At 45.3% G+C, this 140622-nt stretch overlaps 7 protein-coding genes across 15 annotated transcripts in view; 4 read left to right on the top strand and 3 right to left on the bottom strand.

Annotated features, from left to right (window-relative positions):
* Positions 1-7477, bottom strand: part of USF3 (upstream transcription factor family member 3) — a 23431-nt gene extending 15954 nt beyond the window's left edge. The window contains exons 1-3 of the mRNA XM_083718130.1: positions 7373-7477; positions 1400-1482; positions 1088-1149 (exon numbers count right to left, since the gene is read on the bottom strand). Of these exons, the coding sequence (XP_083574256.1) occupies positions 1088-1131 (44 nt within the window). The 5' untranslated portion in view covers positions 1132-1149; positions 1400-1482; positions 7373-7477. The remainder of the gene's footprint in view (positions 1-1087; positions 1150-1399; positions 1483-7372) is intronic.
* A 5204-nt stretch (positions 7478-12681) lies between these two features.
* NAA50 (N-alpha-acetyltransferase 50, NatE catalytic subunit) lies at positions 12682-28478 on the bottom strand. Of its 2 annotated transcripts, none has more exons than XM_083719970.1 (5): positions 28244-28478; positions 20139-20275; positions 17761-17880; positions 17530-17596; positions 12682-15539 (listed from the first exon to the last, which is right to left on the bottom strand). In XM_083719970.1, exons 1-5 carry the CDS (start codon positions 28249-28251, stop codon positions 15359-15361), a joined length of 513 nt encoding a protein of 170 aa, XP_083576096.1. In that variant the 5' UTR covers positions 28252-28478; the 3' UTR covers positions 12682-15358. The 2 variants fall into 2 exon arrangements, with proteins under 2 accessions (XP_083576096.1, XP_083576097.1); XM_083719971.1 differs by having other exon boundaries at positions 20139-20272.
* Positions 28479-32051: 3573 nt separating this feature from the next.
* ATP6V1A (ATPase H+ transporting V1 subunit A) lies at positions 32052-56417 on the top strand. 6 transcript variants are annotated; one of them, XR_014559358.1, is made up of 16 exons: positions 32052-32211; positions 40722-40820; positions 42754-42882; positions 43937-44151; positions 44320-44457; positions 45265-45416; positions 46038-46200; positions 46879-46987; positions 47573-47695; positions 47795-47909; positions 49381-49444; positions 50722-50925; positions 51415-51509; positions 52278-52449; positions 54072-55102; positions 55140-56417. XR_014559358.1 is itself a non-coding variant. In XM_083719040.1 (15 exons), exons 2-15 carry the CDS (start codon positions 40739-40741, stop codon positions 54162-54164), a joined length of 1854 nt encoding a protein of 617 aa, XP_083575166.1. In that variant the 5' UTR covers positions 32052-32211; positions 40722-40738; the 3' UTR covers positions 54165-56417. The 6 variants fall into 6 exon arrangements, 3 of the variants coding, with proteins under 3 accessions (XP_083575166.1, XP_083575167.1, XP_083575168.1); XR_014559359.1 differs by having other exon boundaries at positions 32077-32211; positions 40726-40820; XR_014559360.1 differs by lacking the exon at positions 32052-32211 and adding an exon at positions 39207-39367 and having other exon boundaries at positions 40726-40820.
* Positions 56418-56924: 507 nt separating this feature from the next.
* On the bottom strand, positions 56925-103249 carry CTC1 (CST telomere replication complex component 1). 2 transcript variants are annotated; one of them, XM_083718439.1, is made up of 24 exons: positions 103166-103249; positions 102443-102547; positions 85761-86007; positions 85060-85259; positions 84379-84523; positions 82915-83217; positions 82644-82772; positions 80149-80372; positions 78156-78327; positions 77320-77523; positions 76042-76165; positions 75519-75633; positions 72456-72909; positions 71500-71589; positions 69556-69681; positions 68541-68605; positions 64281-64387; positions 63906-64074; positions 62518-62598; positions 61088-61247; positions 59543-59607; positions 58375-58540; positions 58122-58248; positions 56925-57190 (listed from the first exon to the last, which is right to left on the bottom strand). In XM_083718439.1, the coding sequence occupies exons 1-24, from the start codon at positions 103216-103218 to the stop codon at positions 57087-57089; spliced, it is 3735 nt and encodes a 1244-aa protein (XP_083574565.1). In that variant the 5' UTR covers positions 103219-103249; the 3' UTR covers positions 56925-57086. The 2 variants fall into 2 exon arrangements, with proteins under 2 accessions (XP_083574565.1, XP_083574564.1); XM_083718438.1 differs by lacking the exons at positions 102443-102547; positions 103166-103249 and adding an exon at positions 89421-89643.
* Positions 92676-103281, top strand: LOC310835133 (tumor necrosis factor receptor superfamily member 1A-like). Its single transcript, XM_083719914.1, has 7 exons — positions 92676-93232; positions 93611-93800; positions 94507-94635; positions 94805-94951; positions 101367-101446; positions 102790-102845; positions 103116-103281. Exons 1-7 carry the CDS (start codon positions 93194-93196, stop codon positions 103141-103143), a joined length of 669 nt encoding a protein of 222 aa, XP_083576040.1. The 5' UTR covers positions 92676-93193; the 3' UTR covers positions 103144-103281.
* A 3734-nt stretch (positions 103282-107015) lies between these two features.
* LOC310834912 (tumor necrosis factor receptor superfamily member 1A-like) lies at positions 107016-132635 on the top strand. 2 transcript variants are annotated; one of them, XM_083719438.1, is made up of 10 exons: positions 107016-107281; positions 115006-115207; positions 120727-120855; positions 121727-121873; positions 123753-123837; positions 124632-124702; positions 126163-126285; positions 128629-128666; positions 128789-128915; positions 130068-132635. In XM_083719438.1, exons 1-10 carry the CDS (start codon positions 107243-107245, stop codon positions 130334-130336), a joined length of 1230 nt encoding a protein of 409 aa, XP_083575564.1. In that variant the 5' UTR covers positions 107016-107242; the 3' UTR covers positions 130337-132635. The 2 variants fall into 2 exon arrangements, with proteins under 2 accessions (XP_083575564.1, XP_083575565.1); XM_083719439.1 differs by having other exon boundaries at positions 107131-107281; positions 115006-116680; positions 118897-120855.
* Positions 132636-135022: 2387 nt separating this feature from the next.
* POLQ (DNA polymerase theta) overlaps positions 135023-140622 on the top strand; it is a 40266-nt gene continuing 34666 nt past the window's right edge. The window contains exons 1-4 of the mRNA XM_083718126.1: positions 135023-135501; positions 137941-138123; positions 138791-138921; positions 139457-139613. Of these exons, the coding sequence (XP_083574252.1) occupies positions 135417-135501; positions 137941-138123; positions 138791-138921; positions 139457-139613 (556 nt within the window). The 5' untranslated portion in view covers positions 135023-135416. The remainder of the gene's footprint in view (positions 135502-137940; positions 138124-138790; positions 138922-139456; positions 139614-140622) is intronic.

Genomic DNA, 140622 nt, shown 5'->3' with positions numbered 1-140622 from the left:
CAGAGTTCGTAAACCAAACAGTTCATAAACAGTACTATTCTTAAACTGAGGTACCACTGTACTTATTAATGACTAATGACTAAGGAACTCAGCAATAAGAACAGTGGTGCAGCTGAGCTTCCATTTCTCTGCAGGTGAACATGAGAACATTAGTGAACATGAGAAGTAACATAACCTATCTGGAGAGGTCTCATATAAGAAACTTAGCAGATGCAAGGATATAAAATGTGGGTTAAAAACACTAAAGCACATTCAACTCTAGGGCTTAGAAAGTACTGTTCAGATGAATAGTACCAGTGTACACCAGTGGTGATATGGCACATAAGTATGGACCTGTCCCCACATTGCTGGCAGAGATCTTTTCCTTATCTTGTTATAAGGGAAGTTCAGCACAGGGTTAGAACAGGTTTATTATTGATTGGTCATATTTCATGTTGCATGTAAATAATGCACAGGTGTACTGGTTTGTTTGTTTCTTTGATTGTTCATTTAACACACTAAAAAACATTTATTTAAAAAATTTTAAATGTCAGATGTGACATGGAAAGGACCATACAGTGGTACCTCGGGTTAAGAACTTAATTCATTCTGGAGGTCCGTTCTTAACCTCAAACTGTTCTTAACCTGAAGCACCACTTTAGCTAATGGGGCCTCCTGCTGCCGCGCGAATTCTGCTCTCACCCTGAAGCAAAGTTCTTAACCAGAGATACTATTTCTGGGTTAGTGGAGTCGGTAACCTGAAGCGTCTGTAACCCGAGGTACCACTGTGACACTGAACATAATCGTCTTTGACTTCACCTAATAGCAACACTTGTAAAAGCTTAAGTTGTTATGCTCCCGTTGCCACCACCTGCCTAGAAAACTAGTTTACATTAGACTGACCTACACTTAATCTGATGCAAAGGCTGCCCAGGTCATTATCTGTAGTGGCTTTTTACAAGGAGCTGAAACATAATAAGAGAGACTGACAAGGATGATCTTACACACACATATTTGTGAGTAAGGTTCACTGAACTCAACAGAGCTTGCTTCCAAATAAATAGGCGAAGAATTGCATTGTAATTCTATTTGTGAACAGGACACTTACCGGTGTTGTTTCTTAAGAGGAGCCTTTTCTGTCATCTCTGGCATAGTTTGAGAGATGAGGATCTAGAAGAACAGAACCAAAAGTAACGATTCTAGAAGCACCGATCATTATTGTTCCATCTGAAAAACCTGACTCTCAAGTATTTTTTTCTTCACAGTTAAACTTCCACTGGCTTCTTTTAGATCAGCATAACCTAATAAATTGCACCACAAAGGACATTAACTAGCCTGCTAGGCCTCATTTGTAGCCTAAAAGAAGATGCAACAATGCAAAGCTTCTCTACAGGTGACTAGGTAGATTATTTATACTCACCACTGGTGAGTGGCTGTTTACAAGACTGCAATAGTACTCCAGCTTCTACTGTGTTGATGTTTCTCAAACCATACTTCACAATCCTAAGTGAGACAGATAGAATTTATTGGAATTATAAGGACCTCTGCTTACATTTAAAGGTTACAGTCATTGGAATAATTAAATACATTCTTTTAAATGAAACTTGAGTAATAGGAGGGGGAGTGAAACCAAGCTCTGTTTAGTTTACTGTAGTTAAATAGATTTTTTTACCCCACCTTTCAGCATATCTGCCCTCCCAAGACACATTACAATATAATGATACAATGATCTGGTTTGTGTACCACTAATAACCATTAGTATGGCTTAAATTTGGTTCAACATTCTCCCTCTTTGTAAAGTGGAACTCCACAAATATTTATGAACTTCCAAACTCAACTTTTCTTGGGTTTGAGTTGGCTACTGAGACTCATGTGCTGGTAACCTCACGTTTGGATTACTGTAATGTGCTCTATGTGAGGCTGCCTTACAACTAGTCCAGAGACTGCAGTTGGTACAGAATGCCACAGCCCAGGTGGTTAATTGTGCTTCTTACTGGGCATGTACTGGGTAGCACTAAAGGTTCTGCTATGGTTCTATAGGTCAATGAACCAGTTTTAACATCTTGTTACCTACATATACAGCCCTAAACAACACTGGACATGGTTACCTGAAAAATCAGTTTCACCTCCACTGCTCAGTAAGACCATTAAGATCAACAAACAGAACCTGATTAGTTTTATCATTCATGCCCTAATAATGTGGTGTCAGGCTTTTTCACTCGTGGCACCAGTGTTGTGGAATGTACTGGCATCCCATTGCCTTTTGAAGACACACCTGGCATACCCTTGATCTCTTCACCTAAGTCTCCTACTTTAATTCTTGTGCTGTTTTAATGGGGCTGTTTCAATTAATATTTTAATCACTGAAGTTTGCATTTTAACATCCCAATTGGATTGTTTTCCAGTGGACTTAAATTATGGCATACCATTATGTATTTTTACAGTGTTGTTCTTTGTTTTGTAAACTACTTAGAAATCAACTGGGCATTAAGTGGTATATTCATTATTAATAATAATTTCAGAGATTAAGGCACAGGGCCAAGCTAAACATGGCCAGACAGCCACATTCGTTGTTCATGTGCCAGCTCCATTCATGTATAAGGCCTGGAAGGGTGATCATGGCTTTTACATCAAGAGACTTACCATACCGGCCCGAATATAAGCCACCCCCCGAATATAAGCTGCACCTTTAAATGTAAATGGAGAAAAAGAAAAAACAATAATACCCGGGCTGCTTCCTGGGGGGGGGGGTGTCCCCACACCACTTTGCCAGCGGCCTTCCCCTTTCCCCCGCTTGGGAGCGGTGGAGAGGCAGCGCTTTGCTGGCGGTGTAAGGTAATGAATGTAAGCCGCACTTTAACTTTTCATGGTCAGGATTTGAGGGGAAAGTGCGGCTTATGTTCAGGCCAATATGGTACCTGGTTCTCTTTTTCTTTTACTTACACCTGTTACTTCAAATCAGACCCCCCACCCTAGTATCCTACTAGTAAGGCAAAAAGGTAAAGGCCCCCTGGACGGTTAAGTCAAGTCAAAGGCGACTATGGGGTTGTGTTGCTCATCTTGCTTTCAGGCCAAGGGAGCCGGCGTTTGTCCACAGACAGTTTCCTACTAGTAGCATCTAGTAAGTTAGCATCACATAAATCATGCTTGGGGATAAGGAAACTTTATTTCCCTCTGTCTTTGTACCTATTGCTGAGATCTTGTGAGTTTAGTAGAAGCCAATGGCAAGCAGTGTTAGAGCAGAACAAGCAACTCTGTGGACAAAGCATCATAATAAACAAAGACATTGATTCCAGGGACAGTGGGACTCAGCATTGCTGGTAGAATTTACAGGCTCTTGCAAGTACACTCTAGATCTTTTGAGTATTTTCCTTATGGTATGTTGTTTGAGGAGAATATAAACTATCCTCACTTCTTATTAAATGCAGTTCAGACAACACTCCAACTGCAATGAATTTTCTGTAAAGTATGCAATGCTTTGTGGATTTTCTTAACAATTGGAAGTGACTCTTGTAGAAAATGAATTTCAGTGAGCTAGCAGTCATCAAAAACTGCAAGTGATTTACAGAATAAGAATGGTTAACCAATGTACTTACTTTCTCTTAACAAGAATGAGTTTGCAAGAGAAATTTACTTTGAGGAGTTAATTAATTTAGCAATGAAAAAGTACACAAAACACAAAAACTGGTCTATATATAAAATGTTTGTACACATGCTGGTCCATTAGAATAAAAAATAAAAGCACTGATGGGATACTATATTCATAAGGACCAACCAAAAAGTTAAAATAGGCAAAACCATTTATAGGACTCATATTCAGGCTAGGCGTTTGGGGGCATGGCTGAAAAGCCTCAATTACAGTAGGCCATGGTATAATTTTGGAAATGCAAAAAATATAATTTCAGAATTAAAAGACAAACTTTTATTTAATGCCTCATGCAACTGTATCTATTGGATGGGATTATGGGATGCGTGTGGGAGGGGGTTGGTGTTATAAATTTAAAAATTTTAAAAATAAATTTGTAGCGGGACCAGAAAAACAATGCTTGGGCATGCTACCAATCAATCTTAATCCTAATCATGTTGACTTGAAAGTAGTATTTACTGATTTACTTTTGAAGAGGAGGCTGCAATCCTATACAATCACCAGGGAACAAATCCCTCTAAACTCAACCGACACAAGTGGGACTGCATTGTTAGGACTGTAGTCTGTGTTTCTTAATATGGTTGTCAGAATGTAAAGTTAAGTATATAGAAGAAAATTTAAAAGTACAGGCGACTCCCAATATATGCCGAGGTTGTGTTCCATGGACAATGCCTAAAGCCAAAATAGGATATAGTCAAAACACACTGAATTCAATGGTGAGTGAGAGTACCAAAACTTCCACCATTGCTTGCCCCCTTTTTCATGTTTTTTATATTTTTTTGCCAAGCATTTAAACACAAAATACAATTGCATTATCACAAAAAGCTGTACAGAGTATGTCTGCCTATGATGAGTAGGAGTGTGTGTGTGTGTGTAAATAAAACATGAAGGGGTTAATTAAAAAATGGGCACAAAACAAGAGAATAAATTTACCATTAATACATTTAGCTTGAATAATGAAAGTGTATGTCCTAACTATAAAACAACAATAATACCAGAACAGTGTCTCAGGACAGCCATGTGAGCAAGCAAACTCACTAGTCATACAAATTAGGAGGATGTGATTTTTATATGGCATCTTAATCTGGCATCTCATAACTTCCAAAACGTTTCCATATCTCAATTCAATAATCTTCACAAAAGCCCTGTACAAAAACTTAGCATTATTATTTTCTTCATATTGCCAGTCCCAGACTGAGATTATATTATTATTATTATTATTATTATTATTATTATTAATAATAATAATAATAATAATATGCACTACTATTGCCAGGCTTTTTTTCTGTGGCACCCAACATAGCCATGTTATCAAATGGGTATTTTGGTAACTAGACTCCTTGCTCCCTTTCCTACAAGCAAAATCCAGATTATAATGCATTATATAGTCCGCTGCAAAGTGCTTAGCATACTTCAATCTATCTATCTATCTATCTATCTATCTCTCTATCTATCTATCTATCTATCTATCTATCTTGTAAGGATAACAGCTACACAGGGAGAGTCCCACTGCAACCAATCACCTAGTCCTGAGGTCGGTTTCTGACTGCAGCCCCCAAGATGCCTCCTTCCTGCAAAATTTACAAACAAGGCACGGAGCTACAACCAGTCTTCCCTTGCGCATCCCCAGCATCTTATCTGCTCCAGGGGCTACACTGCCTCTGCACATGGAGGCTTCTGCTGGCCACCCTGTTCAGACCTCCCCAGTCCAGACACGAAGTGCATGGCCTGCAACACTTCGGGGTCAGCCTTGGAAGCCTAATCCCCTCAACACCCCCCCACCCTGCCTGGCAAAGAAAGCCGCAACAGGGAGGAATGGACATTTGGGGCAGCCCAGGGAAGGGAGGCCACCCCACCTCCACAAAACCTACTATTATTATTATTATTATTATTATTATTATTATTATTATTATTGAATTTGTATACCACCTTATACCCGGAGGTCTCAGAGGGGTTCACAGAACAAAACCCAAATATAAAACCACAAAATAGATCATCGAAATAAAAGCAACAACCCAATAACCCGTCTCCGGTAGTTGGTTGTCTCATAGCTGAACTCTTGAGGAAATATAATGTGTGAATCTGTGAAAGAAGAAGGTACTCACTTCTCACCCCACCAGATGATAATTCCAGTGCTTTTTTTCTTTAAAAAATGTTTAGGGCTACAGTACAGTGGTACCTTGGGTTAAGTACTTAATTCGTTCCAGAGGTCCGTTCTTAAACTGTTCTTAAACTGAAGCAGCACTTTAGCTAATGCGGCCTCCTGCTGCTGCCGCCGCATGATTTCTGTTCTCATCCTGAAGCAGGTTCTTAACCTGAAGTACTATTTCTGCATTAACGGAGTCTGTAACCTGAAGCGTATTTAACCTGAAGTGTATGTAACCCAAGTTACCACTGTATTGCACTTCTTAATGCATGCCAGCCTTCCTTCTGGATCATGTTAGCGAACACCTTCTACCCAAATACAGTGGTACCTCAGATTAAATACTGAATTCGTTCTGGAGGTCCGTTCTTAACCTGAAACTATTCTTAACCTGAAGCACCACTTTAGCTAATGGGGCCTCCTGCTGTTGCTATGCCACTGTTCTCATCCTGAAGCAAAGTTCTGAACCCGAGGTACTATTTCTGGGATAGCGGAGTCTGTAACCTGAAGCATCTGTAACTCGAGGTACCACTGTCCTCTCCTTTTCCTCCTCATACTGAAATACTGCCCCTCAATGAGGCCAAACTTAAGAGGCACAAAACGTTTAGGGGTCTGCGTCCCCCTGCCAGAAAAAAAGCACTGGATAATTCCCAAAATACTGAACACCATGTAGTGCAGCAGCAAATACAGTGGTACTTCTGGTTACGTACTTAGTTCATTCCGGAGGTCCATTCTTAACCTGAAACTGTTCTTAACCTGAAGCACCACTTTAGCTAATGGGGCCTCCCGCTGCTGCCGCACGATTTGTGTTCTCATCCTGAAGCAAAGTTCTTAACCTGAAGCACTATTTCTGGGTTAGCGGAGTCTGTAACCTGAAGCATCTGTAACTCGAGGTACCACTGTACTCTCCCTTTTCCTACTCATATTGACAGTGGCGCAGCGTGGGTTGTCAGCACCCGGGGCAAGGCAAGTAATTTGCGCCCCCTAACCCGTGGATTTGCGCCCCCTAACCCTAACCCTCAGATGTTGCGCCCGGTGCGGCCGGCCCCCCCTGCACCCCCCACGCCACGCCACTGCATATTGAAATACAGTGGTACCTCGGGTTACAGACGCTTCAGGTTCCAGAGTCCGCTAACCCAGAAATAGTGCTTCAGGTTAAGAACAGTTTCAGGTTAAGAACAGACCTCAGGAACGAATTAAGTATACGTAACCCGAGGTAGCACTGTACTGCCCCTCAATGAGGCCAAACTTAGCTGCACAAAACGTTGACGGGTCAGAATAAAAGCCCTGGATAGATACCCCACCATGTATTGCAGCAGCAGCAGCAGCAGCACCTACTGGGAGCTGGGGGGGGGGGACGACGGGGCGCGACCCCCGCCTGCCTGCCGCCCCTCAGCAGCTCCCCGGGGGAGGCGTCGAGGGAGGCCCCCCCCCTACACACGTTTTGACGCGGCCCCGGCGGCCCCTGACAAGCGGCCGGGCGAACTGTCACTTCGGCGTGAGGCGGGGACGGAGCGGGCCGGGCCGGGTGCGAGGGGCGCCGGCCTTCCCCTCACGCCGCCAACGCCACGACGCCGCCCCCGCCCGCGACCTGAGGGACTCACCGCCGGAGCGCCGGGCGGGCTGAGCGGCTGCGGCCCCACCGCGGGGACCATCCTCCGCCTCTTCCTTCCCTCCGCCTCCCCTCACGCCGACTCCGCCTTCTCCTCACCACCCCGCCGGTACCGTCGCCTCAGGTACCGAGGGTGCCGCCCCTCCGCTGGCACGGCAGCCAATGGGGAGCCGGCTCGCCCGCCCTCCAGCCAATCGGCGACCGCGAGCGGTGGAAAGGGCAGGTCGAGTCCGTGAGGAAAGGCTGAGGCCCCGCCCACTTCCAGCCTTATATGGCGCGGACGGAGGCCCGCACGGGCTTTGGGCTCAACGCGAAGGTTAGATTGACGTGGGGCGCGGGGGCGGGGAGAGAGAGAACAGGAACTGCGCGAGAGGCCAATGAGCGACTGGGAAGGCGGGGCGGAGGAGCGTCGCTCCAGAAGCCGAAATCTGCCGGATAGAAGCGCAGTAGGAAACATATGCGCGGTAATAGGATGCTTTCATAGAATCATAGAGTTGGAAGAGACCCCAAGGGCCACCGAGTCCAACCCCCTGCCAAGCAGGAAACCCCATCAGAGCACTCCTGACATAGGGCTGTCAAGCCCCTGCTCAAAGACCTCCAAAGAAGGAGACTCCACCACACTCCTTGGCAGCAAATTCCACTGTCGAACAAATTCCACTTTCGTAGTGATGCTTCTTGCGAGAAAAGCAATGACAAACCTAGACAGCATCTTCAAAAGCAGAGACATCACCTTGCCAACAAAGGTCCGTATAGTTCAAGCCATGGTTTTCCCAGTAGTGATGTATGGAAGTGAGAGCTGGACCATAAAGAAGGCTGATCGCCAAAGAATTGATGCTTTTGAATTATGGTGCTGGAGGAGACTCTTGAGAGTCCCATGGACTGCAAGAAGATCCAACCTCACCATTCTGAAGGAAATCAGCCCTGAGTGCTCACCGGAAGGACAGATCCTGAAGCTGAGGCTCCAAGACTTTGGCCACCTCCCTGGAAAAGACCTGATGCTGGGAAAGATGGAGGGCAGAAGGAGAAGGGGACGACAGAGGACGAGATGGTTGGACAGTGTTCTCGAAGCTACCAGCATGAGTTTGACCAAACTGCGGGAGGTGGTGGAAGACAGGAGTGCCTGGCGTGCTCTGGTCCAGGGCGTCACAAAGAGTCGGACACAACTAAACAACAACAACAAAGGATGCTTTCGAAGTGGCACATGTGAAAAAAACCTCATGTGGCCTGTTTTCTTTCCAGATTCCTGCCAAATTATGCCAGCCCTTATTGAGAACTTACTGATGCCCATGGCTGGGCCATGGGAAAGATTCCATCAAGGGTGTCTCTGAAAAATTGTACACATCGCTTGGGAAGACAGGCAAACTGGAAGAAGCAAAGATCACCAGTGTCAAAGCAATGATTCTTCAACATCAGCTTCGTTGGACTGGTCATGTTGTATGGATGCCTGACTATTATCTTCCAAATCAACTCCTCTATTCCGAACTTAAAAATGGAAAGCGGAATGCCAGTGGCCAATAAGAGATTTAAAGACTCTCTCAAGGCAAATCTAAAAATAAATGTTGTATAAACACTGACAACTGGGAAACACTGGCCTGCAAGCGCCCGAATTGGAGAACAGCCTTGACCAAAGGTGTCATGGACTTTGAAGATGCCCAGCACATGTAAGAAACTACAACTCCCAATATTCCTCTGGGGGTAATGTTATTTAAACGTTTTAGACTGGAGTCTTTCAAGCTTCTCTGGCCTACCCCCACGTAAGTGACTGTTAGAGCAAGACAGAGATAAATGGTTTAGATATGCCAAATGGTCCCTTAAGAGCAGCTGGTCACGAAACCACACCAGAACAGATGCAACCCTAGAGTTAATCCAAATTATGCCCAGAGCCTGGTGCACATACTTCAGAACTCACTGGGAATGATGACTGCTTTGCTCTTGTATTTGACATATGTGTGTGAAATCGCCAAAAAAAGTATCACATTTGCCATCAGAAGATAAATTGAGGGCACTGGTTAAGGAAATATGCTAAAAACAGAGTCAAATTGTTTTGATGTTATTTTAAAACCATAATAGCTCAGGAAGAACGATACCATCAAGTGTGAAAGAAGTGAAGGAAGCTTCCTTTTAAAAAAAATGAAGTTTTTCTCAAGTGAGAACACAAAAAAAGAACATACTCTGTACATGTAAACTACAACAGGGGAAGCGAAATATTGAGAGCATATTGCTAGAAGTAGAATTGTAGAGTTGGAAGAGACCCTGAGGGTTATCTAATTCAACCCCCTGAAATGCAGGATATGCAGCTGTCCCATACGGGGATCAAACCTGCAACCTTGGTGTTATCGGCACCATGCTCTAAGGAACTGAGTGACCCACTTGGATCATACAACGTATTTATCCTCAACATGTCTTAAGCTTGGTATCTGAAGAAGTGTGCATGCACACGAAAGCTCATACCAAGAACTGACTTAGTTGGTCTTTAAGGTGCTCCTGGAAGGAATTTTTTTTGTTATGTCTTAAGCTTGTTCACACCTTGAAAGGTCATTTTCAACAAATGAAGCGCTGTATACATTTTGCTAAATAAAATGCCATCTGTGAAAGAACACAGCTCATTAACCAATGTGAGGTTTTAGGCCTGGTTTGACTTGTCAGTCCTACCTTGAATATCCTCTTGGCGGGGTCCGATGATTTGTTTATTTGTTCTTTTTCAGACCATAAACATTTCAAAGCGCTGTACAGCAGATACAACAACAATACAAACAATAAAACAGAATTTAAACCAAGAGAACCAATGAGTGACAAAGTGGCTAGGCTAGGTCAATAAAACAGGAATGCTTGGGAAGGCAAGTCTTTAATGTGCATTGAATAGTTAAGACTGACAATAGTTTCTTCTTCTTTGGTAATCACTCGTAGCCGAGTAAGATTGTCTTCCATAAACATGGGTTTTAACTGTGAAGGCCAATTCTGAATCCACACGTCCTTCCACAGTGGGGACATAGGTTTCCGGGTGGGAGTTGATCACGGTGAGAGTTTGCCAAGCATGCCTTCCTTTTTCCCCCCTTTTGTCCTGAGTTTGAGCATCTTCAGAACCCATCACACCTTCGGTAAAGGCTGTTCTCCAATTGGAGTGCTTGCAGGCTACTGTTTCGCAGTTGGTGTTTATACTACAATTAATGTATGGTGTCTGGAGAAGGTATTCCATAAGGGACAAGGGTGCTGCCTGTTCCATGTCATTCCTAGCACCACTAGGACCTCATCAGATGACCTCTGTGACCTGGCAGGCCTATAAAGGAGAATAATCAGATAGTCTGGTCCTAAATTCTTTAGGATTCCATATTGTACGCCAACTAAACCTTATTGAGCGCTCCCTATCTCTCTCCTGCAAATCTAGTTGTGAGCTACAAGCTTACTTTGCTGGAGTCTGTGCAAATGAGTTTCTGGCCATCTCCCCAGATAAACTCATATTCACTCAAAGCATGCAAGGACAAAGCTAGCTTAGGTGGGAAGTCTGCTTGAGAGGACGATCCAATTTGTCAAGTTGCACCACAGCCTTGTTATATGGGGGATTTGACAATTGTGTCAGTGTATGGACAGTTTTTGTCCATGGAGTTTTCTTGGCAGGGATACTGGAGTGGCTTGCCGGTTCCTCCTCCAGGTGGATCACGTTTGGTCAAAACTCTCCACTATGACCTGTTCATCTTGGGTGCCCTGCTCGGCATAGTTCATAGCTTCTCCGAGTTCTTCAAGCCCCTTCGCCACGGCAAGGCAGTGATCCATGAAGGGTCTGACCAAACTGCGGGAGGCAGTGGAAGACAGAAGTGCCTGGCGTGCTCTGGTCCATGGGGTCACGAAGAGTCGGACACGACTAAACGACTAAACAACAACAACATGGACAGTTTGTGCCTGCGAACTGAGTAGATAAGCTTCTGGTAGAAGTTCATCCAGCCTCATTTTCTAATGCTTGCATCTTGCCTACATCTAGTGATATTTGTTTTCTGAGCCCCTTTTGTGGATTCTTACACAAGCATATTTCCCCCACCAGGAACAGTACTGCAACAGGCTTTCCCCCCAGTTTAAGTTACAGATAGGTAGCCATGTTGGTCTGCCATAGTCAAAACAAAAAAAAATTCCTTCCAGTAGCACCTTAAAGACCAACTAAGTCAGTTCTTGGCATGAGCTTCCGTGTGCATGCACACTGAAGTATCTGAAGAAGTGCGCATGCACACGAAAGCTCATACCAAGAACTGACTTAGTTGGTCTTTAAGGTGCTACTGGAAGGAATTTCCCCCCAGTTTAAAAGTGCCTGATTCTCCCTGAGACCATGATAGTGCAATCAAGTCTCTTCTGCACGGTCTTTCTTATTTATTAGCAGAATCTGCATTTTGGGCTCTCTGTAAATCCTCTGACCCAACTATACCTGCTTCAGAAGAATCTTGCCAGCATGTTACTATGTCACATACCTTGCAGGGTTGGAGACCTGCAATTTCTCTTGCTGGGACAGAGGAAGGGGTGAGAAGTGAGACACAATTCAGGCTCTTGCCTGGCAGTCACTGCAGCTTTTCTCTGCCTGCCTTAAGAGAAAAGGGCATGTCTGGGTTGGAGATGTCAGTCTGCAAGCTGGTCCTACTCTTACTGCATGAGGGTGGTAAATGGAGAATGCTCCCATCTTTAACAGAGAAAGGCAGGTAAGGGAGAAAGGAACCCAAAAACACAAGGCCAGCTCCTGGGCCATGTAACTTGTGGTGCACATTTATTAAGAATGTTTTTTTAAAAAAATAATAATTTTTAGATTCCTAGGATTTCAGAAAGATGAACTTGCTTCTGATGTACAAAGGTGGCGGCTTAAAATTTGTGAACATGTTTTCCTTGCTTATTCATGTAAGATTTAAACAAGGTATTCTATCTTGTGAAATGCCCCAGCAATAATCACAGTCATGTCACAAAGCACAAAGAAATATCCTCCTTTTTATATGCCGCAGCATCCCTTCTCACGTAATTGCAACAGGCTGCCAATTAAGCAAGAATAACATTTATCCACGAAGTGAAGGATAAAAGCAGTTTCAGTTATCTAGGAGTAGACAGCAAATTTCCTCCAAGATCAAGATATGTTCTCAGCATGGTAACTCATTGCTACGTAAGATGAACATTAACATATTCAAAACAAATCCTAAATCAATATACCTGGGGCAGGAGAGGAGTGGTTTTAGACAATCCCTGCATCTGCAGACTAAAACTGATTTTGTGCAGAGGGTAAAAAATATATAATTAGGTTCACATTTACTAGACATCACAAGGCACCATTAAATGTTAATGAAAACAGAACTAGAATTTATTTCAGCTGTAACAGTATGTCATCTTTAATGGACATATTCAATCATTAACTGAATCAAGTAATCCCAGCCACTTTTATGTATACAAAAATATTCCCCCTCCCATGCCAAGTAAAGGGTGTCTGTCCTGGGTGCTTTTTTCCCATTCTTGTTGCATATATCAGTTACTTAATACTGAAAAAAAAAATATTTATGAAGTCCAGCAGTTTCATAGTTATATGATGAGAAAAGTACTGTGCTAAGCCCCTTTACATTTACCCTGCTATAGGATATGTAAAGTATGCTAGGCGCATTCTCCTTGTAAACTTCTACAAGAGAAGCACTGATGGTGGTAATTTAACCGAACCTCCCAACTAATTACTGCAGTTGTACATACGCTGATTTGCAAGAGAATGGAAAGTACTGACATGAAGCATTAAAAAACACCCATTTTAGACAACCCCCTGCTTGACTATTTCAAAAGACAAGACATTTCTTCCAAATTGGCAAACTTCTGCAGCACTCAAAGAAAGGAACCATCCAAACTGCTGCTCTTTGCCACACTCAAGCAGAGGGGATGCAGCTCCAGCAGCTAGGGATTAAATCCTGTGTTCTTTTTAAGCAAGGAAACACTGGCAGGACTGATAGTCATGAAAAGTGGAGCTTTGATTTCCAATTTCTTTTCCTCCTACCTCCTGTAGAACATAGTCACTAAGGAAGGTTGACTGCACAATGGAAACCCCAAGAAACGTTGAGAAATACATTCACAGAATGACAGTTGATTAAAAAATATATAAATGGGTTTTGTTTTGTTTTTAAAGTCTAAGCGGAAAACTACCTGCAAGTGATTTGTAGATCAAGAGAAGCATTGACTTCCCAAGCCCCAATTCCACGTATCTACCATTCGGTTCCAAAAAAAAAAAAAAGGGACACACTTTCCTTATCACCAGAAGATAGTTATGAGCAGATGTTGACTTGGGCTGTATATACATTCTTTAATGCAGTACCTTCCCCTTTGAACTTCTTTGCCTTATCTACAACTGATCAGGGAAAACAGTGTTGGCACTTGAGATTTAGATGTGCTTCAACATCTTTGCTTTGCAGAAGGAAAACAAATCCTCAGGAAATACAATATAAAACATAGCAAACTATGGCCAGAGAAGCAGTACAAGAACATTTCCTGTACAAGGATTCGGAAAGGGTGAACTTGCTGTTTTTTTCTGATCAAAAGAATAAGCATGCAGTTGGGCAAAATGTCTAATGGACCAAATAGGTGTCAGGATACTCTGCTTGCCTGATAAGGAATAGTGTTTCCTGACTTCTCTGTAATTAAAGGTTGCGCAATATTGCAAATTGCCTGAACTTTCCTGGTCTTCATGTCCCCTTGTTTCTCAATTCAGCATCACAGTGAAATTACAACATCTGCTAGCAAGGTTACATTGTAACCCCCACCCACCCTCCCTCAATAAAGATTTTTCAAAGCAGAAAAGTGCAAGATACAGTTAAAAGTTCAAAATCAGGAAAGAAATGCAGTTTAATATTGATTTAGGTGATAGGGCAGGTTCCCTCCCCTCCCTGGTACGTTTCCCCAGATGGAGAGGAGAGTTGTAATGTTAAGCTGGCATTGCTGTACTGAATTGCTAGAAGCTCAAAATGAAATTGCAAACAAAAGCGTAACAAAATACAAAGCGAGAGCTTGGTAAAGTAGGCTACAGTTCTTACATTACAATATCAGGAGAAAACCAGTTATTTTCTGAATCCTCACAATGCTCCCCAATAAGCCACTTCCATCTGGTGTTCCATTGCATCCCCTTTTAATATTCTTCTAAGACGAGTGCCAAATCTTCAGAAGTGTAATGGGGGGTGGGGTGGGAGAAGCAGTTTCAATCATCATCTATCTTAGGGAGCATATAATCTCAGCAAGCAAACAGAGTTCAAACCAGCAGAGCCATTCAAAGGCAAAGCGTCCTTCCTTCTCTTTCTTTCTTTCAAACTAAGAGTCACAGACTGATCTTCTTTAGTAATCTTTAATGTTTGGCTCCTCCACTGTTGCCAGAGCCAAGGGTCGTTCTGTTGTTAGTGCAATACCTATAACGAATGAGAGAAGAGTGGAAGATGGTACAGTCCACTCTGAATCCTCACCTACATCCCGACTGCTCAGCAAGTTGAATCTTCTCGCCGGCCACTTTGTCTCAAAACACAATGAAGAAATGACAGCTCGAATGCTCTGAATTAGCTTCCAAACTGATGCATGTTCAAATAGTAAACAAGGCCAAAACCGCCAAACCAAGTTCAAAACTAGAGACCGAGAGACTCCATTACAAAAGAAAAAAAAGTGGCATGGTATTAGGAGCCTGGATGCAAGGTATTGCTTAAACTCTGCCCTTCAATGGGAATGCAGGAGGATCACACACATACCGAGGAAAAGCTGACCTTTGGAAGACCGAATGAAGGCCCCACCCCAGCTAGAACCGCATACTACTTCCATCCCAAAATTGCAAAGAAGTAGAGCTATAGAACCCAAACACACAATTTGACAATCCTTGGGAAGTTATTAATTTGTTGGAGAGGATACAACACACATTAGGAGCAGGGGGAAACCAAAAACAGACACCAGGCCTCTCTTTCCCTATTTGGTGACAAGAAAGTGCAAGAAAGCGTTCATTGGGTTTTGTTCAGTTGTCAGACTTTTGCACATCTGTGTTCTGGCCGAGACAAGGGACTTTGAGGTTTTTTTGCAGCACGTGAGCATCCGCTGGTTCTATCCTCTTGTAGTAGTTCTTCTTCGTCTCAATGATCTCAAATCCAAACTTTCTGTAGAAGTCAATAGCAGATTCATTGCTAATCTGGACATGTCTGGGTAAAAAAAGAAACCAAGGGAGAAAAGCATTACCATTTATGAAGGCTGGAACTTGGATCTATATGCTAATGAACTGTTTATCTGAAGACTGGAAAGGAAAATGGGAAAGCAAGGATAGAGAAGAGATTAAAACAGATGTTACGAAATGTGATAATAAACAAAAGACCACCCAACTTCTGTATCCCATGTTACTTTCACCTATCATCTTTACTACGGCTGGGGGAAAAGTCTTGCATGCCAGCTTATAAGACAAGTGCCCAGAAATCAAGTACAGTTGTACCTTGAGGTTGAATGGAATCCGTTCTGGAAGTCCGTTCAACTTCCAAAATGTTCAGAAACCAAAGTGCGGCTTCTGATTGGCTGCAGGAAGCTCCTGCAGCCAATCAGAAGCTGCAGAAGCCCCATTGGACATTCAGGTTCCAAAGTTCGTTTGCAAACCCGGACACTCACTTCTGGGTTTGTGGTGTTTGGGAGCCAAAATGTACAAGTACCAAGGTGTTCAGGATCCAAGGTACGACTGTCTATGACCATCCTATGTAAACGACTACCTACCTTTTGCCTTTCTGATTTCAGTGACAAACAACTACTATTCTGACACAAAAAAGCTACTCTAGAGCACATGTCCTAACCTGTTGTCCGCCAAGTACTTTGGACTAAAACTCCCATCAGCCTCAGATAGCATGGCCATCCCAGGGATGATGGAAGTTAAGTCCCGGATGGGAAGGAAAACAACATACAGTACTGCAGAGCTCTCATAAACCAGAAGGTAACACTACCACCAAACTGGCTTCCAAGAAAGTTATACCTTGATAGCGCTGCAGATGCACAGAAGCAATTGCATCAGGTGGGCCTTCTTTGAGAAGGCATCCCACAACTGTGGTGCCATGATCGAGCAAGTCCTATCCTACATGCTCATGTGCTGGATCTCAGATTGGGGACAGCTGGTAACGTTAGAGGACATATTTACAGGATTGGGTTTACATGTGAAGAATTATGCTTAGGAGCTTCTTTAACTGCTGTTTATTTATAGATTTAGAGACGCAGGCGGCGCTGTGGGTTAAACCACAGAGCCTAGGGCTTGCTGATCAGAAGATCGGTGGTTCGAATCCCCGTGACGGGGTGAGCTCCCATTGCTCGGTCCCTGCTCCTGCCAACCTAGCAGTTCAAAAGCACGTCAAGTGCAAGTAGATAAATAGGTACCGCTCCGGCGGGAAGGTAAACGGCATTTCCGTGCACTGCTCTGGTTTGCCAGAAGCGGTGTAGTCATGCTGGCCACATGACCTGGAAGCTGTACGCCGGCTCCCTTGGCCAGTAAAGCGAGATGAGCGCCGTAAGAGTCGGCCACGACTGGGCTTAATGGTCAGGGGTCCCTTTACTTATAAGTTTAGCTCTTGCAGAGCTCAGCTTGTCCCTGGTCAATGGATATAGGCACTAATAATAAACAATCCAGACAGAATACTGATAAAATAAAGAGGGCATCACTTACAAAAAAGTAACAAGACTGTAGAGTCACACCTTGGTTCTCGAACGTAATCCATTCCAGATCCGTTCGACTTCTGAAAACATTCAAAAACCAAGGCGTGGCTTCCAATTGGTTGCAAAAGCTTCCTATACCCAATCGGAAGCCGCATAAGCTGCGTCGGACATTCAGGTTCCAAAAAATGTTCGCAAACCGGAACACGCACTTCCAGGTTTGTGGCATTTGGGAGCCAAAATGTTCGAGTCACAAGGCGTTTGAGAACCAAGGTATGACTGTAATGTCTGCACCTCCTGTGGTTAGCATTTGCACTGCATGGTAGTGTCAATATAATTAGTGCCTCTACTGTGTCCCAGCAAACTCTAGCACTCGAAAGCCAAAGTCTTATATTAGTTGTTCTTTAATACTATGCCACAAGACTTGAGCGCCAACATTTCCATGAATGCCAACTAAACATGTGAGCAACCAATTCCTCCTGCCTAGGAGGCCAGCAATGTCTTTCTACTTACAGATAGATATTGTCGAAAGTGCCATCTTTTCCACAGATGTTTAACACATGATTCAACATTTTAGTTCCTACAAAGGAAGCAAGACAAAATGGAAGAAAGTTATTCCCAATTTCAAATACTGCAGCATCTTGCAATATTTGTTATTTTATAAACAAGTACTAAATTTTGTAAGCTTTAGAGCCACATGTTCCATAGCCAAGAGCCACCTCATCATTTACAAAACAGTCTTACCTATCCCCAACCTTCGGTAAGGGGCCAGACATCCAAGCGTCATGATGTACAGTCTTTTCTGATTCTGAGAATGATCTACTCTACAGCACACTGCACCCACTGCAATATCATTGAAATAGGCTGCCGAAAAGAGGGGTGGGGAGAGGAAGAAAGCATATTATTTTGGGGGGTTTTAATCCACCGTATCCTGAGGGTTTCGGATAAATATATAGATTTAAGAATACTGCATAATTAGAACAGCAAGACACACTTGCATATTATATATTAAATATATAACAATAAATGTGATCCCATCCCTGCTTAACTCCACGCCTCAAACTAAATATGTAACAATAAAAATAATCCCATCCCAATTTAACTCCACATATCAAATATCAGGTCAAACAAGGTCTAATTCTCACTGAAGGGAAGTCTGTACTATGCTGGTAGAACTCCAGGCTGAAGGGGACAGAATAGCCCTTGTAAAAATAAGATCTATAATCCTGCACGCATAAAACTAGCATATTAAAGAGAATGCTGGTGTAGAACCCTTTCCCCACATATTCTATGTGCCAGAAATACTATGTATAATGGACAATTCAATCAGACCTGAAGCACAGCCTAAAGTGATAAAATCAAGACAGAGTTCTACATCTGCAGTAAGAGCTAGATCTTGCAATACTTTAGGAAAACATTCAAGCATAACTTGATGCACAGTGGTCCATAGTTCTGCTTGTCACCCCCACCATAGTGAGTGTTTCATTACCTTATGGCAAAGACAATAAGAGGGGAACCAACCTCTTTCTACCTTGGATCATCAACCGAGTTGTGCTGAATTTCAAAGGGTGTATGTGACTGCAATTGGGACGCAGGTGGTGCTGTGGGTTAAAGCCTCAGCGCCTAGGACTTGCCGATTGAAAGGTCGGCGGTTCGAATCCCTGCGGCTGGGTGCGCTCCCGTTGCTCGGTCCCAGCGCCTGCCAACCTAGCAGTTCGAAAGCACCTCTGGGTGCAAGTAGATAAATAGGGACCGCTTACTGGCGGGAAGGTAAATGGCGTTTCCGTGTGCGGCTCTGGCTCGCCAGATGCAGCTTTGTCACGCTGGCCACGTGACCCGGAAGTGTCTCCGGACAGCGCTGGCCCCTGGCCTCTTGAGTGAGATGGGCGCACAACCCCAGAGTCTGGCAAGACTGGCCCATACGGGCAGGGGTACCTTTACCTTTACCTTTACTATGTGACTGCAATAAGGGGGGGGGTGACCTCAACCCCCTCTCCAGCTCCAAGCTAAACAAGAAGGCACTCTTCTTGGCACTCTTCTTGCTTCTGCTGCCTGCCACCAAAATGTTGGTGAATAGTCAAGGCACTCAGAATGCCTCAGCCAGCTAGCTCCAAAGCAAGCTCCAATTCCCCTTCCTCAGTTCCGAAAGCCTGGAGCTAGAGAGGGAAGCTGGGGCTTGTCCCTGAACTCCTGCAGGGGTGCAGAAAGAGGTCAAAGTTACAGTCTTATGAATATCCACCTCAGAGTAGGACTCATTGGGTTGAATCCATACTTAATAGCAGACCCACTGAAATCAACAGGGCTTGTTTTAGTCATGGACCAAGATTCCAATGGGTCTGCTTAAAGCATGGTTTATTTGGGACCCAATCCATTCAGTTCAATGGGACACACTTCTGAGAAAGCATTCACAGGCTGAAGGGGAGGACCAAGGCCACCTTAAAAAAAGCTGTGAAACCTTGTTGTGTGTGCAGGAGGAAGCTTTACACCTGAGGAGTTGATGAATGGGTTTCTCTCTGTGCATATCGTTGAGACATGTGACAAGATATGTTAAGCATTTGAGCAGAAAAAATGATATTATTCATTTTAAAGGCCATGATGTAGTATAAAGGGAAAACGGGTTTCTAATGTAACATATGAAAAGTAATTTAGGGCTGCGTAAGTTGTCAGTTCTGTATACTGCAGTCAACAGGAGGCTAGTGGTGATGCTGAAACACTCACAACTTGGCATGAAGGATATTCATGAGGAAGGGGGCCACTGCTTCCGGCACTTGTTGAAGCTTTTAAAACAACCAACAGCTGTGGAAGGTAAAAGCTGGTAGCTTTTACAAGAGGAGCTGGAGGGGAAGGAAAAGGCACAGACAAGGGGAAAAGAGGATGGAAAACTATCTCAGGCCAAAGAGGTACATACCTGAGGAACCTGGCAGAATAAAAGGCAGAATCTGCATTGTATGTGCAGCCCCAGGTTGCATGACATGCAAGGCTTCATACAGTCAGAATAATTAAGGTATCTGGTAAAGCTATCCTCACGTAACAGATGATGTACTGAATCTAGCAGATAAATCAAGAACAATGGAAAACCCTCTATCCACCAACCCACCCAATAAAAAAGCAAGGTACTATACCCAGTTTGGCGAGCTCGCCAACCTCTAACACATCCTTGTAGAACTTGTCATTGTAGCTGACGGGGAAAATGACTTGGTTTAACCGCTTCAGCTGCTTAATGTTGTGTGGCGTCACATCACCCAGCTCGATCCGGCTACTGGAACAAATCAAAACATGCTTAATACCTCTAGGAATCCCACTGTGATTAAGCTATACTAGAAACAGTAGAACTGGTCACCTTGTCATCTACAAACACTTTGGTGCAATATCCCCATTCTGCACAGAACCCTCCTAAATCTATCATGCAGGATTTAGTAGGACTCTTTTTTTTTAAGCAAACACCTTGCAGTTACTCAAACTGAAATTTGGCCCAGTGCTTTCAGGTTACACTGATCTTACAGCAATTAAATTTATACAGTGGTACCTCGGGTTAAGTACTTAATTCGTTCTGGAGGTCTGAAACTGTTCTTAACCTGAAGCACCACTTTAGCTAATGGGGCCTCCTGCTGCTGCTGCGCCGCCAGAGCACAATTTCTGTTCTCATCCTGAAGCAAAGTTCTTAACACAAGATACTATTTCTGGGTTAGCGGAGTCTGTAACCTGAAGCGTATGTAACCTGAAGTGTATGTAACCCAAGGTACCACTGTACATGGATTGTACCCAGAGCAACAGGATCAAACCATCATCTATCCAGCTTCTCAAGGGCAAGTCCTCTAAAACTGCAGAGAACATGGAATTTGTGTGTCTTGCTTCACACAAAGCCACAGAAGAGGTGAAATACTGACACATGTGACTTTTGGGAGTTTCAGAGGACAGAAGACCCATAAGTCACACTCACAGCTTGCTTGCTTCCTTCCCCAACACATCTAAAGATGCCAGGAAAGAAGCAAGAAAACCTTACTTTGAAACTCATCAGAAAGTGAAACAGGACACTTTGCCTCTTCCACAATTTTGTGGCGTGTCTGCAAGCCTCAGTGAGAGGGAGAGACTGGTAGTGGTAACCACAAATAGCAGCTGCCTAGTAAACCAAGCCTAATGTGTGGATCCTGGGAAGCAACCTGTCACTTTAGAGTTGAGAAGGAAGCTAAATTAGCTCCTCAGAATGGCAGGAAGTAACATGAGCCATGCTGGAGACTTGAACCACTGGCTGTATGAAAAGAATTCCCAAGTTCACATTACAAGGCTCAGTCAAACAAGACAACAGAGCAAGAAAGCAGGAACATACATAAGATATAATACATTTTCACATATAATAAGCCATTACCCAAAACACATTTCCAACAGTGAAACCGCATACAGCCATAGTTTATTGTTCACATTAAGAAAGTTAACACCCCCAAAAGGAGTCAGGGTCTCAGGGACAGAGAGTGGCTGGACGTGGGGAGGCAGAAAAAGGTCCTCCTTTCCTTCCGCTCTGCAGACAAGCCCTGGATTCTCCCAACACCCCCTTTCCTTCATATAAATATCTCTTTTTGGCAGCACAATTAACACATATTAAAGGCCTATACTGATGACAGAGACACCCACCTTGAGTGCCCAGTTCGCAAACCTAAGACTTACTGTATTTTTCCATGTACAATCATACCTTGGTTTTCCAACAGCTTAGTTCTCAAATATTTTGTCTCCCAAACCTGGAAGTGACTGTTCCAGTTGGCGAACTATTTTTGGAAGCCGAACGTCCGAAGGGGATTCTGCAGCTTCTGATTGACTGCAGGAGATTCCTGCAGCCAGTCAGAAGCCACGCTTTGGATTTCAAACGTTTTAGAAGTCAAATGAACTTCTGGAATGGATTTCATTTGACTTCCGAGGTACAACTGTACAAGATGCCCCCAAGATCTATTGGAAGTCTAGCGGGGAGAAAGTTCTCCTCCCACACCCTCAGCATCAGCTTTAATCTGAAATCTTAGGCGCAGTACTGCGCCCAGAGCTCAGAAACTGCTCACGTTTATGAAGTTCCCTGCCACAAAACGCTCCTAGAACAATGGGAGTTTTGAACACTGTCCATGTGGTCACAATTAGACCCACGCCAGTAGTAAAACATGTATGGCAACTGGATATTTCCTATGTGCTAGGGCATAGGGCCAGAGAGAGTCCATACTGTGTGTCTAATCATCTGACTTCTGCTCTCACATGGGGCTCATACACTGCTTGAGATGCGCTGCACCACTGCAAGGTTTCACTCTGCAATGAAAGCCCTGCCACCATTCCAAACTGGGCAAGAAGGGGGGGGGGGGTCAGTTTCCTATCCAATCACTGACTTCACAGAGAGGGATAATACTTGACCTGGCAAATATTATTACTATTTATTATTATTGTATGAGACAACTGAGAAGTAGCTGTGTTGAGCTCTCAGGGGCTGAATCCAAATGCAATGACAGAATAGTAGAGGTTGAAAACATTAACAGGCTTGCTCATATTAAGCACTTAGAAAACTGGTTATATCAGGAGATATGAAATGAGAAATATAGTCAAAGAATCTCACGGCTAGCTACAGCTGTGTCTTAAGAAAGAACTTATAAAGAACTTTATACTGCTTTTTTATGGTTTTCAGATTTTAAGTGCAATTTCAGATTTGCGAGTGTGTTGTGTGTGTGTGTGTGTGTGTGTGAGGGAGGGAGGGAGAGAGAGAGAGAGAGAGGGAGGGAGGGAGAAAGAGTCATTATTTGCAGGTTTGTGGGGTTTTTTTTAAAAAAAACCCTATTCACTTAAGTGTTGGAGTGTTTTGAAAGGAACACCTTTTAATATATAAACACAACTTGTAGTAGCTTATTGCAGGCTAAGAAAAGTAGGCAATAACTGAAAAAGCATCTATGCATAAACTCATGCTCCAGCCACTGATAACAACTTTGCAAAAGGTTTTAGGTTAGTCAAGTTCTTTTGAGAGTTGCTTGTGTATGTGTTTCTAATTAAGTGAGAAATTGTAGTAATCTTTCTGAAGCTGCAGTTGTGTCTGTTGTGTACTGAGGGGGCTGAACTGGGAATGTATATGATTTCTCTTGATTTTACAGTCAAATTATACAGCTGTCTTAAAAACAATACATTTTTAAGTGCCAGACATTCCTCTTATTTGAAAGAGTAACTCCAAAGAGGAGAAATAATGTTTTATTGGCCAGTTGGAAATGTCACCATGTACAGACTTTTAACACACTGGGAGAACAAATTAACAATCTGCTTCCCTCAACGAAGAACCAGGAAGTTATTTGCACACTGTAGCAGTACATAGGAGGCATTTCTATTTACTTAAGACAGAGTCCACCTGTTAGCCAAAAACGCTTTCAGACCAGCTTTCAAAAATCAGTACTAAGACTCAGGCTCACAATTGAAAAAGACATAACACATGAGTAAAAAGGAATGGGTGGGAGGAAGGGAACATAAATTCAGACCCTTGAAAAGATACAATTTTTAATAATATGGTTATGTCTATTCAGATTCTGGCTGTCTAGAGAAGCAACTACTTGTTGATGCCAGTGGCAATTCTGGCAGTCGTGCCCTTGATAAAGTCAACAATGATAGAATAGTATGAAATCTGTATTGCTGCACTCTACCATGCATTTAAGAAGCTGGCAATTACTAATATGTTCGAAAACCAAGGTATGACTGTAGTTCAGTTAGGATCTTTTATGCTCTCAGAAGCAAACTGGCATCAACTGAAACTGAACTTATCTCCAAGTCACTCTTTTAGTACACATGGCAAGACCAAGTCCCCTGAATCCATAGAGCAGGAGGCTTCTAACACCATGTTCACCATCTGTGCTAATCCACAGCAAATGGCAAAATGCCTCCATGATGTCACCCTACGGGGCAGATGCACTGACCTCCACTTCATCAACCAGAGTTGCAGGTGGCAGGAATTCAGTAAATGAATTATCTTGCAATTCCAGCAGACGTGGGTCAGAATCCAATTATACAGCGTACATAGGCTGTGAATAACCACCCTTTTGATGGATTTCAGTTGTAATCTGAAAATGCTGGAGACTTGGCAAAGCCTGTCAACCCAACACAGGGCATTTCATATAAATTAACTCATGTAATTTCTGTGAATGTAATGTATTTATACATGATACATACATGTTTGGTCTTGTCTTCCACCAAGGAAACGTCATATATTAAACAACCATTAGATTCTTTGTAATGAGTGATGGTTAGATAATTCTGTATTCTCTGAACAAATCCTGTGCAGGACTTAACTTGGCAAGGGAAATATTAAGGTTTTAAAATTGGTTTTAACTGTAGCTTGTAAACTTCCTTGAATACTCCAATGAAAAAGCAAATGATAAATTAAACAAACAGTTACCCTGTTGTAGGTTTTTAACACAGTTTTTAAAGTTATTTCCAAGCACATTTTTTTTATTGATAGCCAAACCTTCCTCAGTTCATTTTGAAATCAAGCTTCCATGGAGAACATTTAAAAAAAAAAGCTTCTGCTTTTCAAGAACTCTCTCCAAACCTATAACGTTAGTGATCTTGTTGGCTATTTAGCAACCATGGTGAAAGCAAAAGCACCTTCATGTTTCAATGTGTATTCAACCCTCCTTCAACATTTCATCTATTTTTCATCCAAGTTCTGGCCATTGAATACAGCTCCCCCAGCTGATTTTAAGGCTCTAAGTAAGGAGTCTTGCAGTTTTTCGAGCTACTGACAGATCTGGCCTAGTCAGTGTACCATCCACACCAGGGGTCAGCAAGGTTTACCTCACCTGGGCCAGTTCCCTTCAGTGGAGATCCTTCCACGGGCTGGATTGCGCATGTGTGAGTGCGTGTGGCCACAATTTCCAGTGTCTGCATCTACACAGACACAATTTCCGGCACCACGGAAGCGAGTCCCTGCACCACGCTGCACCGGTTTAGTGCAGCATATGGGGACTCGCCGAGCGGGCGGCTCGGTTCGGGGGCTGCTCGTGGGCCGGTTAAATGACCCCTGTGGTCCGCTTGTGGCCCATGGGCCTTAGGGTGCTTACCCCTGATCCACACCATGACTTGCTTGTTTGCCACAAAAGAGAGACTTTTAGGTAGGGGGAAATGGCAGACCACTTTTGAAGAGAGCCTACCCAAAGGGGATGTCCTTTTGGGACACAGCAAGCATACAGTGGTGCCCCGCAAGACGAACGCCTCGCAAGATGGAAAACCCGCTAGACGAAAGGGTTTTCCGTTTTGGAGGCACTTCGCAAAACGAATTTCCCTATGGGCTTCCTTCGCAGCGCGTCTTCCCCACTGTCCTCGGACCTCCTCCGAAGGCTGGCGGTGGGGCGGTGTGACCTCCTCTCCCCGCCAGGCTTCGGAAGGCTCCTCCAAAGGCTGGCGGTGGGGCGGTGTGACCTCCTCTCCCAGCCAGGCTTCGGAAGGCTGCTCCGAAGGCTGGCGGCGGGAGGAGGTCTCTCCGCCCCACCGCCAGCCTTCGGAAGGCTGTCCTGAAGACTTGCGGTGGGAGGAGAGTTTTCCTTCCCACCGCCAACATTCAGAATGCTGTTCTGAATGTTGGCGGTGGGGAGGAAAAACCCTCCTCCCACCGCAAGCCCCGGGAACAGAGGAGAAGCGCTGCGCGCCTTCCCCTCTGTTCCTGTACCTGCCTGAAGGCTTGCGGTGGGGAGAAAAGCCCTTCTCCGCACCGGCAGCCTGGCAAGCGGTCTCCATAGGAACGCATTAATTGATTTTCAATGAATTCCTATGGGAAACCGTGTTTCACAAGACGAAAAACTCGCAAGAAGAAAAAACTTGCGGAACGAATTAATTTCGTCTTGCGAGGCACCACTGTACCTATGCTAGCATTATGCCTATTGTGGTGGTGGGTTTTGAGGATTTACTCTCCTTGCCTTATACCTCTGTGTTACTGGAGGGAGAGCAAATAGAAGCCCCTTTCTAGCTTACTGACATGGCTGTTTGGGGGCCACGGCTCACTCTCTTAGTGGCCTCTGGGATTTTAGGCGATACGGAGATGTTCTATCAAAAACTGTTCTTACAGTCTCTTCCAAAACAAAGATACAGCTCAAGCCTGGTATTAATAAGCCCAGTTACAATATCTATTACCGTACATGTGTAAAAGGTCAGTAGTCAACTGGTATCCAAAGCTAGAGGATTTGTACCAACACAGTGACACCACTATTTGAGTTACATTAGGGTCACATCTCACAATCATACTAGCATGCGCTCAGTTCTGAAAGAGCTGTAGCTGTGGTAGTTTTAAATGAACACCCAAACACATAAGCCCACACATTATATGGGTTGCCATCAGAAGTATATTAAAACTCAGTATTTCAAATGTTCCACCGAAAGCAGCCCACCCTTTGGCTTGCACACAGTAGGAATCTCTTCTTCTGTAAGCAAGAGTAGCTATTTTTCTCTATTACACATCCAATAAAATAGTCATTTCGAATCCAAGATGTTACTTCAGCAGCGCCAGGATGCCCTGATGCCTGGAACAGTTCCCCAGTTGTTTTAAGTTTAACCAAAGATGGAAAGAAGACAAAGTCCCTACCAGAGAAGAATGGCAAACTAAACTGCTGGAATATGCAGAAATAGCAAAAATGACTGGAAGAAATCAGAAACCAAGTAGATGAAAGTTTCAAAAAAGAATGGGAGAAATTAACACTTTATCTGAGAGACCATGTAAACAAATGAAAACATTAGCAGGTTTTTAACACCACTTGTAATGTAACAAAAACTTTGGATAATGGAAATAGATTTAAAATATAGGTGATGAAATACATGCAGTTGAAAAGGACAACATAAAGACCCATGGAAGGAAAGAGGGGGGGGGCGAGAGTCTGAGATTCAGGGGAATCTTGTATTTTGAGTATATTTGTGATACTGTAAAAAAGTTATATCTGTAAAATCAAGTAAAATGTTTCCAAAAAGGGGAAAAGGGGGGAAAGTTTAACCGGTCTTTTCAGAGGACTCACTTCTAGCCCTAACTTGCAACTTTTGGGGGGAGTTGTTTGTTTTGTTACATAAATACATACATCTTCCACCCCCCCCCTTTAGGCTGACTAGATGCTGAGGCAAATCTACCTCTTTTAAAAGCAGGCACAACACAACACATAATGTTGATTTACTACACAGACAAAATATTTATGTGCGCTAAGGGTTGCTGTTGCTTAAAAAAGAAAGCAAAAAACGTCCTGATTTTATTTCAACCCTGCAACCTCTTCCTTGGCACAGTTAAAATTGGGGTGGGAGACGAAACTGATGGACTATGCAGAGATGGTGAAACTGACAGAGAAAATCAGAAACCAGGAAGATCAAGTATTTTTAAAGGTAACTATAACAGATGGATAACGGTAAAAGATGCAAAAAAAAAATGTAATCTTAAATACGGAACCCATTGAGGGAGGGAAGGAGGTCCAAAGGTTCAAAAGAACCTTTTATTTTAACGTTTGAAATGGTTAAAGTTAAAATGTAAAAAATTGTGTAAAACCAGTAAAAAATATTTTTTTAAAAAAAGTTGGGGTGGGTGCCAACAAAATAAGAAGGGCAGACGAAACTGAGGGACTATGCAGAGATGGGAAAACTGACCGGGAAGATCAGAAACCAGGGAGATCAAGGATTTTTAAAGGACTGGAATAAATTCTTCGTTTATTTAAAAGACCACTGTAAACAGTTAAAATCACTGGCGGGGATGTCATGGCACTTGGAATGTGGAATTAACTATGGAAAGAACCTTTTGTTTTAATGTCTGAAATGGTTAAAGTTAAAATGTAAAAAGCTGTGTAAAACCAATAAAAAATATTATTTTAAAAAATGAAGATAAAGTTGGGTGGGTGTGTAAGGGGAGAAAGAACAACCTGCTGGCCCATTGGCGGAATCAGGCCCGGAAGGCTCCCTCTCGCCATAACCTTATGGCGCACCTTGAACCCAGAACCCGCCAAGTCCGAGCCCCTCCCTCCCTCGGAACAGAACCGCATCCTCCCCGGAGGAAACGGGAGCCGGGAGAATAATCCTCTACTTCGCGCCCCCCCCCCCCGGAAAGAAGCGCGGGAAACAAAGACCCGCCGCCGCCCCGGGGGGAAAAACCTGAGGGGAAACGCCAACCTGGAGGGCGCCTGAGGAGACCGGGCTGGGCCGGGGCGGGAGGCGGGAAGGAAAGGGGAGGGAAAGGGGAGGCGGCCGCCGCCGCCGGTCCCGCACTCACCCCTTCATAGCTGCTGCTGCTGCTGCTGCTGGCGGGGGCCGCGGGGTCCAGCAGCGGCGCTTCTCCTGCTGCTCCTGCTCTTGGCGCCGCCGCCGCCGCCGCCGCTGCTCCACATGGGCCTCAGGCCGCTCCGAGCTCCCGCGCGCGCCTGCGCACAACGCCGCCCCCGCCTCAGCTCGACCTTTCACCCGACGACGACGTGACGACGACGGCAGCACGCGCTCACGGCGCAACGCTTCGCCCCGCCCCCTCGTTTCGAAGTCACTCAGAGACCGACTTCCGGGTTTTGTTCTCCGCCCCGCGATTTGCCCACAGACGGGTAATAATAATAATAATAATAATAATAATAATAATAATAATAATAATAATAATAATAATAATGATGATGATGATGATAATAGGTTTTTTGCAAGGCCGGGCTCAGGGCGGCTAACAAGCAAAACAAGCAATAATAAAAACAAGTTGGAATGAATACAATTTCAAAACAACATTAAAATATTGAAACATTAAAATATTAAAACATTAAAAGCTTGTTACCAGCCTAGCCGTTTGGATGGTTTTCCGATTTCAATATAACTTCTTACATTTATCTACAGTATACCTGTCATCTTACAGATTTGAAAATAAGGGACCAGCAGCTTCGAAAATAAGGGACCAGCAGCGCAAAATAAGGGATTTTGGCTTAGCTTATACAGAAATCTGGCACTGATGGAGCCATGCTGCTTTGGCTGCGGCTGACTGTGTTTTGCAGGGGGTTGGACTAGATGATCCTAAGGGTCTACAACTCCCACCAAAGAAGAGTGGCAGGCAAAACTGATGAACGACGTCGAGATGGCAAAACTTACAGGCAGAATTAGAAACCAGGAAGAGGACCTCTTTCCTAAAGAATGGGGCAAATTTATAATTTATTGGAAAAGCTATTGTAAAGAGTTACATACATTGGTAGGATTGACAGAAAACTTGAAGTAAAAATTTGAACTATGGATGGACAAAGGATTTATAAAAATAGAGTTAGGAAAGGGATGCAGAGGGGGAAATCACTACATTAAGATGCTGCACTGGTTGGAGGGGATGCTAAGCAGCACGTCGGGGCTGCCGTCGTCCTGGCATGAGGAGTTCCATCGGCCCTTACCCGCCCGAGAGAGAGGGAGGGAGACTCTCACCCGTGAGCCTGGCATGAGGTGGTTGCGGCGCCACAGCAGCCACTGAAGTGCCACTCTTCTGCATCCCGAGCCGGGCGAGCATGAAACCCGGGAAATTTAAGGGACATCATCAATCCGGGACAGCAGCGGGAAATGGCGCTGGGATAAGGGAGTTTCCCGCCAAATAAGGGACGGTTGACAGCTATGATCTACAGTGGCACCTTTGGTACATCTTTCATAACAAGGAGCCCTGTACGAAACCAAATGGATCTTCTCAATTATGGATCTTCTCAATTTTATGCCTCCTTGACTCTGCGTCCTGTGCAGAGGAGCCGCTCAAGTCACCCTGAATCTGGCGCTACTGCAATATAGGAATCTCACCCAGATCATCCATGACAGGTGGCCACCCAACCTGCTTAAAAGCCTCCAAGGAAGAAGAGTCCACAGCCTTCCGAGGGAGTGTTCCACTGTCGGAACAGCTCTTACCATCAAAACGTTATTCTAGATGTTTAGTCGAAATCTGATTCCACTAACTTAAAGCCATTGGTTTGGGTCCTATGCTCCGGAGCAGGAGAAAACAAGCTTGCTTCATCTTCCATGTGACCATTAGCTATTTGGAGGTGGCAATATGCAAACAGCTGAATCTTTCTGCTTCATGTGCCTCTCCTGCCCTGTGTCACGGACACAGACCTCGTTCTGAGCTGACGCCACAGGGGTTTGGGGGGCCTCTTCTCCCCTATCTCCAACCTTACCTTGTTTCAGGTCCATAGCTATGAATAATAATAATAATAATTTATTATTTATACCCCGCCCATCTGGCTGGGTTTCCCCAGCCACTCTGGGCGGCTTCCAACAAAACACTAAAATTCAATAACCTATTAAACATTAAAAGCTTCCCTAAACAGGGCTGCCTTCAGATGTCTTCTAAAAGTTTGGTAGTTATTTTTCTCTTTGACATCTGGTGGGAGGGCGTTCCACAGGGCGGGTGCCACTACCGAGAAGGCCCTCTGTCTGGTTCCCTGTAACTTGGCTTCTCGCAGGGAGGGAACCACCAGAAAGTCCTCGGTGCTGGACCTCAGTGTCCAGGCAGAACGATGGGGGTGGAGACGCTCCTTCAGGTATACTGGACCGAGGCTGTTTAGGGCTTTAAAGGTCAGCACCAGCACTTTGAATTGTGCTCGGAAACGTACTGGGAGTCAATGTAGGTCTTTCAAGACTGGTGTTATGGGGTCTTGGCGGCCGCTCCCAGTCACCAGTCTAGCTGCCGCATTCTGGATTAGTTGTAGTTTCCGAGTCACCTTCAAAGGTAGCCCCACATAGAGCGCATTGCAGTAGTCCAAGTGAGAGAGAACCAGAGCATGCACCAGTGGCATGACAGTCTGCGGGCAGGTAGTCTTACTGCTTCAGAGCCCCCGACAGAATGGGCCCAGGAACGCCTCAGGGAGCCTATGGTACCACTCACATAACAAAAACTACCATAGAGATCTCAAAATTTTCAGAAGTAGGCAGTCCATGGCTTGGCTTTTGAAAGAGGAGGTCCGCAGTACTTAGCTAAACCACTGCTCCAGCACAAGGATTAACTCTGGTGTGACAGAATTTCATCCCTCTTCTCTCATGCTGTCCCCAAATCTGCTCTGGGGGTTGGGGGAAAGTCCAAAACTGATTTAGGAGAATGTAGGGGGAGAACAGGGAGAGAAAATTATGTTGTGCAATGAGAAACCCTTGCACTGATGAAACATTCACCTGATTTATTTCTTAAAATATTTATAGACCACACTTCCATAAAAATACAACAAATTACAGTAAAATAAATAAAAACATCAATACTGGTTGGTGAAAAGAAATGCACAATGAAAACGTCTGTCTGAGTAACAGTTTTTAGGAGATGTTGAGCAGAAGAGCTCTCCCCCCTCCTGTGGTTTCCATAAACTGGTATTCAGAAGCATGGCTGCCTCGCCAGAGTGGATGCAGAGAGGGGAGAAAAACTCTCCTCTCTCCACGCCATGCATAATTTTATAAACTTCTCTCATGTCGCCCCCTTGCATCTTCATTAAACCAAAAGGTCCCAAATGCTGCAACTTTTCTTCATAGGGGAATCGCTCTATGCCCTTTTCTTAACTTCTCCAACCCTGCAATAGCCTTTTTCGAAGTGAGGCGTCCAGAATTGTACAGTCTTCTAAATGCGGCTGGTTTTGAATTTATTTCGGGAGGACCATTTCCCTATGTTTAAAAACCTAATAAAAAAAATGTTCACACGAAATGAGCTTTTTTTAAAAAAAAGAAAAAGAAAAAGATACAAAGCCCTGCTCTCTGCTTCTTTCATTTGGGCGTTGCACTCTAGCATTCAAACAGCTATGATGAAATCCTGGATTTCCCCCACCGGTTCCGGCGACGGGCAGCTTTCACTCTGCGGGGAAGTTTTCTTCTTCAATGGCGCGCCACGCGAACCCGGAAGCTCGTTCTCGGGCCGGACGATGCGCCCCTCTATCCTTTTCGTGCCTCTGCGGGGCTAAAGCCCCGTCTGTGAGGCAAAGCCGTCAAGGCTGCGTCGGGCCGGAAAAAACGCCCTGACGTCCCCTGATTTACTTTACGCCCCTGATTTATTTTACGACATTTTACCACCCCGGCGGAGCGAGAGACGCGGCCCAGCGCGCAGGCGCCGCGAGAAGGTCCTCCCAAGCCCGAGAGGCTCGACGGGAAGTGCTCTCGCGTCACTTCCGGGGGCGCCTGCAGGATTAGTCCGCCGGGGAAAGGGCGCATCGGCATTCGGGGGTCGGCCGCTTCCTGAGTCACCGCGCGCGGAGCTGCTCCAGTCATTCCACCGAGGTGAGCCGCCGCCATTGCCGCCTCACCGCCCTTCTCTCCCTCTTGCTCCCTCCCTTGAGACCGGCTTCCCAGGAGCTGGCCCGGTCCTTTCCCGCCCCGGCGCTGAAGGGCGCCTTTCTCTCCGGGGGCCCCTCAGAGAGGGCGAAATGTCGCCTGCACCTCCCCCCCCCCCATATGGGAGCAAACGCTCAGCATCTCCCTCTTCCTCCCCTCTGTTGTGGTTCAGTCGTGTCCTGGCTATTTCCTATGTGCTAGGGCAGAGGGCCAGAGAGAGTCCATACTGTGTGTCTCAGCATCTGACTTCTGCTCTCACTTCTGCTTGAGATGCGCTGCACCACTGCAAGGTTTCACTCTGCAATGAAAGCCCTGCCGCCATTCCAAGAAGGGGGGGGGGGGTCAGTTTCCTATCCAATCACTGACTTCACAGAGAGGGATAATACTTGACCTGGCAAATATTGTTGTTGTTGTCATTTAGTTGTTTAGTCCGACTCTTCGTGACCCCCTGGACCAGAGCACGCCAGGCCCTCCTGTCTTCCACTGCCTCCCTCATGCTGGTAGCTTCGAGAACACTGTCCCACCATCTCATCCTCTGTCGTCCCCTTCTTCTTGTGCCCTCCATCTTTCCCAACATCAGGGTCTTTTCCAGGGAGTCTTCTCTTCTCCTGAGGTGGCCAAAGTCTTGGAGCCTCAGCTTCAGGATCTTTCCTTCCAGTGAGCACTCAGGGCTGATTTCCTTCAGAATGGAGAGGTTTGCTCTTCTTGCAGTCCATGGGACTCTCAAGAGTCTCCTCCAGCACCATAATTCAAAAGCATCAATTCTTTGGTGATCAGCCTTCTTGATGGTCCAGCTCTCACTTCCATACATCACTATTGGGAAAACCAGAGCTTTAACTATACAGGCCTTTGTTGGCAAGGTGATGTCTCTGCTTTTTAAGATGCTGTCCAGTTTTGTCCTCACCTCTAGGCCAGTTCAAAAAAAAACGGGGGGCTTATATGGTGGTGTTTTGGGTGCTTGTTTCTGAAGAGACGGCACCAAACAGCAGGGGAAGTCTTGTAATCAAACGGAAACAAACAAACGGAAACACCCTACAGCCGGTCACTAACCCATCCTCATATTTATTTGTACCCCACCTTTCTCCCTGACGGGACTCAAGGCGGGTTACAGAGAAAAACAGGATGAAAACTCATATCACCGCAGAGGTGGGGCATTTCCCTCCTCTGAAATCCTTGCCTCAGTTATGTCTTGGCTGTTTTAGTTAGAAATCTGTGGTTGAGGAGCTTAGGGTGGTGGTGGTGTTCTTCTTAGGGTGTTGTTGTGATGGTGGTGGTGTAAACAAGACTCACTTTCTGTATTCATTTGCTTGCGTAAAATTGCTCTTTCACGTAACAATGCGGTTGACATTTCGATGTGTTGCGTGAGGCCTGATCATGAATGCATGTGTGGTGGCCGTTGACATTGTAGAAGGAGAGGTGCACAAATGAGAACTGCAGCAAGCTGCTACCCATGTGCAGCCATGAAAGCAAAATACCGTACTGTAAAAGTGAAAGTGCAGAGGTAGATCCCTAATGCAGCTGTGTCTCTGGGTGTGTATTGTAAAGGACATGTACCCTGACCTTCAATATGTTTCCAGGTTTATAACAATTACAGGAAACACATTTTTTAAATAAAAAATGGTGGTGTTGCATTATTTTAAAGTGGAGCAGAGAGATAATCGGCAGAGATAAAACTGATTAGGTTAAAAGCCTGCGGAAATAAAGGGTCTCACTGATGTTGAGAGATGAAGGTGAGTCTCTCAGGGGAAAGTATTCTACAGCTGGGGTGTCTCACACTAAAAAGGACCTTTCTCCAGTAGTCGCTCACCACCCCTCTGATTCTGGTGGCACCTGGAGCACTTCTATTTAATATTTTAACATATAGGCAGATGCACTATTTTATGAAAGGAAGGAAGAAACTGCATAGGGTGCAGTGAACTGCTGTATTCTTTCCACCATCACTTAGGGGGCATGGATAGAGTAATTGAACGAAGGGGAGAACACTGATGCACACTACTTCGTGAACATACAAACTTGTATGTACAGACAGCATATATAGAAACGCCTGCTTAAGGCAACATTATTGTGCAAATATATGTACAATAGCAAAGTGTTATAGTGGTACCTTGGTTCTCGAACTTAATCCGTTCCAGGAGTCAGTTCGGCTCCTGAAACCATTTAAAAACCAAGGCGTGGCCTCTTGATTTGCTGCAGGAGCTTCCTGCACTCAATCAGAAGCCACGTCGGACGTTTGGCTTTCCAAAAACGTTCACAAACCGGAACACTTCCGGGTTTGCGGCGTTTGGGAGCCAATTTGTTTGACAACTAAGCCATTCGGGAATCAAGGTACCACTGTATGTGCAAAAGTGCTCTGAAAAAATGAGCCCTCGGCACTTCAAACCCTTTGTGTTTACATAACCATAGTTGTCCCCCTGCACTTTTAAACAACCACCTTAGCTTAGAAAACCTTTAAGGATGTTTACAAGCTGCTGAGAGGTCCAGGAGACTGAGTAGGATGCTTCTCCATAAATAAGCTCAGGTTGTGGACTCTTCTTACTTGGCCACGTGACCCGGAAAGTTGTCTGTGGACAGATGTCAGCTCCCTCGCCCTGAAAAGCAAGATGAGCGCGGCACCCCATAGTCGCCTTTGCCTGGAATTAACTTTCCAGGGGTCCTTTACATTTTACCTACTTGGAGGTTTTTAAGCAGAGGTCGGATGGCCATCTGTCCTGGATGCTTGAGCTGAGATTCCTGCATTGCAGCAGGTTGGACTAGATGACCCCTGGGTTCCTTCCAACTCTAAGATTCTAATTCAGAATTCAAAAAGCTGGGGAGAAATTTGGCTAGAAGAAAGCTTTCTAATTATCTCTTTTTAAAATCATGCCAAGAAGCTGGCTTTTTCTTATGTTTCAGATTTGGGGCCCATTGTGAACAATGAGGAGTTGTCTGCTCCTAGGTAAAATCATTTTTGTCAAGGTATTGGGAATTGTTGTTGTTGTTGTTTAGCCGTTTAGTCGTGTCCGACTCTTCGTGACCCCCTGGACCAGAGAACGCCAGGCACTCCTGTCTTCTACTGCCTTCCGCAGTTTGGTCAAACTCATGCTGGTAACCTCGAAAACACTATCCAACCATCTTGTCCTCTGTCGCCCCCTTCTCCTTGTGCCCTCCATCTTTCCCAACATCAGGGTCTTCTCCAGGGAGTCTTCTCTTCTCATGAGGTGGCCAAAGTACTGGAGCCTCAGCTTCACAATCTGTCCTTCCAGTGAGCACTCAGGGCTGATTTCCTTCAGAATGGAGAGGTTGGATCTTCTTGCAGTCCATGGGACTCTCAAGAGTCTCCTCCAGCACCACAATTCAAAAGCATCCATTCTTTGGCGATCAGCCTTCTGTATTGGGAATAGCCACAGTCAAATGCTGGATAATGTGACAGTTGCTCATAGTAATATTTTCCTTGGCATGACTGGTGGTTGAGTTGCTTTTGTTCAAGGTCTGGTGGTTAAGAAGGAGTTCACATTTCCAATTAGATTAATTTAGTGATCTGTGGTTTTTTTACGGCTATGCCTCCCTTTGCAGCTTGGGTCTTGGCTTGCTTGCTTGAGTCATATTTCTTTGTAAGTTCCTCTTCCAGTTCACCTGCTGTAAAGGTTTGCTTCTTCCTTCTTTTATTCTGATGTTGTTTATAATTATCATATTATCTTCTTGCGAAGCAAGCCCATAGGGAAATTTGTTTTGCGAAGCGCCTCCAAAACGGAAAACCCTTTCGTCTAGCGGGTTTTTCGTCTTGCGAGGCGTTCGTCTTGCGGGGCACCACTGTATCTGAACAGAGCCATACGTAATTAGAAAACATATTCTGCCTTTTTTGGTACAGTTTCTCTTTATGCAGGTGATCCAAAATTCATTTTAAAGAGACTACACAATAATATGCCGTACGTAATATGTTCATACATTCCCCCTCCCCAATTTAAACACCATTGGTTTCCTATGGTGTAATTGATTGTTCCTATATATGCAAATAGATGCTTGAGTTCTATTTCCTGTTGTCTTAATAAAGTTCAATAGAGAAAAAATTGAGAAGTGGAGAAGTAACGTCAATATTTTCCATCAACTTAATGCTTAATTTGCCTTGGGAAAATTGATTCTCCTTTAGTTGCAAAGCAGTTTGTTGTATGGTAGAATGGAACAACTCAAGCCAAGCAATAGACTTAAGAGAATAATTCATGTATGTTTCACTGTTAGTCACTCACTGTTAATCATTCTTTCTGATCTAACTAGTGTGTCTGGGTTGGGGCGAAGTTTGAACCAAACTAGAAAGATTAGGTTTGGTCTCTTCTGAAACAATTGTCTGTAGTGTTGTGTTGCAGGAGAACGGTTTGGTCCTCTGTCAATGCATATAGCCCCAATTATTCAAACAGTCTAAGATACTGAATGCTGAAGGAGAAGTCTGTTGACTGAAAATTCCAACTTTTTCTATGTGGGAGTTTGAACCAGCTTTTTAATTATAAAGGAGAGGGCAAAATGCAATTGTATCACAATAGTTCACACCACCAAATTTGTACTTGAAGTCATTAAAGGAAGAATGTGGTTCAAAATGTGTATATGATGGGTTGGATTTACCGTATTCTTCGCCCTATAGGACGCACTTTTCCCCCTCCAAAAATGAAGGGGAAATGTGTGTGCATCCTATGGGGTGAATGCAGGCTTTCGCTGAAGCCTGGAGAGCGAGAGGGGTTGGTGCGCACCGTTCCCGCCGGGCTCCCAAGGCTTGCGGACAGCAGCCTGCAGCCCGAAACCTGGGGAGCGCAGCGGAGTGCGCCCTGGGCTTCGGGCAGATATCCGCAAGCCTGGGGAGACCGGCGGGAACTCCCGCGGGCTCCCAAGGCTTGCGGATAGCTTCCCGGATAGCAGCCTGTTCTGGGGGCTGGGGTCAGGGGAAGCTTGGGTAGTACAGTGGAGAATTAGAGCTATCCTCCCCTAAAGACTTGGAAGAATCAGGCTTGCGGATTGGGTCATTCAGTTGTCATTATGTTCCTTAGCTTTAGGCAGTGTTGATATTTTTGGATCAGGATTATTGGCAAAGCACAGTGGTACCTTGGTTCTCAAACACCTTGGTACTCAAACAACTTGGAACCCAAACACTGCAAACCTGGAATAAGTGTTCCGGTTTGCGAACTTTTTTCGGAAGCTGAACGTGCTCCATTTTGAGTGCCATGCTTCCGATTTGAGTGCCACACTTCTGTTTTGAGTGTTTCACTGCGGTCTGTCTCCTTTTGCTATTTATTTTGCATTTTTGTTTTTGCAGCTCTTTTTTGTGACTGTGTGGAACCCACTTCAACTACTGCTTGATTGATTGTGTGACTGCAGTATATCGTTTATTGCTTTCATTTTATGGATCAGTGGTCTCATTAGATAGTAAAATTCATGTTAAATGGCTGTTTGAGGGGTTGTTGTTAATTGTCTGGAGCGGATTAACCAGTTTTGCATTACTTTCTATGGGAAAGCGCCCCTTGGTTTTGGAATGCTTTGGTTTTGGAACAGACTTCCGGAAAGGATTAAGTTTGAGAACCAAGGTGCCACTGTAGTAATGGGAGGGGGCAGCTTCTTTTGTTACATAGCAACCCCTCATGAGCAGTAAGGTTTTGTAATAAAATATGGATGTCCCCATTGATATACAGTGGTGCCTCGCAAGACGAAATTAATCCGTTCCATGAGGCTCTTCGTATAGCGGTTTTTTCGTCTTGCGAAGCAAGCCCATTGACAGCTTAGCGGATTAGCGCTATTAGCGGTTTAGCGGCTTTTAGCGATCAGCTGTTTAGCGGCTTATCAGCTGATAAGCGGCTTAGCGGCTTAGGAAAAGGGGGGGAAAGGGGAAAAAACCCGAAGGAACTCGCAAGACAATTTCTTGCGAAGCAAGCCCATAGGGAAATTTGTTTTGCGAAGCGCCTCCAAAACGGAAAACCCTTTCGTCTAGCAGGTTTTCCGTCTTGCGAGGCATTCGTCTTGCGGGGCACCACTGTAAGCTGAAAGCACATGAAGTCCACCTTGCTGCAACTAAGCAGGTCTGGACCAGTGCCTGGTTGTGTCACCACATTTGTTCATATATGATTGCAATAATGTGTGGAATTAGTGTTTTACAGCTCAAAAAAATATTCTGAGCGAATGTGTGGGCAATGTTTCTGCCATACCTGGACTTAAAGGGACATGGGTGGCGCTGTGGTCTAAACCACTGAGTTTCTTGGACTTGCTGATCAGAAGTTCAGCGGTTGGAATCCCTGCGACAGGGTGAGCTCCCGTTGCTCGGTCCCAGCTCCTGCAACCTAGCAGCTCAAAAGCACACCTGTGCAAGTAGATAAATAGGTACCACTGCGGCAGGAAGGTAAACAGTGTTTCCATGCACTCTAGCTTCCGTCATGGTGTCCCGTTGCACCAGAATCAGTCTAGTTCTTCTAGCCACATGACCTGGAAAGCTGTCTGCGGACAAACGCCGGCTCCCTCGGCCTGAAAGCAAGATGAGCGCCACAACCCTATAGTTGCCTTTGACTGGACTTAAACTGGACCCCTTTATCTAGGGGTCCTTTACCTGGACTGCAATTTCATAGGGTCACCAGATCCCCATTCTTGCCCCACAAGGTAATTGCTGCAGTTAAAGTCAGTGGACTGCACAGTGACTCATTAGTTCTGCAGAAGTGAAGAATGCAATAAAACACAGGCATTTTATTTTCTGACTTGATCATTTTATAAATGGGCTCTTGAGATAGCAAAACCAGTGTCTCTCTTCTTCTTTTGGGTCTTGCCCAAGCACGCAAACAGCTTGTGACTGAGAGTTGATTTTGCTTTCAGCCTCAGCACGACGGAGTGTGTTGAAATTTAAAAAGAGCACATTTTCAATTTAGTTGGGCCTTGAGCAACGTGACTTGCTATTGCAGCAGTCCTTTTGGGGAGGGATGGATGACTCATCTGGTCAGCTGACAATCTTTTCTATGCTGTGTCTTCCTGAAATGCCTTTTTTCCTATCTCTTTGGAGCCAGGAAGGCAAATCATTTGCTTTTTCCTGATTTCTTAGAGCTTGTGTTTGGATTCCTTCATAAGACTGGTGGATATATTTTTTGTTGTTGCTTCCCCTAAGGTATGGACCTTTTAGTATTTTGCCATGCATTGCTTTCTGGGTGATTGCTTCGGACGAGAATCTTGATTGCGACACACATGTGATTTTAATTTCAAACTGATTCAGATTTTGCTACAAAAAAATCAGTCTTTTTTTAAAAGAAAACCTTAGGTCAAAACATATTGGACTCCCCAGTGTGAGCTGAACAAGGTAACTCTCTTGTTTGGCGTTGCACTGTAAAATGGTTATTTAGTTTGGCCAAAATTGATCTTAGGCAATCAACGTGCCATGTTATGGGTGAAAATGTGTTTTAAGTTTAATGTAGCAGAATTTTTTAAGGGATGTAGTATAAATGTGTGTATGGTATTCAACTCTGCAACTCCCATTTGCCGATCTCCAAAACATTGTGTAACCTTTGTAAGTGGATAGCTTCATAAAATAGTGGGAATGTTAAAAACAGCTTTAAGGAAAAGAGGAACCCGCTGAAAGGGTCAAAACCTAAATATGTTACCATAATATACTCCCTTCTTGTTTATGGGCAGAGTGTTTTCTCACAGTGTGCTAATTATTCCGCACCCTCTGTTCTGGAGTAACTCCTGAATTATGCTTTGGAGGGGGAAAAGTTTGGATATACCGTATTTTTCGCTCTATAGAACCAACTTTTTCCCCTCCAAAAATGAAGGGGAAATGTGTGTGTGTCCTATGGAGCGAATGCAGGCAAGACTCCTTACAGGGTCTTCGCTGCGAGATCACATTCACCCGGTGCTATATCAGCTGCACTGGCTCCCAGTGGAGTACAGGATCAGGTTTAAGGTGCTGGTTTTAACCTTTAAAGCCCTATACGGCCTGGGACCCTCGTACCTACGGGACCGCCTCTCCTGGTATGCCCCACAGAGAAACTTACGGTCTTCAAATAAAAACATCTTGAAGGTCCCAGGCCACAGAGAAGTTAGGCTGGCCTCAACGAGAGCCAGGGCTTTTTCGGCTGTGGCTCCGACCTGGTGGAACACTCTGTCACAAGAGACTAGGGCCCTGCGGGACCGATCAGAAGGTTGGCGGTTCGAATCCCCGCAACAGGGTGAGCTGCCAGCTCCCGCCAACCCAGCAGTTCGAAAGCACACCAGTGCAAGTAGATCAATAGGTACCACTCCAGCGGGAAGGTAAATGGCGTTTCCGTGCGCTGCTCTGGTTCACCAGAAAGCGGCTTAGTCATGCTGGCCACATGAACCGGAAGCTGTACGCTGGCTCCCTCGGCCAGTAAAGCCAGATGAATGCTGCAACCCCAGAGTCAGCCACAACTGGACCTTATGGTCAGGGGTCCCTTTACCTTTAACTGAACATGCAAACTAGACTTTTCTCCCCCCCTTCTTCACAGCTAGCTGGACAGTAAAGATGGATTTCTCCAAACTTCCCAAAGTACGTGATGAAGACAGAGAGGATGCCTTTGGCTATGTCTTTGGAGTTTCAGGACCTGGTAAGTGCCCTTGGTATGTCTACTTTAAACGAGCAGCAGTGAAATGGTGCTAGAAAGAAGTATCTTCCATAGTCGTGTCCAGGAGAGGCATGGTCTGAAAGCTCTGGACAGGATGACAGGAGTTATTTGGGAACCTGCATCCTTTCACCTGATAGAGTCCCTTAAACGCCCCCTTTCTCAAGGAAGAGCAAATCTGCATAGATTGATCCCACCCCCTGCTTTTGAGAAACACCAGAGCTTTTGTGACATTAGGAACCACCAGCCATCTCCTTTCTTGCTGACCTTACTGCATGTCTTAACTGCAAATCTCAGGGTTCGAGCCCCAGGCTGGGCAAAAGTTTCCTGCATTGCAGGGGTTGGACTAGACTTTGTGGTTTTTCCAGCTTTCCATCTTTATGATTCTGTGACCTCATGACAGCATTCTCCTCTGCACACACACAAAAATTGCTCTACAAAGTAGCATGCCAGGGAGAAGGCTAGGCTAGAACCCTGCTTCCTGGCATCCACCTTTCTTTAAGGAAGGAACATACATGCAGCATTCTATTTGTATACCGCCTTTCCACAGTTCAAGCCATGCTCAAGGCGGCTTGCAAAACGGAAACGAATTGCATAATTACAAACATGCCGAAAGTACCGTATTTTTCGCCCTATAGGACACAGTTTTTCCCCTCCAAAAATGAAGGGGAAATCTGTGTGTGTCCTATGGGGCGAATACAGGCTTTCGCTGAAGCTTGGAGAGTGAGAGGGGTCGGTGCACGCCAACCCCTCTTGCTCTCCAGGCTTCAGGAAGCTATGCGTAAGCCTGGGGAGCCCATGGGAGTTCCCGCAGGGCTCCCTAGGCTGTGGATAGCAGCCTGCTGCACGGAGCGCGGGGCGTGCTGAAGCAGCGCGCCCTGCGCTCCAGGCAGACATCGGCCAGCCCCACAAGCTCGGGGGACAGCGGGGAGGCGCAGCGCCGCCACCCTGCTGTTCCTCGACCTGGTTTGGAGGCTGGCATTGGGGAGAAGTGCGCTTCTCCCCAGCGCCAGCCCCACAAGCTCGGGGGACAGCGGGGAGGCAGAGTGCCGCCATACCGCTGTTCCCCGACCTGGTTTGGTTTCCCCGACCTGGTTTGGGGGAGGGGGGAAATAAAGGGGGGGAAATCCTTTATTTCCCCCCCCAAAAAAACTAGGTGCATCCTATGGGACGAAAAATACGGTAGTTATAAAGCAAAGCATGAAAAAGTACAGAACCAAATTGAACATTTCCATGTAAATCATCATATCTAAAATAAAGATGCAAAAATTAATATCAATAGCGGCAACAACTGCTGTCCTCACAAAACTCCCTAAATGACACCTCAGCCCACTCGTCTGTTCAGCAGCCCCAGATTTTGTAGCTTTAGTGAGTCATCCCCCACCCTCCCAGGCCAGTTGGAAAAGGCTAGCAAGACAGGGAGCAGGTCTTCCAGGAGTGGCAGCCGACAAGCCCAAACACGTGGTTACCTTACCACTTCAGTAATAGGAGTCTTTCATGCATTACAGCAATATTTTGGGCTCTACTTCCAGTTGCAAACAAAACACTGTATTTGCAGAAATTTAAAAATGCAAAGCTACTGAATTGTCCCTTCCTACCAACAGGAAGGGACGTGGGTGGTGCTGTGGGTTAAACCACAGAGCCTAGGACTTGCCGATCAGAAGGTCGGCAGTTCGAATCCCTGCGACGGGGTGAGCTCCCGTTGCTCGGTCCCTGCTTCTGCCAACCTAACAGTTCAAAGGCAGCTTAGTCATGCTGGCCACATGACCCGGAAGCTGTACGCCGGCTCCCTCGGCCAATAAAGCGAGATGACCACCGCAGAGTTGCCCACGACTGGACCTAATGGTCAGGGGTCCCTTTACCTACCAATGGGATATCACAGTTGAATCTGCATTCATCTTTCTTTTGTTTCCCCTAGTTGTCACTGCCTGCAACATGGCAGGCGCAGCTATGTATGAACTGGTCCGAGTTGGCCACTGTGAACTTGTCGGAGAAATTATCCGGCTGGAGGGGGACATGGCAACTATTCAGGTATATGAGGAAACCTGTATCCTTTTGGCTGGTATGTGATTTCTGCCATTCAAGGGTATGTTGAGCAGCGTAAAAATGAAAACGGGATGATGACTTCAGTGGGAGCCAAGATCCTTGGTTTCAAGTAGTGGGTGCACTTGGTGTAGCAGCCAAAGCTTCTGGGCCAAAGTTATTGCCTAGACACCATTCTTGGTCTGGAATTACTTCCAGATTGCTAGTTTGATCCCTAAGGGCAAGTGGAACCCCATCCATAATGGGAATAATCCTGTCTGCCTGGGGAACTGAGCAATTCATTTTGTGTTTTGTATTTTTTTAAAAACAAAACCCTAGCTCTTTTTTATTATTATTAGTTTTCTTGGTTTACAATTGTATTTTGTATTTGAAATTGTAAAAGATAAATCACAAGTATAAACAAGTAAGCAAAACAAGGATGATATGTAGAAGGTTCAAGAGACTCATATCGCACTAGGTTTATCAGAATTGTACAGTTCATTGTAGTATGGCTTGCGACTCATTTCCTTTTTTCCAGGAGGAGGCAAAAATAGCACCGACCTTTATTCTGCCCACATTCAGAAGCACATTGGCTTGCTAAACTCTCCGGGATGGTTTATGTTAAGTCAAAGACCTCTGGAGTTGAAACAACATTCTTGCTATTCTCTGGAATGCCTGAAAATACAGTTGTACCTTGGATCTCAAACGCCTTGGCTCCTGAACAAATCGGCTCCCAAACGATTGAAATCCGGAAGTGAGTGTTCTGGTTTTCGAACGATTTTTGGAAGCCGAACATCCGCCGTGGCTCCTGCAGCCAATTGGAAGCCACGCCTTGGTTTTCGAACAGTTCCGGACCCTCGGAACACATTATGTTCGAGAACCAAGGTACGACTGTACTTGTTGGCTCACCAAAATGTTTTTCTCCCTCCTAGAATGGGAGCCGTTGGCTGAAACCTGAGTTCCGTGGCAAGATGTTTTTTGTGTCCCCCCATGAAGGGTATTTGGTTAGTGAACCAGTTAATACATTTCTAGTTAGCTTGACACCACCTTTAGGATGCCTTCCTTAACCAATTGTTTAGCTGGTGTTTCTGTAGGAGACCCCGTACTTCGTACTGGCAAGCCCCTCTCGGTGGAGCTTGGCCCCGGAATCATGGGAGCCATTTTTGACGGTATTCAGAGGCCTCTGTCAGACATCAGCACTCAAACCCAGAGCATTTACATCCCCAGAGGAGTCAATGTGACAGCTCTGAGCAGAGATCTCAAATGGGACTTCTCGCCGGTCAAAAACCTGCGGGTAAGTTACGGAGAACATGTTTGCTGTTGATTGTATTTTGGCAGTGCTGTTGACCAAACTGAATTGACCCACTTTGCGGTTGGGTATCCATAATGTTTTTAGTGCATCTCGTACTGTGGACATATAATACCTCTGTATATGAGTATTAGCAGTTTCTTTGACTTGCAGGTTGGCAGTCATATCACAGGCGGTGATATTTATGGCCTAGTGACTGAAAACTCTCTTATCAAACACAAGATCATGTTGCCCCCGCGAAACAGGGGGACGGTGACCTACATTGCTCCACCTGGGAATTACGACGCATCTGTAAGTTTTTCAGCAAATAATAAGTTTTTCTCCGCTGTCTAATGTTTTGTCCTTGCATGATGCCGGGTTTTGTGTGAACTGTTTCAGACATGGTAGTACACTGGAAGAAACACTTTCCATTTCATAAATTTTTGCGCTTGCTCAAACGATTGAGTCTCTGCAGGTCTGTGTTTTAAGTTGGGGGAGGCAGTGGAGCTAGAGAAAAACTCCTCTCATTCTCCCTTTTCTAGCACCTGTGTTCTTGCCTTGGCTAGGCTGGGTTTCCCACAGCCAGGGTGTGTGTGTGTGTGTGTGTGTGTGTGTGTGTGTGTGTGTGTGTGAAAAATGGGCCTAATTAGGGAAGGAGGTGCTGAAGGTACGATAGACTCAATTTCACTGATACACTTAATGTGCAAGAAAAACTCCAGTGCTCTGTTATGAGGCCGTGCACTCTGTTATGCCCTCTGTATAGACAACTGTGGCTCCTCCAGTAGACCTCCATATTCTACAAGCACTGCCTCAGCACTTGTGCAGAGTATGCAATCTCTTGGGCAGGGAAGAGACAGGTTACCCGGCTCGGTAAAATTCCCTCTGTCTCTCCACCACCAGGGAGTCCTACTGACTTCCACAAATTCCTGGAAGCTTAGGGTTGCTTGAGGGATGCCAAAATTGCTGTCATGGAGGCGCAGGACCTACCACCACCAGCAGACCGCTTTGCTTGCTGTCTACTTTGCTGAAGTCAGCAGCATTCCATCGTCCTAGCTGATTTTTTGCCAGCAGAGCTTCCAGTACATCTTGTTTGTTCTTGGTTTCTCCGCCCTCTTGCAGGATGTTGTGTTGGAGCTGGAGTTTGAGGGAGTGAAGGAGAAATTCACTATGGTCCAGGTCTGGCCTGTACGGCAAGTCCGCCCTGTCACAGAAAAGTTGCCCGCCAATCATCCTCTCTTAACGGGTCAGAGAGTCCTTGATGCACTCTTTCCGTAAGTAGCAACCATGATTGCAAAGTCTGTTTTTTGCTGCTGCTTTTAGTAGAAAAGTTCTCCAGTTATGTATAGTAGAACTGTCGCTGACAGCATAACTGGAATAACGGTATGTGCAATGCTTAGAGCACTAAAACCACAATAAAGATTTTAATATTAAAAAGCTGAAGATCTTTCTATTAATGCTGAACCACGTCTTCGGTTGTGTTTTCCGTTTAAATCATTGCATATAGAGGGGAAAGGGTTTGGGCAAGAACGAGCAAACCTATACAGCCCTTGCAAACTGCCAGTTTACATAGAAGCAAGAGCAAAGGTTTCTGTTTTTGCTATAACAGACCCATATTTCTTTGAAACATTTTTATTTCACTCTTTAGCTAAAAGCACCAAAGTGGCTTTCAAAGTTCATTAGGAGTGCTCACAGGGTACAGCTACTCTTCTGACATTTTAAATACTGCTGGAGTAGGGCAGGGTACCTTAAATGGTCAGATTCAACATGTCCTCTTTAAATCTTGGGGCTTGTGCCAGTTTTAAAATATATGTTGCACTTCCCTTCTATCTGTTTGTCCATTGTGTCTTTCCCTCCAATTTAAAATACTAATCCAGTCTATATTCTTCCTTTAGGTGTGTTCAGGGAGGCACGACGGCTATTCCTGGGGCTTTTGGCTGCGGAAAGACTGTGATTTCTCAGTCTCTATCCAAATATTCCAACAGTGATGTTATCATATACGTAGGCTGTGGGGAACGAGGAAATGAAATGTCTGAAGTCCTCAGAGACTTTCCAGAGGTCAGTATTGGGTATGGAAATGTTGTTCAAGGAAAACGTAGACGGTGGTCTTCGTGCCTCAATGCAGTTGTAATCTAAGTAAAGTGTGTGGATTTGGGGAGGGCATTAATGTCCAAGTCGATTTAGCTTGACTTAAATTGAGTAAACAAAGCTATAAGGGGCAATCTTAATATTCCATTTTAGTTTTCTCCATAAACCGCGGAGCACATGTGAATAGGAATATAGGGCAGCCCTGAGTTTGGAAGTGAAATGTTGAAGCAGTCCAGTTAGGACTCTTGCTGTAATTGAATTTCAATGTCTGCTGATGGCCCTTCATACCTACATTTAGACGAATTCATGCCATTAGCCTTATTTAGATGTTCTGCTCTCATGTAAAACATAACACGTGAGCAGGGAGAGCGGGGGCTGAGTATATTAACCTCCATCCTTCTGTTCTCATCCCCACTCACGGATAGCGAAGGTCTGGAGCAGGGTGCTTCATCTACCTGTGGAGGTTTTGTGTGCATGCTTCTGTCTGTCTGCCTGTCTGTCTGTTTTCATCATAGTTAAATATCATCATCTCTGATTTGGACCAATTAATTTGCAACCCTGTTATTTCTCCAAATTTTGTCAAATGTGCCTCTTACTGCCTGCATATTTTCCAGTGGGTTTTCAGTCCTGTTTCTCTTGCCTTTGCAGCTGACAATGGAGGTGGATGGTAAGGTTGAAAGTATTATGAAGAGAACCGCTCTGGTAGCAAACACCTCCAACATGCCTGTGGCTGCCAGGGAGGCTTCCATCTACACCGGTAAGAGTTGAGAATACAAAAGGCTATTTGGGGCTCAAGCTTCTTTCCTGGTTTTTCAGCCCAAGGCAGTGAGACAGTCCTTAGGTTTATCATAAAGGATTTTACTCTGTGCTTAAGACTCGCTATTTGCTGTAGAAGAGATGGGTGCCTGTGGTAAATTACCTCCCGTCCCACTGCCTGGGCAGAGCCTCAGTTGGGAAGGTTTTGGAGCTAGACCAGAGTTTTGGCAGGTACCCTGTCTCCCTCCCACCCCAGTGCCAGTGGCCTCTGTTCCAAATGCTGGCGCTCTAGGCCCCTTCATTAGGATCAGAGATCCCCATTGTGCAGTTCAAGGCATGAGGTCTGACATGGATATTTATTTTACATGCACCTTGTCTCCCCCTCAGTACCTACCTCAGTTACTCGCCCTCCCCTCACCATTCCAGAAGACATGTGCCCATCCCCTGGGAAGAAATCGGGAGGCTGATGTACTCCCATAATCAGCCCCTAAATTACCTCATGTGAGCCGGAGAAATAGTATTGTCGGCCATCTTCCCAGGAGCCCCTAGCGGCCCCCTCTGACCTGCAATTCTTGTTCTTTTGCAGGGATCACCTTGTCTGAGTATTTCCGCGACATGGGCTACAATGTCAGTATGATGGCTGACTCTACATCCCGATGGGCGGAGGCCCTTCGAGAAATTTCGGGACGCCTGGCTGAGATGCCTGCTGGTAGGCCTTCCGCTTCTGGGCGGTTTCTCCAACAAAGGCCCTGATCCTTCCTGTGGTTGGGGAAGCTAACTTTCCATTTGTCTGTGTTGATGTCTGCAGACAGCGGTTATCCAGCCTATCTCGGCGCCCGCTTGGCTTCTTTCTACGAACGGGCCGGCAGAGTGAAGTGTCTGGGGAACCCAGAGAGGGAAGGGAGCGTCAGCATTGTGGGAGCGTAAGTATGGCAAAGCCCCTTGGTCCTTCGTTTGCAAGGTCTGTCTTGTGCAAAGCAGAGCATTCCCTGTCTCCCGAGGAGCGACATAAGGAGGCAGAGTCAGAGGCTGGAAAGAGATATGTCAGGGTCAGAAGTGGCACAAGGGTTTAGTCATAGGAAGCAAGGCAGGGAAGACCAAGCCCAGGACTAGTCAGTGGAGGATGACAAAGCCAGAGGGAGACATTCAGTCTTCAGTTTGTTGATTCTCTGCCATGCTAGGGAAGGTGGAATCCAGAGCAAGCTGCCTTAGTGGAACCAACTATGCAGCACCCATGTCAGAATCTGAACCTGTAGGATTACCAGGCCATTTCTAGAGAATGAGTGGGGATAACCACCCTATCTCTTTGTGTTTTCTTCTTCAAAACTGGATAAAGGTCTTCAATTAGAATCTCATTAGACTGACCCAGGCAGCTTTGATGTGTCTGTGTTACGGCTGCTTTCGCTGAGCCTACTTGATTTTCACTGCAGCTTCAAAAAAGGAGTAAGTCATGGATGGGGAACCTGTGGCCCTCAACAAGTCGTTGGACTACAAGTCCCATCATTCCCAGCCAGCAATGGTCAGGGATGGTGGGAGTTGTTGTCAGATCAGCTGGAGGGCCGCTGGTTCCCTAAACCTGATTTAAATATTAGGAGTGCCTCTCCTTGTATCAACCTCACCCTCTATCAAGATCTGCTGAAGAGGCCCTTGTTGTCCTACCTATTCCTGAAGCACGTTGTGTGGGGACGGGGCCTTTTCTGTGGTGGCACCCCAACTATGGAACAGCCTCCATCTCAAGATTTTGGCTATTTTCTGACACCACACCAACCTTTTTATCCTTCCAGACTTCTATTGGGCATTGCTCTATGAAGAGCTGAAGAGTGTCACTGGGGGTGGATATGATGGCGAGTCATAGACTGCTGTGGATCTGTTGTTTTTACTGAATTACATTTATTGTGTTTGATAATCTTCCTGCCAGGTGACCCGTTCTGTGTTCCTGCTTCTTTAAAATATTTCGCTTTGATTTCATGGTTATGCTTTGAGTTCTTACACGCCACATAGATACATTTTCATTGTGGTCTAGAAAGGAGTAAAATGGTAAACGTGGCTTGAGTGTGTGTGTAACTGCACTGAATTAGTCTTAACCCTTGGTATGGTACCATGGGCTGGGCTTATTCCTACAACATCTGGTTCATGCTAGACTATGATTTACAGCACTGCATCAAGGATGAAATCTGGGTTTGGTATTTTCCCCATCCCCTTGTCTCAGAATGTGTTTCAGAAGAAGTTGTGTGGTGGGTGCAAATCCGAGCACTGAGTTGCCAAGTCACACAACTGCCGTTCTCCATGAAATGTCTATTGCTGCTGTTCATGCCTTTCTTTCTCTCTCTCTCTCTCTCTCTCTCTCTCTCTCTCTCTCTCTCCCCCCCCTCCTTCTTTCCTATCTGTGCTCAGTGTATCTCCTCCGGGTGGCGACTTCTCTGACCCTGTTACTTCTGCTACTCTGGGCATCGTTCAGGTAGGTTGAGGTTCTGGTTCCTTAACCGAACGCAAGCTTCACTTCTCAGTGGTCTTCTGCTGCCTGAGCCCAGTGACTTGATTCATCTAGCCCAGCATTGTCCACTATCAACAGTGGCTCATTGGGGTCTTGGCCAAATGCCTTTCTCTAGTGGTTGGGCAGTACTTATTTCTCTTGGGCTGATGGGCAAGGTTCTCTGGCAAGTACCCCATTAAAGGGGAGTGGGGTCTTCCCTCCACCCCAAGACTGACTAGAGGGCAACAGAAGTTTGGCGTAGCTCATATCCAGGGCACAGGACCCCTGAAAGGAGAGGGAAGCTGATATTTGAGGGATTCTCTTTAACATCCGAATCATGACAGGGCCATGCATTACCTGGGCTGATGGGCTAGATGAGAGCCAATCATCTGAAATTGAATCCTTATGGTGAATGGTTCCTGGGTTCAAGAGTTAGGAAACTTCCTATTTTGGATGGGGTTACACTCCCTCTTGACTGGGACGCGGGTGGCGCTGTGGGTTAAACCACAGAGCCTAGGGCTTGCCGATCAGAAGGTCGGCGGTTCGAATACCCGTGATGGGGTGAGCTCCCGTTGCTCGGTCCCTGCTCCTGCCAACCTAGCAGTTCGAAAGCATGCCAGTGCAAGTAGATAAATAGGTACCACTCCAGCAGGAAGGTAAATGGCGTTTCCGTGCGCTGCTCTGGTTCGCCAGAAGCGGCTTAGTCATGCTGGCCACATGACCCAGAAGCTGTACGCCGGCTCCCTCAGCCAATAAAGCGAGATGAGCGCCACAACCCCAGAGTCGGTCACAACTGGACCTAATGGTCAGGGGTCCCCTTTACCTTTGCACTCCCTCTTATACATAGTTTCAGGATACCCCCAAGGTCAGTTGTAGTCATTAGATGACCTCAGCAGCAAGGAGTCAGCTTCAGTTGGTATCTCAACTGTTGGACGGTGTTAGACACTGAATGAAAAATGGCCTTTTTCACTTGGGGGTTTCTCAACAGTTGATCTCTGGATCATGCGATTATACTGTTTATTGTTTTTAGTTTGTATCAGAAGTCAGTATTTCTTCTTTTAAAAACGATTTTTTAATCAGTGGTGATTTATTAATATTATCTGTAGGTGTGTATTGCTCTGCTGTATGTTTTAGAGACCTTGACCCCTGGTTATTTTAGAGTCTCTGACTTTCTTATTGCAAACTGCTTGGAGAGAGACCCGCATTGTGTAGCATGCCGTCTGTAAGTAGACTAAATGAATAAAAGCCTGGTTGCTTGGCAGGTGTTCTGGGGCTTGGATAAGAAGCTTGCTCAGCGGAAGCACTTCCCATCTGTGAATTGGCTGATCAGCTACAGCAAGTACACGCGCGCCCTAGACGAGTACTATGACAAGCACTTCCCAGAGTTTGTCCCCTTGAGGACTAAAGCAAAGGAGATCTTGCAGGAAGAGGAGGATCTGGCAGAGATTGTCCAGCTGGTGGGGAAGGTGAGTAGAGGAGTGGCAGGGGGAGCGAGGTTTTGGGGAGACATTTTTCCTCCCTATTCTCAGCTGCTATAGGCATGTCTGTGGGATAATGCAATACAGTCCAGCGACGATGCCTGCCTCTTGGCATCAATGGGGTGGGTGAAGGACTTGGGCGAGGATAGCGGCAGGACTAAAACGGTTTAGTTAGCATCTAAAACAGTGGTAGGTGCTGGTATGCAAATTATAAGTGATACGCTCCCTCTCAAAGGGGTTTTTTCTCCCTTATTGGCAAAACAAGGCTTAGAATGAGCAGTTTAGGACTGGCAGAGAGTAAATGAGAAGCGTCTGGACATGTGGAGGTTAACAGAAGTTGTAGTTGGGAAATACAGCGGACAGATGATTCAGTAACAGGTGGACTAGAGAATTTTTAAAATAAAATAAAAATAAATGAACCTGTAACATCAGGAGCAGCAAGGAGCCAAGAAGCTAACGAGTCTCTTTCACTTCTAGGCTTCCTTGGCAGAAACAGACAAAATTACATTGGAAGTTGCCAAGCTCATTAAAGATGACTTCCTGCAACAGAATGGCTACACTCCATATGACAGGTTTGCAGCTATTTTCACAAGAGTTTCTGATGTTTCAGGAGCTGAAATGGGCACCGAAGAAGTAGACAGTGTTACGCTAGACTTTTCCCAGTTAACTTTCATGGGGGAAGAAGAGCGTTAGAATTTTGGTCTCTTCCAGCAGCAGTTTGCTGTTCCATGACTCATCTGCTGCTGAGAATAAAATGTCATCTCCAGAAAGCAGGAGCAAGAACAGCTTTCAGATTTGCTTAGCTGCCCTGGAACTCCTCAACCTGTAGAAATCTGTTGAGCTTATGGTAGTGTTATAAGAAAAACTGCTCCCTTTCCCTTATGGGATATTAAGGAGCCCATAAGGAGTCCTTAAGTGGGTTCCCTATTGGTAGGAAAAAACAGGGGCCACCCAGAGAATATTGAGAAGCGGCTAGTAAGCCTGATCTTTATTAAAGGAACTGTTGCAACAGGGTCCCCACTCACCACACGCAGGAGGGATGAGAACCCTGAACATTGGTGCGCAAGCCCTTATATAGACTTTTTAAATTGCCCACCCTGTAGCTCAAGACCCCCCCCCCCATACATACATCACAGAAGGAGGTGGTCTACAGCAGAAATCCTGTCTTCCAGGATACCTGATAATGGTCACTGATTGCCCTACCTGGGCAGCCTGGCCATTCTTTTGTGATGGTTAGTACTTTAGTTCCTGAGTCCAGGTCACAGGCTCACCCTATTCATTCACAAATGCGTCTTTAAGACAAACAGGACTTGCAAGCCTCCTCTGCTTTTTTCTGTTAGGTTCTGCCCATTTTATAAGACAGTGGGAATACTGTCCAACATGATTGCCTTTTATGATATGGCCCGTCGAGCAGTTGAGACCACTGCCCAGAGTGACAATAAGATCACTTGGGCCATCATCAGAGAGAACATGAATGAGATTCTTTACCGACTCACATCAATGAAATTCAAGGTATGTCCTCTGCGTGAGGGAGAGTTACAGCAAAACAAACCGAGATTCCTTCTCCTGGCTGTGTTAAGCGGTCTCCATTTTTGGGTAGCGTGAGGACATTGTCAGAATGCCCCCTATTTAACTTGGCAAGCATTTGAGGCCCAACTTGGCAGTGTTGTGTTTTTATATTTAAGAGAAAACAAAAAGATGAAGTAGGCAATTTTCATATTCCATTCTTCACTCCCACTGCCAGCAGGTTATTGTGTCATAGAATTCTACTCAATAAATAAGCCAGAGCAGCTTCCAATGTATAGTTAGCAGAGTAAAAACTTAAAACACATTGCGGGATTCCACCAAAATAGACCAGAGGTAATTAATATTTAATCCAGCAGAGCTTTACTACTACTGAAGGCAAATGAGCATAATGACCATTGTGTTATTATGTGGTCGTTTGACATGAGCTATAAAGTAAGATTAAAATTGTCTCCAGTTGAGCCTTACCCCTTTTAAAAATAACAAAGCTTAAGGAAAGGGCTACATTAGTGGTCACAGTGATCCACAGTCTCTTCTCCTCTGACCACAAGCCATATTTCATTTATCAATTTGAGATCAGTGATTAGACTAGTCTTGCCATGGCTGCAGTTGGCTGTTTCTGGGATGAACATGGCTGTTGTCCACGCTGACAGTTTTGCTTTTTTCTAGTCCATCCAGACAGTAGTTTAAAACTGTGTTACCTCAATCCAATGGGAAGAGGAGAGTAGAATGCCTTCCACGTACAGTGGTACCTTGGTTCTCAAACTTAATCCGTTGCGGAAGTCCGTTCCAAAACCAAAGTGTTCCAAAATCAAGGTGCACTTTCCCATAGAAAGTAAAGCAAAACGGGTTAATCCGTTTCAGACAATTAACAACAACCTCTCAAACAGCCATTTAACATGAATTTTACTAACAAGACCATTGATGAAAATGAAAGCAATAAACAATGTACTGCAGACACAGAATCAATCAATCAATCAGCAAGTAGTTGAACTGGGTTCCACAAAGTCACAAAAAAGAGCCACAAAAATGCAAAATAACAAAAACAGACAAACCTCAGCGTAACACCAAAATCGGAAGTGTGCCACTCAAATTGGAAGTGTGCCACTCAAAATGGAGCACGTTCGGCTTCTGAAGAAAGTTCTCAAACCGGAACACTTACAGTATGTTTCGCTCTATAAGACGCACCAGACCACAAGAAGCACCTAGTTTTTGGAGGAGGAAAACAAAAAATTTATTCTGAATCTCAGAAGCCAGAACAGCAAGAGGGATCGCTGTGCAGTGAAAGCAGCAATCCCTCTTGCTGTTCTGGCTTCTGGGATAGCTGCACAGCCTGCATTCGCTCCATAAGACGCACACACATTTCCCCTTACTTTTTAGGAGGGAAAAAGTGAGTCTTATAGAGCAGAAAATACGGTACTTCCAGGTTTGCAGTGTTTGGGTTCCAAGTTGTTTGGGTACCAAGGCACCACTGTATTGATAAATGTACACTCATATATGGGCACTGGGGGTAGAAATTGCCTAGGAAGGAAATACTCCTGGCAATCTCCTTCCTGACAATGGACCACAAAGCTCCAGCAATTTCTGAGTTTTGGTCTGTCCAATTTCAGGACCCGGTGAAAGATGGAGAGGCAAAGATCAAAGCAGACTACGCCCAGCTCTTTGAAGACATGCAGAATGCGTTCCGCAGTTTGGAAGACTAGAGTCGCGACTCTTCTGGAGCCCCAACTGAGTGTGTTCCTCATCTCCGTCTTCTTGCTTTTCCATGGATAGAAGATGCACACTTCACTGAAGATTTCCTTTTATCTTTGAGAACATTCCCATTTAGTTTGATAGCTGTGTGTTTGTGTGTGTAAATCTGAGCTTAAGAGCGTAAAACAGGTTTTGTAAAGGTCCCTTTGAGGTTGAAAGTCTCCTTTACCAGATTTGACCTCTTAGCCGGCAGTTTCCCTTTCTTTGGAAGAGAACCAGGGGAGCTCATGAGTTTTTCTGGGAGAGAGAAAAAACCCACATATGCTGCTGTATATGTATAGATGGCATTGGGGCACTTGAACCCTTTTTCCTGGATTACTGCTATTCAGTTGAGGCAATTCTGATGCATCAGAGATGGGATTTATTTCTTGTACTTTAATGCTGCTGCTGCTACTCTGAAAAAAAATCAAATCTATATTTAAAATCACTTAGCTACAATATTATTTCACTATTTTCCTGTTTCATCCAGTGTGTTGAAAATTTGCAGGCTTGTGGGGCAAAGAGGAGTGCCCAGCAGCAATCTTTCTGCTCATCTTATCTGAGGAAGCACAATTTTCCTTAAATACGGATTACATTTATTACTCACAATCATGGATGCTTCCAGCTAGTAATGGGTTCCACTCTCTTCCTAAATCACCTCCACCCCAAATACAGAAATTAAGTCACATCTCTGTGTGCTGCAGCTTAATATATATTTTCCCCTATATGCAGTGGGTTAAGGCAGAAACTTAATCATTGTTTTCCAGTGGGCTGAGGCAGCTCTCCCCTCCTCTGCCTCCTTGCCTGCGTTATTCTTTACAGTTACCGCAACGATTAAAGCAAAATTGGAAGCGACACATTTTTTACTTTGGATTTTTGTTTTTATTTCAATCACTGGAATAGCGGAGCAGTAGTTCTTTATTTCAATCACTGGAATAGCGGAGCAGTAGTTCTTAACATTATAGGATAGGGATGGGGGTAGAGAGAGGAAAGTCTGGGGGAAAACTGGAAAAATGGGGGGGACCATTTTTTCCTCAAAGCCGTTTTTCGGGGGGGGCAGCTTTGGAGGGGAATGGGGGGGCGAGATCTAGTCGTCAATTTTTCTGGTTTTTTCCCAGGCTTTCCCCTCTCTAGATGGGGGAGCCTTTGGCTGTCTGAATTTTACTGGACTCCAGCTCCCATCAGTCTCAGGTAGCATGGCTGGTGGTTAGGAATGATAGGAGTTGTAGGCAGACAAAAGCTGGAGCCCATAGGTTTCCCCATCCCTGTGGTGGAGTAAGAGAATATAGAGAATTTGTCATTTTACAGAGCTGATGACTTTGGGACATTTGCTCTGCTAGTCTTGTTTTGCAAGACACTTGGGCAATATTGCTCAGTCACCTTCTAGTGTGCAGGGCAGTATTTTCTCACCTTGGAGAAGTTATTTACTTTTCCTGGTGCTCATGTTCTGATTACAGTTTCAATAATGAAGAAGAACCTTAGTTTTCACTGAATAAACATCTAGTGCCATCATGTCACTGCTGCAAAAACACAGGTTCCTAGCAAAAAACGCCTAATGCCCCTTCTGGGTCAGTTTCCTATTCTAAACAGCAGAAAACCCACTTAACAGAGTTGCAGAATGGTTATATATATTGCAGGTGACACTTGTACAAGTTAAATGCTCCCTATCTCTCTCCACCCAAAAATAAAATAACATTGCCTGGAAGTTTCTAGGTTCCTAACCCCCGGGCGTATCTTGTCTTTAAGTTAAATGCCAGTTAAAACCTAACTGCATCTTGACATTACTGTTGGTTCTGTCATTGAGTGTCAATTTCCTCAAGTGTGGCGTATGAATGATTTATGCAAAACCCACTTTTGCTGAAAACCTAATTGACTGTACTGTGCTGTAGCATTTCATGCCTATGAAACCGATAACTACTTTAAGAGGATGCTGTAAAATTTTACGAACTATATCTGAAATAAAGATGTCTATTTATTGTGCTGTACCTGCCTAAAACTGGCCAGTTCAGTTTCATATATATTTTGTCTCCTTGTTTTGTGTCTGTTTTTCAGTGTTAGAAAAATGACTTCCTGTGCTGCTGCGAATTCTTGGTTCACCCAAAAATGGAGGAATGGGATAAGGTGGGGAGGGGGAGGGGAAGCCTGTATAGTAAGTTCGTTATCTGTTGCTAGAAACTGTGTACATTGTTGAAGTAACTGAGAATAAAAAATGGATTTAGAATATACTTGACCTGTCCTTCCTTCATGTAGCAAAAATGTTCACTGGATTTTTTCAGTTCAGCTTCCACTTAGTGATTAGTGGAAGTCAAGAGGCTTTAAAGAAAAGCCTGTTTAGCAAATTTGAGAGCACCTTGGTCCCCATGTTTTTGACATGACCCTTAAGATTGCACAGAAATCCTCTTAATTCTGATGACTCAAGACCTCAAGAATGTGAAGGAAGTGTTTTGAGGGGCTCTCAGCTATGGAATTCCCCTCGTCCCAAATCTCATCAAAGTCTCGGAATGTATATCAAACTACTACTCAGCAAAAATAAAAACTAGCATGTTACGCATTCATAGTAGCTAGAACGGCCAGTGCCAGAACTTGCAAAAAATTGGCTAGAATACACGAAAGGTGGTGAAAATCAATAGTCATATCTGCATGACAGAAAAACAAGCTAGATGTTTAAAATGAGTGGTGGTGTTATTATTTTTTGCGACAGCAATTAGGAATATCTCTAAAAAGCCACAAAATAGATTTGTTCAAGTTTATAACATTTACTGCACTTTATATGAGAAACGTAAATGACATGTCTCCAAATGATGGGTTGCATGGAAGAAGCAGAAATGTCGTAATTTCTCTTCTGCAGCAGGGTAAGACCCAAGATGTACAGCCTTTTGTTACAAGCCTCGTGTTCATGTCGCCTCCTGGAGATCCAGACACATCAAGTTCCACCGCTGCTTCGTCTGACTTAGGAACTCCAAGCCATTGGAGAAAAACCTCCTCAACTGTCCTAAGCCTTGGAAAAAAACAAAAACACACAGAACCTTAATTGGGTTTACTGTGTTTCCCAAAACCCTTACCATTCCAAGAGATTTGACACCAATGTACTAGACAAAACATGCAGAAACCAACACCAAGAGAACCAAGCAGATACTGCGCCACGTAGGTGGGCTCCCAAAGAGATTCATGGTTGAGTGGCAATTTGAACCCCGGTCTCCCAGGTCCAACACTTTATCCACTACTTTACCCTGCTGTGTTGCCCGAGACTTTGCCCAAGAAGACATTTCATAACCTATTAAAAAATGTATAGTCTCTTCCCTCAGCAGTGGAGATTTGTATGTTCATGTCAGAAGCAAGCCAGCAGTAAATCACACTGTGCAAGTTGGGGTTAACCCTTTATTAGCAAAAGCACAATCAGCACAGACTTGGCAGAGTGTCAGGCCTAATGGGCACAGTCAACCTTTACCCTCTATGAAGCAGTTTCCTCTCCACTGCTGCCTAAGTCTCCAGGGTTTTTTCCAAGCAATCAGAGATTGTGCCTGTGTGCTTGTCATTGCTCCTACCACTTCATGCCTCTTCTGGTTCTGGGAGACTAGGAGGGAGGGGAGCTTGTTGCAGCAGAAGGGAGAGACACGGGGACTCTTCACCAGCCTGACTCATCTCTGCCTCTTGGACTCTCCCCTCCCCACCCTCCTGCTTCAGCTTCTGCCTCTGATTCTGGACTGCTCTCTGCCACAGACTCTCCCAGCTCACTAAGTCCTGTTGCCTCTTCAGCTTCTGAAACCTCCTCTTCCCAGTCTTCTCCCTCTGAGCACTTATCATTGCCCCACCACCATTCTCCAGGCTCTGAGCTTTCTTCCTTTGAGGGTTCCTCCCGTCATTCCTCTGCATCCAACAAGTCCATGACGTCTCAGCTCCGATAAGATTGAGGACACATATCTACATACCTGCCTCGTGATCTCCCGAGGGCTTTCTATCTGGTGTGAAAGTCAATAGGACAGGCCGACAGACAATTGGGCTTCTGCATAAGCTTCTCAAGTACCAGGTGATCAGGTCTTCACGCTCCTCAGTTTGCTATCAAAAACAGAAGATGATTGGCAGTGTACTGAGCAAGTGAAATACACAGAGAAGCTCACTAGGAAGAATTCGTAATTCAGATACGGGCTTAGCAGTTCAACCAGAGGAGAATAAACCACTCACCCCAGGAGCTGTATTAACTTCACTGTGCTGAATGCCAATACTGCCCGTGTTCTTAACATGGTTCTGTAGAAAATCCCACTCCTTGGTGCTCAAAGTCAGCACTTTCTGCACCTGTTGGTTCTTGCACACCACCACAAATTCGCTTGTCCCATCTTCTACTATGATTCTGAAGGTTTGAAGGAGTAAGGAGATCACAAAATTATTCTGGCTCCGAATGGTGGTCTGTCTATGTCAGGGAATGGCCTGAAGCAGAGGACTGGGGAATGCATTCTCCGGCAGAACAGCTTCTCTCCGAAGAGGAGCCAGAGGGGGAAGATTCACCCCCCCCTTGTCTTCAGTGGTTTCAGAAGCAGCGAGAGACACAGACGCAGAGCAGCTTAGACAGGAGTTACAAAACTACGACTATACTCGGGACTATATTTTTTGGGGGAAATGAACGAATTCCTATGCCCCACAAATAACCCAGAGATGCATTTTAAATAAAAGCACACATTCTATTCATGTAAAAACACGCTGGACCGTCCGTGGGCCGGATTGAGAAGGCGACTGGACCGCATCCGGCCCCCAGGCCTTAGGTTGCCTACCCCTGAACTAGGAGGTCTGTCCATGTTTGAGAACAAAGGATGCAAAGAGGAAGAGGGACTCTGTTGGCGCCCAGGATGTCGCGGGAGACAGAAGTGGGAGGATTTAGAGTAGCTAACTGCTCTCCTTGTGGAGGGATGTGGATTTTTGCTTGCAACCTGATGCTTGAATAAAAGAACTATAAATTATAAACTGCTTGTTCTTTCTTGTTTGTGAAGTTAGCAAAGGGAGAGGAGGACTCTCCATGCCTGACAGTCTATTCAACTGGCTCACAGTACAGTCCAAGTGAGGAACCTCCCCTAGACCACCTAGATGACTCTGGCATTTGGCCCATGGGGACTTTTTGGCCAAGCCACACCGCCTACCCTATACCTGGTGCCATATACCATGTCAGGTATGGGGCAGGTGAAAACTTGGCTGAAGGGGCTGAAAGGGACTGAGAAAAACCAGACAAACTTTGAGACTTGCTCAGGCTGCACAGACATTGCATTCAAATCCTGACTCTGACAAAACAGAACCTTCCAAGCCACATCAAAGGGAGATTGTGGAAGGCAAATTCACCTCAAATGTAATCCACTGTACTCACCTGGCACGGGCCTTGCACACTCCTGTACGCGACAGGCAAGGTGGGTTATACTGGCTGCATCTTCCCTGGATGAGAGAGAGAAAGATGGCAAACTCAGGTCACTTCTCACTGAGGTGGTAAACAAGTAAATGCCCTTCGGGATATAGATGCGGGGTTCCTACAACTGAATGCTTTCTCCACACAAAAATGCGAATACATAGACATAACATTTTACAAGGACAGGAGGGAACACCATGGACAGAATACTGTATTTTTCGCTCCTGACCATAAGACGCACCTAGTTTTTAGAGGAAGAAAACAAGAAAAAATATTCTGAACTAAACAGTGGGTGCATGATTTTTCTGATGCAGGATGTAGCCATGGACATGCTATGTGATCTGATGGTGAATTTGGGGTGACCCAATGTAAAAATCCTGAGGATCCATGGGCTTTTACCTCCCCCCTCCCAGGCAGCCTCTGCTAGCGCCCCTTAGCTCTCTCCCGATCCCACCAATCAGCTGCTTCCTTTCAACACTCCCTTCCCTCTTGTTTGCCTTAGTGTCTTTTCCTTAGCTGGAGCAGTTTCTTGCTCCTCCTTTTCTTCTAATTTCTCTCCTTATTACTTTAGTCTTCCTTTCCCCCCCCCCTTTGCAAGTTTGCTGTCTTTACCTCCCCCCCTCCCAGGCAGCCTCCTTTATCGCTAGCATCTCTTATCTCTCTCCCCAATCAGCGACTGATCAGCAGCTTCCTTTCAACACCCCCTTCCCTCTTTCAAAAAAAAGCATGATCTGCTTTTTGCCCCTGGGCAATTCGGCTCCAGGGACCACACATTTGCTCCATAAGATGCACACACATTTCCCCTTACTTTTTAGGAGGAAAAAAGTGTCTTATGGAGTGAAAAATACGGTAACTGTCACATACAGGAGGAAGGAGGATATCCAGTTGTACCTCGGTTTTCGAACGTAATCCGTTCCGGATGACCGTTCCAAGTTCTGAATCGTTGATAAACCGAAAACTCAAAAGCCGACAGTTAAGCCTCAGGATCCTGCGCTCAGTGAAAGCTTGTGGCATGTTCAAATTCCAAGGCATGTTAAAAAACCAAAGCATTTACTTACGGGTTTACGGCGTTCGTAAACCAAAATGTCCGTCAATGGAGACATTCGAAAACCGAGGTACCACTGTAGTTTGAATGTTTCACCTCTGGGTTTATAAATCATTTAATGTGTCGAGACAAGCGGGTGTCATTAATATTGCAGTTGTAGTATAAGGGGTTGTTATTTTGACTGGAATGTAATGGAGATGAATAAGATGTTGGAAAGAAGAACAAAGTAAATAATCAAACCATCAATTCTAGCACGCAGGAGGCCACCTAAATTATATAATTTGGCATCTGAATGAATGGGATTAGTAATTGTATAATAATTTGGCACTGTTATAATGAGGCTAACATTGGATTATTGTAATTGACACCTAATAAAAATTATTGTTATTAAAAAATATGCCTCCTTTGCACAGAAAAATACCAGAAGAAAGGTTCTAGTTAGAGGAGATGAGTTTGCTGGGCACCTCTGAGAAGATGCTGCTGCAAAGGGAACAGCTCCAGTGCAGGGACAAAGACAGGACACACGTCACGTGACAGGCAACCTTGGCTTGGCCCAGACCAGAAGGCTCAGGCGTTATCTTGGACAAATATAGCACGGGAGGAGCAGAGACGGCACGCAGCTGCCTAAAATTAAAAAGGCAAAAAGGATAGACAAAAAGGTTTTAGTTATGAGATATCAAAGTTTCAAAAAGAACTTCTAGAAAGCAATACTAAAATACTGTCGAAAATGTATAATTTGCTCCTGGAACGGCATACAAAAGATGAACAGGTTAAATTAGTTATGGTACACAGGGCAAAGGACTTAATACAGATGGCAGATTGGGAGAGGCTTTGGGAAACAGATTTGAAATTCACAGCATCCTGTACGCTAAATACGAAAATGATGTACTGGTGGGCATTTGAGCCCTACTAAATTAACTAAAATGTATAGAACAAGTTCAAATTTCTGCTGGAAGTGTAAAGAAAAGGAAGGGACCTTTTACCATATGTGGTGGACATGTAAGGTAACAAAACCATTTTGGGAAATGGTATATAACGAATTGAAAAAAGATATTTAAAATAACTTTTGTTAAAAAAAACAGAAGCTTTCCTATTAGGAATTATAGGTACCGAGATCCCAAGGGAACAGAAAAGATGTTTTATGTATGCGACAACAGCTGCACGGATGTTGCTAGCCCAAAGATGGAAAGAAGAAATAATCCCAGCTAGGGAAGAATGGCAAGCCAAGTTGCTGGACTACGCCAAGATGGCAAAACTAACTGGGAAACTCAGGAATCAAGAAGATAAGGACTTTAAAAAAGAATGGGGAAATTTTATAATATATCTAGGAGACCACTGTAAGCAAGTTAAAACTTTAGCTGGACTTTGAGACACACTTGTAAAGTAACGAAAACTATGGATAATTTGGAAAAATGAAAAGTTTGGAGAACAGACTGATATATCGTGTTAAACATCGTAATAAGGGGAAGGGAGAAGTCAGGAATACAGTGGTACCTCGGGTTACAAACGCTTCGGGTTACAAACACTTTGGCTTACAGACTCTGGTAACCCGGAAGTAGTACCTCAGGTTACGAACTTTGCTTCAGGATGAGAACAGAAATCATGCTCCGGCGGCGCGGCGGCAGCAGGAGGCCCCATTAGCTAAAGTGGTGCTTCAGGTTAAGAACAGTTTCAGGTTAAGAACGGACCTCTGGAACGAATTAACCCGAGGTACCACTGTGCAGAGAATCTCATGAAATGATTACATAAACTGTTTGACTGTAAACTTGTGTTGGTAAAAGCAAATAAAAATATATTTTTTAAAGGAAAGAAAAAAGAAAAAAATGAAATGCATTTGCCAAACACAATAGGGAGTTGAGTGAGAGGGTAGCGCTGTCAAGAGTTTTGTACTCACAGGGAAGAAAGGTCTTGGGGTGCAGCAGCCAGAACAGACACGCAGCTGGACATAATGTATGTACAATAGACGTTTTTGAATCTGTAATACAGAGGTTTTGATTCTTCAAGGAAGCAGCCTGTCTGTTATCCTCAATTAAATATATCAATGCCACGGGGCAGAAATGGGATTCCCAAAGAACTGGAGCTCAGGGTAGCTGCTAATTCCACCCCCCACTTTAGTATACCCCCCCACTGCCGCATCCGGACTTGACTCAGTCCTGTTTGTATCTGCGCCAGCCTTAAAATCTCCGATTCCTTTAAGTGCTGAGCCCTTGGAATTTCATATAACTTAACAGTGCAGCATATATCCAATGGTGTCCCTAACGGACTTGACATCCACAGATACAGAGGTGCTGTATCTAGTAATGAGAGCATGGCAAGGTTGGGGTGGTGGCAGAGCCGTAGCGGGGTGATCTTGCGGCCCTGGCAGAGCCGTCCAGATTGCGCCCCCCAGCCACGGACTAATTAGCTCTTCTTTCTGCCTCTCCTCCAACCCCACCCTTCACCCATTCAAGACCCTCTATTTAAAACCTTTTCTTATGCAGCAAGAATCACTATTTTTATTTACAGTGGTACCTCAGGTTACAAACACCTTGGGTTATAAACACTTCAGGTTACAGACTCCGCTAACCCAGAAGTAGTACCACGGGTTAAGAACTTTAACTCAGGATGAGAACAGAAATCGTGCACCGGCGGCAGCGGGAGGCCCCATTAGCTAAAGTGGTGCTTCAGGTTAAGAATGGACCTCCTGAATGAATTATACCTGAAGGAGCGTCTCCACCCCCATCGTTCAGCCCGGACACTGAGGTCCAGCTCCGAGGGCCTTCTGGTGGTTCCCTCATTGCAAGAAGTGAGGTTACAGGGAACCAGGCAAAGGGCCTTCTTGGTAGTGGCACCCGCCCTGTGGAACGCCCTCTCATCAAATGTCAAAGAGAAAAATAACTACCAAAGTTTTAGAAGACATCTGAAGGCAGCCCTGTTTAGGGAAGCTTTTAATATTTAATGCTGTACTGTTTTTAACATTTGATTGGGAGCCGCCCAGAGTGGCTGGGGAAACTCAGCCAGATGGGTGGAGTATAAATAATAAATTATTATTATTATTATTATTATTATTATTATTATTATTATTATTATTATTTAAGTACGTAACCAGAGGTACCACTGTGTAGACATATTTATGGACATATGTTTTAGCCCATTTTGAACACACACCCCTCACCTGTGTCCGTGGCGGGGGCATTCCTCAACACCCCGTAGCTACAGCCCTGGGTGGTGGTCAGCACAAACACACCAACCAGCCCAGAGGAGGCACCTAAGCCCATTTCAACGCCTTTTGGATCCACATACCTGATGGAAACCTTGCGCTGCAAGTTCTGAAAGAGAATTCTGGCGCCAGGAAGCAGACCCCAAAGGTAGGGCAAGAATGCCGCTTCAATGTACACATCCAGCACTTCAGAGGCACCAACTGTAGGTGATACACGTAGCTTCACGGTGTAATTCCGGGTTAAGAGGTTTCCTAAGTGTGAGGAAGACAGGCAACACTTGGATCTCATCCAGTAAATACCCTAAGTTAGGAAAGGCAGATCTACAGACTTGGCACCAGAGCAGATCTGCAGAATCATTCTGCCTGACCCAGACACACGGATCAGGTCCGTGTGTCTTATTTATGTGCTCAGCCATGGACCAGAAATGCTCCTTCTATAGTACATTCAAGGTTCTCACCCATCTGCTGCATCAAAACCTCTCCAGGCGACTTCTTTCCAACGTAAGATTGAACCAAAATCCTCTGCACTATTAGGCCAGGGAAAGAGACCAGGGAGCCTGTGAAACTAATGAGTGGGAACAGGTTTAAGCATTTTACCAGGTTCTCAAATACGGCCAGATTCTCTCCCCAAAATTTTATTTGATTTTCCATATTAAAATTTACATTCACGTAAAGAACATACTATATAAAAACAAGATTCTAAAGAATCCCCTGGACTTCCCTCCTCCCTTTAGTGGGTCTTATTGTTAATCTTTTCCTTCTGCATCTTTTATAATAATCCATATTTTTGTATCTCCATTATATCCATAATTTGTCATTACATTACAAGCTTTATTGCAATCCCACTAATAATTTTAACTGTTTACAACGAGTTTTAAGGTAAATTATAAATTTTCTCCATTCCTTATTAATGTTTTGGCTCTCCTGATTCTTCCGGTCATTTTTGCCATTTCGGCGTAGTCTATCAACTTCATCTGCCATTCTTCTCTAGTAGGGACTTTATCTTCTTTCCGCCTCTGGGAACGGCCAGATTCTCAACCCAATATGTTTGTACTCTTAAAGTCACCATAGAACATTGGTCATAAAAGACCTACCGTATTTTTCGCTCTATAACACGCACCTGACCATAACACGCACATTGTTTTTAGAGGAGGAAAACAAGGGAAAAAACATTCTGAATGAAACAGTGGATGTATCATTTTTGTGCTTCATGCTGTGGCCACAGACATGTGATCTGATGGTGAATTTGGGCTGACCCAATGCAAAAATCCTGAGAATCCCTGTGGATCCATGCTTTGTAACCACGTTTTTGCACCATTGCTGCCCCAGGCAACAGTGGGTGCGTGATTTTTGGGGGGCAGGCTGTAGCCATGGACATGCTATGTGCTCTGATGGTGAATTTGGGCTGACCCAATGCAAAGATCCTGAGGATCCATGTGGATCCATGGTTTGTAACCACGTTTTTGCAACATTGCAGCCCCAGGCAACAGTGGGTATGTGATTTGGGGGGGGCAGGCTGTAGCCATGGACATGCTATGTGATCTGATGGTGAATTTGGGGTGACCCAATGCCAAAATCCTGAGAATTCCTGTGGATCCATGCTTTTTAACCACATTTTTGCACCATTGCAGCCCCAGGCAACAGTGGGTGCGTGATTTGGGGGGGGGGCAGGCTGTAGCCATGGACATGCTATGTGATCTGATGGTGAATTTGGGGTGACCCAATGCCTAAATCCTGAGAATTCCTGTGGATCCATGCTTTTTAACCACATTTTTGCACCATTGCAGCCCCAGGCAACAGTGGGTGCGTGATTTTTTTGGGGCAGGCTGTAGCCATGGACATGCTACGCGATCTGATGGTGAATTTGGGGTGACCCAATGCAAAGATCCTGAGGATCCATGCTTTGTAACCACATTTTAAGTGGGGAGGGAAGGAAAAACAAAGAAGGGACATTAGAGGGGTGTGCAGAGAAGCAGCTGGCTAAGAATGCAGGAGAGGGATTTAACGGGAGGGAGGAAAGAAAGGCAAAAGTTTCCCCCCACCCAAGCCAGCCATCTCTCTCTCTCTCTCTCTCTCTCTCTCTCTCTCTCCCTCCCTCCCTCCCTCCCTCCCTCCCTCCTCCTCTCTCTCTCCCTCCCCCCTCTCTCTCTCCCTTCCCCCCTCTCTCTCCCTCTCCCCCAGCAGCACCGGAGCTTGCCTGGAGGGGAGGGGCTTTCCCTGCTCTTTGTTCCGTTTCAGCAAACACAGCAACGAAACAGAGGCGGGTGGGCAGTAAGACCCTGAGGCAGAATGCAGGAAAGCAGCCGCTTCCTCTTTTCAGGTTTCGCTTCTCCGTGCAGCGTGCAGCACCGCGATTTGATTTTTGCATGATTTTTCGGCTCCAGGGACCACACATTCGCTCTATAACACGCACAGACATTTCCCCTTCCTTTTTAGAAGAAAAAATCTGCGTGTTATAGAAGGAAAAATACGGTACATTGGCTCCCAGTATGTTTCCGAGCACAATTCAAAGTGTTGGTGCTGACCCTTAAAGCCCTAAACAGCCTCGGCCCAGTAGACCTGAAGGAGCATCTCCACGCCCATCGTTCTACCCAGACACTGAGATCCAGCTCCGAGGGCCTTCTGGCGGTTCCCTTACTGTGAGAAGTGAGGTTACAGGGAACCAGGGAGAGGGCCTTCTCAGTAGTGGCTCCCACCCTGTGGAACGCCCTCCCATCAGATGTCAAGGAAATAAACAACTATCTGACTTTTAGAAGACATCTGAAGGCAGCCCTGTTTAGGGAAGTTTTTAGTGTTGATGTTTTACCTTGTTTTTAATATTCCGTTGGGAGCCAACCAGAGTGGCTGGGGAAACCCAGCCACAGAAGGGCGGGGAATAAATTATTATTATTATTATTATTATTATTATTATTATTATTGCATCTGGAGTGTCAGCATGTCAGATGCTTCAACGGGAAAGAATTATGGCTCTTGAGTGGGCACCATGTTGAGCGAGAGCATGATTTATTGATTAAATTCCTATCCTGCCTTTCTTCCCAAAGGAGTCAGGGTAGCAAACACCGAAGTGGTATCAACTTGGTACATCTATGGTCAAAAGGGGGCGGGGGAAACGGGAGCAAAAGTAGAGGCAGCAAATCAACGCCATTAGAGGGCCAAGTTATTTGACAAGAGCAGAGAAAGTGGAATAAATCTGAAGGCAAAGGCCGACGAAAGGAGGCAACTGACAGATGGGCACAAGACAAAGGCAAGGACTGCCAAACTCTACGCTTCATTAACATCCAGGGAGAAGACAGAGATTGCAGCAGATGGAGCTAAGCATTAGATATTCCTCATCCCCCACAAAAAAAAAACAGCGCAGGCTGAGTCAGTAACCACTTCCCTAATAGCATCATCACTGTGGAAACTTCCCAGTTCTGTAGGAACAATTTCCAGACATGAAGCTGAAGGCAGAAGAGGTGTAGATTCAAGCAAAGGTGTGTGGCAGGAGGTATGGGATTGAAGGGGTCAGGACATTGTTGTAAACCAAAATTGTCCTTTTCCCTTATGGGGTATCCAAGAGGCCATATAGAGTCCTTACATAGGTTCCCTATTGGTAGGAGAGAATAACAGAAGCCAAGCAGAGAATATTGAGAAGCAAAGCAGCTAGTAAGCTTGATCTTTATTGATCTGTTGCAACAGGGTGCTTCCCTTACATGCAGGAGAGAGGAGGGACCCAGAACAATGGTGCGCAAGGCGTTATAAAGACTTTTGAAATTGCCACCCTGTAGATCAAGACCACCCCCAGAAACATCATACATACATCACAGAAGGGGTGTAACCTAAGACCACCCCTCAGATACATCACACCTACATCACAGAAAAGGCGGTCTAAAACAGAAATTTGAATGTTGTGTTTCTCCTGTCCTTGTTTATCTCCTGTCTGGCAGGTTCCTTGATTGGATTTCCTGGGGAGCCTGGCTAGTCTTTTGTAATGATAAATGCTTAGTTCCTGGGCCAGGCCACAGGCTCACACCCTATTCATATCTTAAATGTGCCCTTAAGACAGGATTTGTGAAGAAAGAGACAATGGGTTTCCCACTTTGACCTTGCAGAGAAATAATTGAGGTCAGTTTGGGAATCAAAATGGTTCCAGGTTGGTCTTCCTGTGCCGATCTATGTACGTACTTGGTTGATACACTTATGAACATTACCATATTAAGACCTCAAAATTCCTATCACAACATGACATGGCCGCATGGTGCATATCGAGCCACGTGTGACTTAACTGGCATCTCTGGTGCTTAATCTTAACATGATCCCTTTTGGTCTTGTTTAAAAGCATCCATACATTAATCAATACATTACGAAGGTGGCACTCATGTATGGAGGGGGCTGGTGGGGCTCCTGCCCATGCGCATGCAAAATACTCTTCAGATTAAGACGAGGTCTGTGTGCACTTCATGTCCTCAGTTAGCTCTCTCTCTCATCTCAATACAAGGCACTGGTACTCAAAAACCAGCTTCTCTCATATCCACAACCAAAGATGCTGGCATTAAAAGCCGGAATATCATTACATTTTCTTTTTAGTGGAGAGTCAGAAGCCAATACAAAAATTCCCCACTGCAGGAACTAGTTGACTGGGCCGTGTTGTTCCCTGTGAATCTTTTTTTTTTAATGTTTCCCCACAGATTCTTTTATCAGCTTCTAAGTAAATAGGAACAGAGGAAAGGCTAGATTACCTGGAGCTGAGAATCTCCGCAATGGAAAACAGCCTTCGATCCATCTGCGGCACTGTCGAAACCAGCTGAAAAACAACACTCCTTTATAAAAACACAATGCAATGTCAAACACTTAAAATTCCCTGACACACGGCTGCTTTCAGATGTCTTCTAAAAGTTCCGTAGTTCTTTATCTTTACCTTTCCCACCCCAACCTGGCCACAGTGATCCATGCGACGGTCATCTCCAGGCTTGACTACTGTAATTCGCTCTACGCGGGGCTGCCCTTGAAGCTGTCCCAGAAACTCCAGCGGATACAGAATGCCGTGGCGAGATTCCTCACAGGGTCTCTGCCAGGGGAGTATATTCACCCAGTGCTTTTTAAACTGCACTGGCTCCCGGTGGAGTACAGGGTCAGATTTAAGGTGCTGCTTTTGACCTTTAAAGCCCTTCACGGCCTAGGACCCTCGTACCTTCAGGACCGCCTCTCCCGGTCTGCCCCACGGAGAGCCTCGAGGTCCATAAATAGCAACACCCTAGTGGTCCCGGGCCCTAAGGAAGTTAGATTGGCTTCGACCAGAGCCAGGGCCTTTTCAACTCTGGCTCCGGTCTGGTGGAACGCTCTGCCTCATGAGACCAGGGCCCTGCAGGATCTGATTTCTTTCCGCAGGGCCTGTAAGACAGAGTTGTTCCGCCTGGCCTTTGGCTTGGAGCTAGTTTGATTCCCTCCCCCTCTTTCTTTTTTCTGTTTCCTTTCTCCTCCTGTGATGAGGCTGCATTTTAATATTTTAATGTCTCAATATTTTAATGTTATATTTTAATCTTGTTTTTAAGTTGTATTCATTCAACTTGTTTTAATTATTGCTTGTTAGCCACCCTGAGCCCAGCCTTCTTCTTCTTCTTCTTCTTCTTCTTATTATTATTATTTCCTTGACATCTGGTGGGAGGGTGTTCCACAAGGCGATTACCATGCAGGCCTTCCACTCGCTTCCCTGTTCCTTCGCTTCTCACAGTGAGGCAACACGCACAGGCCTACCTGAGAAATGCAGCCCACATGGTGCAGGATGGCACCATCTGGAACAGGGAGAAACAAGGAGCGTCTCAGCGGATTCAGGTTTCCTTGTGCCGGTGAGCAGCACAGTTGGTCAAAGACACCCAAGTCCTGCACAAGGAAAAGCACCAAAGATACAGTCAGTCAGTGCTTTTCTTGCTGTGACAGGACTCACTAAAGAGTACCGTCACCTCTTTTTCTTGAGGCGCATGGCAGCCATTTTATGCCGACAGCCATGGCACTTTTACCTAAAAAAGCACTGGATGTGGTACAGAATAGAAAAATACAGTGGAGGCTCGGGTTGCGAACGTGATCCGTGCGGGATGCACATTCGCAACCCGCAGCGTTCGCAACCCGCATCTGTGCACTCACGGGTTGCCATTTGGCACTTCTGCGCATGCGCAAAGTGCAATTTAGCGCTTCTGCACATGCGCGACCGCCAAAACCCGGAAGTAACCCGTTCCTGTACTTTTAGTTTCAGAGGTCTGTAACCTGAAAAAACGCAGCCTGAAGCAGCTGTAACCCGAGGTCTGACTGTAGAGTGGTACCTTGGGTTACATACGTTTCAGGTTACATACACTTCAGGTTACAGACTCTGCTAACCCAGAAATAGTGCTTCAGGTTAAGAACTTTGCTTCAGGATGAGAACAGAAATAGGGCGGCGGTGGCGGCATGGCAGCAGCAGGAGGCCCCATTAGCTAAAGTGGTGCTTCAGGTTAAGAACAGTTTCAGGTTAAGAACGGACCTCTGGAACGAATTAAGTACGTAACCAGAGGTACCACTGTACTGTTAGTTGGAAGGACGCCCAAAGGTCCTATACAGTGTTACCTCAGGTTACATATACTTCAGGTTACATACGCTTCAGGTTACAGACTCCACTAACCCAGAAATAGTGCTTCAGGTTAAGAACTTTGCTTCAGGATGAGAACAGAAATAGGGCGGCGCAGCAGCAGCGGGAGGCCCCATTAGCTAAAGTGGTGCTTCAGGTTAAGAAGAGTTTCAGGTTAAGAACAGACCTCCAGAACAAATTAAGTACTTAACCTGAGGTACCACTGTATTCCAACCCTCTGCAATGCAGGAACATGAACTTGGCATTTATATGCCACCCAATCAGTTATATCCTCTGGGTAGAGGGGAGAGGAGCCCCACATCCACCGCCAAGCCTAGAAGTATGTGAAGAATGGACAAGAAAAGGTAATAGATCTGTCAGGGAACTGCCATCGGAGCTAGAGGCGGAGGCAAGGCTCCAAAGCGATGCTGGAGAAGGGCCCAGCAGGGAGAGAGGCAGCCCATCTGCTGGGGAAGGAAATCAGCGTAACACCAGTGGAGAAGGGGGGCAGATGGGGGAATCGGCGAGGGGGCTCCATGACTCCTCGCCGGACACCAGCGGGGAGAGCACGGGTCCTCCGCTGCCCACACCCTCCCTGCGCAGAAGACTTCCGCGCAGGGAGAGTAGGCAGAGACTTGGCGTCAAAGAACTTCTTTGCTGGAAGAGGTTCAAGAAACGCTCACTGACGGATTCTGCCAGCGACTGAGACAGCCACGGAGTGAAGGGCTGTCCAGACAGAAAGGGTTCAACCAGGTAACCTAGCCAGGAGCAGCGGCAAGTTACGCACGAGCAACCCCTATAACCATTACAAGATCCTTTGGGGAAAGTAGCAAATCAAGTGAAAGTGTTTCTGTTAAGGCACAGGTAAATATTGACTCAGAAAGAACAGGGTCACAAACAAGAGCAAATCTATGAACTACAGACTGACAATTTAGCAGAGCAAACAAGGAAGAGACGCCAGATTGTCGCAGCATAAACAAGCCTCCAGCAAAGAACAAGCATTTTGATCACAGGAAATCAAAGAACCCCAGAAATGACTGGCAGGTCTCTTGTGAGGTTTCCAGAAATGGGTTGGAGCCGGAGCCGTTTTCCATCCTTACCGTGCATTGGGGGAGGGTGAGCTGGTAGAGGTGATCCGGGTGCAGGAAGGGGAACCACCGGAGGTTTTTCCTCAGGAACAGGAGCAACAGCTGAAGTGAGAGGATTTTTTAATAAAGGAAAAAAAGAGAGGCCAGTAAGAGAAGAAAGCCAATTTTAAATGTAAAGGCAAAACACATTAAGAAGCAACAGAATTGGCTTCCCTGCAGCACAGGTGATCATTTGAGAGAACATGAGAATTACTGTATTTTTCGCTCCATAGGGCGCACCGGACCATAGGACACACCTAGTTTTTAGGGGGGGGGAATCAAGAAAAAAAATCTTATTTCCCCCCCCCAGCCCCAAAGAGCAGCGTACAGGCTGCGCAACCTCTCCCTTCCAGAGGGGTTGTGCACAGCTATGGCACGAGCCAAGGCAGGAGCGGGAGAGGGGCTAATAGCCATAGCCCCGTGCAGCCTCTCCCTGCCGGAGGGGCTGCGCGGGGCTATCCCTGAATCCTGGAGAATGAGAGGGGTCAGTGCGCACCCACGCCTCTCGCTCTCCAGGCTTCCGCGAAAGCCGTGCACTCTTTAAAGGGGCCGCGTGGCTTCTCCTAGCTTTTCTGGGAGGTGGGAGAAGGGACTGATGCAGCCAGTCAGTCCCTTCTCCCTCCTGTGAAAAAGCCTGCAAGAGCACACAGAGCTTGTGTGCGGCTCTTGGGAGCTTTTCCCGCCTGCCTCCCCCCTGCATTCGCTCCATAGGACGCACACACATTTCCCCTTGCATTTTAGGAGGGGAAAAGTGTGTCTTATGGAGCGAAAAATACGGTAAAACCAGCTGCAGAACGCTGGAAATGCAATATACATCAGTAGAGGAACAATGCAGGAAGCAGCACTTGTCTCAAAGGTCAACCCAGCTACCTGCACCCCAACCCCGGAGAGGATTCTGAAAACATCCCTTGCCCCCTCGCCTGTCTTACTTTCTGCTGGGCTTCACTGGTCTCTTGCAGAGCGGAAGTGGTAAACTTTTGCCGGCACCCGGTTTCTCCAAGACTCTTGCACAGTTCAGGGCTGCCCATCCATATCACTGTGGCTTGAAAGCAGAGTTGCGCTGCGCGGCTGCCTTTGCCCCCGTCTCCGGAAGTCGGCAGATAGTTGCGCCAGACGAGCCCCTCTTTCTGCGTCACGAGGAACAGGCGGGACACGCAGCCGGCTTCCACAGCGCTGCCCTGGGAAGGATCTGCTGTGCTGGCGCCCGACTCTGCCCTTCCTGCGCCGGATATTCTCCCCTCTTGCGATCTTGGCTCAGCGGCTTTGGAGCCATCGCCTTCTGCGTGAGAAGAGGTCCTTTCATTCGCTCGGCGACCCTCGGAGGCTCTCTTTTCGGGAGTATAAAGGATCTCCACATCCTCAAAGCAAAACTGTACGTAAGGCCTTGGAGGAGAGCAGAGAAGTACAGCTCAAGCCCATTATTTACAAAAATAAATACAGTGGGACCTTGGTTCTCAAACTTAATCTGTTCCAGAAGTCTGTTCCAAAACCAAGGTGCGCTTTCCCATAGAAAGTAATGCAAAATTGCTTAATCTGTTCCAGACTTTTAAAAACAGCAATTTAACATGAAGTTCACTATCTAACAAGAAATGACAGCAATAAACAATGTACTGCAGTCACACAATCAATCATTCAGTAGCTGAATTGGGTTCCACACAGTCACCAAAACAAAACAAAAAGAGCCACAAAAACAAAAAAACCCAAAATAAATAGCAAAAACAGACAGACCTCAGCGTAACACTCAGAATGGAAGTGTGGCACTCAAAAAGGAAGTGTAACTCTCAAAACGGAGCACGTTCAGCTTCCGAAAAAGGTTCGCAAACCGGAACACTTACTTCTGGGTTTGTACTGTTTGGGTTCCAAGTTGTTTGAGTACCAAGGCGTTTGAGAACCAAGGTACCACTGTAAACATAGCTGTGAGTATATGCCCACTTCCCAGTAGGTAATTTTTTCTTTGTTTGCATTTCTTAAGCTGTGAAGCTGCTTTAAATGCTCTATGGGCAGAAGAGCAGCAAACTCCAAGACTGTGCCATTATTTACCAAAAGGACACTACAGTCGTACCTTGGAAGCTGAATGGCTTGGCTCCTGAACAAATCAGCTCCTGAACGATCGAAACCTGGAAGTTAGTGCTCCAGATTCTGAATGATTTTTGGGAGCCAAACGTCCGGCGCAACTTCCGATTGGCTGCAGGACACTCCTGCAGAAAACCAGAAGCCACGCTTTGGTTTTTGAACAGTTCCGGGAATCGAATGGACTCCCAGAATGAATTCTGTTTGAAAGCCAAGGAACCACTGTAGAGAGCACCTCCCCTCCCTGACCCTTCCAGGGAGGAGGAAATGGAAGACAGTTTGGATTTACAACAGGGGTTTACGGGAGGTCACAGCTCAGAGGCAGGTGAGGGGGAAAGTTGGGAAATAATGGGAGAGGAGGAGGAAGCAGCAGAGGGGCGACAACCGATGGACACCGTGTCTTTAGAAAGCATTCCAGACCCTCTGTCTCCCAGAACCCGGCAAGCCTTGAAAGTAGGAGACAAGGAGCTCAACGACAGAGGGCACATAGCAGCCCCCGTAGAAGTGATGAATGGGAAGTGGGAGAGATGGGGGGGGGGTGGAGATTCACTCGAGACAACAACATTATCCAAGAGGCTGGGTTCTATAAATTACTGAATAAAAAAAAGATGGTAAGAAGCCTTCCCTTGTCTTTATACTTTCTGGGCAACCAGCCATGAGCCACTGGCAGAATCCTGACACTATCCATGCATGAGAAAAGGGCTATCCACAGCCTTGGGGGAAGCAGAAGGTTTGCTGAGTTATAACAGCAAAGACTTTGGAGGGAAATGGAAAGGGAACAGAGAGGTGGGTCTCCTACACAGCAGTATTTCACAAGGCAACATTGGTTTTGTAGCATATTTGGGCTAAAATGAGTCTCAAGCCTGAAAAACTTGAAGATTACTGGCCCTGATATTGGGCACAATATTGAGCTGGAAGCGTGGATAAAATTACGGAATGTTGGTTTGAGATTTACAGGATGTATGCCTTTAAAGGAGAATGTATTAAAAATGATGTATAGATGGCATTTGACGCCAATAAAATTAGCTAAAATGAATAGGAAAAGAGACAGAAAATGTTGGAAATGTAGGGAAATAGACGGAGATTACTTTCATATGTGGTGGACTTGTGGCAAGGTAAAAAGATTCTGGGAGTTAGTCTATAATGAACTTAAAAAGATATTTAAGTATACTTTTCCTAAAATACGAGGCATTTTTGCTAGGTCTGGTGGGGAAAGAAATTAAAATAAAAGACCAGAACTTGTTCATGTATGGCACAGCCCCCGCAAGAACTTTACTGGTCCAAAGATGGAAAACACAAGATTTACCAACCATCCAGGAGTGGCAGTTGAAGATGAGAGATTATGCGGAACTTGCCAAATTGACAGGAAGAATCCGGGAACAAGAGGACCAGAGATACAATAACAATTGGAATAAATTTATTGAATATATAAAGGAGAACCACAAAAATATTAAGACACTAGCAGGACTGGAATAACACCTCCAGTGTAAAACAGTAGAGTTATGACATTAATATATGCAAAAAGTATGTGATGTATATACCAGCGGTCGGGAGGATGGGAAGTCAGGACTCGGCAGAGTCAAAGGGATTATAATGTGACAATAAGGACTGTTGGAAAAAGAATTGCATGTTGAAAACAATACAAATTTATTTGCAATGAAGATGACGGGCCTTGAATATTGCTTCCTGCTTTGCTGCTGCCACTGCCGGCCCCAAATCGAAGATGGAAGGCGCTTCCTACTTCCTCCTCCACCGCTTGAGGAGAACCTTTTATATTAGAACCTTCCACCTGTGTGCTTTGTACCACTCTGAAGCCCTGCCATGGTTCTCAATCTTTCAGAGGCTCAGAGAAAGAGGGAGGCTTGCCTTAATAATAATAATAATTTTTTATTATGGTCGGAGACCAGCTTGTGGAGACTTGCCTTGTTTTCTTCTCCTTTATGTGCTCGGGTGACCCCAGCTGCTGCCAGGAAGCGAAATTACTTCGAAGGAATTGCTCGATTACAAACTGAAATATTTCTACCTGCAGGAGGCAGCCTGCAATAAACAAACAACAATAACAGAAATAGACACCAAAATGCATTTTCTTGACTTGGTTGGTGAAGATTGCATGGCTAAGAACGGGCTATTTGGTTTCCTTGTCAGGTGTCAGACCTTTTTATCGTGATGTATAACAATCTATTTTGGCAATTTTGTTCAAATGTAAAAGCTGTCTTAGTATTGTATTTTGGAAATTTGTTTAGAATACTAAACTATGTTCTTACTATGTGCTAATCTATCTTCCCAGGGTTTTTGTTTAAAGGTCCAATACAATGGTTTCTTTTGAAGAAAGCTATCCTCTTAAAATCAAAGCTGTGTAATAATTTTCTAAGTCCAAAGAGGCAGCATCATATTGTTGGTTTTTAAGAGCACTCAAATCACAGAATCGATATAGGATGGACACACCTACTAAAGACGTATCAGCAAATGGCCGGCCATCTCTGTGGAATATTATACAAGGGACTGCGTTGCTTCTGTCTTGTAACTTGAGGGAGCCACTGCTGGAAGAGTCCAGCCACCCAAGCAACACCTACCCACCCAAAAAAGAGAAAAGAAAAGGAAAAGGTGAAGAACACGGAGGAGTCATAATGATTAAATGATGCTATTCCCACACATTTTCCAGGGATCTCTTTGTAATGAAATAATAAGCATTTGTATAACACAATGGGAGTGTGCAAAGCACTTAAAATCACAGGATTGCAGATTGTAGAGTTGGAAGGGACCCCTGAGGGTGTCACGCTTCAGGAAATTGGCTTCCTCCCCCATGGCTGTTAGTGAGCAGATCAAATGAAAGGGAATTATTACCAGTTAGTCTCTTTAATGAACACAGCAAAGGACAAAAGAAAGCATCTACCCAGAATGGCGGTGCTCCCAGTTAAGGCTTACACCCCTTCCGTCTCTATTGATCTACGTCACTCCTACATCTTGTAATCTGAGCTTGTACCCTCTGCGCTTTCTGTTCTGAGAGTTTCTGAGCTCTTCTCAACCTTGGGGAGGGTGTTGGAGGAATGCTGTCCAACGACTGTAAATCTGTAAACCCCTCTTTTAATAAATAATAATAATAATAATAATAATAATAATAATAATAATAATTTATCATTTATACCCCGCCCATCTGGCTGGGCTTCCCCAGCCACTCTAGGCGGCTTCCAACAAAATATTAAAATACCGTAATACATCAAACATTAAAGCTTCCCTAAACAGGGCTGCCTTCAGATGTCTTCTAAAAGTCTGGTAGTTGTTGTTCTCTTTGACATCTGGTGGGAGGGCGTTCCACAGGGCGGGTGCCACTACCGAGAAGGCCCTCTGCCTGGTTCCCTGTAACTTGGCTTCTTGCAGTGAGGGAATCACCAGAAGGCCCTCGGCGCTGGACCTCAGTGTCTGGGTAGAATGATGGGGGTGGAGCCGCTCCTTCCAGTGTTTCTTCTCCTAGCCGCTCCCCATCCAGTTATTCCCAACTTCCGCTGTCTGAACTAAGCCCCTCTGCAAACCACTGTTCCAAATCTATATTGTCCTCCTGCTCCTGGGAAGATTCAGGAGCAGGAGCAGAGGGAGGGGATGGCTCCCACCATTTCTCCTCAGTGCAGCCTTCCTCAGCACGGTCCCTGACAGAGGCTCATCCAGTTCAACCCCCAGCAAGTGCAGGAACGTTGCTGCTTTTAGGAAGCTGGATTTAGCACTTACCATCCGAGGCTGAAAGCTCTCAGCAGAGAAACTGGAGTAGGACCAGGCCAATCTGCGATTCAGCTCCTCGGCGATTACGTTGCAGAGCTCGGGGGCCGAGTTCAGTTGTTGCAGGGGACTGAGGCTTTCCCAGGCCTTCTTCTCAGCCATGGCAGACAGCAGAGAGAAAGGCGGAATCTGACATGGCGGCTCCAAAATCTGATACTAGGAGAGGATTGAGAACGTCAAATTATCCTCTATCTCCAGGAAGAGACGGAAGCACTCGGGGCTACAATCAGGAGTAAGAAACGGTAAAGGACCCCTGGACGGTTAAGTCCAGTCAAAGGTGACTATGGGGTTGTGGCGCTCATCTCGCTTTCAGGCCAAGGGAGCCGGCATTTGTCCACAGACAGCTTTCCGGGTCATGTGGCCAGCAGGACTAAACCGCTTCTGGTGCAACGGGACACCTTGACGGAAACCAGAGTGCACAGAAGCACTGTTTACCTTCCCGCCAGAGTGGTACCTATTTATCTACTTGCACTGGTGTGCTTTCAAACTGCTAGGTTGGCAGGAGCTGGGACAGAGCAACGGAAACTCGCTCTGTTGCGGGGATTCGAACCGCTGACCTACCGATCGGTTTAGACATCCTCTCAACATTACTAGCAAGACCTCCATTCATGGAGCTAAAGGTAAAGGACCCCTGGACAGTTAAGTCCAGAAGAATTTGACTATGGGGTGTGATGCTCACTCTGTCACGGGGATTCGAACCACCGACCTTCCGATTGGCAAGCCCAAGAGGCCCAGTGGTTTAGATCACAGCACCACCCGCGTCCCTGCACAGTCAGGAGTAGAGTTACCTGCTGCAGGGGGCAGTGGTGCTCTTCCGCCAGAATCTCTTGATGGATGTTTCTCTCTTCTTTTCCGAGGGGCACCAGAACATTCAGAATAGGAACAATAAACTTCTCTGCTGCCGCCTGGGCTTGGTGGCTAAGGCAGTGCAAGGACTGCTGGTGCGGAAGGATGCAAAACCTAGGAGGAAAGATGGATGCATCAGCGCCTGCCAGGTTCAAGCAACCCTCAAATAAAAACCCCAGGAAGGGGGAAATGCAAACAACAGGTGGGGATAGTAGGAAGGAAGCACAGAAGAGACAACAGTAAGGGAAAAGGATATGGGATGTGAATGTACACATCCAAGAAAAGGTCAGTCTAAGATATATTTCTGTCTTGGGCCTGGTCTTATTCAACATCTTTATCAACGACTTGGATGATGGACTCAAGGGCATCCTGATCAAATTTGCAGATGATACCAAACTGGGAGGGGTGGCTAACACCCCAGAGGACAGGATCACACTTCAAAACGACCTTGACAGATTAGAGAACTGGGCCAAAACAAACAAGGTGAATTTTAACAGGGAGAAATGTAAAGTATTGCACTTGGGCAAAATAAATGAGAGGCACAAATACAAGATGGGTGACACCTGGCTTGAGAGCAGTACATGTGAAAAGGATCTAGGAGTCTTGGTTGACCACAAACTTGACATGAGCCAACAGTGTGACGCGGCAGCTAAAAAGCCAATGCAATTCTGGGCTGCATCAATAGGAGTATAGCATCTAGATCAAGGGAAGTAATAGTGCCACTGTATTCTGCTCTGGTCAGACCTCACCTGGAGTACTGTGTCCAGTTCTGGGCACCACAGTTCAAGAAGGACACTGACAAACTGGAACGTGTCCAGAGGAGGGCAACCAAAATGGTCAAAGGCCTGGAAACGATGCCTTATGAGGAACGGCTAAGGGAGCTGGGCATGTTTAGCCTGGAGAAGAGGAGGTTAAGGGGTGATATGATAGCCATCTTCAAATATATAAAAGGATGTCACATAGAGGAGGGAGAAAGGTTGTTTTCTGCTGCTCCAGAGAAGCGGACACGGAGCAATGGATCCAAACTACAAGAAAGAAGATTCCACCTAAACATTAGGAAGAACTTCCTGACAGTAAGAGCTGTTCGAGAGTGGAATTTGCTGCCAAGGAGTGTGGTGGAGTCTCCTTCTTTGGAGGTCTTTAAGCAGAGGCTTGACAACCATATGTCAGGAGTGCTCTGATGGTGTTTCCTGCTTGGCAGGGGGTTGGACTCGGTGGCCCTTGTGGTCTCTTCCAACTCTATGATTCTATGATTTCCACACAATGGGACATTTTCTACCTTCTGTGATCGAAGTCCTTTGTTACCCTCCCACTTTGGTCTCAAGTTCTTCATTACTATGTTATTAACTGCCATCTTCTACAGTATGTAAAATTACCAGGGGTTGGGTCAGAGTTTTAATCTGTTATAAGCTTTTAAGACAGTGAGAGGCAAATACAACTTATTTTTAAACTGATCTAATTTGGTCCAGAATAATACATGGAATTGAAAAGGAACAGGGCAGCTCTGAAATGTATCAGGCTGCTTCCCAAAGCTGCAGATGCAAATCAAATCTTGTGGACTGTGCACACCTCTCCCTCTCTCTCTCTCTCTCTCTCACACACACACACACACACAAAATATTTCACAGGAAGAAAATGAAGGAGTTTTTTCATCACCCAAATGCCTACATCTAAGTTTTTTACAGCACAAATACTGGCATCAATGGGATTTTGTTCTGCTTATTGTGCTAACGCTCTGGGTCCACAAGGCATAAAAGGCCAAGAATTATTTGCTGTTTAATGCCTACCATTCTGGAAATTCTCTCCACACTTGACACACCGTGAATGTATATAAGCAGCTGCTTTGCCCCGGTTTCCCAGTGATGTAGTTCAAAAAAGGTTCTTGCTGTGATCGCTGCGTCTTGCCTCATGGGGACCCACCTAAACTTCACTCACCTCTGCTCAAAGGTCTCTAGCAAGCTGACCAGCCAGATATAGAGCGGCAGGCTCAAATTGAAACGCAAAAGCAGATGAATATAAAAATTCCCAAATAAGGCTACAGGCTGGTATAACGTGCTGCACGGCGAAAAGCTCTTCAGCACAACCACGCTGCGCAGGCAAGCTCCAAGGACGGAAGGCGAGGCAGCCAAGGGCTTCTGCACAAGGTGGACGTCTTGGAGCTGTAAGACAAGTGGACAGATCAGCATCAAGGAAACAGTGAGTTCTGAAAGCTACAGTGGGACCTCGGGTTAAGTACTTAATTCGTTCTGGAGGTCCGTTCTTAACCTGAAACTGTTCTTAACCTGAGGTACCACTTTAGCTAATGGGGCCTCCCACTGCACGATTTCTGTTCTCATCCTGAAGCAAAGTTCTTAACCTGAAGCACTATTTCTGGGTTAGCGGAGTCTGTAACCTGAAGCGTCTGTAACCCGAGGTACCACTGTACTGCAGTTTCCATAAAAAAGACCAAATGATTTCACCCAATATCCCACCAGTCAAACATTACAGTGGTACCTCGGGTTACAGACGCTTCAGGTTACAGACTCCGCTAACCCAGAAACGGTACCTCGGGTTAAGAACTTTGCTTCAGGATGAGAACAGAAATCGGGCTCCGGCAGCTCTTGGTTCTTGCTCTTGGCTGTGCTGCATTTGAGGGATGGGCAATGGCTAGGCCAGACTCCATCATTAGAGCTGGGCGATATATTTATAAATTGTCTGAAACTTGTATGGCTTTCAGCCCATGATACCGGTTTCAGATAATTTGAGAAGGCTCAAATTGCCTGCAGAGAGCAACAGCGCAGACAGGCAGGCGGAGCCTAAGAATGTTCCTGTCAGCGCCTTTGAGGAAGCTCCCTGCCCCTTTGTTTTTGGTTTTTTTATAAATAAATTTTATTTAACATAATTGTTACAAAATATAAGCAAAACAAATACAAATGCAAATACACACATATACACTTCAAATAAGCACATACAGTGGTACCTCGGGTTACATACGCTTCAGGTTACAGACTCCGCTAACCCAGAAATAGTACCTCAGGTTAAGAACTTTGCTTCAGGATGAGAACAAGAATCGGGCAGCGGCAGCAGGAGGCCCCATTAGCTAAAGTGGTGCTTCAGGTTAAGAACAGTTTCAGGTTAAGTATGGACCTCCGGAATAAATTAAGTACTTAACCCAAGGTACCACTGTATACATGAAAAAGGAACAAAAGAGGAAAAAAGAAGAAAAGAAAAAAGAAGAAAAAATAAAGAGAAAAGAGGAAGAAGAAAAGTTGGAAGAATTTCTTCCTAATTTATTCTACAAATAACTCAATATGAAAATAATAATAAAATTTCCTTGACTTCCATCGCTTACACTGCACTTCCTGCACTTCCTCCCTGCCCCTTTGGCCCGTGTGAGCCCCAGCAGCACAGGGGCTTGCTTCCCACCCCCAGCTGAGTTCAACAAAGCCCTGGTCCCTTCCCAGCTCGTGTGAGCTAGAGCAGCATGGGGGCTTGCGCAGCAGGGTTGAGTGATGTGTCTCAGCTGCTTTTTCCTTCTCTAAGGTTGGGAGGAAGAAGCAGCTGAGATACATGCCAGAGTCAGACATTGCGATATATCAGCATACAGTGGTACCTCACAAGACGAATGCCTCAGAAGACAAAAAACTCGCAAGACAAAAGATTTTTTCGTTTTTTGAGTTGCTTCGCAAGACGATTTTCCCTATGGGCTTGCTTCGAAAGACGAAACATCTTGCGAGTTTGTTTCCTTTTTCTTAAAACAGTTATTATCAGGGTGCATCCGTGCTTCGCAAGACGAAAAATCCGCAAGACGAAGAAACTCGCAGAACGAATTAATTTCGTCTTGCGAGGTACCACTGTATCGTAGTATTTAGCTGTGATATATTTATGATGTTGAAAACCAGATATCACCCAACCCTTGTTGTTTAGTCATTTAGTCGTGTCTGACTCTTCGTGACCCCCTGGACCAGAGCAAGCCAGGCACTCCTGTCTTCCACTGCCTTCCGCAGTTTGGTCATGCTGGTGGCTTCGAGAACACTGTCCCACCATCTCGTCCTCTGTCGTCCCCTTCTCCTTGTGCCCTCCATCTTTCCCAACACCAGGGTCTTTTCCAGGGAGTCTTCTCTTCTCATGAGGTGGCCAAAGTCTTGGAGCCCCAGCTTCAGGATCTGTCCTTCCAGTGAGCACTCAGGGCTGATTTCCTTCAGAATGGAGAGGTTTGCTCTTCTTGCAGTCCATGGGACTCTCCAGAGTCTCCTCCAGCACCAGAATTCAAAAGCATCCATTCTTCGGCGATCAGCCTTCTTTATGGTCCAGCTCTCACTTCCATACATCACTACTGAGAAAACCATAGCTTTAACTATACGGACCTTTGTTGTCAAGGTGATGTCTCTAGGTGATGTCACCCAACCCTACTTCTTCTTAAAGCGCCAACTCTAGGACCTTAGTCTCACCTCTACACCTGCTCCTGGTCGGAGCCCACGGCCATAATTCAACATCGGCTGATAAGCAAGGCACAGAGTGAACTTGTTTTCCAGTTCATAGAGCCCAGCTTGGGCATTTAGCACCTGGGTGATAGTGCCCTGGAAAAGGAACAGAGAAAGGAAACATTACTAACGATGTGCCCTGTTCTGGAGAAATCCAAAGACACCTTCTTGAATCCCAAGGTAGAGGAACCAATTTCAGGGTGAGGTTCTCTCTGTGCAGGAGATACTGCTTGCTTACTGCATAGGAGATCATCTGGGACTTCTGAGCTGGAACCACCGTCTTTGCTTCCTCCTCCAACTCCAACGAGCTGCTAAGCTGCTCACAGGCCTTGGTGGAAACAGACACAGTTGGACTTCCTTCTGAAGTACTGTCCAAAGATTGCTCCTTCACTCGTTCCGTACAGTAAGGTAGAAGGTGTGAGGAGGAGCTGGTGATGAATACCCTTAATCCAGAAGCTTTAAGGCAAGCTGTTTTAAGAGCAGTGAGGACATACCGATGGCCAAGCTGTAGCACGTGATGCCAAACCAACTGGGAAGATCTCTAGGACAGAAAAACCAGAAGGTGAGTCATAATTCAGCACACTCTCAAGAAATATATTCTTCCAACAAGAGCCTTATCCACCAGCCTCTAAACTAGCTGCGATGCATCTCAGCTGGTATTTATGGGTCACGGCAGTTACACAGCACCTCTAAGATGACTGCACCAGTGTTAGAAACTGAGATATGGAAGCCAGGAGCTAAATGGCACCTTAAACCTAGCTTATGGACGCAACAACAAAATGTCTAGGTGCACTTTTTTATAACAAGAATATAAAGCTGAAAATGAATGAGCTGCAGCTAAAATATTACATTCACTTTTCACATGGTCTAGTCTTTCCCCTGCCAACCCCCTTAATATTCTTAAGAAGGCCTCTTCTCCGGTCTTGAGAGCGTAGCTGGAAGTGGGGAGGCAAAAAAAGGTCCTCCTTTCCTTCTACTCTGCAGCTTTAATCTGAAATCTTTGGCGCAGTGCTGTGCCCAGAGCTCAGAAACTGCTCGCACTAATGAATTTCATTGTCGCAAAATGTGCCTGGAACAATGGGAGATTTGAACCCTGGACTGTGCTACCCAGTGGCGTAGCGTGGGGGGTGCAGGGGGGGCCGGACGCACCGGGCGCAACATCTGGGGGTTAGGGTTAGGGGGCGCAAATCCACAGGTTAGGGGGGCGCAAATCCACGGGTTAGGGGGTGCAAATTACTTGCCTTGCCCCGGGTGCTGACAACCCACGCTACACCACTGGTGCTACCTAGTACAGTCGTACCTTGGAAGTCAAATGGAATCCATTCCAGAAGTCTGTTCGACTTCCAAAATGTTCGGAAACCAAAGCGCGGTTACTGATTGGCTGCAGGAAGCTCCTGCAGCCAATCGGAAGCTATGGAAGCCCCGTTGGACCTTCGGCTTCCAAAAATAGTTCACAAACTGGAACAGTCACTTCCAGGTTTGCAACATTTGGGAGCCAAAACATTTGAGAACTAAACTGTTCGAAAACCAGGGTACGACTGTAACTTTACATCGCGAATGTGACCTTCTACATAATGAATATATGGCAATTATGAACTCTTAGTGTAGAGGCAATATTTAGAAAAGAAATATAGCTCTGACTCAGCTTGGCTGAGCTACTGTACAGTACAGATGTAACAGTGAATTTTCTGGGACAGTTTACCTGCACAAATACCGGGATACACGTAGCTGAACTAAAGCACTTCAGGAAGATGAAAAAGAATGTATTTTGGTGGATGTAGAGAATAGTGCTCAGCCTACACAGTTCACCTGCCACATTCAGCTTTGCGATCTCCTTATATTGTGGCCTAAAAAAAAGAGGAGATCATACCAAAGTCGGTCTACCTATATAAACAGAAAACTGCAACAGCAGCAACAAATCTGGCTAGACCATCCTTCTCTAGGTTTCGTTCTGCCAAAGGCAGGAAAATAATTTACGTTACAAGCTTGAATGACTTGTCTTTACTTAAGCCAAGTAATTCACCACTCCAACAGAAGCTTGTGGAACATCATATTTCTGTGCAGTCAGACCTCGGAAGTCAAATGGAATCCATTCCGGAAGTCTGTTCGACTTCCAAAACATTCGGAAACCAAAGCGCGGCTTCTGATCAGCTGCAGGAAACTCCGTTGGACATTCAGCTTTCAAAAATAGGTCGCAAACCGGAACAGTCACTTCTGGGTTTGCAGCATTCGGGAGCCAAAACGTCCAAGTACCAAGGCGTTTGGGATCCAAGTTACGACTGTATTCATTTTCTCAGACAGCTTGCTCCCTTGGTGGAAGACAACAACCTTTCTAACAATCATGGCTGCTGGAAGTATTTGGCAGGCAAGACTGAACCTTTACCTGGCACTGAGCAGCTGTGCAGCTTGTCTCGGGTAGAAAACAGGGAGGATATCAAGAGTTTTCTCTGGACCAGGCATCACTTGGATTGGGTCTTGCATGATCTCCAAATACCCAGCTGTGCTCTTGCCTGCTTTGGGAATGTATATCCAGCTGGGAAACAGCAACAGAGACCCTAGCCACTCAAGCTCAAAACGCAGGAGCTGAACCGAAGAGAGAAAGAGACTCTATTAGGAACACATTTTCTATGAATTTGGTACTTTGAATAGGTAAAGGTAAAGGACCCCTGGATGGTTAAGTCCAGTCAAAGGCGGCTATGGGGTTGCGGTGCTCATTTCACTTTCAGGCCGAGGTAGCTGGCGTTTGCCCACAGACAATTTTCCGGGTTATGTGACCAGCATGACTAAACTGCTTCTGGCGCAACAGGACACTGTGACAAAAACCAAAGCACACGGAAACGCCGTTTACCTTCCCGCTGCAGCAGTACCTATTTATCTACTTGCACTGGTGTGCTTTCGAACTGCTAGGTTGGCAGGAGTTGGGACAGTGCAACGGGAGCTCACCCCGTCGTAGGGATTTGAACTGCTAACCTTCTGATCGGCAAGCCCAAGAGGCTCAGTGGCTTAGACCCCAGCGCCACCCGCATCTCTGTTTGTTAGAAACAGTGTTAGGAAGCAAAAGAGAAGGCAGTCCTCAAGCCGTACCGTGCAGGGCAACTCGCCAGTGTTGTCTCGCACATACAAACTACTATCCACCAACTTCTCTTTCTCCCCAAGTCTTTCATCCGTCAAGTAGCCCACGAGTATCAAGTGTGTCCGTTGCAACCTTCTCTGGTTAGACAAGACGCCTTCACCTTGGCGAACCCATTCCCTGAATTCATCGGAGCTCCAGGTTAGATGACTGCAGCAAGGCACCCGCTGTTGAGACTGGAGGTCAGAGACAGAAATAAGGCTGGAAGGGAAATAATGATTGGTTTAGGAAACAAAATTTTAATTTTCCACCTAGAATTCCGCAAGATGTCTAGACGTAAGAATCAATATTCATCCATTAAAAAATACATACATAAAAAAAATAGTTGGCTCATCTTGGGGGGGGGGGGAATCAGCCAAAGGAATAGGTCTCAATACTTTTTAAGCTGCCTCATTGTGCTCATTTCATTTTCATTTCACCTTTAATATGTATACCACCTTTCTATATTACTAAACACAAGGCAGTTTACAACAACAAAATATACAACAAAGTGCACACACCTTAGAATAATCTGATGAAATACAAAATCATAATAAAAACATAACTTTAAAATAAACAAAGTAACATTCAATAATGTATTAGAATTTAATAATACACAATAAAATTAACTCTTGAAATACCAACATATAATAATTAAACAGAAACTTATTAACAATTACAATAATTACTAAAATACCCTTCAGAAAACTGATTTCAAAATTTCACAAGGACACAAAGCTAGTTAACAATATGTGAAATATACCTTTTACCATCTTATATTTGTGCACCTGGCTCTTCCTGCCTAAGTGCACAACTTGACATTTGTGATCTTTCTGAGATTCCTGCATCGCAGGGGGTGCAGCTACATGACCCGGCGGTCCCTTTGTTGTAAACAAAAATTGCCCTTTTCCCTTATGGGGTACCCAAGAGCCCATATAGCCCATATAGAGTTCCTCCTCTCTCCTGCGGATGAGGGGAGCACCCTGTTGCAACAGATCAATAAAGATCAAGCTTACTAGCTGCTTTGCTTCTCAATATTCTCTGGTTGGCCTCTGTTATTCTCTCCTACCAATAGGGAACCTATGTTGTTGTTTAGTCGTGTCCGACTCTTCGTGCCCCCCTGGACCAGAGCACGCCAGGCACTCCTGTCTTCCACTGCCTCCCGCAGTTTGGTCAGACTCATGTTTGTAGCTTCAAGAACACTGTCCAACCATCTCGTCCTCTGTCGTCCCCTTCTCCTTGTGCCCTCCATCTTTCCCAACATCAGGGTCTTTTCCAGGGAGTCTTCTCTTCTCATGAGGTGGCCAAAGTCTTGGAGCCTCAGCTTCACGATCTTTCCTTCCAGTGAGCACTCAGGGCTGATTTCCTTAAGAATGCAGAGGTTTGATCTTCTTGCAGTCCATGGGACTCTCCAGAGTCTCCTCCAGCACCAGAATTCAAAAGCATCAGTTCTTCGGCGATCAGCCTTCTTTATGGTCCAGCTCTCACTTCCATACATCACTACTGGGATAACCAGAGCTTTAACTATACGGACTTTTGTTGGCAAGGTGATGTCTCTGCTTTTTAAGATGCTGTTTAGGTTTGTCATTGCTTTTCTCCCAAGAAAACCATATATATCTAACACACACACACACACACATATATATATACACACACATATATATACATATATACACACACATACAGTACATATATATACACACAGGTGCATGGGGAATGTCGGAGGTGGAATATATATGTGTGTGTGTTTGTGTGTGTGTGTATGCATGTATGTATATATATATATATATTTGCTTTCGTAGATTTTCACGGGTACAGGAATGCAGGTTTTGGTGTCCTCGGGTGTCTTCCCGTGTAAAAGTTGGGGTGTCTAGGCGACGTTTCGACGAGGTCTCACTCGTCATCTTCAGGCTGGTGCTTTCGGCTTCTTGTTACTGGAACAGAGCGGGATCTCAATGTTTGAGTTCCTATAAATACTGTAGAGGGGGTGTGGTGTCTAGCCTCCAATGTTCTGGGCAGAGAGGAAGTTCCCAGGCTAGTGTGCCTTTTCTTCTTTTGTTCCTTAATTACTTGAGAGATACCTTGAGTGATTTCTTGAGTGATATCCTGAGTACCACTTAGGTGGGTCATTAGGTGTGGATTAGTTGCTAAAGTCTTTGTGTCTTGACCTCTTGAACTTTGTGAAGAGTTTTCCTGAGAAGATGGCTGTATTGCACTTAGTTGTGCTTTGGCTTGGCTTCGTGTATAGGGGCGAGCTGTGGTTTTGTGGCTTGTGTCAGCCAGATCTGTGTAGGGATTGCAGGGGGGTGCAGCATCCGGAGGTGCCACCATGGATTGGCTACTGGATGGTGTCAGTAATTCATCTGTGGAGAGGGTCTGGGTTTGGGTCTGGTGTGGTTGATTGGTGTTGGCGTTTTGCAGATTCCAAATTGATTGATTGGTTCCAAATTGATTGGTGTTGGCGTTTTGCAGATTCCAAATTTTGCAGATTCCAAATTGCTCTTTAACACGGAACATCACCACAAGAGAATAATCATGGAAGCCATCGAGATAGAGAAACACCCTCACAACATGAACAAGCGTGACGACACATCCCGCTTGCCAGACATCTGGAAATTAGCCCTCCCCACAAAAACTGACACCAGATCCAGAGGCACACAGAACGCCAACACCAATCAACCACACCAGACCCAAACCCAGACCCTCTCCACAGATGAATTACTGACACCATCCAGTAGCCAATCCATGGTGGCACCTCCGGATGCTGCACCCCCCTGCAATCCCTACACAGATCTGGCTGACACAAGCCACAAAACCACAGCTCGCCCCTATACACGAAGCCAAGCCAAAGCACAACTAAGTGCAATACAGCCATCTTCTCAGGAAAACTCTTCACAAAGTTCAAGAGGTCAAGACACAAAGACTTTAGCAACTAATCCACACCTAATGACCCACCTAAGTGGTACTCAGGATATCACTCAAGAAATCACTCAAGGTATCTCTCAAGTAATTAAGGAACAAAAGAAGAAAAGGCACACTAGCCTGGGAACTTCCTCTCTGCCCAGAACATTGGAGGCTAGACACCACACCCCCTCTACAGTATTTATAGGAACTCAAACATTGAGATCCCGCTCTGTTCCAGTAACAAGAAGCCGAAAGCACCAGCCTGAAGATGACGAGTGAGACCTCGTCGAAACGTCGCCTAGACACCCCAACTTTTACACGGGAAGACACCCGAGGACACCAAAACCTGCATATATATATATATATATATACACACACAATATATATATATATTCCAGCTCCGACCTTCCCCATGCACCTGGCTCCCTCACCTGTAGCCCTGCATACACACACATACATATATATATACACACACAGGTGCATGGGGAAGGTCAGAGCTGGAATATGTGTGTGTGTGTGTGTGTGTGTGTGTATATATATATATTCCAGCTCCGACCTTCCCCATGCACCTGGCTCCCTCACCTGTAGCCCTGCATACACACACATACATATATATATACACACACAGGTGCATGGGGAAGGTCAGAGCTGGAATATGTGTGTGTGTGTGTGTGTGTGTGTGTGTGTGTATATTCCAGCTCCGACCTTCCCCATGCACCTGGCTCCCTCACCTGTAGCCCTGCAATTGCAAGAGGTCCTTTTGGCTCCCGCCGCGCATCAGGCAGCGCAGCGCGGCGCCCGCCGCTTCCTCGTCGCTCCCGCTGACTCCCCGCAGCGCCTGCAGCCACTGCCGCTCCAAGGCCGGGAGGGAGGCTCCGGGCAGCCCCCGGCCCGCTTCCCCGCCCGCCCAGCCCGGCGGATCCATGGCTCCAAGGCGCGCAAAAGTTCTCTCCGGAAGAGGAGGAGGAGAGAGCCGGGCGCGCCGCCAGAGTCGCAGCCAGCAGCCTCTCGCGCGTCCCCGGAGCGCAGAGGCGGAAGCGCCACTTCCTGGTTCTTCCCGCGAGGAGGGAGCTGCACGTGGAAAGCAGGGCAGAAATGCAAATAGTGCAATTTTTGCAACGCACTTGGGATCCACTTCCCCCACCAAAGAGAGGCAAGCAGAGAAGGGGCGAGGCGTTTCCTTCCGCGAGAAAGCGGAGACTAGTTTTTCCAGCTTCCCCGTGCTAGCAGGTTGTTGTCGTTTAGTGGTGCCCCCCTGGACCAGAGTACTGGGGGTCCCAGTATGTTGTTGGACTACAACTCCCATCATCCCTAGCAGGAAGGGCCGGCTGTCAGGGATGATGGGGGTTGTAGTCCAACAGCGACTTGGGCACTAAGGTCGAGATAGGCTGCTCCACACTTCAGAAGAATCTTTATTTGCATCAGCCACCAGCCATAGCAATAAAACAAAATAAAACGTACTGAAGACAGAGGTAAAAGCTCAACTATAGAAAATACATTTTGAGGGTTTACATATATAATCAAATAATTGCCCTCCCCCAAAAATCTTGCAGTTTTTGCTATCACCAGATCACCTTGATCTGCTAAAAAAAGAGGACAAAGCAGCAATGGTTGAGCGACCCGCCAGGGACAGAAATTTTTTGTTGTTGTTGAGTCATTTAGTGGTGTCCGCCTCTTGGTGACCCCCTGGGTCAGAGCACGTCAGGCCCTCCTGTCTTCCACTGCCTCCCTCATGCTGGTAGCTTCAAGAACACTGTCCAAATATACCCTATAGCAATATATTCAACACAAAAAACAGCTACAATTTGTTGTTGACAAAGAACAGCTGGACATGCAAAGGGCACCATTACATTCAGTAGCTTAGAGCCTCATCAGACCTAAATCCGGCCCTGGTTGCAGGTTCGATCCCCATACAGGACAGCTGCATATTCCTGCATTGCACAGGGTTGGACTAGATGATCCTCGGGTCCCTTCCAACTCTGTTGTTGTTGTTGTTTAGTCGTTTAGTCATGTCCAACTCTTCGTGACCCCCTGGACCAGAGCCCGCCAGGCATTCCTGTCTTTCACTGCCTCCCTCATGCTGGTAGCTTGGATAACACTGTCCCACCATCTTCTCCTCTGTCCTCCCCTTCTCCTTGCGCCCTCCATCTTTCCCAGCATCAGGGTCTTTTCCAGGGAGTCTTCTCTTCTCATGAGGTGGCCAAAGTCTTGGAGTCTCAGCTTCAGGATCTGTCCTTCCAGTGAGCACTCAGGGCTGATTTCCTTCAGAATGGAGAGATTGGATCTTCTTGCAGTCCATGGGACTCTTAAGAGTCTCCTCCAGCACCAGAATTCAGAAGCATCCATTCTTCGGCGATCAGCCTTCTTTATGGTCCAGCTCTCACTTTCCATACATCACTACTGGGAAAACTATGGCTTGAACTATACAGTCCTTTGTTGGCAAGGTGATGTCTCTGCTTTTTAAGATGCTGTCTAGGTTTGCCATCGCCTTTCTCCCAAGGAGCAGGCGTCTTTTAATTTCGTGACTGCTGTCACCATCTGCAGTGATCATGGAGCCCAAGAAAGTAAAATCTCTCACTGCTTCCATTTCTCCCCCTTCTGTTTGCCAGGAGCTGATGGGCCCAGTGGCCATGATCTTCGTTTTTTTGATGTTGATCATAGCCTATGCTTTTAATATTGTTGGTGTTGTTGTTGTTGTTACTACTACCATAATTACTTTCCCCCTTTTTCTTTTAAAATAATTTTTATTGGTTTTACAAAATAAATGTCACATTTACCACATTTGAATTTTAAAATCAAACGAGATTCTTCCGAATCTTATGATTTCCCTCCTACCCTCCGGGGGTCCTTTGTATATCTAAATCAAATGCATATTATCATTCCTCCACATTATGGCCCTCTAACGTATCCAAAGTCTTTGTGACATTGCAGGAGTTACTCAAAGCCTGCCAAAGAACTCGTGTGATTACAGTGATCTTTTAAGTACAGTCTGTATTTTGTCCCATTCCCTATTGAAGTTTTGATCTTACTGATTTCTGATTTTTCCCTGTCAGTCTTGCCATCTCTGCATACTCTAATAGTTTCATCTGCCAGTTCGCTTTTGTCGGCATCTCCTCTTTCCATCCCTGGGCCCTACTATAATTTCTATACCACCTTTCGCCTGAGGATCATGAGGCGGTTGACAATATAAAAACACAAAAATGTGTAATACACAAGTTGCATCTTTCTGGACTTTTGCTAGACAAAAGTAGCTTTCACCATTCCTACACTTGCCAAGCCGGGAACATTTGGTGGTCTACTAGGACTATGTCCTGAAGCAGATATGGGAAGAGAGGCAGGAAGAACAGAACTTAAGAACGACGTGCTGAATTTATGGAGGAGGTGGGGAGAGTCAGAAGGAACTTTTGCCAGTACAGTGGTACCTCGGGTTAAGTACTTAATTCATTCCAGAGGTCTGTTCTTAACCTGAAACTGTACTTAACCTGAAGCACCACTTTAGCTAATGGGGTCTCCTGTTGCTGCTGCGCCACTGGAACACGATTTCTGTTCTCATCCTGAAGCAAAGTTCTTAACCCAAGGTAAGATTTCTGGGTTAGCGGAGTCTGTAACCTGAGGCGTATGTAACCTGAAGTGTATGTAACCCGAGGTACCACTGTATCCCATGTGTGCAGATCAATGCAGAAAGTAGTCATACAATTTTTTTATGTACTCTCCTAATATGGTTGTGGCCAAGGAGGGGGCAGCTGCCCCCACTAAATCAAGAAAATAAATAAAAAATACTTACTGTAACTAAAAGTAGAAATTGTAGAAAGATTTTGAGAGATTTTCCTGAGAACTTTGGGGTTAAAAGAAACAGTGGAACCTTGGTTTTCGAATGTAATCCGTTCTGGAACACTGTTCAGCTGTTGAAACATTTGAAAACTGAGATGCAATGGGTGGTTGACAAAATCCATTGAGAAAATCGAAAAACATGCAGCAGAAGCCGTTCAACTTCTGAGGCGCGCTCGAAAACGGAAGCAATTCCTTCCGGGTTTTCGGCACTTGAAAACCAAAACCTTTGGCTTCTGAGACACTTGAAATCCGAGGTTCCACTGTAATTTAAAACAAGTGTTGTTGAGACATTTCATTCCAAATCTGCTAGACGGAGCCAGACAGAGGATGATGATAGGTGGGCACCCTGCCCGCCCCCATAAATCCAGCTACCTGCCCCCCACCCAGTATAAATCCTGCCTACTCCCATGTCCACTTGTGGAGTTTCTGGGTTCACTGCCTTCTTCATATGACGAAGTAGAATCCTCTCAAGGCACTGTGGAGGTGGGAAAAGGCTAACTGTGTCCTGTGGGTGGGAATTCAAGTCTCCACCCTTTCCATCATATTTTTTTTGGCTTCCTGTGCTATAAAGAACTTCGTTTACCAGGCAAGCAAATTTCACTCTCTTTGCCTGTGAGAGGTGTCAGAGTGAGGGTCCTGCCTGCAGTTGTAAGGGACAAGTTGGCCAAAAACTATGGCTCTGTTGGAGCTGCTCCCAGTTTTAGTGGCGATGGTAAGTGAGAAACCTGAAGGAAACTGGTCATCGAGGCTGGGAGAAAAGAGCTAAGTCCAGTGCTTTTTTTCTTTAAAAAATGTTTAGCGGTACTCTCATTTTGACTCAAGAAAATCACCATTTTATAGTTCAAATCGGGAAAAATAAATACAGTAAATGGACAAAAGTACAAAGATTCTCAAAATGTTTAGGGGTATGCGTACCCCTGCGTACACCCAGAAAAAAGCACTGGCTAAGTCAGCATTTTTTGTGAGAACATAACGGCTCTGTAAACGTTCACCTTCTGGCTTGTGTGGAGGATTTCCAAAACTGAGCCATTCTTAATGAAAAGTAGTTTGCCTCTATATGCTGGGTTTTGGTTTTTTTCCGCCTTTGCAGATCAACTTGAACCTCGTTCAGACAGACACAGGGGAACCACTCATCCCTGATGCTAAACCTATCCCTGCATCAGTTGTGGATAAGGATGCCCTCATCCACTCCAGTGGGATACAAAAGAGGGAGCTGGAATGCTCCGAAGGATACTATCGTCACCCGGATGAAACCCACTGCTGCCTTAAATGCCCCAAAGGTATGAAAGAATGTAAAACAGAGTAATAACTGTTAGTTGTAATTTCCTGTTTCCATGTATTCCCTGATTCTTAGAAACGTAAATAATCCAGTTTTGGGAAAACATACTCCTCTGGAGTACAGTCGCACCTCGGAAGTCAAATGGAATCCGTTCCGGAAATCCGTTTGACTTTCAAAATATTCGGAAACCAAAGCGCAGCTTCCTGCAGCCAATCAGAAGCCGCGGAAGCAGCATCAGACATTTGGCTTCCAAAAATAGTTTGCAAACCAGAACACTCACTGCGGTGTTCGAGAGCCAAAACCTTCAAGAACTAAGCTGTTTGAAAACCAAGGTACGACTGTATATGACAATATGGGATACACTTGTAATGAATGAGTTCTTGCAGCCAGTGGAAACTGCTTGAGGAGACAGAAAGAGGATAGTCTTTTTTTTTCTTGCAACATACGTGCCCTTTTATCCTATCTCAGCAGAAAAGTAAATAGATCTTACCTAAAGACCAGATAAATATAAAATTCCATATATAATTAGGCGTCCATGCTTTCCCTTGGGTTGTTGAATGTTTTGGAAGTCGAACTGTCTTCCGGAACAGATTGCAATCGACAACCGAGGTTTGACTGTACGGAAACTTTCATTCTATGCTCAGCCTTGCATTTCTTGTCTTACTAAATGACTTTTTCCTACTTCCTCTTGGATAATTATTTTGCAGGAACGTACATTGCACAACACTGTTTAAACGCGGAGGAGACATCTAAGTGCTCAGTATGCCCTGAGGGTTCCTTCATGCCTGAAGATCATTTCTCTGAAAGGTGTCTTGGATGCCTTCAGTGCCGTCGAAGTAAGTCTTTTCTCTCTGTGTGTTCATGCCTGTGTTTTGGACAGGAGTAAGCAGCAGTAAAAGGCCCCTGCATTTGGAATGTTGCAGGTGTATCGACTGTAGATTACGTGTTTCTTGAGCACTAATGGCCCACGTAGAATTAACCAACTCTTCCTCTCTTTCCTCTTAGCCTTTGGACAAATAGAAGTCTCCAAATGTACCAGTGAGCACGACACAGTTTGCGGTTGTGGCAGTGATCAATATCAAAGCGGCTGCAGTCTTGACTTTATGTGCAAGAGCTGCAGTGACTGTCCCGATGGAAGAATCCAGCAACCTTGTGAGTGCAATTAGGACACAATCAATGAGTTTAAAATGTTACTACCTCCCACAAATTCATTCATTCATACTAGGAACAGGCTCTCTCACCCCTACAGCAAATGCAAAGCATTTTTCTTTGTTGCAAGCTGTGTGTGCCAGCAAAATTGAATTCCTTCAACTCTCCTTGTCCTATGATAGCGATTCTCCTTATTTTTAACCCTTCCTCTCCTCTCCAGCTTTATGTATTTCTTTTAACGTGATATGTCCTTAAGCCCAGCACCCTCAAGGCAGTATTAAATTTGAATGCTGGTGATGGAGATGCATTTATATAGTGCCCAAGCTTCTCAGAGCACAAACAAAAAGACAGTAGTGGTCAGTGATATTTTGAGGTGGTAGGGCTGCAGTTTTAACCTCACCGGGAAAGTGTGCTATTGCAGAGTACCGCTGCCTCCTTACTGAAACACCTCCATTATTTTCTGTACATCTGTGGAGAGGGGAAATGCTAGGGATGAAAATTAAAGTTGCTACCAACTCTGGGACCGACTAAGGGGGAACCGTCGCTGAGTTCCCAACAATCCTTCCCCATACATTGAGGCTTCAGCAGACGTCTGTTTTAGTCGGATCACCACTGATAACCCACACAGAGAGAGAGACAGATATCCAATACAGGTTTTCATTTTGCTTAGCAGAAAACAAACAAGTAAGCATTCACACCCTTTCACAGCAAAAGCTCGTGGACTTAACAAATTCGGAAGCAAAGTAAGGGAGTCTCCACTGGTGAAGGAGCAGATTCAAGGAATGGTGCTGAGCTCCACTTGTATGCCTTCTTACGTCACTTCTAATGACTATTAATCTCTCTTATTATAACTCTCAACTTAATGGGTTACTCTTTAAAAGGCAAAAACACCCTGAAGACATTAAAATAACTTCTATACCTTAAAATCTAACCTATTAACTCTCTTAAGAGTCTTCTTAAGCAGAGAATGTTCTCTTAAACATGCTATGTCCTTGTTCTGAACCCACACCAAAGATTCCTCCAGCACTTATTCTGACTACAGGATGTGCTCTTAGCTTGGTACAGAAAACTGACACCTAGAAACTTACACAATGCCCCCTTAATGCCACACGTGGAGAGCAGCACGTTGTCTACCTCGGCCTAGGATTTTGAGTTCCCCTGCTGACATTTAATTCTAGCTTCTCAAACTTTATGTATGAACGATGAAGACTCTAACAAATAAGTGAAACATCCCGAACCAGAGTATATAAAATGTAGGTTTAATCAACATAAACATTCCTTTATTCCTACACAATCCTAGTGCTAATATAGCACTAGCGCTTATGGCGAATTTTTAAATGGTATTTAAAGTTCCACGCGGGTGGCGCTGGGGTAAAAGCCTCAGCGCCTAGGGCTTGCCGATCGAAAGGTCGGCGGTTCGAATCCCCGCAGCGGGGTGCGCTCCCGTTGCTCGGTCCCAGCGCCTGCCAACCTAGCAGTTCGAAAGCACCCTCGGGTGCAAGTAGATAAATAGGGACCGCTTTCTAGCGGGAAGGTAAACGGCATTTCCGTGTGCGGCTCTGGCTCGCCAGAGCAGCAATGTCACGCTGGCCACGTGACCCGGAAGTGTCTCCGGACAGCGCTGGCCCCTGGCCTCTTGAGTGAGATGGGCGCACAACCCCAGAGTCTGGCAAGACTGGCCCGTACGGGCAGGGGTACCTTTACCTTTACCTTTTAAAGTTCCAGCTTCCATGTAAGATATTCCAAGTATGGCTTTCAGACAAGACTGACTCCATATCTCTCACTTAGAACCCTGCCACATGACATACACTTTTGAACTCAATAACACCTGCTCATCCAATGCCAAAGAAACTAAACCAACACACAGAAACTTTTAAAATGTGAGGAACATGCACTTCTAAATGCGTGCGCTTTTCTTCCCCAAACAAATCAATGTTCATTATCTGAAACACTTATTCTCTCAATGGAAAGAACAAAATATTTCAGCCAATAAGGCAAGAGTAATTGTTTCATTTGAGCAATGGCACATAAGAGCATAGCAGAAAAACATATTTGCAATTCAAGGTTTTCCCACTGGTTTTCAGGGGTTGGGGAGCTGCTCTTTAGTGCTCAGTTGGAGCAAATGACAATTGGGTTTGCCGTTTAATTGCTGTTTGTTCTGATTTAAAGCTAAATATTGAGTTTTCCCTGGGAAAGGAGCAGGGCAAGGGGAAACGCTCAGACCTGTGCTTTCTATTTTTTTGATAATAATTTTTATTAGCTTTCTATTACAGTCCAATATTAGCCTCATTAGAACAATGCCAGATTATAATACAATTACTAATACCAATCGTACAAATACCAGCTTATATAATTTAGGTGGCCCCCTCTCATGCTGGAATTGATGGTTGGAAGGTTTTGTTTATTTCTGTGTTCCAAAATCTTATTCATTTCAGTTACATTCTGGTCAAAGTAACAGCCCCTTAAAGAACAATTGCAATGCAGTACGGTTAACGTCTATTCATGTTGACACATTAAATGATTTATAAAACTGCAAGTGAGGCACTCAAAACTAATCCTTGTTCTTCATGTGTGACAATTATTCTGTCTGTGATGTTTCTTCATGTCCTTGTAAAATGTTATGTCTAACCTGTGCTTTCTAAGCATGGGGCAAGCAAAATGGGAACCAGCCCAAGGGGTCAGTCAGTGAGATATCCAGACAGACTTGGATCCACAACTTTTCATTATAGAAATTCACTGACAAATGCAAAATAAGCAAGGCAATTAAAAGCATGCTATCCGGCCATAATTGGGAACGAAACTGATATATTTGTCTCAACCCCTACACCGCACATTTGACATTGGACAGAATTTATCTAACCAGCCCCATCAGTGGAAGTCCTGTGCAAGGATTTCTGCCTGAGGGGTTGGGGGGATGCCCAGAACAGCGCTGGGGGCAGAAAGAAAGGGGGATTGTTTCGTCTGGCAAACTGGAATTTTTGCACAGACTGAACAATTGGAAGAGCATGGCATCGAATTCTACCCAACAGCTCTCCGTTCCCCTCTCTGCAAAGAAATTCAGTGCAATCTGTTACCTCCCTTCCCAGGACACTCAGACTTATTTCAAACAGCACAGTCCAATGAAAAGCACAAGCCTTTGTTTTGTGGAGTTTGTGCTTTGCAAAATGTTTTACCTTTGCAGTTCAGCTGTGTTGTCGTCCCCCCCCCCCATACGAGCTCCGCATTCCCCAATTCCTCCCTTCAGTTAAGCCGTTTAGTAACAAGAGAGGGATGTTTAAGTGTGCCGTGTCATAATTCATGTTGTGAATTTCGTTTCTGTCAGTTGTGTAAGAGCTGAAGGCGTAAGAGTTCCCATCAATGGAAAATATTGCACGATTTCACTGCCATCTTCAAACTGCTTCTTTTTTTTCTACTTCCCTTCCTCCGAAGTATCTATATCCTCTTCCACCTCGTTGCTCGTTTAATTTTTTGTTTTTAAAGAAGCTTCTTCTTATTATGTCTGCTTACGTATGCATGTATTCACCCATCCACGAATGGCCCAAGTCTGCCTTTTCTTTGTATTCCTATCTGAGCATTGTTGTTGTGGAGTAGTTCCCTTCCATTTTATTTTAAGAGCGTCCCCTTTCTCTATATGCTGTAATTGGTCATTGTCCTCCATCTGACCAGAACAGGAGTGGCCAACATGGCCCTCCAGAAGTTGCTGGACTAGAAATCCCATCATCCCCAACCATAGACTTGCCGTATTTCAAAAGGTACACCCTAAAAGTTGTTTTAGGAAGGCCCCAAATTGTTGAGCTTTTTTATTAAGAACGCTCGAAAGTTGTTGAGCAATTTCCAATTGTCTTCTCTAAGATCCGGGATAAAGCAGAGTTTAAAAAACACACCTGGAGAGCACCACATTTTGTTCCCCTGGGCTAGAATTTTGAGCTCCCTGCTGCATCTCATTGTGGTTTTTTGGGGGTGGTATTTTCAGGGATGCAATACCTTTATTTTTTCCAAGCAAGCTGCAAAATATTTAGTTGTGGTATATATATATATATATATATATATATATATATATATATATGCAGGTTTTGGTGTCCTCGGGTGTCTTCCCGTGTAAAAGTTGGGGTGTCTAGGCGACGTTTCGACGAGGTCTCACTCGTCATCTTCATGAAGATGACGAGTGAGACCTCGTCGAAACGTCGCCTAGACACCCCAACTTTTACACGGGAAGACACCCGAGGACACCAAAACCTGCATTCCTGTACCCGTGAAAATCTACGAAAGCATATATATATATATGCTTTCGTAGATTTTCACGGGTACAGGAATGCAGGTTTTGGTGTCCTCGGGTGTCTTCCCGTGTAAAAGTTGGGGTGTCTAGGCGACGTTTCGACGAGGTCTCACTCGTCATCTTCAGGCTGGTGCTTTCGGCTTCTTGTTACTGGAACAGAGCGGGATCTCAATGTTTGAGTTCCTATAAATACTGTAGAGGGGGTGTGGTGTCTAGCCTCCAATGTTCTGGGCAGAGAGGAAGTTCCCAGGCTAGTGTGCCTTTTCTTCTTTTGTTCCTTAATTACTTGAGAGATACCTTGAGTGATTTCTTGAGTGATATCCTGAGTACCACTTAGGTGGGTCATTAGGTGTGGATTAGTTGCTAAAGTCTTTGTGTCTTGACCTCTTGAACTTTGTGAAGAGTTTTCCTGAGAAGATGGCTGTATTGCACTTAGTTGTGCTTTGGCTTGGCTTCGTGTATAGGGGCGAGCTGTGGTTTTGTGGCTTGTGTCAGCCAGATCTGTGTAGGGATTGCAGGGGGGTGCAGCATCCGGAGGTGCCACCATGGATTGGCTACTGGATGGTGTCAGTAATTCATCTGTGGAGAGGGTCTGGGTTTGGGTCTGGTGTGGTTGATTGGTGTTGGCGTTCTGTGTGCCTCTGGATCTGGTGTCAGTTTTTGTGGGGAGGGCTAATTTCCAGATGTCTGGCAAGCGGGATGTGTCGTCACGCTTGTTCATGTTGTGAGGGTGTTTCTCTATCTCGATGGCTTCCATGATTATTCTCTTGTGGTGATGTTCCGTGTTAAAGAGCAATTTGGAATCTGCAAAATTAATTTCGTGTCCTGTTTCTTTCATGTGTTGGAAAAGAGAGGAAGTTTTTTCTTCTTTTTTGACGGCATTCTTGTGTTCTGCGATACGTGCATTTATTCGTCTGTTTGTTTGTCCAATGTACGTGGCTGGGCAGACTTTGCAGGGTATTTCATAGATCCCTTGGTTTTCCAACTGGATTTTATCCTTGGGGTTTCTGAGGATATTGGCTATTTTTTGGTTGGTGCAAAAGGCTGTTTTGATATTGTGTTTATGGAGGATTTTGCTAATTTTATCTGTAGTGCCCTTGATATAAGGAAGGAGGGCCATGCCATTGTTTTCTTCTGTGTCTTGGTTTTTGGGGGGTGTTTCCTTTTGGATTAGCTTCGTAATCCTGTTTTGCTGGTATCCATTGGCAATTAACACATTTGAGAGATTCTGTAACTCAGTTGTCAAGTGGTCTTTGTCAGCCAGGCGTTTGGTTCTGGAGATGAGAGTCTTGGCTACGGAGTTTATTTGTGCAGGGTGGTGGTGTGATTGTGCATGTAAGTAGCGGTTGGTGTGTGTTTTTTTCTGGTAGATAGTGTGTCCTAGGGAGCCATCAGGTTTTTTGTAGATTAGGACGTCAAGGAAGGGAAGTTGGTTGTTGGCTTCTATTTCCATAGTGAATTTCCATAGTGAAGACACAAAGACTTTAGCAACTAATCCACACCTAATGACCCACCTAAGTGGTACTCAGGATATCACTCAAGAAATCACTCAAGGTATCTCTCAAGTAATTAAGGAACAAAAGAAGAAAAGGCACACTAGCCTGGGAACTTCCTCTCTGCCCAGAACATTGGAGGCTAGACACCACACCCCCTCTACAGTATTTATAGGAACTCAAACATTGAGATCCCGCTCTGTTCCAGTAACAAGAAGCCGAAAGCACCAGCCTGAAGATGACGAGTGAGACCTCGTCGAAACGTCGCCTAGACACCCCAACTTTTACACGGGAAGACACCCGAGGACACCAAAACCTGCATATATATATATATATATATATATATATTTTCCAAGAGGAAAAAATACGCAGGTATTGTCTGAGAACCTGTTATGTCTCCGCCTGTAAATTGGCCCCACAGTTATCAATGGCAAAACCACTGCATATGGGAAGTGTTGATCAGATTTTGGCACCCTACTGCTGTTGTTGAATTGCCTTTAAAGCCACAAGTGATCCTGAATGTGGAACTTCTGCATCACATCTACCTTGTCCCCAGATAATAAACACTGCTTAGGTGCTACTGTGTTTGAGTGAGATCCAAATCACTGAAATAAAATGTCTCCTTCTCTCACTTATCTTTTCTTTCTAGGTACCAAATTCAGTGACACAGTATGTGAGAGTGCCTTCATGGATTTTTTCTCCCAAAAACAAATGCTACCCATGCAGCAGGTGGGGGAAACCTTGTTATCTGTCTTACCTGCATAAAAGGTGGGGGTACATCTTTGTAGAAAAACAGTATCCTAAGGTTTAGCCCAGGGGTCAGCAAACGTTTTCAGCAGGGGGCCGGTCCACTGTCCCTCAGACCTTGTGGGGGGCCGGACTATTTTTTTTTGGGGGGGATGAACCAATTCCTATGCCCCACAAATAACCCAGAGATGCGTTTTAAATAAAAACATACATTCTACTCATGTAAAAACACGCTGATTCCTGGAACGTCTACGGGCTGGATTTAGAAGGCAATTGGGCTGGATCCAGCCCTCGGGCCTTAGTTTGCCTACCCACGGTTTAGCCCTTACTAAGAGCTTATCTCAGTAGTGGTTTTCCCAGTAGTGGTGTATGGAAGTGAGAGCTGGACCATAAAGAAGGCTGATCACCTAAGAATTTATGCTTTTGAATTCTGGTGCTGGATGAGACTCTTGAGAGCCCCATGGACTGCAAGAAGATCAAACCTTTCCATTCTGAAGGAAATCAGCCCTGAGCGCTCACTGGAAGGACAGATCCCGAAGCTGAGGCTCCAAGACTTTGGCCACCTCATGAGAAGAGAAGACTCCCTGGAAAAGACCCTGATGCTGGGAAAGATGGAGGGCGCAAGGAGAAGGGGACGACAGAGGACGAGATGGTGGGACAGTGTTCTCGAAGCTACCAGCATGAGTTTGACCAAACTGCGGGAGGCGGTGGAAGACAGGAGGGCCTGGCGTGCTCTGGTCCAGGGGGTCACGAAGAGTCGGACACAACTAAACGACTAAACAACAACAAGATCTTATCCACACTTCCTCTTGTCCTGCTGCCCCCCCAAGCTGTTTTTAGCACTCAATTGAATGAATCCTTACTCCCTTGGGGGGGGGGGAAGGCGGGTATAAACAAACTAAAACTATACGAATAATACTGTACTTCAGATGATGATAGGATTCTCAATGCCATGTTCATAAAACAATAGTATTAAACGTCTGGCTGGCACTTGGACAGCTTTTGAGAGCCTTTGCAGGGGAGAATCGCTGAAGAGTTGCAAAAGCTTCAACATCTTTTCCTCCTGCCTGCCAGTCTTCCATGCTTCGTAAAAGGAGCAAATATAGAAGCCAAATTAGGTAGCTTTACCCAAGGCAGAACTTTGTTAAACCAACCAAACTGTCACAAAATAGTATGCAAGATCCTGACTTCCCCAAAAGACTCCTTTCTCTGAGTGGAGATTCAAGGGGGCAATGAAATAGGAGGAACTATAAAGGAGCTATAAAGCAGTATTTACCAGTATTTCCTGTGCAACTAAGGCCTCCTTTTTCCTGTTTCATTTGCAGTCAGCCAGATTGCCAGACAGACTGCGACATCGGGCTCAGAAACGAAAATTATTCAAGTGAGTTCTGGAATAATAGGGTCGGGAACCTCAGGCATGGGGGGGGGGGTACAGACTTCCAGGTCTCTCTTATTTGCCCTTGACCTGCTTCTCTCATATCCAGAGCAGGAGGAGATGATGGGGGGGGGGGGTAAAGCCCAGAATATCATTACATTTTCTTTTTAGTGGAAAGTGGAGAATCAGTAGCCAATAGGAAAATTCCCCATTGCAGGAACTGGTTTACTGGACAGTGTTATTCACCATCAATTATTTTTGAATGTTTCCCCACAGATTCCCTTATCGGCCTCTTAGTAAATAGGAACTGAGGAAAGGCTGTATACCTGGAGCTATGGATCTCTGCAATGGAGAAGAGTTTTCGCCCCATTTCTGGCATTGCTGGAACCAGCTGTAAAACATTTCATTTTAAAAATATAAATATTTAAAATAAAACATTTCACCTATTTAAAATAAATCATTTCACCTATTTAAAATAAAACATTTCACCTTCATATTTCTGTTGTTTTCTCCCTGATCTATTTTTGGCCCCTGTACAACCAGATTCCTTGGTTGGAGAGCTGCTCCCTGCTATTACTGTCTCCCTGCTTTATCCATTTTTACTTCACTGTTTTCTGGAATAGAGTAAAAACAGGGTTGCTGCCATCAGCGTAGCCAGGATTTTTGTTAGGGGAGGCAAGACAATGTTGGGAGGGAAAGCACTTTTTTGGGGGGCAGAACTGACGTGACTGGTCAGTTGGTTGAATATTTCTATTGTTTTACTTGATCTGGTAGGGGGGACAGCTGCTCCCCTTGGCTATGCCCATGGTTGCTGCAGGAGCGGCCTGGGTCAGCAATGGCAGAAATGCAGAACTACAAAGACACACAGGAATGCCTGAGAAATACAGCCCACATGGTGCTGCAGGATAGCAGGATCGGGAACAGACAGAAACAAATAACTTCCCAGTGCGCTCAAGAGGTTTCTTGGTGCTGGTGAGCAGCACAGGTGATCAAACAAACTCAAGTTATGCAAAAACAATAGCAGCAGAGATGCAACCATTTTTTGTTACAGTACTCACCAGCAGGGAGTACTGATGTATATGGTAAAGAGGATGTGGGTGGCGCTGTGGTCTAAATCACTGAGCCTCTTGGGCTTGCCGATCAGAAGGTCGGCGGTTCGAATCCCTGCAAAAGAGTGAGCTCCCGTTGCTCTGTCCCAGCTCCTGCCAACGTAGAAGTTTGAAACCACACCAGTGCAAGTAGATAAATAGGTACCGCTGTGGCAGGAAGGTAAACAGTGTTTCCATGCACTCTGGCTTCCATCACAATGTCCCATTGTGCCAGAAGGGGTTTAATCATGCTAACCACATGACCCGGAAAGCTGTCTGTGGAGAAACGCTGGCTACCTCGGCCTGAAAGCGAGATGAGCGCCACAACTCCATAGTCACCTTTGACTGGACTTAACCGTCCAGGGGTCCTTTTGCCTTTTTTTACTGGTGCATACAGTATGGAGGTCAAGGAGGATTAACAGGGTTGCATCTCCCCTATATCTCCTGACAGAGGTCATCATATAAGGTGACCAGGGTAATTTTTGTGTCAAAGCCTGAATGATTTGACCAGGACACGGGAGTGACGTCAATATCCCCCAACTTTCAGATCACCCTCTTCCCAGCCTGGTTGAAAATACAAGATTCAGAATGCAGTCTGCAATATGTGTTGGGCTGATGACATGTGGCAGACATGAAGTCCTGAGCCACCTCAGCATGGATATTGAAGCCCACCAGAACCAGCAGCCTGAGAGTCCTCAAGCCTGCCTATGAGATCAGCTCAGGTAGGGTGACTGCTGGGCAATGAGGCAGGTGGCAAACCAGCAGAATCCCTAATATTTACTCTCCATTCAGCTGGTCAGAAAATCTGGAGTAAGAAAGAAAATCTCTCTAGACTACAACAATGCCCCCCCTCCAGTCCACAAGTCTGTCCTGATGCTTTGTCGAATACACAGGTGGGCACAACTGGGTGAGATGAGCTTTTCTCTGTTCACCCACCCAGGTCTCCGTGATACAGACCAGATTGGCATTCTCATAAACACATTGTTGTTGTTTAGTCGTGTCCGGCTCTTCGTGACCCCCTGGACCAGAACATGCCAGGCCCTCCTGTCTTCCACTGCCTCCCTCATGCTGGTGGCTTCAAGAACACTGTCCCGCCATCTCGTCCTCTGTCGTCCCCTTCTCCTTGTGCCCTCCATCTTTCCCAGCATCAGGGTCTTTTCCAGGGAGTCTTCTCTTCTCATGAGGTGGCCAAAGTCTTGGAGCCTCAGCTTCAGGATCTGTCCTTCCAGTGAGCACTCAGGGCTGATTTCCTTCAGAATGGTGAGGTTGGATCTTCTTGCAGTCCATGGGATTCTCCAGAGTCTCCTCCAGCACCAGAATTCAAAAGCATCAATTCTTTGGCGACCAGCCTTCTTTATGGTCCAGCTCTCACTTCCATACATCACTACTGGGCAAACCATAGCTTGAACTATACGGACCTTTGTTGGCAAGGTGATGCCTCTGCTTTTTATGAGGTTTGTCATTGCCATAAACACATAAATAATAGCAATGTCTTAAGAGTTATTTGGGGCAGGAAAAATAGCTTGTGTGGTCAGAATATAGAACCATTGCAATGCTGCAGGGAGCACCATTTGGCTTTAAATGCAAGTCCTTAATAGGTGGTTTTATATCTGAAAAAACAATAAGTTCTCTGTTTATTACTAGTTTCTTAGCTCAAATGCAAGAATCTTACAAGGCTCCATGACATGAACTGTCGGATGGCTTGGAAAGGGGAGCCGATACCCTACCAGATAGGAATGGCAAACCAAGTTGTTAGACTATGCTGAAATGGCAAAACTGACCAGAAAGCTCTGGAACCAAGAAGATAAAAATTTCAAGAAATATTGGGGGGAAATTATAATTTACTTAGGAGACCATTGTAAACAGATTAAAACATTAGCAGGATTTCAATCTCACTTGTAATGTAACAAATACTATGGACAATGTGGATAGATATAAAATATGAATTATGAAATAATATGCAGTTGGAAACATTGACAATAGGACTCATGGAGGGGATGGGGGGGGGGTCTTGAGAGGCAAGGATAACTCTATATATGGATACGTATTTGCAGTGCTTTTTTCTTTAAAAATGTTTAGAGGTACTCTCCTTTTCCTACTCATATTGAAATACCGCCCCTCCATGAGGCCAAACCTAGATTCACAAAATGTTGAGGGGTATGTGTACCCCTGTGTCCCCCCAGAAAAAAGCACTGCATATTTGGTTTTGTTATAAATTTATATCTGTTAAATCGAATAAAAATGATTTTTTTAAAAAGGAAAGGTGAGCTGATGGTTTTATCCAGTGCTGGTTTACTTTAAAAAGTTTGGGGGTCCTCTCCTTTTCCTACTCATATTGAAATACTGCCCCTCCGTGAGGCCAAACCTAGATTCACAAAATCTTGAGGGGTTTGTGTACTCCCATGTTTCATATTTGGTTTTGTTATAAATTTATATCTTAAAATCAAATAAAAATGATTTTTTAAAAAAGGAAAGGAGAGCTGATGGATTTATTAGCAGTGGCAAAGTTTTTATCGGTGGTTGCAAGAACCAATGATCCCTATATTCTGAACAAAATGCTTGTTTGACCTGGAGGCAGGCTGTATGAATTGTGTATTGCTTTGTAACGATTTGTTGGGTCTCTGGACAGTAATAAAGATTGATGATGCTGATTTATCCAGTGCTGTTTTACTTGAAAAAGTTTGGGGGTCCTCTCCTTTTCCTACTCCTATTGAAATCCTGCCCCTCCGTGAGGCCAAACCTAGATCCACAAAATGTTTAGGAGTATACAGGAAAAAGCACTGCATATTTGGTTTTGTTATGAATTTATATCTGTTAAATTGAATAAAAATGATTTTTTAAAAAAGGAAAGGAGAGCTGATGGATTTATCCAGTGCTTTATTTCTTTTAAAAGTTTGGGGGTCCTCTCCTTTTCCTACTCCTATTGAAATCCTGCCCCTCCGTGAGGCCAAACTTAGATCCACAAGATCTTGAGGGGTTTGCGTATCCCTGCCTTTTATCCCTGGATTTATCAGTGCCATTGCCCAGACGAAGCAGCCTTTTGTGAGGGAGGGAAAACTGGGAGGAAAACTCCGTCTTTTCTGTTGAGAAGCGCCTGGCTGGGGTGACGACTCATGGAGCTGGGAAGGCTGAGCGCGGCGGCCCGGGGGCGGGAAGGGAAGTCTCCTCCCTTTCCCTCACCAGCTCCGGCCTCCCTGCGCTTTAGGGAACTTGGATTGCCAGGCCAGCGGGTTTCGCTCTCGGCCCGAGAGAGGCCTGCTCTGAGGGGACGGAGCCGGGCCTTCTCCGCAGATGCTCTGAGCGGGGCCCAACGCCATGGCCCCGCTGGGGCTCTTCCCAGTCTTAGTGGCCGTGGTAAGTCAGGGACTCGGGGGGGAGAAATGGGCCAGGAAAAGCCCATGTTTTTCGTGTGAGCAGCAAAGGCAGCGGAAGCGCTGAATTCCTGGAAGCGACATAAGGCGAGGAAGCCTGGCAGCTAAGCAGTTCTGGGCAGTCGTGTCCCTGAGGCGAAGGCAGCCGTCGCCTCATCTTTTGGCTCGAAAGGGGAGTTTTGGGAGTCCCTCCGCTGCTTTTCCTCTGGAGGTTCTTCCCGAAAAACCTCTTCAGGCCTCGGCCCCATTGGCAGGGTGCGGCCTCGCTCTCCATCTAGGCCATGGAGGAGGTTTCTTTTCTTTGGCTTCCGTGCTTTGCCCCACATGGAATAAGAATAATAATAATAACAACAACAACAACAACAACAACAACAACAACAACAATAATAATAATAATAATAATAATAATAATTTGTCATCTATACCCTGCCCATTGGGCTGGGCTTCCCCAGCCACTCTGGGCAGTTTCCAACAGAACACTAAAAGACAAGAACCTGTTAAACATTGAAAACTTCCCGAAACAGGGCTGCCTCCAGATGTCTCCTAAAAGTTTGGTACAGTGGTTGTTGTTGTTGTTGTTGTTGTTGTTGTTGTACAGTGGTACCTCGGGTTAAGAACTTAATTTGTTCCAGAGGTCCGTTCTTAACCTGAAACTGTTCTTAACCTGAAGCACCACTTTAGGTAATGGGGCCCCCTGCTGCCGCCGTGCCGCCGGAGCACGATTTCTGTTCTCACCCTGAAGCAAAGTTCTTAACCTGAAGCACTATTTCTGGGTTAGCGGAGTCTGTAACCTGAAGCGTCTGTAACCTGAAGTGTATGTAACCTGAGATACCTCTGTAGTTATTTTTCTCTTTGACACCTGATGGGAGGGCGTTCCACAGGGCGGGTGCCACCACCGAGAAGGCCCTCTAGTCTGGTTCCCTGTAGCTTGGCTTCTCGCAGGGAGGGAACTGCCAGAAGGGCCTCGGAGCTGAACCTCAGTGTCTGGGCAGAACGATGGGGATGGAGACGCCCCTTCAGGTATACTGGACTGACACCATTTAGGATTTTAAAGGTTAGCACCAACACTTTGAATTGTGCTCGGAAACGTACTGGGAGCCAGTGTAGGTCTTTCAAGACTGGTGTTATATGGTCTCGGCGGCGCCCCCAGTCACCAGTCTAGCTGCCGCATTCTGGATTAGTTGTAGTTTCCGGGTCACCTTCAAAGGTAGCCCCACGGAATTGCTTAGCAAGCGGCTCCTGGCAGCCTTCGAAACTCCCCTTGTTCCAGGCGCATTTTGCGACAGGGAGTCTCATTCAAACGCCCGGTTTCCGAGCTCTGGGGGCAGGATTTCGGATTAAAACTGCAGAGTGGAAGGAAAGGAGGAGCTTTTTCTGCCTCCCCACTTCCAGCTACTCTCTGAAGACCAGAGAAGAGACCCTCTTGAGAATACAGTGGTACCTCGGGTTACGTATACTTAATTGGTGCCAGTGGTCCGTTCTTAACCTGAAACTGTTCTTAACCTGAAGCACCACTTTAGCTAATGGGGCCTCCTGCTGCTGCTGCGCCGCTGGAGCCCAATTTCTGTTCTCACCCTGAAGCAAAGTTCTTAACCTGAAGCACTATTGCTGGGTTAGCGGATTCTGTAACCTGAAGCGTCTGTAACCCGAGGTACCACTGTATTAACAGGGTGGGCAGGGGAAGGACTAAGCCCAGGGTTCCCAACATGGGTCAGATGCCCCACAGGGGGGCAATTTGATTTTTAAGGGAGGCAATTCGAGAATGTGTTGTTGTTGTTGCTGTTGTTTAGTCATGTCTGACTCTTTGTGACCCCATGGACCAGAGCACACCAGGCACTCCTGTCTTCCACTGCCTCCCACAGTTTGGTCAGACTCATGTTCATAGCTTCGAGAACACTGTCCCACCATCTCGTCCTCCGTAGTCCCCTTCTCCTTGCGCCCTCCATCTTTCCCAACATCAGGGTCTTTTCCAGGGAGTCTTCTCTTCTCATGAGGTGGCCAAAGTCTTGGAGCCTCAGCTTCAGGATCTGTCCTTCCAGTGAGCACTCAGGACTGATTTCCTTCAGAATGGAGAGGTTGGATCTTCTTGCAGTCCATGGGACTCTCCAGAGTCTCCTCCAGCACCAGAATTCAAAAGCATCAATTCTTCGGTGATCAGCCTTCTTTATGGTCCAGCTCTCACTTCCATACATCACTACTGGGAAAACCATGGCTTTAACTATACGGACCTTTGTCGGCAAGGTGCTGTCTCTGATTTTTAAGATGCTGTCTAGGTTTGCCATCGCTTTTCTCCCAAGAAGCAGGAATCTTTTAATTGAGTTAGACCAAGTTAATGGCCTTTTAGGCTTCCTCCATGTGAATAAGAGTTCACATTTTGAATACGGTCGTACCAAATTGGCTCCCAGAAGTGAGCGTTCTGGTTTTTGAATGATTTTCGGAAGCCGAATGTCCGGTGCAGCTTCCATGGCTTCCGATTGGAAGCTCCTGCAGCCAATCAGAAGCTGCATTTTGGTTTTGGAAGTCGAACAGACTTCCGGAAAGGATTCCGTTTGACTTCCAAGGTATGAGTGTAATAAGAATTATATGTCACGGGGGAGGGCATCAGGGTTTTAGAGATTCTTAGGTGGGGCATCCACACCCCCCCCCCCAAGATTGGGAACCACTGGACTAAACCATGTGAAAAATGAACATAATATTTTAGTTGCAGTTCGTTCATTTTCAGCTTTGTACTCTTGTTATAAAAAAAGCACACCCAGAGAATCTGTTGTTGTGCCTGTAACCTAGGCTTAAGGTGCCATTTAGCTCCTAGCTTTCATATCTCAGTTTCTAACACTTGCTGCTAGGCATGCCGTTTCTTTCCTTCCCCTAACTTTTCACTTTTCTCCTCCTTCTCCTTCAGAATCCAATTATGACAACTCAGGGCTGGCACCAGCATCTGCTATATTCTTTGCGGAGAGAACTTGATAGCACAGCTGGTTTAGAAATGTAGTAAATGAAATATTTTTGACACAAGGCCAGGATCTATTGCTTTGAAACTCGGTAATGGAAAGCTCTTTATTTCCGGCCGAAGTAAAATAGTGATAAAATAATCTAATACCAATACTTCAGAACCAAACTAATGTTGAGGCATGACATGTAACTCTGATTAGGAAGTGAACTCCATTGATTCAACAGCAGACAGAAGTTTAAGAACTGATCAATTCCTGGATATAAAAAGGTCAGGATACGATTTCCAGAATTACAGAATAGTCATAGGAAAACATGTTCCAGGCCCAGGCAGTGTAGGTTATGTCAGGATCAGGTCAATAATTCACATGGGGTCTACTGCTACAGAGCCCTGAGAGCATTTCCAAGTGTCTCACATAATAGCCTTGGTATACCTCCTGGAATTTTCACTTATCTACTGCCGTTTTAGGACATTCTTGTTTTGTTTTGTTTTGTTTTGTTTTTAAACCCAGCACTAACCGGAACCTGACATTATGGTTGCATGAGAACACTCAACGCTGTCTACAAAATAGGGTTAAAATTAGGGAAACTAAGTGTTTGAGAAGCCTTACAGTCGCTGCAGAATTTGCATTGCTGTGGTTGCTTTCTTCGTGTGCCACCTCCCCGAGAGGTCCAGAGGGTGACCAAGTGAGAACAGGCCTTTTCTGCGGTGGCTCCCTGTTTGTGGCATGCTCTCTCTTTTGTTACGTAGCTTTAGCCGCCAGGTGAAAACGTTTCTCTTCAACCAGGCCTTGGGCTGATTAACAATATGTGTATCCTTTTAAATGAGTTTGTGGAAGGGAGGTTATTGGCTCATTTTGGTTTTTCTTTTATTATGTATTTTGTTTTTTCATTTTGCAATTTTAATGTTGTGAACTGCCCTGTGATCTTCAGAGGAAGGACAGTATGCATTAATAAATAACAACAATAGTAATAATAGCAGTAGTCATAACAATGATAATAGACAGCATAGTGCTGAGTGGTATTGCTTCAGGTTACATACGTTTCAGGTTACAGACTCCGCTAACCCAGAAATAGTGACAACAAAAAAATTCCTTCCAGTAGCACCTTAAAGACCAACTAAGTTAGTTCTTGGTATGAGCTTTCGTGTGCATGCACACTTCTTCAGATACCTGAAGATGCATCTGAAGAAGTGTGCACACGAAAGCTCATACCAAGAACTAACTTAGTTGGTCTTTAAGGTGCTACTGGAAGGAATTTTTTGGTTTTGACTATGGCAGACCAACATGGCTACCTATCTGTAACCAGAAATAGTGCTTCAGGTTAAGAACTTTGCTTCAGGATGAGAACAGAAATCGTGCAGCGGTGGTGCAGCTGCAGCAGGAGGCCCCATTAGCTAAAGTGGTGCTTCAGGTTAAGAACAGTTTCAGGTTAAGAACAGACCTCCAGAATGAATTAGGTTCTTAACCCGAGGTACCACTGCATAGTTCCCGCCTCACACCCAGCTGCTCCCTACATCTTGACTGCTCATTGGCAGTACAGTGGTGCCTCGCAAGACGAAATTAATTCGTTCCGCAAGTCTTTTCGTCTTGCGAGTTTTTCGTCTTGCGAAGCACGGTTTCCCATAGGAATGCATTGAAAATCAATCAATGCGTTCCTATGGAAACCGCCTTCAGACCAGGTTTGGGGACAGTCTGTCCCCCGACCTCTTCTGAAGGCCTACGTGGGGGGGCGAAAGTCTTTGCTTCCCCCCCCTTCCCGGGACAGCGGAGACTTCTCCGCTGTCCGGGGCGATCTTAAAATGCTGGCGGGCGGCAGCGCTGCCGCCCGCCAGCATTTTAAAATCCCCCGGGAAGGCAGGCAGGGGGGACAAAGACTTTTGCCCCCCACCCGCCTTCAGAAGAGGTCCAGAGGGCTCTCCAAGCTGCGGATAGCAGCCTGCTGCCCCGCGCGAGGGGCAGACATTCGCAGCTTGGGGAGCCCTGCAGGACTTCCCCGCAGGGCTCTCCAAGCTGCGGATAGCAGCCTGCTGCCCCGCGCGAGGGGCGCTCTTAAGCAGAGCGCCCCTCGCGCGGCACAGACATTCGCAGCTTGGGGAACCCTGCAGGACTTCCCCGCAGGGCTCTCCAAGCTGCGGATAGCAGCCTGCTGCCCCGCGCGAGGGGCGCTCTTAAGAAGAGCGCCCCTCGCGCGGCGCAGACATTCGCAGCTTGGGGAACCCTGCAGGACTTCCCCGCAGGGCTCTCCAAGCTGCGGATAGCAGCCTGCTGCCCCGCGCGAGGGGCGCTCTTAAGAAGAGCGCCCCTCGCGCGGCGCAGACATTCGCCGCTTGGGGAACCCTGCAGGACTTCCCCGCAGGGCTCTCCAAGCGGCGAATGTCGGCCCCGCGCGAGGGGCGCTCTGCTTAAGAGCGCCCCTCGCGCGGGGCAGCAGGCTGCGCACCTTCCCCTCTGTTCCCGGACCTGTCCTGAAGGCTTGCGGTGGGAGGAGGGCTTTCCACCCCACCGCCAACATTCAGAATGCTGTTCTGAATGTGGCGGTGGGGAGGAAAAACCCTCCTCCCACCGCAAGCCCCGGGAACAGAGGAGAAGCGCTGCGCACCTTCCCCTCTGTTCCCGGACCTGTCCTGAAGGCTTGCAGTGGGAGGAGGGCTTTCCTCCCCACCGCCAACATTCAGAATGCTGTTCTGAATGTTGGCGGTGGGGAGGAAAAACCCTCCTCCCACCGCAAGCCCCGGGAACAGAGGAGAAGCCCTTCGCGCCTTCCCCTCTGTTCCCGGACCTCCCACCGCAAGCCTTAGGACAGGTCCGGGAACAGAGGAGAAGGCGCGCTGCGCTTCCCCCTGTCCCCGGAGATTTCCCTATGGGCTTTCGTCTTGCGAAGCAAGCCCATAGGGAAATTCGTCTTGCGAAGCCGCTAAAAAATCGGAAAACCCTTTCGTCTTGCGGGTTTTTCGTTTAGCGAGGCATTCGTCTTGCGGGGCACCACTGTAGTAACAACATCTCATAGTGGTCATTTACACATTGAGGGAATCTGGGAGGTAAATGGACCTGCTGTCTGCCTGGAAAATGAATATCATGTGCTGCTGGCATCAAATTAGTTGGGGTTTGCTCAGAACTATTAAATGAGGGTAGGGACCCCCTAAGTAACCTCCATGCAGATCATTCTTTGTAGTATTTATCCCTATTGGGGTGTGGGTGGAATGACTGCCTTTTATTGTTAAAGAACAGGCAAGCTGTATCTCTGATCTTAACACTGTGGTTGTGTTATCTCACGAAGGTGGTGAGATAAAAGGTTCATCTGTCTGCTTTTTAGAGACCACTTTCTGAAGCACGCAAAGCACTTGATTTCTTAATCTGATCTACTTTCTTAATCTGATCAGAGCTGGGTAGGAGGGAGCTGGTACACTTCTTGCAGCTTCTCAGGTCTTCTTCTTCTTCGAGCCCTGGCAGCATATACATCAGTAATATAATACAAACAAAACATATTATTTTTAAAAAAACCTTGATTTTTATCCACCCTGATGCATCTATATTTTGTTCACAGACCGATCAGCAAACGTCTGTATTCAGGGTGCATTAAAAAATAGTATATAAATGGGACAGCTCAAAGTGCTAATTGTTGGCAATGTTACTAACTACGGAAGAATCCTTATGTTTCTGTTCCTTGGATTCAGAATCCAAGCAACAATTAGTATTGTGACCAATCTGCATTATACTGCTCGCCCTTGCTCTAATGTTTAGTTGAGGTTGCGCATGTTACATGGAACAGCCATTACCAGTCTGAATAATGTTTTCCTAATCACCTGAGAGAGATATTGTACTTTACAATCCATTATGGAGGGGTGAAACTAAGTTTTCTTTCACCCCAGGTCAAAGACTCAGTTTGCACACACCCCGCATGCACATTTGCACGTGCACACATACACAGGCTGGGAGCCTCAGTGGTGCCCCTCTGGGGGCTTCACTCGTGGCAAAAAACCAGTTCTCCCCCCCCCCCCATAGCTACAGCACTGCAATATGTTAAATAATACCGTATTTTTCTGTGTACAGTGGTACCTCGGGTTACATACGCTTCAGGTTAGAGACACTTCAGGTTACAGACTCCGCTAACCCAGAAATAGTGCTTCAGGTTAAGAACTTTGCTACAGGATGAGAACAGAAATCGTGCTCCGGCGGTGCGGCAGCAGCAGGAGGCCCCATTAGCTAAAGTGGTGCTTCAGGTTAAGAACAGTTTCAGGTTAAGAACAGAGCTCTGGAACGAATTAAGTACTTAACGTGAGGTACCACTGTATAACTCACACCCATGTATAAGACGCCCCCTGTTTTTGGGGATTGCAGATTAAGAAAATGGGGGGAGATTGTTGAGCTTTTTTGGGGGGGACTGGCAAAAATCGCTCACCTGCGTGACCTGCGCTGCCACTCGCACACGTTGCCGCTTATTGTTTGTCCCCTCGTCAGCAGAAGACGCCAATTGCCCGCCCAATTGACGCAGCAGCAGCCAATCAACACCAGCCCTTGCTGCAGCCACCAATAACACACCCAATAGCCGCAGACAATCTCTGGCCTGCAGCAGCTGCCAGTCACACATCCCCCCCCATGCACTATCTGTGTATAAGACGACCCCAATTTTTTTACCTTATTTTTTAGTTTAAAAAACCCCTCGTCTTATACACAGAAAAGTACGGTATTTCGTGAAGGCTGAAGTTGAGCCTTTTTTTAAATGAAAAGCAGTTTGCTTATTTATTCTTTTTCTTTGCAGGTCAACTTGAACCTCATTCGGACAGAAAGTGGGGGATCATTGCGGGTAACCCTGAACCCTGTTACGAAACCTGTCCCTGCAGCAGTTGTGGACAAGGATGCCTTTCTGCACCCCAGCAGTAGACAAAAGAGGGAGGTGGAGTGCGAAATAGGACACTATCTTCACCCAAATAAAACCCACTGCTGCTTTAGATGCCACAAAGGTATGACAGAGTGTAAAACAGAGTAATAACGATGAGTTGTGATTTCCTATTTTTGTGTGCCCCTGATTCAGTCAAGAATCCTGTTTTTGAAAAATGCACTTTTTTATTTCCCCCCACTTCAACTCAAATATAATTGCATAGCAGTGAAAAGCAATAGCTTCACTGGAGTATATCAAAGTATGGTATGCACTTGTAATGAGTGAGTTCTTGCAGCTGGTTGGGAACTGCTAGGGGAGACAGAAGGAAGACAGCCTTTTTTTTGGCAACAGTTGTGCCCTTTTATCCTATCTCACCAGAAAACAAGATAAATCTAACCTAAAAACTAGATAAAGCTGAGATTCCACATACAATTAGTCTTGGTTTGTGCTTTCCATTGGGCATGTGGATTGCTGATGGGGCCAGGGTTGGGGGAGTCCCTGGCTATTTGAAATTCAGACTAAGGAAACGTCCGACCTATGCTCTTACCGGGGTAAAAGGTAGTGGTGGTGCTTACCCCACCGTAGCATTCCCTTAAATCCATCCTACTCAGCAACTGTTGGCTATATTTTGATATCAGTAACCAAAGCTTGCTGCAATAACTTTTAGACCTCAGACTGATGCCAGGAGTAAAGGAGGAACTGATACTTGGACATTAGTTGCAATTCTTCCTCCGTTAGCCGCTCAGCGAACGGGTGAATACATTACTAATTTGCATGATTTATTCAAATATTTCAATACAAATGGCTAGCTGTCCTTTACCACACCTGCTTGGCACACATACCTCTTTTCGCACCTGCAAACAACTTCCCTGTGTTCATTGTATATGTTTTCAGAACACAGGCAACCGTGAGTGATTGAGCTCAAATCTGCTAGGGGAACAGTTTCTCCTTGTGTCCCTCAGTTTATTCTTCTGGAGGGCAAACTGTTGTGCAGCTGGCTAGAAAGTAGAATGTTTTCCAAATTGCAGAGCGCAGTATGAGTAACTTCTGTCAAGACTGTAAAGCAACTTTGCAAGGTGTTCTAGAAACAACAGACATGAAATCAGAGATTTCCCAAAATTTAGTTTCATTGAGAAAGTATTATGAATACTCGGTAGCTAACTGTGAAGGCTGTGGCAGAGAGAGGACAGAACGAGAAGTAATGCTGGAATGAAGCTGTACAATGGATTGCTTTGGCTTCCGGGCTGTGGGGAAGGATGGAATTGTTTTGGGAACAGAAAAGCTGCAGGGGGAGAGACAGTGGAAATTATTCATTTCCTTCCTTTCTGCATAAGGGTAGGAAGAAAATGGTAGCTTTCTTTCTTATCCTCTCTCAGAGCAGGAGGGGCAGGGATCCTTAGCATCAATTTAAATCCAAAAAGAATTGTAGAATCATAGAACTGTAGAGCTGGATGGGAGCCAAGGGTCATCTAGTCCACGAGTAGGCAAACTAAGGCCCAATCGTCTTCTAAATTCAGCCTGCGGACAGTCCAGAAATCAGCGTGTTTTTACATGAGTATTTTTTTTAATAAAATAATATTTATTGAAATTTCAAAGAAAAAAGAGAAAAAAGAAAAAAAGAAATTACATAGTCCAAAAAAAGAAAAAAGTACAAAATACAGAAAAATAAGAAAAATAAGAACAAGTTAAAAACAAATCCCTCTTTCTCTGTCTTATAATTCATTTACTTATTTCCATGACTTCCTCACACCTCCCTCCTTTGTATTCCAATTCAAATAATTAGTTCAGCAAATTTTTCCCTCTTTGTTTTATCTTAGTTCTTTATCTTAAACATATTATATCATTCTATTTTTCATCTAATTATCAAGCCATTTTTTGCATATTCCTTTTTAACCTTATTGTTAGAAATCACTTCGTTTCATTCCTACTTCATTTTAACATCCATTGATTTTACACTGTTTCTGCAAATAGTCCTTAAATTTCTTCCCATAAAGTTTCAAAATTTAAACCATATTTATACCTAACTTCTTCAAACCTTTCTACTAATGTCAATTATTTCCTTTCCAACAAATTCCGTTATTTCATTAATATCAAACTAATTCCAAAAATAGATAGAAGTTCTCCTCAAATTTTTATCCAATGTCCCTTCTTCCTGGTTTCGGGTTATGTCAGTCCTTTCAAGTCTCACATCCAGTCCATCAATCTGGTGTTCTGATATCCGAGGCTCTTAAGTCTCTTCCATGCCTCCTCTGCAGATTTTCTTGTTCCTGTTTATTCTTAGACCCTTCCCTGTCCCTTGTTGGTTTCTTTTGTAATTTCTTCCCTTTCTCCTTGGGAGGTGGGCTTCCGGGGAACTCCAACTGGTAATAATCTCCATTTTCTTTCATCAGACTAGCCCATTCCCCAGAGTCCCACTTCCCCGGGTTAATTTTGTAATCCAAAAAGTAGTTGTTCCAGAAGTAGGTGTCAACCCGTTCCAAAGTCCCGCCAGAGCTGAGAGCTTCCTTAACTCCAAACACTTCCAGAGACACACCATATTCAATCTTGCAGTACTGCGGCTTTTGGTTGTGCAGGACTTTAGGTTTCTCCATCTGTATCTTTTGAAGTGCAATCACAACCTCTTCCGTCATCATCTGCCCTTGAACTTGCCCTATCAAGCCAGTTTCCTGAATTAATTGTTGTGGAGCTTCTTTATCCTTATTTTCTGTTAGTTCATATTTACTGGCTACAACAGACATAAAGTCTAGCTTTTCATTCATCAAGTTTATTTTCTCATGCAGCTGCTGTAGCATAGCATTTATTCTGCCAAGGTCAGACGACAAGATTCCTTCCCGGCACATTGCTGTTCAAGGTCAGGCGGCTGGTCCCACGGTCTAATTCCCAGAATTGTAGAGTTTCACTGTAAACTGCAGCAACAAATTGACAAGTTCCCTCTAGGGGACACAATTTCAGTTCACATCCATCTTTAAAATGTATCCAACAAAGGAAAATTTACTTTCGGTTTTCAAATACTTTGTTTCCTTAACATGCAAAATGCAGAAAGCAGCATTAAGGTTAATTTGTTTCTCTTCTTTTTGCTATCTGTCAAGAGTAAACCACTTTCAATCGATGGAAATCTTCAAAACTTTCTGTCCTGACACCCGTCCCCAGGTTTGGGACGACGGAGACTTATGTTCCTTTACTCTCTCTCCGCAGGCTTAGGAAATCAGAGATTTTTCCCCCTTTTCCCCTGCTGTCAAGGGGGGTTTTGTTGTTTATGAATGCAGGAAATTTCAGTCTTTAAGTCAATTTTCCAGGCTGTTTAGCTTATAAAGTCTTTGCTTCAGTCTATTTACAAAGCGGAAGGCGGACTTCCTGTTTAGACCTTCCCGCTTCGTGCCTAATTCGTAAATTTAGTAATTTTCTTAATCTAATCTTCCGTTTTTACTCACGGGTATTTTTTGAGTCCAATTATCATCAGGAAAAAGTCAGTGCTCTCCGGTGATGGCTGCGCGGCTTCCCTCCATGAAAGTAGCAGTCGGTTCGATGCACCGCGCTGCTCACCCCACTTCGCTCCGGAGCCCTAAAAAGGGGTTTCCCGGTGAGTAGGGGAGGCGCTCTTGGCGCTCTGCCGAACCCCACGTCCCCAGGCTCCTCCGCCTGGGGTTTCTAGCGGGCCCCCACCTTCGCCGTCGTGGGAAGGCCCAGCTTTCACGGAGCCCGCTCCTCCAGTCGGAGGAACTCCGCCATTCACCGATGGCGCTAACCCGGAAGTCCGTGTTTTTACATGAGTAGAATGTGTCCCTTTTATTTAAAATGCATCTCTGGGTTATTTATGGGGCATAGGAATTAGTTCTCTCCCCCCCCCCCCCATAAATATATTCCACCACCCCCCACAAGCCCTGAGGGACAGTGGACTGGCCCCCTGCTGGAAAAATTTGCTGACCCCTGTAGTCCAACCCTCTGCAATGCAGGAATCTCAGCTAAAGCCTCCATGACGGATGACCATCCCACCTCTGCTTTAAAACTTCCAAGGATGGAGAGTCTATCCCAAGGGAGTCCATTCCACTGTCTAACGGCTCTTGCTGTTAGAAGAAGGTTCTTAAGAGTTGTGGTTGCCAGGGTTTGTGGATGCCAGATTCCCCACAATTCCTGGGTCTGATAGGTGTTAGAATTTAATCAATTCTTGGAGTGTTAAAAAGGCTGCCAGACACAGGATTTAGCCAAGTGTTAAAATGCAGGCCAACCAGCTTTCTGCATTCAGGAAATGGCCTGGGAGATCAGTCCTTAACCAAAGGCAAAGGGAAGGTAATGGGCCATTAGAAACGGCAGAAAGAGGGGACTGAAAATGAAAGGGGGCTCTCCCTCAGCTCTGAGATACTTAGCAGAGTCCAAGCAGACTAGAGTTTAGGATTGCAGTTGTGGTAATGTTATTTAGGGATAAGAGATTCCCGTCTGAAAAAAGTCTGCAAGCTGCAGACAGGCAGAGCCATGGCTGGTGTCAGTTTGAATCCCAGGCTGCAGGGAGATTCAAGATTCTCCTGGAGTGTAATGCTGGGAGCCCCTCTATTGCAAGCTCTACTGGTATATATGTGGCGCGGGTGGCACTGTGGTCTAAACCACTGAGCCTCCTGGGCTTGCCCATTGGAAGGTTGGCGGTTTGAATCCCCGTGACAGAGTGAGTTCCCGTTCCTCTGTCCCAACTCCTGCCAACGTAGCAGTTCAAAAGCACGCCAGTGCAAGTAGATAAATAGGTACCACTGTGGAGGGAGGGTAAATGGCATTCCTGTGCGCTCTGGCTTACGTCATGGTGTTCCTTGCACCAGAAGCGGTTTGGTCATGCTGACCACATGACCTGGAAAGTCACCTTGGATTAGACTTAACCTTCCAGGGGTCCTTTACCTTTATATCATAAGGACATCCCTGTCTCTGCTGTACCTCATTTCCAAAGCATTTCCCTGGGTAAAGCATGCCTGGAACTCCCTGCAATCTCGCACCGCTGCAGAGATTGGAGGTGGCACGCCAAAAATTAAGACCGTATTCCTACTGAAGTCAGTGGGACATACTTCTGAGTTTGAATCCCAGGCTACAGCTGTGGGAGAAGCAAGACCCTCTTGGAGTGTGGTGGTGTTGTTGTTGTTTAGTCGTGTCCGCCTCTTTGTGACCCCCTGGACCAGAGCACGCCAGGCACTTCTGTCCTCCACTGCCTCCCGCAGTTTGGTCAGACTCATGCTGGTAGCTTCGAGAACACTGTCCCACCATCTCATCCTTCTCCTTGTGCCCTCCATCTTTCCCAACATCAGGGACTTTTCCAGGGAGTCTTCTCTTCTCATGAGGTGGCCAAAGCTTTGGAGCCTCAGCTTCACCTCTTGGGGTGTAATGTTGGTTAAAATGCAAGCTGCAACTCCAAGCAGTGGTTTTAGACAGCAGCCAAAGCCACCCCGTAAGAGTGGGTTGGGGAGTGATAAAAAGTAGGGCTGGGTTGAACCTGGGGCATTTTGTATATAAATCACATGCTGTTGTACCATTGAGCTACTGAAACTTTCATTCTACGCTCAACCTTGCATTCCTTTTCTCACTGAATGACTTTTTCCTGCTTCCTCTTGGATAATTCTTTTGCAGGAACTTTCGTTGCACAACACTGTTCAGACTTTGATAAGGCAACCAAGTGCTCAGTATGCTCTGAGGGTTCCTTCATTGATGGAGATAATAGCTCTGAGCAGTGTCGCGGATGCCGACGCTGCCGTCCAAGTAAGTCGTTTCTCTGTGTGGGTTCATGTCTCTGTGTTGGATAGGGGTAAGCATCAGCGAGGAAATGAAAAAATTACTAAAAATTACATTTCACCAAAAAACGGAATCATTCCTTCTTGGGATTCTAACTGACATTATTCCAAAAGAAAGATTAAAATTATTTTTCTACGCAGTGACGGCAGCCAAGGTATTAATAGCCAAACACTGGAAGGGTGACCATATACCAGCTAGAGAAGAATGGCTACAAAAGCTGAGCAAGTATACTTGCAACTCGCTAAGTTGACTGAAGCCTTAAGGAACAAGTCAAATAAAATAGTCCGGAAAGAAAGAGAATGCCTAAATCCGTACCTATCGAGTCAAGGATTTAACAACCAAGATTTGGTTGTGTTTAGAATAAACCTGTAAGTGGGAAAATGTCTCCTTATACCAAGATGAGGAATATGTTGAAATACAGAGAAGTTGTTTTAGTTATAGGAAATGAACCACCGTGAGGTCGATGGAAGTCAAAAACCCCAAAGTACTGTATAATAAAAAGAGATTGACCCCAGAAGGGTCAGCATCTTGGTAGAGAAATGACATTTTGGGATGTCTATTATACTTACCTTGTTTTATACTTATGTTCTTACTTTTTGCATTTGCTCTGTTTTCTTTATTTTTTATTTTTTGTATTCAGTTGAAATGTTTGTATACTTTGTTTCGTTTGTATCTGCATAAGAATTCAATAAAAATTTAAATAATAAAAATAAAAAAGTGGCAGTGAAAGGCCCCTGCATTGGGAATGTTGAATATGTGTATTGACTTTAGTTTACTTGTTTCTTGAGCATTAATGGCCCACATAGAATTAACCAACACTTCCTCTCTTTCTGCTTAGCCTTTGGACAAATAGAGATATCCAAATGTACCAGTGAGCACGACACAGTTTGCGGTTGCGGCAGTGATCAATATCAAAGTAGTCACAGTGATGAATTCATGTGCAAGAATTGCAGTGCTTGTCTCAATGGAAGAATCCAGCAACCTTGTGAGTGCAGTAGGACACAATCAATGTCTTAAAAAAATGACTTGATGAATAAATTCATTCCTACTAGGAACAGAGACTCTCACCCCTACAGCAAAGCTGTCTTTGGTGCAAGCTGTGTGTGCTGGCAAACTTGAATTCCTTCAACTCTCCACGTCCTATAATATTGGTTTTCCTTATTGTTACCCCTCCCTCTCTTCTCCAGTTTTATATACAGTGGTGCCTCGCAAGACGAAATTAATCCGTTCTTCGTCTAGCGGTTTTTTCGTCATGCAAAGCAAGCCCATTGACGGCTTAGCGGATTAGCGGCTTTTAGCGGCTTATCGGATAAGCAGATAAGCGGCTTAGCGGCTTAGAAAAAGGAGGGGAGGGGGAAAAACCGCAGGAACTCGCAATACATTTTCGTCTTGCGAATTCGTTTTGCGAAGCACCTCCAAAACAGAAAACCCTTTTGTCTAGCGGGTTTTCCGTCTTGCGAGGCATTCGTCTTGCGGGGCACCACTGTATTTCTTTTAACGTGATACGTCCTTAAGACCAGCACCCTTAAAGCAGTATTAAATTTGAATACTGGTGATGGTGATGCATTTATATAGTGCTCTGTATACAGTCCTTAAAATTTAACCTGTTAACTTTCTGAAGATGCTTCTTAAGCAGAGAATGTTCTCTCAAACATGCTTTGTCCTTGTTCTTAACCTCAGCATACACCTGCAAGCACATCTAATTATCCTTCTGCACTTATTCTGACTGCAGGATGTACCTACTCCTAGCTTGGTACAAAAAAACAAAAACACCTAGAAACTTACAGAATATGCCTTTAATGCCACACACGGAGAGCACCACTTTGTCTACCCCTGGCCTAGAATTTTGAGCTCTCCTGCTGCGTTTACTGTATTGGCCCAAATATTAGCCCTCCTTTCCCCCAAAATTCCGACCGTGACAAGTTAAAGTGCAGCTTAAATTCGTAACATTACAATAACTGGCTTTTACGATATCGCTCCTGAAACAAACATACGGTAAAACGGAACAAAAACAATGCTTTATTGCCAGTTTGCAAGCTCGAGACTGTTCATTTGCCATTTATGGGTGTGAGTGACTGTGGGATTATAGCAACTGAATTGTTATTTGCGATTTTAGCAACTGTACGGTAACTTTTGCGAGCTTTAATCAAAGGCTTAAATTGGCTCGGAGTTACAATTCTACTAACAGCAGCGATTTTCAGCCTGTGTCCCAATTTTAAGGGAGTGGTTTATATTCAGGTATTGCTTTTTTCTTCCCCACCCTTTTGAAGCTGCGGCTTATATTCGGGCCAATACTGTAATTGTGAAATTAAATGGTGAACAGATTCTTTCTCTTAGAACCATTCTGTTAATTCACCCATTCTCTTTTCGCCCTGCAGAGGGCACAGTTAAATGTGTTGACACAGGAGATCTGTGATCAGGACCTCCTGCAATTTGTTCCTGGCCCTCATTCAGATCAGGAGCATAGTGCTGGGAAAAGATGCTGGCTCCTTCTCATGCCCTCTGATTCTTCTTCTCCAGTGCTGTTTTCTTGATTAAAATCCCATCTCTGAAGCTATTGTTTTCCCCAAGAGGAAAAAATACACAGGTATTGTCTGAGAACCTGTTATGTCTCCTCCTGTAAATTGGCCCCACAGTTATCAATGGGAAAACCACTGCATATGGGAAATGTTGATCAGATTTTGGCACCCTTCTGCTGTTGTTGAATTGCCTTTAAAGCCACAAGTGATCCTGAACGTGGAACTTCTGCATCACATCTAACTTGTCCCCAGATAATAAACACCGCTTAGGTGCTACTGTGTTTGACTGAGATCCAAATCACTGAAATAAAATATCTCCTTCTCTCACTTATCTTTTCTTTCTAGGTACCAAATTCAGTGATACAATATGTCAGTGTCACGCTGGATACTTTCTCCAAAAAGATGAAAACAAGTGCTACCCATGCAGCAGGTGGGGAAAATCTTGTTATCTGCATTTTCTCAGTCACACAGAAAGTAAAGGCAGCCGTGCTGGCCCATAAGGAAAAAACCAAAAAATACAAAGTCTGTATAATGCCACACCTTTATTACACCAACTGAAATGTCACAGAATATTATGCAAGATCCTGACCTCCCCAGAACTCTCCGTTCTCCAAGTAGAGTGTCAAGGGGGCAATGAAATAGGAGGAACTTTAGTGCTATACAGTGGTACCTTGGTTCTCAAACTTAATCCATTCTGGAAGTCCGTTCCAAAACCAAAGCGTTCCAAAACCAAGGTGTGCTTTCCCATGGAGAGCAATGCAAAATGGATTAATCAGTTCCAGACTTTTTTAAAAAAAACCCTAAAACAGCCAACTAACATGAATTTTACTAACGAAAGCATGGATCCATAAATGAAAGCAATAAACGATGTACTGCAGTCACACAATCAATCAGTAGCTGAACTGGGTTCCACACAGTCACACAAAAAGAGCCACAAAAACAAAAATGCAAAATAAATGGCAAAAACAGACAGACCTCAGTGTAAGACTCAAATCGGAAGTGTAGCACTCGAAACAGAAGTGTGGCACTCAAATTGGAAGCGTAACACTCAAAGCGAAGCATGTTCGGCTTCCGAAAAAAGTTCGCAAACCGGAACACTTACTTCCAGGTTTGCAGTGTTTGGGTTCCAAGTTGTTTGAGTACCAAGGCGTTTGAGAACCAAGGTACCACTGTAAAGTAGTATTTGTCTCCTGTGCAACTGAGACCCACTTTTTCCTATTTCAGCTGCAATGAGAAAGAAGAATGCAAGATGGACTGCAACTTTCTTAAAGTGATAAAGCCAGAAAATAACCCATGTAAGTTCTGGAATAATACTTGGCCAACACTCCAGGTCTCTCTTTTTAGCCCTTGATACAATCCACAGCAACAACTTTTACCAGTTCTGCTTCACACCTCAATTGTTCTTGCATGGCTGGCAGAGGCACCAACTTCCAAGGGAGAAGGGGAGAAGGGGGGGGGGTGACGTCATGTGATGCGTGGTGTCAGGAAGAGCCGGACTCCTGCGTGTAGCAGTTGCCTCCCCTAGATCAAGTAAAACAATACAAATACTTAAGTAACTGACCAACCACGTCGCTTCTGCCCTGCTTAGCAAAAGTCCTGCCCCCTCTAACAAAAATCCTGGCTATGCCCATCGCTGGGGTGGAACTGAATGCAGAAGGTCACGGCTCCTCCTCCTCCTCCTGTGGGATCTGCTTCCTTATTCCTTCCCCTCCAATTCAGGAGGAGGAGGAGAAGCCAGTCACTGGAGTGCTCTGTTCCGCCCTTGGCCTCTTCCTCCCACTTTGAACATGGGGGCAGGGTCCCAAAGGGCTTGGCCCCTAGGAGCCTGATGACTGGAGAGTGTCCTTGAACTTTGACATCATTTACTTGTGTGGATGGAGGATAGAGAGGGGCTGTCTAGAAAGAAACCGACAGAACAAACGTAAAATGTACATTTGTTACTCCACCCATTTACGCCTCTGGCGCCATCCACTGTTAGCATGTGACCCCCCAGATGCTTGCGCTTGGACTACTGCAATGCGCTCAATGTGGGGCTACCTTTGAAGGTGACCCGGAAACTGCAATTAATCCAGAATGCGGCAGCTAGACTGGTGACTGGAAGTGGCCGCAGAGACCATATAACACCGGTCCTGAAAGACCTACATTGACTCCCAGTACGTTTCCGAGCACAATTCAAAGTGTTGGTGCTGACCTTTCAAGCCCTAAATGGCCTCAGTCCAGTATATCTGAAAGAACGTCTCCACCCCCATCGTTCTGCCCGGACACTGAGGGCCTTCTGGCGGTTCCCTCACTGCCAGAAGTGAGGTTACAGGGAACCAGGCAGAGGGTTTTCTCAGTAGTGACGCCCGCCTTGTGGAACGCCCTCCCATCAGATGTCAAAGAAATAAACAACTATCTGACTTTTAGAAGACATCTGAAGGCAGCCCTGTTTAGATAAGTTTTCAATATTTGATGTCACTTTTTTATTAATATTTTGTTGGAAGCCACCCAGAGCGGCTGAGGAAACCCAGCCAGATGGGTGGCGTATAAAAAAAATATTATTATTATTAGTATTATGCAGAAGAGATTGCAGACCTCAGGCTGAAAAAGGTTCCCTACTCCTGCTCTCTAATACCTGACATTGACTTCACTTTCCAATCATTGATCTCCACGCCACATTTGCCTCTGTGCTCTAGCTATCTTATCCATCTCTTCGCACCTGTTTTCCTATCCTTCCAGACCCTATCTTCTATATTATGCTTATTTTTCCTTACAGACCTAGCACTTCTACTCACTATAATAGTCATTTTATTCATAACTGTCTGTGTATTGGTGTTGGTGAACATACTTCGCAAACGATCCTGTCAGAAGAGGTTCAGCTCCACTTTCTGTCCATTTGGTGAGTATATCATTTGCCTGTTGGAGGATCCAGATTACGAAAAGTCTGTGGTTTCAAAGCTGAGCAAGGGGAGACTTGCAAAGGGCTTTAAGGCAGCTCTCATGCTCCTGTTTTTAACCTCTGGAAGCACAAACAGGAGCAGTGTGTTCAGGGTGACATGCTGCCTTAAAGCCCTTTCTAAAAACTCTCTGTGAGGCAACTGCTCCTCTTATCCTTCAAATATTGGAGAGAGCAGGTGGGTGGGGAGTACGTGGGGAACTTGCAAATGCTTTAAGACAGTCCCAGCGCTCATGCTTGATCCCCCAGAGGCTCAGATGGATGGCCGGGGGTGGTGGTGCGCTGTCTTACAGCAAAATCTTTTTGAAGCAGCCTCTTCCCCTTCTTTCAGTGAATGGTCAGCAGAATGACTCCACCGTGCCCTAGAGCTGCCCAACTGCTTGCTCTAGTGTTTAAAGGAGAAAAGAGGGGCTGCTTTAAGGAGCGTGGGTTCCCCCCCAAAGGACTTTCCCTTTGCAAAGGTGCTTTTCAAAGCAGCTCTGCTTTAAGCAGGCAGTTCCCACATAAGCACACAGCTTATACCTGTGGCCGCCACTGTGCCAGCCGTGGACACAGTGACACCTTTGAGAACTACCTTCTAGGCCCCTGTGGTGATCTCGCCCCTTTAAGACTGATTTATGTGAATAGGTTAGAATTTAAGAAATAGTGAGCTTACATACAGCTGTCTCCCGTTAAGGGTTCAAGGCTGGTGTCACAGGGTAATTGGGTGGAAGAGGTGAACACCCATGGTCTAAGTTCCCATAAAACCTGGGTTGGTGGGAGCTCTCGCCAGTCAGCCAGGCATCTATTTGGGCTTTGACAGCATCTTGTTCCTACTGAGATTTAAGTTTAAGCACTTATATTAATTAGCTGGATAAGTTAGTGTTTGTTGTTTTCTTACCTTCTGAGCTATTTTTAATCTCTGCAATTATTTGCAGTTTCTCTCTCTCATAGAGTTTTGTTTCAATAAAGTCAGTGTGTGATATGAAATTTGGTCTGGTCTGAATTCCTGAACCCTTACGTTTTGACCACGCTTTTTGGCGCAAGGGTCATCCACCGCAGCCCCTGCTGCTCATTGATGCAATTTTCATAATTTCATAAGATGATGGGAACGGGTACCTTTTTCTCCTTTAAAAATACATGTAGTGGATAAATTAGTTGAGAGACAGACAGACAGACAGGTTCTTTCTCATTTTCTCTTTCAGTTCTAAGTGCTTCTCAAGGCTCAGATTGACAGCTGAGCAGGTATCTAGAAAGTAGGAGGGGAAGGGGAACAATCTGGTAGACTGGATGGAGGAAAACAAAAGTAAGAGGGTTGAGAGGGGACAAGAGAAGAATTCAGGTTGCCACAGAAATTGGGAGAGAAAGAGAATGGAGTGTCAGAGAGAAAAAAATCACAAGTGGTCTCCAGTAAAACAGATCTTCTTGAAATTGTAAAATTTTTCCATGGGTTCCCTTCCCTCCCACTTCCATCACCATCAGATCACAGATCAAGTGCTCTCCAGCCCTGATATGAATCCAAAGTACATTTGGAACCTCATAATGTTTTTAAAGCTATCATCAAATCATAGGCCACTTCTGTTTGTTGGTGGGCTTCGTGCTATGTAAAAAAAGCTATGAAGATCCATGAGAATCTGTGCCTTGGATCAGTAATAATATTATTTATACCCTGCCCATCTGGCTGGGTTTGACCAGCCACTCTGAGCGGCTCCCAACAGAATTAAAAGCACAATAAACCATCAAACATTAAAAACTCCCCTAACAGGGCTGCCTTCAGATGTCTTCTAAAAGTCAGATAGTTGTTTATTTCCTTGACATCTGATGGGAGTGCGTTCCACAGGGCTGGCACCACTACCGAGAAGGCCCTCTGCCTGGTTCTCTGTGTTCTTGTGGTGCTGGCAAGCACAGGATCTGCCATCTTTACTGTGCAGGCTACCCAAGTAAGCTTTAATTTGATGTGCTTTTGGTGGGGCTCCAGGTAAAATCCTGCAAAATCAAGAAGATCCAACATTTACCCAGACCTTTCAAAAATTCCAAAAAGTTTGGCTTATGACCCAAGAGGCTGCAATGCCTCCAATATCTCTGTAGCCTAGTTATACGTACTCCAGTTCCTTTAGTGAAGTGAATATAAGCAGAACTCTGGTCTTCAACACAACCCTGGCTGTTAAATGCATCCAGTAGCTAGTATCTGCCACCATTTGTGTTTGCTAAAGAATCATCTAGCTGTCTATTAGCTTGACAATAACAATAAAGCTGTTTTTTTCTTTTGATGGCTGTAAAATAATTTATTCTGGGATTTTTTTTCAGCTTCAAATCTGCAGCCAACAAGTGAACCTTCCCCAGAGGTAAGTTGTTGCAAAGGTTTCTAAAATTCCTCTAATCCTCAGGATTGTTTGCACTTTATGCCTAGCTTTCTTATTTTCTAAGTTCAGCCAACTGCATACTTGACGTTTCTCTTCTTCCTTAGGTGGTAGAGAAAGGAAAAGGCACATTTCTGGAACAAAACCAGACAGACAATCTTTTGCCACTGAAAGCTACACCAGCTGACCTCCCAGATTGTGTAAGAGTGGCAGGAGAGACACAAATCTCGGATCGTGAGTGCATCTTCATTTCAGAAATAAAACGTGGGCAGCGGGCGGGGGGAAGAATATGTGAGTTATGTGTGCATTGCTCCTATAAAGGTGTGTAGGAGTGTGTGTGTGTGTGTGAGAGAGAGAGAGAGAGAGAGAACTATTGCCTGCATCAAAAACCCAAGAAGATGCTAAAATCCTGAATTTGAATCCAGAAAAGAGGAATGCCAGTTGATTAGAACCTTGTGGGGAGAGCGCTGCTGTACTTAAGTCTTGTTTGTGGGCTTCTGGTTGACCACTGTGAGAACAGATATGCAGGAATAGAAGCACCCTTGCCTGATCCATCAGAGCCCTTATTTTCTTAAGTGCAGCTATCTGGTTATATGGGGCATTGCAGATTGCTCATGTTTCACTACAGTGGTCCCTTGGTTCTCAAACTTCATCAGTTCCAGAAGTCTGTTCCAAAACCAAAGCGTTCCAAAACCAAGGCACGCTTTCCCATAGAAAGCAAAACGGATTAATCCATTCCAGACTTTTAAAAACAACTCCTCCATAAAATGAAAGCAATAAACAATGTACTGCAGTCACACGTTCAATCAATCAGTAGCTGAACTGGGTTCCACGCAGTTACAAAAACATAGCAAAAAGAGCCACAAAAACAAAAAACCCAAAATAAATAGCAAAAACAGACAGACCTCAGCGTAACACTCAAAATGGAAGTGTGGCACTCAAAAATAAAGTGTAACCCTCAAAACGGAGCACATTCGGCTTCCGAAAAAAGTTTGCAACCGGAACACTTACTTCCGAGTTTGCAGTGTTTGGGTTCCAAGTTGTTTGAGTACCAAGGTACCATTGTATTTCATGTTTGTCATACAATGAATGTGCTATTAGGGAAACATGGCTGTCTCAGAGAGCAGTTTTTCAATAATAGGGAGAATGGAAATAATTTTTGTTACTGACAATTTATACTACGCTAGGGTTTCCTAAACGTGGGTGTTTTTGGACTACAACTCCCATCATCCTTAGCTAGCAGGACCAGTGATCAGGGACGATGGGAATTGTAGTTCAAAAAAACAGCTGGTGGCCCAAGTTTGGGACACCCTGAAACAGACCAAATACTGGGAGCATAACTCTCACAGCATCACTTGATATCTCCTTTGTTCCTTTTACCCCTAGGTCCTGAAGTTTTGTACGCTGTGGTGGATCAAGTACCACTGACCCGGTGGAACGAATTTGTGCGGCGCCTGGGGCTGAATGAAATTTCAATAGAGAGGATTTATGCCGAGCATCGGCACATTCGGGAAGCCCAATATGTCATGCTGAGACAATGGAGGCAGCAAGCAGGCCATGGGGCCACTGTGGAGCGCATTTGTTATGTCCTCAACCAAATGGAGATGAGTGGCTGTAGTGAGACTATTCAGGAGGTTCTGTCCAACCTGCCTTAGATGTACTGCATCAGTACTCACTCACACCAAGCACAATCACCTCTTGGTGACTTGTAACATCATGGTGGATTGTGTGTTTGAATGTGCCATTGTGCCATAAACAGAACTTGTAGGTGTATTACCTCCAACACAAACGTTTTTTTCAATGGAGTAAGCTCACTGTGTTCCATTCATAAACATATGTGTCTGAAACAGGTTGTTCTTCTTCCCACCCCTGCCAAGTCTAGGCCCTCCTTTCAGAGGACTTATCCACTCCTCCTTTTGTCCTACTGCTTCCCTCACCTAGCGGAAACTGCTCTTTAGCTTGTAATTGGAGCAAATGGCAATCTGGTTTTCCGCGGTTCTTATCGATCTCTTAAAGAGTGGGTTTTCTTGGAAAGGAGAGGGGCAAATGGCAAACCACTTGGACCCATGCTTTCTAGGCATGGCACAAGCAGAAGCGTGTTCAAGCCCAGTTAGATTTTGGCCTCTTCACTTGCTTGTCACCTACTTTATTATTCTTTTTTGTAGAGACTGAAAAGCGACTTATCAAGTATGTTTCTGAGCACAGTTCAAAGTGTTGGTGCTGCCATTTAAAGCCCTAAATGGCCTCGGCCCAGTGTACCTGAAGGAGCGTCTCCACCCCCATCGTTCAGCCCGAACACTGAGGTCCAGCTCCAAGGGCCTCACTGTGAGAAGTGAAGCTACATGGAACCAGGCACAGGGCCTTCTTGATAGTGTGCCTGCCCTGTGGAACACCCTGCCAAGGAAATAAACAACTACCTGACTTTTAGAAGACATCTGAAGGCAGCCCTGTTTAGGGAAGTTTTTAATGTTTGAAGTTTTATCGTGTTTTTAATATTCTGTTGGGAGCCGCCCAGAGTGGCTGGGGAAACCCAGCCAGGTGGGCGGGGTATAAATAATATTTTTTTAAATCAAATGTTCTACTTTATAGGATTGTGAGAATGTCTCTTAAATTAATACTCCCGGCCTTTTCTGATCCAGGACTCTTTCAATCCCAACCAGTTTGAATGTGTGTTGGGGTTTTTTAAAAAAACAAATGTATATATCCATTTTCATATATTTGTGCTGTCTCTCTTTCTGCCTCCCACGAGGTCTTCAGGGCATGCGTACACTACAGATATCTTGGTTAACTGTGGTTCCTTTTGTGTATGGAGCATTGGGAATTGTCCTTTGGAGCTCTAACAGACCATTTTAGCTCGTGTAAATTGGCAGAAAGACATTAGAATCAAAGAATCTTAGAGTTGGAAGGGACCCAAGGGTCATCTAGTCCAACCCCCTGCAATGCAGGAATCTCAGCTAAAGCATCCAGGACAGATGGCCATCCAAGCTTTGCTTAAAAATCTCCAAGGAAGGAGAGTCCACAACCTCCCAAGGGAGACTCTCCTACTGTCTAATAGCTCTTACTGTCAGAAAGTTTTTCCTGAGGTTTAGTCCGAATCTCCTTTCTTCCAACTGTAAGCCATTGGTTTGAGTCCTACCTTCCAGAGCAGGAGAACCAAGCTTGTTCCCTCTTCCATGTGACGTGTGACTATCATATCTCCTTTCAGTCTCCTCTTTTCCAAGCTAAACATACCCAGCTCCTTCAACCGTTCCTCATAAGGTTCAGCCTTTATAGAACTAGCATAAACAAGTAGCCATAATCTTGCTCTAAATCTTTGCTTGTCTTTCCCACCATCATATTCTTTCTCTCTTATTTTTTTTTTAAATATTCCAATATTGTGGGGACATTTGTGCAACCCACCAATGGATTCTAAATCACTAGCTGAAAACAATTTTAGGCTGCAATCCTATGCACCTTTGAATAAGCTCCAATGAACATAGTGGGATTTACTTCTGAGTAAATGTGCACAAACTTGCACTGGCAGTTGGCAAAAAATTGCACTCTCCTGGACAGTGTAAAGTTAATGAGAGTTAGGAGGAAATATTTCAATTAGAGATTCAGTAGAGGTGCTCCAGCATAAATAGTATTTGTTGGTTGATTGGCGTCTGTCTGTTTCAAGAGACAATGGAGTGTGCCTCCGGGGGTGAAGTCTGGGCAGTGTGTATGGTGTTCCTGGGAATGGCAGTTTTATCTGTATATATTTGCCGTTTGGGTTAAGTAATGCAGTTAAGTATTTTGTATATACTTTTGTTGTATCTTTGTGTAACCCTTGTTATAACTGAGCAAACAAGTCTCTGACAAAATACAGCAAGACGAATGTGCTTTCTTTTATATTTTCTTGAACACCTTTGTTCAGTCTACACCAAAGATATAAATGACTAAATTTGTAATACAAATAAAAACCTGAAAACAAAAGAGAAGCTGTTTTTCTCCTTTCTTATACCCAACAAAAGCCCATGAGCAAAGGGAGATAAATGCCTTTACTCAGCATCCCCTTTCATTTAAATCACACTTTTTCCAGCATTCCAAGTTGTGTGTTTGTGTCTCTCTGGCGATCCCTCGTAGCCGAGTAAGATTGTCTTCTATAAACATGGCGTTAACAATAAGTCCATAAGTGACTGTGGAGGCCAGTTCTGGATCCACACATCCTTCCACAGTGGGGACATAGGTTTCCGGGTGGGAGTTGATCATGGTGTGGATTTGCCAAGCGTGCCTTCCTCCTAGCACATTTCTCCCTTGCGTCCTGAGTTCGAGTTTCTTCAAAGCCCATGACACCTTTGGTCAAGGCTGTTCTCCAACTGGAGCACTCGCAGGCCAGTGTTTCCCAGTTGTCAGTGTGTATAATATATTTTTTTAGATTTGCCTTGAGACAGTCTTTAAACCTCTTTTGTTAACCATCAGCATTAGGCTTAAGAGTGCTGGAGGAGACATACAGTGGTACCTCAGGTTAAGTACATAGTTCCAGAGATCTGTTCTTAACCTGAACCTGTTCTTAACCTGAAGCACCACTTTAGCTAATGGGGCCTCCTGCTGCTGCTGCGCCGCCGGAGGCCGATTTCTGTTCTTATCCTGAAGCAAAGTTCTTAACCTGAAGCACTGTTTCTGGGTTAGCGGAGTCTGTAACCTGAAGCGTCTGTAGCCCGAGGTACCACTGTAATTGTGTTAGGCAGTCCAAACTCCATCCTGCATCCATGATTACAGAGGTGCATCTGAAGCTGGTTTGGATGTGCAGTTTGAGACGGCAAAAGCCCATCAAATCTCAGATGGTAGAGAAAGCCTAACCTTTCATTATACTGAGAGCCAGTGGTGTAGTGGTTAGAGCGGTGGACTCGTAATCTGGGGAACCGGGTTCGCATCTGCACTCCTCCACCTGCAGCTGCTGGGTGACCTTGGACCCATCACACTGTTAGGATATTTCTGTTTCACCTTAGAAAGGGAGCAGGCTTTGTGAGTCACAGAGTCTGCGTATTTCCTGTTCACAGGATGTTTCTGTTGTGTCTATGCTTTTGTTTTTCTCTCTGTGCCTGAGCAGACCGAAGCAGGCAGTCATGTTTTTTCTTTGTTCTGACCAACGCTGAATAAACTTCTAGATAATGCTCTCCTGCGTGCATCTTTCGCTGTGCGAATTCTGCTGATAGAGCGTGCATCAGCTCTGGAATGTGGCAAGCTATTTTCTGGAGCTCGTGTCGCTAATTGCTGATACTGCGTTTCTACGGGAGGTTGATGGACGTCCGGAGACGGCTTGGGAGCCATGATGGACTTTGTCTCCCTGGCAGTGTCCCAACACACACTTCTCTGAAGTCTCTTAGCCCCACTCACCTCACAGAGGGAGGAAGGGAAAGGAGATTGTTAGCCGCTTTGAGACTCCTTAAAGGGAGTGATAAAGCGGGATATCAAATCCAAACTCCTCCTCTTCTTCTACTGTACCGGAGGCGGCTCCTAAGATCCCCTCCCAGGCCAAAGCCAGCGCCCATTTGCACAAAGTAGCCCTCCTGCCCTTCCATTCGTTTGCATGCAAACTGGCAGCACTTTCAAATGCTGTTTGCATCCGATCCCTTCATCCTCTGCTCGGTTTTCCAACATACGATGTTGGACTAAAATAACAATAATTTGCTATTTATACTGTAGCCTTATGAGGCTTTGCCCTCGGGTGGGGAAAATATTGCGCCCGGGAAAGGGAAGTGGGAGTCAACAGACACCCAAGGAATAGTTTCGGAGAAAAGGCTTTTATTTCTACCATCCATGACCTGGTAGAAGGAGCAAGTGTGAGAAGTCACAAAAAGCATGCACGAAGTTCACAGTCGTGTGCACAAGCATATATAGCCCTTTCCAGTTCCCCCCTCCTTTCTCCTCCCTCAGGAGTCCTCTGAGCATGAACAGAAAGCTGTCTTGGGACTCTTGGCGCCCTTCCCAGGAAAGGGGTTTCAGAGTGTTTCAATCTCTTCTTCTGGCATGGTTCCCGGACAGAAAGCAAGTTGCAATGTGGTTCTTTAGCAAGGCCAGAAGGCATCAGAAAGGCCTGAGAAACAATGGACTGGGTTCCCTACCTTTGTTGAGAAAAATGATTTTGAAAAGCTCTGAGAAGCTTGGAGCCTGCTTTGGTGGGGGCTGACTTCGGGCCTAGGTGAGGTCACCTGTCCTCACCTGCCTTCAATACCCCGTTTGTGCTGCTTCGCATTCTAGGCCTCGTGGGCGAAGCCCATTTCACGGAACTGCGGACCCAGAAAGTCGTCTCTCCACGCCCGCTTTTCCCCCACACTCGGGTCTCCAGATGGTGTTGGACTACAACTCCCATCATGCCTAGCTACCGGGACTGGCGGCGGGGGATGACGGGAGTTGTAGTCCAACAACATCTGGGGACCCGAGTGTGAGGAAAAAGCGGGCGCAGAGCTGGGACTGGATGACTTCCTGGCTCCGCGGTTCCGTGAAATGGGCTGAGCCCACGAGGCAAAGAAGAGGAAGCGGCCCGAGCGCCTGCATTCGGGGCGGCCCTTTGCTGTCTCCCTGTCTTTGGGACTTGCAAACGTCGCCCGTGAGGCCAAACGCCCCAGTTTCCCGCCACTTCCTGACAGGAATTTGGCCGCCATGAAGCGAGGCGGAGCAGCCGCGGCCCCTTCCGGCCTCTTTGAATCCCCGCGCGGGAAAATGGCGGCGGCGGCGGCGCTGGCTTAGCAGAAGCCGGCGAGGGGCGGGAAGATGGCGGCCTTGTCTTCCCCTTCGCCCCGCCGAGGGGCTCTGAGCGGCCTAGTGCTGAGCCCCCCGCCCGGCCTCGGCCCTCCAGGTAAAGCTCGGAGGCGGCTCCTCGGCGCTGGCTTGGCTAGTCAGCTGCTATTATTTGAGGGGGCGATATTTAACCCTGAGCGTGGCCAGGGTTTTTTTTTGGGGGGGGGATAGGTCTTTTGTTAGGGGGAGCAGGGCCTCCGTTTCCTATGTATTTTTATTTATTTAGGGGGGCAGCTACCCTCGCTGCCCCTTCCCCTGGGATTTAACCATTGCAATGGGGTTTCTTTCCTAACCCCACACCTTAAATAAACGCAGAGCGGTTCCCCAACCCATAGTCTTATTGAGCTGTGGCAGTTGGGAAGGGGACCCCAAAGGGTCATCTAGCCCAACCCGCTGCGGTTGTTGTAAATAAAAATTGCCCTTCTTCCCTTATGGGGTATCCAAGAGCCCATATAGAGTCCTTACATAGGTTCCCTATTGGTAGGAGAGAATAACAGAAGCCAAGCAGAGAATATTGAGAAGCAAAGCAGCTAGGAAGCTTGATCTTTATTGATCTGTTGCAACAGGGTGCTCCCCTTACATGCAGGAAAAGAGGAGGACCCACAAAAATGCTGTGCAAGGCCTTATAAAGACTTTTGAAATTCCCATCCTGTAGATCAAGACCACCCCCAGAAACATCATACATACATCACAGAAAAAGGTGGTCTAAACAGAAATTTAAATGTTGTTTTTCTCTTGTCCTTGTTTATCTCCTGTCTGGCAGATCACCTGTTAATGCTCACTTGACTGGATTGCCTGGGGATCCTGGCCATTCTTTTGTAGTGATAAATACTTATTCAAACACCCTTAAGACAGGATTTGTGAAGGAAAAGACAATGGGGAGGCTTTTCTACTTTTGACCATGCAGAGAAACATTTGGTCAGTTTGGGAATCAAAATGGTTCCAGGTTGGCCTTCTGTGCTGATCTATGTATGTGCTTGGTTGGTACACTTATGAACATTAACATATATCTGTAACCATAAAATTCCTAGCACACAGTGCAGGAATGGTGACTAAAGAACCCCTGGCAAGGTGGCCGTCCAAGCTCTGTTTAAAAACCTCCAGTGAAGGAGAGTCCCCCACCTGTCCAGTTAGGGCTCATCCACACTTTATTTTTCGCCCTACCCAGCGTCAGATTTTTTTGGGGGGAGCAGGCAGCTTTCTCACGCAGGGCTCTGAGTCGAGGGGGACACAACATTGGAAAGATCCATTTGGGGGTGTCAAATTTTGGCTTTGCTCATGGGACCCTATTACCAATAATCAATTTCCACCCCTGGCCCCACACTTTCCCAGTCCGTGTCCAAGCACTGGTTTTTTGGGGGTGTTTTGGGCCTGCCGCTTTCCCAGGAGAGCCTGTTCTTTAATGCTGAATTGGAACAAATGGCAATTCGTGTTTTCCGCAGTAAAGAGTGGGTTTTCATGAGGAAACACACTACACAAAAGGAAGTCTGGATGAGCCCAGAGTCCTTTCCACTGTGAAACAGCTCCCTGAAGTTCTTCCTGATTTTTAGTTGAAATCTCCTTCCTTGCAATTTGAATCCATTGGTTCGGGTCCTACCCTCTGGAGCAGGAGAAAAAAAGCTGGCTCCATCTTCCATATGACAGCCCTTTAGATACAGTGGTGCCTCGCTAGACGAAAAGAATCCGTTCCGCGATTCTCTTCGTCTAGCGGTTTTTTCGTCTTGCGAAGCAAGCCCATTGACAGCTTAGCGGATTAGCGCTACAGCTGTCAAGCGGCTTCCAGCGATCAGCTGTTAAACGGCTTATCAGCGGAAGAGCTGATAAGCGGCTTAGCGGCTTAAGAAAAGGGCGAAAAAAGCGGAAAAAACCTGCGGGGGGGGGGATGCAAGATTTTTTTCGTCTTGCGAAGCAACCCCATAGGGAAATTCGTTTTACGAAGCGCCTCCAAAACGGAAAACCCTTTCGTCTAGCGGGTTTTTCGTCTTGTAAGGCGTTCGTCTTGCGGGGCACCACTGTATTTGAAGATAGCTATCATATCTCTCATGTACACATGTGGGTGTTCATAGAAATATCACAGGCACAGTGGTACCTTGGGTTACAGACACTTCAGGTTACAGACTCCGCTAACCCAGAAATAGTGCTTCAGGTTAAGAACTTTGCTTCAGGGTGAGAACAGAAATCGTTCTCCGGCTGCGCGGCGGCAGCAGGAGGCCCCATTAGCTAAAGTGGTGCTTCAGGTTAAGAACAGCTTCAGGTTAAGAACGGACCTTCGGAGTGAATTAAGTACTTGACCCGAGGTACCACTGTACTGTAGTTGTGCGTATGCACATTCGTGTGAGAACTAAGGATAACATTGCACATCTAATGAATTGCAAGACAGTTTGTGTCACAACTAAGCTGCTTCCACAAGACTCTTTGATATGTGTGAGCCATGTAAATGTCCAGACCTCCACCCTGAGGGAAAAAATCCTAATCTGATGCTGGATTTTCACCCCAGGACAAGGTCAGCATGTGGGTGTTCCTGATGAGCAAGCTGACAAACTGCTGCTAGCAAACTGGGGGCTCCCCCAAGCGGTCCTGGATAAATACCATGGTTTGGGAGTAGTTCGTATGTTCCAGTGGCAAGCCGAGTGCCTGATGGTTGGACAAGTTCTGGAGGGGGAGAACTTGGTTTACTCAGGTATGCTAATAGTTGATGCTCATTCAGCAAATCTCACTTGCTGCAAGTAGCTGATCTAGCATTTCCCTGTTTGACTGTGTTTGTGTTGAGTAAATACCTCTTTCCTTTTGACAATGCGATTAACTTCTGAGTTTAATGGGGGACCCTCCTTAATACATAAATAACAATGAATTTCTGATTTGTCTTATGTGTATTTTGATTAGATCTAAAAACTGATTCTAATAACTGCTAGCTGTATATTTTTAAAGGGTGAATTGCCATTGCTTCTTTCTCTTGGTACCTTTTGATGCTACTTGAGAACATTTTTCTGAAGCCCTTATCATTGTTTCCCATTTGATAGCTAAAGAGAGAAAGAATGTGACTTGTACATGTCCTAGTAGTAATAAAAGCATGTCCATGCTAAGTGCTCTTGTGGTAGCACTAAACATAAAATATGTAAGGAATTTTCAGTAATGCACAGTTCTGTAGGGCAGGATCAGCGATCCACAAACTTTGCCTGCCCGTTGTCCTTGACTTTCTGCTCCACCTCTGTGTGAGGTTATGAGCAATGCCTTGTTTCTTTTTCAAGCTCCAAGTTTAATTGGGAAGTAAGGTGGGGATCTTCCCTGTGATTCCAGGTTGGAATTTGTTTCTAGATGTTGAATGTCTTCCTTTCAATTGCTTTCAGCTCCTACAAGTGCAGGGAAAACTCTTGTTGCTGAATTACTTATGCTGAAGAGAGTGCTGGAATCTCGCAAAAAAGCTTTGTTCATTTTACCCTTTATCTCTGTGGCCAAAGAAAAGAAATATTACCTGCAAGTAAGTAGAAGATATTTAAAGTAGGGTACTAGATCAGAAGTCACATTGCAGAATCTTAAGTGCTGGGAAGAAAAGCAGGCATATTTTTGACAGAATTTTGGGGCAGAATGATCATCTTATTTGAGTGGAGGTAACCAGAACTGTGTGCAGCATTCCAAGTGTGGTTGCATCATAGATTTGTGTAAAGGTATTATGACAGTTTTATTTTCAGTCCCTTTCCCAATAATTCCAAGTATGGGATTTGCCTTTTTCACAGCTGCTTCACACGGGGCTATCTTCACTTAGCTACCCACTATGACCCCGAGGTCTCCTTTTTCATCAGGCTTGAATATAAGAAGAGCCTGGAGAATCAGGTAAATGGCCCAACTAGTCAAGTATCCTGTTCTCACAGTCGTCAATCAGATGCCTGTCCTAGATGAGGGATTGTCTAGTGATGAGTTGGTTTCAAAATACAGTGTGGGGTTGACTGCTTTACACAGCGCATGCCCAAATTCTAAACATGTGAAAATATGTACATTGTCTCTTTGGCAAATAGGCAGTGTTCCAAGACGTAGGTGTGCAAGTGGAGGGGTACATAGGGAGTATTTCCCCTGCTGTCCGTTTCTCTGCCCTGGATGTTGCTGTCTGCACTATTGAGAGAGCTAATGGTCTGATCAACAGACTCATAGAGGAGAAAATACTGGACTCACTGGGTAAGCTGTAACAGCATTTGTCATTATCAAGAAACAGTGAAAAAAGTGGCCTCCCAGTTGGACATATCAGTCTTCTTTTTGCACAATATATACCGTATATATTTTCTGTGTATAAGACGCTCCCGTGTATAAGACAACCCCTATTTTTTAAAACACAAAATTAAGAAATTGGGCCAGAGCCATACCCTGATCCCGAACCGCCAGACCCCGAACCTGAACCCAAACCCTGGCTGCCCACACTAGAGTCCAAACCTGAGCCCAGGCCTCCCACAACAGCCCAAACTCAAACTTGAACCCCTGGTATTAACCATTCATGTATAAGACGGCCCCCAATTTTTGACTAAAATTTTAAAGCAAGAAACATTGTCGTATACGTGAGGAAATACGGCATATAATTTCTATAGCAGCTTGGTCTGCATTCCACTGGCTTGATTTGAAAAATTGTAGGTATATCTACAGATATTTGTCAGTTCATTCAATAGCAATCTTAAGTCAGAGTGCTATTGTTAGTAAATTTCCTGATGTTTATATCTATACCAGCATTTTTTAAAGAAATATGTCTGAACTGTTTTGAAAGTAAATAAGTTTTTTAAAGGAAGAACCCATAATTAAATTTGATATTTGTGCTAGTTTTAAGGTTTCTCAGTCACCTTGGGTGCCCTTTGTTGGAGTAAAAGCGACTCTTAAATGCTTTTATAAATCAATAAAATAGTATGGGAGCTTAAAATTTAGAGGGTTCATTTAACTATTTGGCTGGATGGCATCCTTTCTAAGTTTAAGTGTCGTTATGATATTTGCACCCATCCATTTATTAGGAATAGACTCTGTTTCTCTACAGTATGAAAACAGCTCAGCTAACTGCCCTTTTAAATGCTTCCTAAAATTCAATAGTACTGTATAGCTGTCTGGGCCTTGCACTTTATTCAAATTTATTCAAGTTTAAAAAATGCAATAAAGTATCTTATTGCTTTTTTCTTTTGTTATGTTTGCAGCAGCCTAGAATGTGCTT

Source organism: Podarcis gaigeae, assembly GCF_964106915.1.
Source record: "Podarcis gaigeae genome assembly, chromosome: 17".
In the NCBI taxonomy this organism is placed as follows: Eukaryota; Metazoa; Chordata; class Lepidosauria; order Squamata; family Lacertidae; genus Podarcis; species Podarcis gaigeae.
Note: the sequence above shows the minus strand (reverse complement) of the source record. Positions and strands in the feature narration are given on the sequence as shown.

Bases quoted from the DNA above. Each gene is read 5' to 3' on its own strand.
- NAA50 (XM_083719970.1), bottom strand. The intron at 17,881-20,138 runs GTATAGTACCTT...TCTTTTCGGCAG, and splicing joins TGGCGAGCTCGCCAAACTGG to CCTATTTCAATGATATTGCA. The intron at 17,597-17,760 runs GTAAGACTGTTT...CTTCCTTTGTAG, and splicing joins TTACCGAAGGTTGGGGATAG to GAACTAAAATGTTGAATCAT.
- ATP6V1A (XM_083719040.1), top strand. From the start codon at position 40,739: ATGGATTTCTCCAAACTTCCCAAAGTACGTGATGAAGACAGAGAGGAT. The intron at 44,152-44,319 runs GTAAGTTACGGA...TTTGACTTGCAG, and splicing joins CGCCGGTCAAAAACCTGCGG to GTTGGCAGTCATATCACAGG. The intron at 47,910-49,380 runs GTAAGTATGGCA...ATCTGTGCTCAG, and splicing joins AGCGTCAGCATTGTGGGAGC to TGTATCTCCTCCGGGTGGCG.
- CTC1 (XM_083718438.1), bottom strand. From the start codon at position 89,614: ATGGATCCGCCGGGCTGGGCGGGCGGGGAAGCGGGCCGGGGGCTGCCC. The intron at 78,328-80,148 runs GTGAGTGAAGTT...CTTTCCTCCTAG, and splicing joins CTAGAGACCTTTGAGCAGAG to GTTTTGCATCCTTCCGCACC. The intron at 69,682-71,499 runs GTAAGGATGGAA...TTCCTTGTGCAG, and splicing joins TCACCCTCCCCCAATGCACG to GACTTGGGTGTCTTTGACCA.
- LOC310835133 (XM_083719914.1), top strand. From the start codon at position 93,194: ATGGCTCTGTTGGAGCTGCTCCCAGTTTTAGTGGCGATG. The intron at 93,233-93,610 runs GTAAGTGAGAAA...CCGCCTTTGCAG, and splicing joins TCCCAGTTTTAGTGGCGATG to ATCAACTTGAACCTCGTTCA. The intron at 94,636-94,804 runs GTAAGTCTTTTC...CTTTCCTCTTAG, and splicing joins ATGCCTTCAGTGCCGTCGAA to CCTTTGGACAAATAGAAGTC.
- LOC310834912 (XM_083719438.1), top strand. From the start codon at position 107,243: ATGGCCCCGCTGGGGCTCTTCCCAGTCTTAGTGGCCGTG. The intron at 124,703-126,162 runs GTAAGTTCTGGA...TTTTCCTTACAG, and splicing joins AAAGCCAGAAAATAACCCAT to ACCTAGCACTTCTACTCACT. The intron at 126,286-128,628 runs GTGAGTATATCA...ATTTTTTTTCAG, and splicing joins CTCCACTTTCTGTCCATTTG to CTTCAAATCTGCAGCCAACA.